At 37.7% G+C, this 144,179-nt stretch overlaps 1 protein-coding gene across 1 annotated transcript; it reads left to right on the forward strand.

Annotated features, from left to right (window-relative positions):
* The first annotated feature begins 37,945 nt into the window (after nucleotides 1-37,945).
* On the forward strand, nucleotides 37,946-76,722 carry LOC108054619 (uncharacterized). Its single transcript, XM_017137660.3, has 3 exons — nucleotides 37,946-38,465; nucleotides 64,118-64,591; nucleotides 69,964-76,722. Exons 2-3 carry the CDS (start codon nucleotides 64,290-64,292, stop codon nucleotides 76,103-76,105), a joined length of 6,444 nt encoding a protein of 2,147 aa, XP_016993149.2. The 5' UTR covers nucleotides 37,946-38,465; nucleotides 64,118-64,289; the 3' UTR covers nucleotides 76,106-76,722.
* Nucleotides 76,723-144,179: the final 67,457 nt, after the last annotated feature.

The following is a 144,179-nucleotide window of genomic DNA, read 5'->3' on the forward strand; positions in this document are numbered from 1 at the left end:
GTTAAATATAAACTAAAAGATTCGATTTTGAGAGTAATCCAGCTTTAGCTGGATCTTTGATCCTTCTAATCTTCGGTCCATATATAAATATTGAATATTTCTCTCTATACCTTAAAAAAAGTTTTTTTTCGAAGTCATATCCCCCAATTCGTCTTAACTTTTGTCTGGTCAATATTCTTAACACTTTTGAATCAAACAAAAATCCTGGTCAGTGTATTACAGACAGACGAAACAGACCTTTTATTCCAAAAATATTTGATTTTGGGCGATACTTCCTGTCAAAATGCAAAAATTTGTTCTTCAAAACCTTAATAAACTTTCCACATTTCACGATTGGAACATTTGAAATGCGATCGCCAGTCTGCTCCGCCTTAATGAAATCCCATGGAGAAAAAATTTCGAAAAAACTTCAAAGTGGCGCAGACTGGGGATCGCATTTCAAATGTTCCAATCGTGAAATGTGGAAAAATAGACTATATTTCGAAAAATTAGCGGTAAATCCTTAAAAGAGGATCAAGGACGCGTGGTATTTTTTTTCGTACACATCATACATTGTTCTTTCGATCTGCATTTAAATGTTCCGCTTTATATAAACAACAACAACGCTACAACCAACACACCTTATATATATTTGTCTGTTTCTATGCCTCTAATTAATGAGCCGAGCGATCTCAACTGTGTAAGCAAATCTGTTGTACTATTAATGGTTTAAGAAAGTGGTTTTAAATGTCGCGCTTGAGTCCACGGTGATGTCAATCAAAAAGCCAACTGACTGATGCGTCATGACGTTTCAGAATTTGCCAGTAGATTTTGTTGCTCTACTTCTAAAAACCAATGTTCTTATTCTTGGTTCTTTAAAGAACATAGATCATTTATAATATAACATTTTATAAGCCAGCCTACTGTTTTATATGTATGTATTTTCTGGTAATAGGATTTTTGATTTGTTAGTTAACCAAACGACTCGAACCCCAAACTCGAAACGAATTAACATTTTTAACATTATTAAAATCGGTCAACAACTTAACGAGAAATGGCTAGCCATATAATCAAACATACAACTGCATTGGCGTAATGCACGAATTTCATACGAATTTCAAAAAAAACTAACCTTCTATCTAAATAAGAAAGTGTTTATACCCATTTCTCGTTAAGTTGTTGACCGATTTTAATAAACGATACCTCATTTTGTTGGTTGTTTTATGCACTTTAAGACAAGAAATTAAAGCGTCCTGAAAGTGGGACTCGAAAAGGACTTTTGGTACCAAGAGGACAACGAACCTAAACATTGCGCCCACAAAACAAAGCTTTTATGTGTAAAACAGCTACATTCGAAATCAAAATAGTATATGTCAATCCCGTAAAGCATTTTTGTGATGACCTGGAGGGCAGGACTTTCCTTCACACCCTTGCATCCAAGGATATCCTGAAAAAACTCAATGTCGAGGAATGGAATCAAATAACGGCGAAGGATGCAAGGACATTGGTCCAATCGATGCCGAATATGTAGACTGAAGTTATAAAACATAAAGGGTATCAAACTCCGTACTAAACTCGACGTACTTTGCCCAAAATATGGCTTTTTCTAATACCATATGCATTTGTACGCATACTTTTTCTGATGCGAAATCCGGCCAATTTGTACATTTTTATTTATATTAAGAAAAGTAAAGGTGCTAGAAATTAATAAGTTACGTCAAATTAAAGCTTAATATGTGTACTAAATGTTAAAATTAAAATGACATTTTTACGAATTTTTTTAAGACGTTTTTTTAAGCTCTAAAGTTGCGGAAAATATTTGTACGCATACTTTTTCTGGCAAGTGTATATATTCTTGATCAGCACCAATAGCCGAGTCTATCTAGCCATTTCCGTCTGACCGTCTGTCCGTCTGTCCATCTGTCCGTCTGTCCGTTTCTATGCGAACTAGTCTCTCAGTTTTAAAGCTATCGCGATGAAACTTTCCCGAAAGTCTTCTTTCTATTGCGGGTAGTACATATTTCGGAGGGAGCCGGATCGGACCACTATATCTTAAGGCTCCCATAGGAATATTCAAACAAATATAAGAAAATTCATTGTAACTTTGTAGGAAGTAGGCGTTTTGATTCTTGACTACTTAAAAACAAAATTTAAATAAATAGAAACGCTGAATCTGGAATCTCTGGAACTGCACCGAGTGAGCATTACTTTATCTGCAAGGGTATATAAGCTTCGGCTGGCCGAAGGTAGCTTCCTTTCTTGTTTTTATTTTTCATTAATATTTGATGAATTTCCCATTTTAAAAATACGGTAAAAGAAAACTACTTGCCCGAATTCTTTAAAACTTTGGCATAAATTAGTTTAATGTGTTATGAATAGGAATTCAAACTTAATTAGGTAATTTTCTTAAAACACCACTGGCCCAGTGTGCGCCTCAGCAATTTGACGCAATGCTGAGACTAATTAATTGCTAAAAACAAGAGTCTTAAAGCAATTTAAGTGGAGTTTTTTGAATTAATTCAAAGGATGGTAGTGTGCACTTAGTAACACGAATATTTTTAAAGAAAACCAATTTTTAAATAGACATACAAAGCGAGTCCAGCCGAGTGCATTCATCACACCTTTGGGAATTAAATAGTAAGGAATTCTCTTTAAAACAAGAAAGGAAGTTAACAACGGCCAGCCGAAGTTTATATACCCTGGCAGGTATACCTACTTAACATGTTGTTATACCCTTGCAGAGGGTATTATAATTTCAGTCAGATGTTTGCAACGCAGTGAAGGTGACGTTTCCGACCACATAAAGTATATATATTCTTGAACAGCATCAATAGCCGAGTCCATCTAGCCATACCCTCTATAATACCGTCTGCAAGGGTATAAAAAACAAGATATATCTCTAGCTTTTAATTGTGCCCTCCAGTTTTCAAGAATGTCAAAAGTTTTAAATACATTGTATGTATTACTATACTATGATCTGATTGTGTAGCCAAATTACTACGAGTAGGTCCCAACGGCTGCTTAGCATTTTTCATTGGTCAGCAATGAAAAATGAAATTAATTACGCACTTTCGGTTTCCATTGTCCACTTTGTCATCGTCTAATTTCTGTTTTAAAAATTTTCTCATGCATTTGCTAGTCCCAGAAGCGGCGGGGAAGGGCCATTTGCATCAAGTTTTTCACTTTTTTATTGTCTGGTCGCGTTTTAGTTTCTGTTTCGGTTTGTAGTTTCGTTTCGGTTTCTGTTTTTGTCGTTGCTTTTACTAAATTACGTGCAACTATTTTTTATGTGCATTTCTGGCGCTGCCTTGCTGTTGATGTGAAAAATTCTGGCTGCGTATTACCGAAGAGAGTAGCACTTTCAGTTAAATTAAATAAACGAACGGCGATGAAAGTTTATCTAAATGGGGTTGAATGAACCTTCGATCTGATAAGCTCACACAAAGCGCCAGGATTAACAGAGACCTTTTCGGCAGCAAGTTCCTAGCTCCTTTCCCGTTAATCTCATCAGCCGTTTGTTAATTTATTTCAACTAAATGAGAAACACGTCCCATGGATATATGCGATCCTGACGAAACAGTTCCTAAGCCCCACCAAAGTCACTTGTTTCACGCGTACTTAACATTAATTTCACTTTCTTTCGTACTGGCACAAACTCGCCCAGAAGAGAATGAACTTTAATGGTGGCAAAAAGGGGAAGGGGAACAAGTTTGATATCAACATAATTAGTCACGTAGTTGTTATGTTTGTTTTAATGCGACGACGTACGCGTTCATAATGCCCCATTATGAGTGTGTGGCAGTCGCAGTCGCCGCAGCTGCAGATGTTATAAAATAAACAAATTATAGACGAGGAAGAAGTGCCGAAGATTTTGCGCTGGCATGAGCCAATAACTTGTAATTAACTTTATTGCCCCACCGCGGCGTCTATTAGGGGCAGTGCAGGTCGCGGTAAGAACAGTTGCTGCCGCCCATCCCCATTCTCCCCCACACAGCGGTCAGAACTGGATCTCTTGAAATAATTTAAATTTATATTAGCATCGTAACTTTAAGTAGCATAACAAAGTCCGCGGCTGATGTGGGAACCTTAGAGTTACACAGTCGCTAAGTAGTCAGGAAAGCAATTGTCTAGATCGCATCCACCAGATTCGGAACCCAGATCCCAGAGACCGGAGACCGGCAGATAGCTGGAAGAAGAAGATTTATGCACTCACCGAGGCAGAACTTTCTCGAAAGTTCACAGACACAGGCCACGGGCCCCTGCCAACAAACGTGAGCGGGCTACGTGAGGCGCATGCGTGACCGACTCTGCCCCTCAGTAGGAGTTGGGTCGGCTTGAAAGTAAAATTTGTGACGGCCAAGAGAGGCGTAAAAATTGCCCAGAACGGGGAACCGGGCTTCCAATCGGAGATGCAGTTGCAGCTGGAGCCTGCTCTGGGAGGCCATTTGCATGAGGCAAGTTGAAACGTGCATGACAAATACGGCAGGCACGTAATCTGTGTCGCTGGGGCAGGGAATGGGCCTAGAAATTATGTGGGGACTGTGTGCGATGTTTCGGGCCTGGGTGAGATGTTTGAAGAACTGCTCTGACCTTGTGCCAGAAAATTTCTTTGAGGCTTCGCCCAGCTAGCTAGTTAGTAAGCAACCATCAATGAACGACCCAGCCGACCTGAAGCTACACCCGGGAAAATTTTGAGCGAAAAACTCATGGGCTTATAATGGGAGTTCAACAAAGCGAATCTTTGCAAATGTCGTCGGCAGATATTTCATTTGATTTCCAAGAAGTGGCCGGAAATCTGCGGAAAGTCACCGCCATTCTGGCATAAATTTGGCAATTGATAGGTTTAAAGAAGTCTTTTTTTGAGTGCTTATCAGGTTAACTGGGGAGGGGGCCGCTTTGTGCCGATGCTTTTAAATGGGCGAAAGCTGAATGGCATTTTGGCCATTTTCACCCACGACGGCGCTGACGACGCTCGTCAAATGTAGTTTAGGCAACGAAAGCCGCCGCCACCGCCGCTCTGCTGGCTGGCCATTTATCAAAAGGCTGCAATTGAAATGCTTTGCGCATTTACCTTAGAGATCTGCTCGGTGCCAAGCAGAAATATAAAACGCCACCGTCAAACTTGTCCAATTGAGTGGGTCGAGGACCGTGTGCAAAAGGAATCCAGAGCTCGTCTGAATAACTAAATCGCTTCAGTCGATTTCCAAGGCAGATGAAGAGCTTTCCACTTAGTCTGAACTTAACGTATAATGGGGTGGGGGAAAGGTTGAGAAAGGCTCTCATTTGGGCACTAAGGTAGTGAAATAATTTTGTTAATCGAAAGTTGCGACGCACAATTAACAGCATGGCCGGGGCACGCCGTAACGGAGCCAAAACGGGCAGAAACAACGGCAGAAAAAGCCAAACGACACGCTGCGCTCATAAAAAGACAATAAAAAAGTGACATTTCGGCCGAAAGCTATTGGCATAAACTCAGCCGAGGAAAAAGTCAACAAGCGCCGGCGATAAGCGGTGGGGGAGGGTCAAAATCAAATCACGGTCAAAGTGGATAGCAACAATGCCGAAGCAGCATTATTGACAATTTACGTGGACTTGACTATGACACTCGGACACTGGGCTCCTCTTCTTTTCCTTTTTTTTCGAAAAACCAGACCACGGCTGGCTGTTGCTTTTTGTCGCTGACTGTTGCCCCCGGTCGTTGGTTGTTGATTGTCGGTGGCGGCTGGTTTGTTGCTGTTGGACTTGGTGTCTCTGCCCACACGCAACGTGCAAATAAATTGGAGTGCGTGTGAGCCAAATGTCTGTGTCGATGTGTGTGTGTGGCTTGGGCGAGAAAAGTGCTTTATAAGTGCCTCTCCACCAAATCAAAATCAGCCGATTCAGCCAAACGAAAGTAGTTTGTTCTATGCCTGGCGCTATTAAATTTGATGTCGAAATGAAAACATAATTAGACGGCCAGTAACAACAGCCGCTCGTCACTTCCATTATGCGAAATAGAAAGACTCGCGCAGTGCCAACAACAATCCACAGCGAAAAGTTGTTCGGAACTTGGAGCGTTGTGGCAACTCCAACTTGGCTATGGCAACATGATGACAAACACAAAGTCAAAGAAGATTTATTTAACAATAACGAAATTCTCATGAGACTCTCGATATAGATAGATGGTGTAAACGGAGCAGCGAAACACCAGCTAGAAAATATTTTCTTCTTCGACCCAATTGACCTGTGAAGTTGTGTTTTCTATCTCATGCTCATTTTTCACATTCCTGCTCGGTATATCAGATATTTGTCCTTTCTCTTCGCCCGTTTCAACGTCCTCCTAATAAACTAAAAAAAGGTTTTTGTGCATACTATAGGTATATCAAATAAAAACACCTCTAAATGAGGTAAAAAACTCGTGACGATCGCACCTTCAACGTACAAAAGTTCTGATATCAACTTTTGTGACGAAAAATGATTTTAGATGCGACTAAATAAGTACGCTACCTAAAATTTACTCGTTCGGCCCGCTTTAGCAAATATTTAATATCCACACGAAAGTTTTTTGTTGTAGCGTGCCGAACGAATTTTAGAAATTGTTTTCTTGAATCTAGGAAAAAAGACCATAAAAACAGAATTTTATGAAAAACCTTTCTAAAATTTAGAAAAATTATTTTTTTTTCTTAAATCAATGGTGTTTTTTCCTAGTTTGCTCTCCAAAAGTTTTCTTAAATAAATGGCGATTTCGCCATTAAATTAAGAAAAAATGTACTTCAGCCCTTCCTAGAATCTAGAAAATCGCCATAAAAAATACCGAAAATTTTTCTAAATTTTACGAATTTTTCTGATTTAAAAAAAAATTTTTTCTTGAAAACAGAAAAGTACAATTAGAAAATCACCATAGATTTAAGAAAAACTTTTTGTATTTCTTTTATGCTTCTCATTCTTTCTTCGAAACGAAAAAGAAGAAGACAGGGGGTTAGTCGGCGGCGCGTTGCGACGACAGTTTTTGGCGTATGTATGTATATGTTTATGTGTGTTTGTGCGTATGATCGAGAATTTTCTTGTACGTAGCTGTAACTTTTATTGCGTTGTTGTTTTGGAAATGCAGTCTCTCGCGAGAGAGTTGCTTGCGTTGCGCTGCATTTTGAACCCTTGTGCTCAGTTTTGGATGAGCATTCGAAGTAATAAGTTTGTGTTGAGCCTATTTAACAAAGTTAAAGTGCGATCCCTCTAAAAGGCAATTAATAGGTAAGCAATTTAAATAAATTTAAATATAAATTTGGTAAGTGTGTGAAAATTTATGGTAAGCAAAGGGCATACTATTGCAGGCCGCAAATACCATCCTTCTCTAATATTAATTTCTATTTTCGATTGCAGGAATAATTTCTATTTCAGGTATGGTTGATAATTTGGCAGTAAGTAAGTAAATTTTAATAATAGGTAATATATTAAATACCTACTTAATATTAATATTAATAATATTTTATCTTTTTTGTTTTCTTTTCTCTTTTTTGTTTAGGAAATATTTATAATGTCATTTTTATCTTTTTTTGTTTTCTTTTCTCTTTTTTCTTTAGGAAATATTTATTATCTTATTTTTATCTTTTTTGTTTTGTTTTCCTTTTTTGTTTAGGAAATATTAATAATTTTCTGTTCATCTTTTTTATTTTCGTTTTCTCTTTCTTGTTTGGGAAATAAAATAGTAAAATAAAGATGTATACATTTTATTAAAATAAAAAAAAAATTTTCTGAAAAAAAAGTCCTTTCTTATTTTAAGAAAAAAAATTCTATTTTTAAGAAAAGTACTTTCTGGATTTAAGGAAATTTTCTCAATTTTATGGCAATTTTTCTTGATTTTAGAAAAGTATTTCTGCAGAAATTTTTTTCTAAATTTTAGAAAATTCCTTCCTAAAAAATACGGTAAATCGCCATCGACTGAAATTCATGGCGAATTTCTTGATTTAATGGCGATTTCGAGCTGTTTTTTTTTTGAGTGTGGCTATTTTCGTATAAAAATAACTTTTAAACGTATATATCAAAATTTAAGGAATCTCAAGGGCTATACAGTTTAAAGTTTTAAAGAAAATCGTTAGAGCCGTTTTTGAGAAAAATAAAAAAAAGCTAAACAAAAGTTTTAAAAAATTGTCTTTTGTTCATATTTTTTTAACTATTACATTTACACAATTGCAAATTGCGTTTCTAGCATTTAAAAATACCTTTCAAACGAGATATAGCACAAGTCTGTAGCTTTAGTAGTATAGAAGTTACGGCTCTCCGAATTTTAGCTATTTATAGCTGTTTTCCCGCTAAACTAGCGAGTTTTTCCAAAAGTGGTAGAACAAAAGTTTTTTATATCGATATGATGAACGTCATATCAAAATTTCAAAACTTAAAAACATGTTTTGGACAAACTGACAAACTGACAAACAGAATTAAATTTTCATTTTGGGAAGAAGAAGAAAATCTTATTTTGGCTATAACTTTTGAACGGAGCGTCAGATTTTATCATATGACCCCTCATTCGACGGGTATTTTCAATAGGAATACAACTAAAACATTGCGAGGGGGCTTTTATCCCCACCGGCCCCAACAGCTCCAAAATTCAAAATTTTCACTTTCACCTCTCTCTCTTCCAAACCAATTGATTTTCTTGAGGTCTTTGTATGCAATCCTTTAAGTTTTTGCAATACCTTTCTATTGGTGTATTACTCATTACGATCGGACTATCACAGCAGATTTTCAATTTTGCGGCTATATAATAGTACACAGAGAAAAAAACGGAACAATACCAGATTGATATTGTCTCCTCAATTAATACATATAAATTTTTCCATTAAATGTAATACGAATTCATACCAATATGATACGAAATAATAACAATTACCCATGTTGATATAAATCCGTAACATATTAATATGAATACTTCAATGATTGATATGTTTTTCTTACCAAATGGGGCATCGAAAAGTCTTCGAAAAAATAGTATGGCTGTAAAGTTGTATTTTTGTTGTATTTCTGGTATACAATGGTATTATAACGCTTTATATGCAGTGGTCACACTTACAAGTTGAGCATGCTTAAACGAGCTAATATTACATTCAAGTTTAGCTAATATACTCGCGTGTAACTTGTCGCGATGGCCCAATAGGTAACGCATCCGACTCTGATGCGAGAGGACCCTGGTTCAAAACCGGCTAAGGCAGAGAAAGTAAAAAGTTTTTAAGGCGCATAATTAACATTTCCTTAACAATATTAAGAACAAAATTGTGGTAAAAAGTTAATATGATAAGATTACTAATAAAAAAAAAAAAGTTGTGTTGTGTTGTGAGCGGGATTTGAACCCCGTTCCCCCGAGCACAAAATAATATTAGGACCTAGCACCTTGGCCTCTGAGCCATGCCCACATTTTTTTTTTCGTGGCAGAATGCTTTTCTGAGTTAGAGAAAATACAATACAAAATTTTGTAGCAAAATTTGATATGAGATCATAACAATCTTATTAATATGTTCGAAAATACCAATTTGGTATGTTCGAAAATATCATTTTGGTATGGCCTCATATTGGCCGAAATTGATATGAAAAAATACCCGAATGATGACCAGTTTTGGTATTTTTTTTTCTCTGTGTAGTCGCCTTCGCACACTCTCCTGGTGCGCTTCGTCACTACATGGACTGCCCTTCATAGTGATACAGTTTAAAACGTATTATACCCGTTACTCGTAGAGTAAAAGGGTATATTGTATTCGTGCAAAAGTATGTAATAGCTAGAGAAAGCATTTCCGACCCTATGAAGTATATATTTTCATGATCAGGGTCACTAGCCGAGTCGATGTAGCCATGTCCGTCTGTCCGTCCGTATGAACGCTGAGATCTCGGAAACTATAAAAGCTAGAGGATTGGTATTTGGCATGAAGATTCTTGGAGCTCTTACGCAGCGCAAGTTTGTTGTGTCACGCCCCCTCTAACGCCCACAATCCCTTATATATGATTTTAAAAATTTAAATATTTCGGAAAAGTAAAACTGCACTTTTACTGTGTTTATCAATACCTATCGAAATGTAGAAGAATTTTTTTTTTTTGTGTGATCAAATGTTTTTTACCTCCATCTTCCTCGCACTTCCTTTACCTGAGTAACGGGTATCTAATAGTCGGGGCACTTGACTATAACGATCTCTCTTGTTTTTAGTTTTACTGAGGTCGAGATAAGGGTCCTCAAACTCATGATGTAAAATAACATCGCTCATGAATAACTTGATGCCGATTTGATGACAATGTTGTTTTGCTAAAATATCTGTTGTTAAATTTTCCCGTAATTTATACATTACTCGACTTCTTACGCATTTTTATTTCGTTCATTTTTTGCCAGTGATAGCAGTGTTCTTAGTTGGTACAATTAAGTGGTGCCTATCTATTTTCATTTATCGTTATACATATATATAAACCCATACCCGAAAAATTACTCTTAGAATAAATTTTTTTAAATCTTGTACAGTAATTCTGATCAAGAATACATGCACTAAATCGAATCGAAAATGTCGCCTTATCTGCGAAAACTTCTGACTGGAATTATAATAACCCCTGCAAGGGTATAAAAACAATATGAAATATGAAAAACAGTTTTCGATGGAATTCTAATAGCTGTAATAATTGAACAAGAGTAGACGGCATCATTGGCAACGCCAGCAGATATTACATTCAAATAATATGCTTAACATAATGGTCAATAACCTCTTGACCAATAAATCAAATTTGGCGTTTGCCAAAACTATAAATTAAATGCTACAGGCCTGATAGAAGCTATTGTTGTCCACACGCAGCAACAACAACAGGAATCAAAGCTGAACGATAAAAGCCAGCAACAACCAAAATAATCGCTCGTAAATGCCAAGTGACAATAAAATTGATGATAAACCAAATTCAATCCTGTGCATTTCCATTTCCAGTTTGTCAACAGTACGAAGCAGAATCAACAGCAAAACGAAATACTGCAAAGCGAATTTGCCTCATCTGCTGTCAATAGCCACTGGTCCCTTAGGCCTCCAAATACTTCTGGATAATGCTACACGAACATTAAATTAACTTAATCTGACGTTGGCACAGTGGAATATCTAATCTACTATTTCACCAAAAATGCCTAAGACAAATAACGTTACAGTTTATTAAAAAAGCCGTCGACGGTTTTGTGGACGGTTGGTTTGGAAACCAACCCATCAAAACCGTTGGTGTCACAGGATCTGTAGAGTTTTCTAAAAGTTTCTAAGTAAATCTGCTTTGATTGTATGAACATTTGCTTTAAAGCCTACTTCTGGGTTGTACTTGGAAACCCACGTTATGTTTGTTTGCTAAATTACTTACTACTACGACATGGCTAGATCGACTCGGCTAGTGACCCTGATCAAGAATATATATACATTATAGGGTTGGAAACGCTTCCTTCTAGCTGTTACATACTTTTGCACCAATACAATATACCCTTTTACTCTACGAGTAACGGGTACAAAAACCAAACCAAAAACCAGCCATAAGATGTAGTGGTCCGATCCGGCTCGTGCCGACATATGTACTACCTGCAGTGTTGGGACATACCTAGATACTTTTACCTAGGTACGTACCTAGGTACAATTTAGTGGTACCTTTTACCTTACCTAGGTATACAAATAATTGAGTACCTTTTACCTTACCTAGGTATTTATTTTTATATACCTTTGGAATTATGAAGGTACTTACATAGGTATTAAACATTGCTCTGATTTAAAATAGCCAAATCTGACTGCGACACTGTAGTATCGTTTCATTGTATCGTTTCGTTTCAGAATTGTAATAGTCGGAACGCAGCATTAATAATTCAGCCTTTGTTTTGTGAAGTTAAAACTAATCGCAGTTTTTATACCCTTGCAGAGGGTATTATAATTTTGGTCAGAAGTTTGTAACGCAGTGAAGGAGACGTTTCCGACCCCATAAAGTATATATATTCTTGATCAGGATCAATAGGGGAGTCGATATAGCCATGTCCGTCTGTCCGTCTGTCCGTCTGTCCGTCTGTCCGTCTGTATGTCTGTTTCAATACCGTTTGCGAGCTCAGTTTAAAAGCTAGCGCCTTGAAACTTTCACAGTCGTCCTAAAACATGTGTACGCAGATCAAGTTTGAAAGCCGACCCGATCGGACGTCTATATCCTATAGCTCCCATAGGAACAATCGGATATAGCTTTCACAAAAATGAAGATATTTCGCTCAGTGTAAGAGCTATTGGCATGAATCTTTCTAAATCGTATTTTTTTGTGCGTACCTTCATTAGGGTAAACGCGCGTGCCGATCGGGCGTCTATATCCTATAGCTCCCATAGGAACAATAGGGTGAAAAATTTTAAAATTTTTTTTTTTCAATTATAAAATATTTTGTTGTTTATTAATTCATGTTGCTAGTCTAGTCAAGTTTTAATTCGTAAAATCTGCAAGGGTATTAAAACTTCGGCTTGCCGAAGTTAGCTTCCGTCCTCGTTTTTATATAATTTTGTGCACGTATGTATGTTCCCATCACTACATCAATTTATTTATGAAACCAAAGTGTATTTGGCGCGCAAAAATGCCGTATGTACGTAAACAAACGGCATATACATGCATATGCACAATATATAGTCAATGTTTCTACATACGGAATTTTTGCGCGCCAAATATGTACATGAGGGTTTCATAAATACATTAATGTGATACGTGCATAAAATTATTCATGCCGCGTGGTTTAAAAATATATGCACAAAATTAAAACATTTAAATTTAAATGAAATGAAAAGATATTGTTTGATTAAGACGACTAAAAACTGAAAACTAGTCTTATTTTAAGTTTAAATGATTACATTGAACAAAACAAAAAAATTATAAAAATAAAAAATACCTTACAAATACCTTTTACCTTTACCTACACTCAAAAAATTTTTTTTCCTAAATTTTAGAAAATCGCCATAAAATGAAATTTTTTCTTAATTTTAGAAAATTTTCTGAATTTTAGAAATTGTTTTCTTGAATCTAGGAAAAAAGACCATAAAAACAGAATTTAATGAAAAACCTTTCTAAAATTTAGAAAAATTATTTTTTTTCTTAAATCAATGGTGTTTTTTCCTAGTTTGCTCTCCAAAAGTTTTCTTAAATTAATGGCGATTTCGCCATTAAATTAAGAAAAAATGTACTTCAGCCCTTCCTATAATCTAGAAAGTCGCTATAAAAAATACGGTAAATTTTTCTAAATTTTAAGAATTTTTCTGAATTAAAAAAAAATGTTTTCTTGAAAACAAAAAAGTAGAATTAGAAAATCACCATAGATTTAAGAAAAACTTTTTGTATTTCTTTTATGCTTCTCACTCTTTCTTCGAAACGAAAAAGAAGAAGACAAGGGGTTAGTCCGCGGCGCGTTGCGACGACAGTTTTGGCGTATGTATGTATATGTTTATGTGTGTTTGTGCGTATGATCGAGAATTTTCTTGTGCTTAGCTGTAACTTTTATTGCGTTGTTGTTTTGGAAATGCAGTCTCTCGCGAGAGAGTTGCTTGCGTTGCGCTGCATTTTGAACCCTTGTGCTCAGTTTTGGATGAGCATTCAAAGTAATAAGTTTGTGTTGAGCCTATTTAACAAAGTTAAAGTGCGATCCCTCTAAAAGGCAATTAATAGGTAAGCAATTTAAATAAATTTAAATATAAATTTGGTAAGTGTGTGAAAATTTATGGTAAGCAAAGGGCATACTATTGCAGGCCGCAAATACCATCCTTCTCTAATATTAATTTTTATTTTCGATTGCAGGAATAATTTCAATTTCAGGTATTGTTGATAATTTGGCAGTAAGTAAATTTTAATAATAGGTAATATATTAAATACCTACTTAATATTAATATTAATAATTTTTATCTTTTTTGTTTTGTTTTCTTTTTTCTTTTTTGTTTAGGAAATATTTATAATGTAATTTTTATCTTTTTTTGTTTTCTTTTCTCTTTTTTCTTTAGGATATATTTATTATCTTATTTTTATCTTTTTTGTTTTGTTTTCCTTTTTTGTTTAGGAAATATTAATAATTTTCTTTTCATCCTTTTTATTTTCTTTTCTCTTTCTTGTTTAGGAAATAAAATAGTAAAATAAATATGTATACATTTTATTAAAATAAATAAAATTTTCTGAAAATAAAAAAAGTCCTTTCTTATTTTAAGAAAAAAAATTCTATTTTCAAGAAAAGTACTTTCTGGATTTAAGGAAATTTTTCGCAATTTTATGGCAATTTTTCTTGATTTTGGAAAAGTATTTCTGCTTTTCAGAAATTTTTTTTCTAAATTTTAGAAAATTCCTTTCTAAAAAATACGGTAAATCGCCATCGACTGAAATTCATGGCGAATTTCTTGATTTAATGGCGATTTCGGGCTGTTTTTTTTTTTGAGTGTAGGTACTGGGAAATTTAAGTACCTTTACCTTACCTAGGTATTTATTTTTGACAATACCTTTTACCTTACCTAGGTAAAAAAACACAGTACCTTTCCCAACACTGACTACCTGTAGTAGAAATAAGACTTTTGGGAAAGTTCCATCGCGATAGCTTTAAAACTAAAAGACTAGTTTGTATAGAAACGGACAGACGGACATGTCTAGATGGATTCGGCTATTGGTGCTGATCAAGAATATATACTTTATGTCGTCGGAAACGTCTCCTTCACTGCGTTGCCAACATCTGACTGAAATTATAATACCCTCTGCAAGGGCATAAATATAGTTGCAAATTGATGCTTGTATCATAAAATTTTTGGGGAAAACAACGATCTCAATTTTACTGCGAATAAAGTGAAACAAAATTCAATGTTGTAATACCTCGGTGTTCTAAAATTTGTTGTTTTTAATTACTTTTTAATTACCAAAAATAACATGTAAAATATAATTATTTTTCTAAGCGATAGTATCGATTGTGGCTCCAAACCATCCATGTTTCCAAAATGTTTAAACCATCGATAGTATCAATAGTTCCATCGATTATGATCTCTAGCCGGGTCGATCCAGCCATATCCGCTGCGGAGCAAAGTAACGGGTATCTGATAGTCGACTTACTTGACTGTACACTCAGGAAAAAGTTTGGCATTATTTTTGGCATAAATGTGTTTTTTACAAGTATTGTAACCCGCTAATGTTCATTTAACAGTCCAATGTTAAAATAACAGCTGTTAAGGTCATACGCACCATGCGAACACTACGTGTTTACACTTTGCTTGATTTTGCAGTGAACACATAAATTAATATCTCTTCAACGACAAGACGTACAACCATAAAATTTAAAATGGGTATTCATTAAAAAGGTCCATCCTATTTGTTAATTCTACTTATATGCTTATTTCGTTAGTGTATTTGTAGCAATTGCTTCACACTTAGGGCCTCGGCCGGCAGGTTTCTCGAGTCCCTGGCAAAGTCCCTGATACCTATCTGTCCGAAAAACTTAGCGACCAGATAAACTTTTCGTAAAAGTAAATCCGCTTTCTCGACTGCTTTAATTTATCTGAACGACAAACAAATACAGACAGGGTATTCCCTAAACTGTTGAATTGCTGAATTGTTGAAAATTCAACAGAAAACTTCAGCAATTAAGGGAACGACCCAAAATGGTTTCGTTGAATTTTCAAACAGCTGTTATTTGTTGAAAAGTTTCACGGAACTTTAAACATCTAAAATTTGCTTTATTATTGCTAGTTACTGTCTAAAATTGTTACCAAGGGAAAAAGAACCACAAATATGCTTTCTAAGTTGATTTTGAAATAAATAATGCGTAATGTTGATACTAAAATGTTACAGAGTTGACATGACTTTTAATAAAAAAGGTGACAACTCTGGCTTTTCAGCAATTCAACAAAATTTTCAACAACCCCGAAGCTGTTTAATTGCTGAAATTTCTGAAAGCTGACTTTGTCTGGAACAGCTGATTAACAGCTGACCAAAATTCAAAATTCGGCAATTCAACAGTTTAGGGAATACTCTGACTGAATTGTGCTGTAAGCGGAGAAAATGGCGCGCTTCGATTATTTCATCAGCTGTTTGGGTAAACATAATTCAAAGTCAGCTGTGATTTCGTTTCTTCTTCTTAGTTGTCTTTGCAAAATCAGCTGTTTTTGAGAAATGTTAGCAGGTACTCGAGAAACCGGCCGATTTGGAAAAGAAAGTTCAACTTGGGTTGGTTTATTTCAAAGAGGAGTCAATTCTCAATTCGGGACATCCAGAACTAATCTGCGCTTTTATAAACAATTTATAAGCAACTACACACAAAAAAATTTGCTTGGTAAAATTGACCAACAAAGATAGTTACGTAACTATTAAAACAGTTACGTGTATTTTGTTTTTGCTTTGGGTTTGTGTCTTTGCTAATTGTGTGTATTTTGTTGTTGTGAAATGACTATTTACTTAGTAGAATTGACAATTTTGCTGGTTGGGGCCTGTTTGACAATTATTACAGTTGATTTTACCAAGTTTTTTTTTTGTGTGTACCAAAAATTGGTACCATACAAAAAATTGTAATACCCCCTTTCTTAATCAGAAAGATGTACCTTAACGAAAAACAAAGGTTTCCTTAAGTGCATATTTCAGCAATTTTTCTTTGGAAACTGGTGATATTATTACTTTTTGTTAGGTAGCCTGGTTCAATATCCCACTGTGCTTCAGCTTCATTGATTCTCAAGAGGCCAAAACGAACTGACGGGGTGGCCGCAAGTGACTTTGTCTGTTTTATTATTCCCAAAGCAAAATCAGCAGAACAATAGCCTCCGTTCTTTCCAACCTACATTTAATGACAGTGCACTTTAGCAGCCCCTCAACAGAAATCAGCTGCAATTATGCTCAAAACTCAAAACTGGACTTAATTCTCAATTTTTAATGGTAATCAATTTTGTAATTGAAGATTCGTTTAGAGGTTTCAGGCCGCAAACAGTCGCTCATTGTCCCCGGGGTGACCGCAACAAAAAGTTCCGTTCGATGGGTAAAGGGAATACTAGAAACGTTATTCTGTTGACTTCGACTTTTGTGTTGTTGCATCTCGCTTGTTGGACAGTTTTGTGCTTTTAATTATACCCGTTACTCGTAGAGCAAAAGGGTATATTAGATTCGTGCAAAAATATGTAACAGGTAGAAGGAAGCGTTTCCGACCCTATAAACTATATATATTCTTGATCAGGATCACTAGCCGAGTCGATCTAGCCATGTCCGTCTGTCCGTCTGTCTGTCTGTATGAACGCTGAGATCTCGGAAACTATAAATGTTAGAAGATTGACATTTTGCATGCAGATTCTAGGAGTTCCTACGCAGCGCAAGTTTGTTTCAAAAGGGTGCCACACCCCCTCTAACGCCCACAATCGCTTATATACGATTTTAAAAATTTTAATACTTCGGAAAAGTAAAAATGCAGTTTTATTGTGTTTATCAATACCTATCGAAATGTAGAAGAAAGTTTTAAATCGGACCATTCGTTAAAAAGTTACGGCGGATCAAATTTTAACCCACGAGTTAAGCCAATTATCTCCATCTCCTTCGCACTCTCTTTAGCTGAGTAACGGGTATCTGATAGTCGTGGCACCCGACTATAGCGTTCTCTCTTGTTCTTATTTAAAATTGCATGCTCATCTCTTAAGGGGGCATGCTGCATTTATTTTTATTTATTCATGTTCTCCCAGCATCTTACCGTTCTTTTCATCTGCGTTCTCCGCTTTGTTAAAAGCCGAGCTGGCTGGACTGCTTTATGTTTTACTTTATCGTAGGAAAATGTGAATCTTATTAGTTTTGTTGCGCGAATGTGAGGCCATTGCCTGCTTCACTGCGCGCTGAGACTATTATTTAATTATTTTGTCACTGTGCAGTGTGTTGTGTTTTATAAGCTAAAGTTTGTTGAATTTAAAATTGCAAGTGACAGTAATAACAACAAGAAAGGAAGCTACCTTCGGCCAGCCGAAGCTTATATACCCTTGCAGATTCAGCGTTTCTATTTTTGAATTTTGTTTTTAAAGAGTCAAGAATTAAAACGCCTACTTCCTACAAAGTAACAATGAATTTTCTTATATATCTTTGAATATTCCTATGGGAGCCTTAAGATATAGTGGTCCGATTCGGCTCGCTCCGACATATGTACTACCTGCAATAGAAAGAAGACTTTCGGGAAAGTTTCATCGCGATATCTTTAAAACTGAGAGACTAGTTCGCATAGAAACGGACAGACGGACAGACGGACAGACGGACCGACGGACAGACGGACAGACGGACAGACGGACATGGCTAGATCGACTCGTCTAGTGATGCTGATCAAGAATATATATACTTTATGTGGTCGGAAACGTCTCCTTCACTGCGTTGCAAACATCTGACTGAAATTATAATACCCTCTACAAGGGTATAAAAACAACAAGAAAGGAAGCTAGCTTCGGCAAGCCGAAGCTTATATACCCTTGCAGATCATTCTATTAATTTACAAATCGCAAAAATGTTAAATTTCTTATTATTTCACATTAATTTTTCGATCGTTTCTATCACAGCTATATGATATAGTAGTTCGATCTTTTAAAAATTAAAATCGAAATTTGGAAATATTTAAAAATAGTCATATCCCAGAGTAGAAGGAAATGTAATAAAAACCAACAAAGATATAATTTTTTTCCCATTAATTTCCATTTAATTTTTCGACCGTTCCTATGGCAGCTATATGATATAGTGATCCGATTTAAAAAACAAAAAAACCGAAATTCAGAAATATATAAAAAAAAATATTCCCAAGAGAAGAAGGTAAAATTTCAAAAAACATCGGAGCTATAATTTTTTTGCCTTTTTTTTTTTGATCCTTCCTATGGGAGCTATAAGATATAGTTGTCCGATCCGGTTGGTTCCGACATATATACTACCTGCAGAAGAAATACGACATTTACGAAAGTTTCATCCCGATAGCTTTAAAACTGAGAGACTAGTTTGCGTAGAAACGGACGGACAGACGGACGGACAGACGGACATGGCTAGATCGACTCGTCTTGTGATGCTGATCAAGAATATATATACTTTATGGGGTCGGAAATGTCTCCTTCACTGCGTTGCAAACTTCTGACTGAAATCATAATACCCTCTGCAAGGGTATAAAAATTCGAAATTCAGAAATTTAAAAAGAAATATACTCCCAAGAGTAGAAGGTAATATTTCAAAAAACATCGGAGCTATAATTTTTTTCCTTCCTATGGGAGCTATAAGATATAGTTGTCCGATCCGGTCGGTTCCGACATATATACTACCTGCAATAGAAATACGACTTTTACGAAAGTTTCATACCGATAGCTTTAAAACTGAGAAACTAGTTTGCGTAGAAACGGACGGACAGACGGACAGACGGACGGACAGACGGACATGGCTAGATGTTAAAAATGTTAATTCGTTTCGAGTTTGGGGTTCGAGTCGTTTGGTTAACTAACAAATCAAAAATCCTATTACCAGAAAATATATACATATAAAACAGTAGGCTGGCTTATAAATCCGGGATCGTAAATAAGAGTTAACCTATTCAAAACAAGAAAGGAAGCTAGCTTCGGCCAGCCGAAGTTTATATACCCTTGCAGATCATTCCTATTAATTAACAAATCGCAAAAATGTTCAATTTTCTAATATTTCTCATTAATTTTCCGATCGTTCCTATGGCAGCTATATGATATAGTCGTCCGATTTTGATTAAATTAAAATTGAAATTCGGAAATATTTAAAAAGAGTCATATCCTAGAGTAGAAGATAATACAATAAAAAGCAAAGAAGCTTGAATTTATTTCCTATTACTTTTCCATTAATTTTCCGATCGTTCCTATGGCAGCTATATGATATAGTAGTCCGATTTTTTAAATAATTTATTCGAAATTCAAAAATATTTAAAAAATAACATCCCCAAAAGTAGAAGGTAATATTTCAAAAAACACCGAAGCTAGAATTTTTTAAAGTTTTTTTTTCCGATTGTTCCTATGGGAGCTATAAGATATAGTTGTCCGATCCGGTCGGCTCCGACATATATACTACCTGCAATAGAAAGAAGACTTTTGCGAAAGTTTCGTCCCGATAGCTCAAAAACTGAGAGACTAGTTTGCGTAGAAACAGACAGACGGACAGACGGACAGACGGACGGACAGACGGACAGACGGACAGACGGACATGTCTAGATCGACTCGTCTTGTGATGCTGATCAAGAATATATATACTTTATGGGGTCGGAAACGTCTCCTTCACTGCGTTGCAAACTTCTGACTGAAATCATAATACCCTCTGCAAGGGTATAAAAATTTACATATAACTCTTATTCTCCAATTTTTATTATAAAAGTTGACAAATAACTCTTATTTGTTGATTTTTATAATAAAAATTGAAAATAAAGATTGAATTGAAATAACTCTTGAACTGAGGGGTGCATTGGTTTAAAATTTATATGTATGTAATCCACGATTAAATACCTTTCTGTTGATATGTCATATGTCCCCAGAATATTTTTATACCCTTGCAGAGGGTATTATGATTTCAGTCAGAAGTTTGCAACGCAGTGAAGGAGACGTTTGCGGCCCCATAAAGTATATATATTCTTGATCAGCATCACTAGACGAGTCGATCTAGCCATGTCCGTCTGTCCGTCCGTCTGTCCGTCCGTTTCTACGCAAACTAGTCTCTCAGTTTTTAAGCTATCGGGATAAAACTTTCCCAAAAGTCTTCTTTCTATTGCAGGTAGTATATAAGGCGGAACGAGCCGGATCGGACAACTATATCATATAGCGCTCATAGGAACAATCGGTAAAAAAAATGTAAAAAAATTATATCTTGGGTGTTTTTGAACCTATAACATCCTACTTTTGGAAATGTCATTTTTTATTTAATTCTGAATTTAAAAATAGCTGCCATTGAAACGAACGCAAAAAAAATGAGAAATAATAGGAAAATTAACATTTTTGCGATTTGTAAATTAATAGGAGTTATCTGCAAGGGTATATAAGCTTCGGCTGGCCGAAGCTAGCTTCCTTTCTTGTTTTTTATTGATTTTACCTTAAAGAAAAGTTTATATATCACATTTTCTTTTTCTTTTTAACTGGGGATTTCTTTGGTTATATCATCTTTTAAGTGAATAAAAATATCAAAACTTTTGTTCGCTCACCAAAATTTTAGCTGGAGTCCTCCTCGACGAAAGCGCTTTCTCGGGATAGACCTGGAACTTCAGAAAATATTCTTTTTCTGGCACACACGTACCGCAGAACTTAATTTTTATACCCTTGCAGAGGGTATTATGATTTCAGTCAGTGAAGGAGACGTTTCCGACCCCATAAGGTATCTATATTCTTGATCAGCATAACTAGGCGAGTCGATATAGCCAAGTACGTCTGTCAGTCCGTCTGTCCGTCTGTCCGTCCGTTTCTACGCAAACTAGTCTCTCAGTTTTTGAGCTATCGGGATGAAACTTTCCCAAAAGTCTTCTTTCTATTGCAGGTAGTATATATGTCGGAACCGACCGGATCGGACAACTATATCTTATAGCTCCCATAGGAAGGATCGGAAAAGATAACGTTAAAAAAATTCTAGCTTCGGTGTTTTTTGATATATTACCTTCTACTTTTGGGGATGTTATTTTTTAAATATTTCTGAATTTCGAATTAAATATTTAAAAAATCGAATTACTACACACAAAAAAATTTGCTTGGTAAAATTGACCAAAAAAGATAGTTACGTAACTATTAAAATAGTTACGTGTATTTTGTTTTTGCTTTGGGTTTGTGTCTTTGCTAATTGTGTGTATTTTGTTGTTGTGAAATGACTATTTACTTAGTAGAATTGACAATTTTGCTGGTTGGGGCCTGTTTGACAATTATTACAGTTGATTTTACCAAGTTTTTTTTTTGTGTGTATATCATATAGCTGTCATAGGAACGATCGGTAAATTAATGGAAAAGTAATAGGAAAATAGGTATCTGATAATGAAATACTTACCAATAATTTTTTCCTCTATAGACGTGACCGTCCCTCTAAACGAGGTGGGGGTGTCCTAATCGCAGTAAAGTCTGAAATATCATCCCAAGTTGTATCCATTCCCAATGTTGGTGATATTGAATTCATGTCAGTCAAAATATGTCTTCCTAACTGCAACATATTTGTAACCTGCTCCTATATTCCTCCATGCTCTGAGGCTTCGATCTATATGCAACACCTCTCCGCTATCCAGAATATCTCATCATATGCCTCTGACTCAGACCATATTATAATACTGGGTGACTTTAATATTCCGTACCTATCCTGGTCTCCTTGTGTCGATCTAATTGCCCTCGTTCCTGGTGATCAAAACGATTTTGTCGACGGTCTTATTGACTTATCTCTTGGTCAAGTTAACTCAATTTCTAATGCGAATGGAAGATTTTTAGATCTTATTTTTGTGTCTGACCTTTGTGATGCCATTGTCACACGTACCTCTCCATTGACCACCCCTGAGGACTCTCATCATCCTACACTCCAACTATCCATTAGTGGCATTTTTCGGGTACCCAATTCCTTTGAGGCCCCATTGCGGACTCGTTGTTTTCGGCATGTAAATTATTTGCAAATGTCGAGATCCCTATCTTCAGTGGATTGGTCTTGTCTTGATAGTCTTCATCTTGATGAGGCCATTTCAACTTTTTATAATGTCCTTTATTCCATATTTGATGAATTAGTCCCTTCCACAGTTGTTAATAACTCTAACAGCCCTCCGTGGTCTTCCAAACACTTGGCTCACTTAAAAAATATAAAAACTAAACTTTTTAAGAAGTTCGCCAAAACAGGACTTCAGTCTGATTTTTCCAAATACAGCGTTGCTAAATCCAATTACTTCCTGCATAATTCAGAATGTTATAACAGCTACCTCCTACGCTGTAAGAACGAATTTCGCAGCAATCCTAAATTATTTTATTCCTTCGTCAACTCAAAGCGCAAAGCTAACAAATTTCCTCCATCACTACAGCTAAATAATGTATCTGCATCGAATGATCAAGATATTGGCAACCTGTTTGCGGACTTTTTCCAATCCACCTATTGCAAAAATAATACCGGAATCAATTGTAGCTACTCCTACCAGCTACCCCACACTGACGCCATTTTCAATCCTCTAATTGATGAAGCAGAAGTTCTACGTAGCCTATCCACGATTAAATTATCATTCTCTGCGGGTCCTGATATGGTTCCAAGCTGTGTCCTCAAACATTGCGCCATACCACTTGCAGTTCCATTAACTATGATTTTTCATAAGTCGATTGCTACTGGCACATTTCCATCTATGTGGAAAGAATCCTTTCTTATTCCGCTACATAAAAAAGGTAGTAAATCTGATATCAGCAACTATCGCGGCATAGCCAAACTTAGTGCTATTCCTAAGCTCTTTGAAAAACTTATTTGCGATCAACTGCAGCACCAGTGTCGCTCCTTAATATCCTCTAAGCAGCATGGTTTCACAAAGTGCCGGTCTACAACAACTAACCTGCTTGAGTTTACGACCTTCATTAGTCAAGGCTTTAAATCCACAATGCAAACTGATGTTATCTTTACTGACTTTAGTAAAGCCTTTGATTCGGTCAACCACGAGCTACTGCTCCACAAGCTCCTCCTCCTCGGATTTCCTCCAACTCTACTGACATGGCTTCGTTCTTATTTAACAAATCGTACCCAAAAGGTCCAGTACAACAGCATTTATTCAAAAGCTGTTTCCGTATATTCGGGTGTACCACAAGGCAGTCACCTCGGTCCTTTACTATTTGGCTTATTTATCAACGATCTTCCTCAAGTAATTGAGTTCTCCAAAGTACTTATGTTTGCGGATGATGTCAAGTTGTGTATGCATCTGACCTCACCTAGTTCCTACATGCAGCTCCAGCTCGACTTAAATAACCTTCAATCCTGGTGCCTAGTCAACAAGCTACTGCTCAATCCTGATAAATGTAAATCCATGTCATTTTATCGATCCAATCCATATATTTGTACATACTCAATAGATCACTCTGCACTTGAACGCATTGATACTGTTCTTGATCTTGGTGTCCTATTTGACCACAAGATTTGTTTTAATAGCCACGTCAGTACCATCTCCAATAAAGCTAAATGCTTATTAGCTTTCATAAAACGCTGGTCTAAGGAATTTGATGACCCTTTCACCACTAAGCTCCTTTACGTCTCTCTAATTCGTCCTACACTTGAGTACTGCTCCAGTGTTTGGTCTCCAAAATATGAGCACTTTCAAAATATGATAGAATCCGTCCAAAAGCAATTTCTCCTTTTTGCACTACGAGGCTTAAACTGGGAGGAGGGACGCCGTTTGCCATCTTATAGAGACAGGTTGCGCCTCTTGGATCTACCTACCTTAAAGGATCGTCGGACCTGTTATGGTGTGATATTACTTCACAAACTCATCACTGGCGCCGTCGACTCAGTTGATCTGTTAGCCACCCTCAATTGGAACGTTCCTTGCAGAGCTACTCGCAGATTCCGTCCATTAGCACTTCCTGTGTGCAGGTCAAACTACTCCCGTTTCGACCCCTTCCGAATCCTATGTGATAACTATAATGAACTTTATCACCTCATATCCTATGAGTGCTCTGCCAAGGCTAATTCGCTAAAAGTCATTGCGTTCCTTTCTACATCGACTTAATTAGTTCTCCTACTTATTGTTTTTTTTTTACATTTATGATATTTTTATGCTATGTATATAATTTTAAGTCTTTTGAGCAGTACATTGCTTTAAATAAACAAATACAAATACAAATACAAATAAATTCTAGCTTCCTTGCTTTTTATTGTATTATCTTCTACTCTAGGATATGACTCTTTTTAAATATTTCCGAATTTCAATTTTAATTTGATCAAAATCGGACGACTATATCATATAGCTGCCATAGGAACGATCGGAAAATTAATGAGAAATATTAGAAAATTAAACATTTTTGCGATTTGTTAATTAATAGGAATGATCTGCAAGGGTATATAAGCTTCGGCTGGCCGAAGCTAGCTTCCTTTCTTGTTTTATATAATATTTTAAAACTAATGTTGTTTATTTAACAGTAGTGTACAAAACTGAAAGAAGAGGATGATTCGAATCCGAATTAATCTCAAAATTCATCTGAAAGTGGTTTTTAAGGCGACTCACAGTGGGGCGAAAAAGCCAAAAGTCTGCCTTAAATAAGCGGAGCCTTACATCCAATATCTTTTATGGGACATTGTTAAAGGCAATTAAATATGTAAAAAAAAACATCATAAGGTGAATTTTTTTAGTAGGGGAGTGTAGGGTAATTTGACGAGTAGGGTAATGTGACGAACTCGTCGAATCTCATATATGACGTCACGACAAAAATTCCAAATTAATGTAGTCGTCTCCCCTTATCGTGTCGACAATTTATTTACAGTAATATTAATAAGAAGTCCCGTAATTTGTTCGTGAGGTAATTTTCGCTAAAAATGTGGTGCGCAAACTAGCAAACCCATTCAATTTACTTGTGTTTCAGCAGTGCCAGAGCAAAGATGAGTGGAAAATAAAATCAGGCAAATATATGCACGTATACATGAGATCTTTATCAACAGTTTTTGGTACCTCGCGTTTTTATACCCTTGCAGAGGGTATTATGATTTCAGTCAGAAGTTTGCAACGCAGTGAAGGAGACGTTTCCGACCCCATAAAGTATATATATTCTTGATCAGCATCACTAGACGAGTCGATCTAGCCATGTCCGTCTGTCCGTCTGTCCGTCCGTCTGTCCGTCTGTCCGTCCGTTTCTACGCAAACTAGTCTCTCATTTTTGAAGCTATCGCGATGAAACTTTCCCAAAAGTCTTCTTTCTATTGCAGGTAGTATATAAGTCGGAACCAACCGGATCGGATAACTATATCTTATAGCTCCCATAGGAAGGAAACGTTAAAAAAATTCTAGCTTCGGTGTTTTTTGAAATAAAACCTTCTACTCTTGGAAATATTATTTTTTAAATATTTCAGAATTTCGAATAAAATATTTAAAAAATCGGACGACTATATCATATAGCTGCCATAGGAACGATCGGAAAATTAATGGGAAAGTTACACAGAAATAAATTTTAGCTTTTTTGGTTTTCATTGTATTCTCTTCTACTTTAGGACATGACTCTTTTTAAATATTTCCGAATTTCAATTTTCATTTTATCAAAATCGGACGACTATATCATATAGCTGCCATAGGAATGATCGAAAAATTAATGGGAAATTAATTGGAAACAAATTATAGCTCCGTTGGTTTTTATTGCATTATCTTATACTCTAGGATATGATTTTTTTTTTAATATTTCAGAGTTTTGAATTAAATTTAACAAAAATCGGACGACGAAATTTAAAATTTTTGCGATTTGTAAGTTAATAGGAACGATCCATGCGCAGATCCACGGGGGGTGATATGGGTGATATATCACCCCCCACTCGCGTGAAAAATTAAAGAAATTTTGGTATTCAAAAAGTATGCAACAAAAAAATTGTTCTGATATCACCCCCCACAAAAAAATCCTGGATCCGCCACTGGAACGATCTGCAAGGGTATATAAGCTTCGGCTGGCCGAAGCTAGCTTTCTTTCTTGTTTTCTTTTGCGCCGTTTGAGAGTGACACCGTTTTTGCTCCAAGTCTACCTTGTAGGGTATCGTGACGAACTTTTTGTAGGGTATTGTGACGAACTTTTTTTATTCAAGAATTTTAACTGTTATCGTTGATTATTTGTAAAAAAAATATAATAATACCAGATAACATTTACTGCTGCAGTTTTATTGTTGTTTTTAATAGTGACGTCAGTTTAATTTAATTTAAAAAAAAATTTGCACTTTGACCATTTTTTTTTTGTAAGTTTGGGTATTATCTTATTACTTTTTTCTTTTCCGTATCGAAAATAACCTTTCCGTAAATAATATATAAAAAAATGTATTTTTTTTTTTGTAAAAAGGATGGTTTACACCAAACGCTGTGGGATTTGGCTACGTTGAAATTTCGAATCCAAATTTTTTTAGAAATATGCTCAGTAAATGTAAGCAACTTTCTGCTTTAACACTTTTAAAAAATATTGATTTTTGGAGAAGTTACATTAAAGAACAAATCGTTCGTCACATTACCCTACAACTTTTGAAAGTGCAAAAAAAGTAGGGTTCACGCCAAACTCTGTGGGATTTAGCTGCATTGGAATTTCGAATTTCGAATTTTACAGGGATATGCTCAGTAGATGTAAGCAACTTTCTGCGTTTACACTTTTGAAAAATATTGATTTTTACAAAAGTTACATTCAAAAAACGAATCGTTCGTCACCTTACCCTACACTCCCCTAACATTTTTTGGTTGTAGAAAATTTTAAAGAAAAAAAAATAGTTTTTTTAAGAAAAAAAATATAAATAAATTACTTATAGGGTTCTAAGTTTCACAATATTTTTTTTTAATTTAACTTGATTTTTGAAAAAAAAAATTATTCAAATCGGTCAACTATATCTTATAGCTGCCATATAAACGCTTATTACAAAGGGGAATGTCTCGGTTCTATTTCAATATTGGTTCATATAAATTGGGATTAAGTCATTATTTATCATTTTAGCTCTATGCTTACCTTTTTTTTAATTGGTCAATGATATCTTATAGGTGTCATAGAATCAATCAAGGAAATATAGCATATTTTCAAAAAAAAACTGGTAGAAACCGGTATTTATTTCATGTCTGTATTTTTAGTAAAATAACATAATTTAACATTTTAAGCCCAAATTTGTTTATTAATTTATCATTATCTTCATCAATACCTTCACATAAGTAAAACATCTTCATGATGTTTCAAAAAATACCAATTTTTTTGGACCACTTTTAAAAAATTAAAAAAAAATAGTAATTATGTATCCAAAATTTTTATTATTTATATTATTTTATTAAAGTTGCTATGCAACATTTTGAAAAAACTAAAAAAAAAACCATTTTGGCAGGCTTTTTGTTCTAGGCGCCCCAGTGTGCGACTTTTTAAATTCAATTGATGTAGCAAGCAATGAAGAATCCGACAGCGAGCTTGATCCTCAGCTTAAATTGACGATTACGGAAACAAACAATCACCTTACCTTACCGAATTAAAATCTCGGATTATATGTGATTTGGAATGCAATTTACTTAAGCCGTTTTTGTAATTATATGTCGTCTGCTATGCACCCTTGCTTAACTTTTATTTTTCTTATCCCATTTGGTACATAATAAAAAATATTCTGGGGACATATGACATATCAACAGAAAGGTATTCAAGCGTTGATTTTAAAGATATAAATTTTAAACCAACGCACCCCTCAGTTCAAGAGTTATTTCAATTCAATCTTTATTTTCAATTTTTATTATAAAAATCAACCAATAAGAGTTATTTGTCAACTTTTATAATAAAAATTGGAGAATAAGAGTTATATGTCAATTTTTTTGAATAGGTTAACTCTTATTTACGATCCCTGATATAAATGATCTATGTTCTTTAAAGAACCAAGAATAAGAACATTGGTTTTTAGAAGTAGAGCAACAAAATCTACTGGCAAATTCTAAAACGTCATGACGCGTCAGTCAGTTGGCTTTTTGATTGACATCACCGTGGACTCAAGCGCGACATTTAAAACCACTTTCTTAAACCATTATTAGTACAACAGATTTGCTTACACAGTTGAGATCGCTCGGCTCATTAATTAGAGGCATAGAAACAGACAAATATATATAAGGTGTGTTTCAAAATTATACGACACCAACACACTTATTTTTTGAAAATTTGTAGCGTTGTTGTTGTTTATAGAAAGCGGAACATTTAAATGCAGATCGAAAGAACAATGTATGATGAGTACGAAAAAAAATACCACGCGTCCTTGATCCTCTTTTTAAGGATTTACCGCTAATTTTTCGAAATATAGTCTATTTTTCCACATTTCACGATTGGAATTTGGATTGCGATCCCCAGTCTGCGCCACTTTGAAGTTTTTTCGAAATTTTTTCATACGAATTTGAGGGTTTTCTCCATGGGATTTCATTAAGGGGGCACAGACTGGGGATCGCATTTCAAATGTTCTAATCGTGAAATGTGGAAAGTTTATTAAGGTTTTGAAGAACAAATTTTTGCATTTTGACAGGAAGTATCGCCCAAAATCAAATATTTTTGGAATAAAAGGTCTGTTTCGTCTGTCTGTAATACACTGAACAGGATTCTTATTTGATTCAAAAGTGTTAAGAATATTGACCAGACAAAAGTCAAGACGAATTGGGGGATATGACTTCGAAAAAAAACTTTTTTTAAGGTATAGAGAGAAATATTCAATATTTATATATGGACCGAAGATTAGAAGGATCAAAGATCCAGCCCAAAGATGGATTACTCTCAAAATCGAATCTTTTAGTTTATATTTAACCAGAAAAAAAATTTCGGGTAAGTTTGATCATTGGAACCGGAAAAATTCAATGGTGTCGTATAATTATGAAACACCTTAAAATTAAGATTTTGTTATAACTTATGCCACGGAGGCAAATATTATATTGTTTTCACATGAAATTCGTTGTTTTGTTATAACGATTAAATACAAACACAATCAGCTTAATACGACTTTTATTAAAAAAAATATTTAAGAAATTTATGGTGTCGTATAATTTTGAAACACACCTTACATACACACAAAAAAATTTGCTTGGTTACGTAACTATTAAAATAGTTTCGTGTATTTTGTTTTTGCTTTGGGTTTGTGTCTTTGCTAATTGTGTGTATTTTGTTGTTGTGAAATGACTATTGACTTAGTAGAATTGACAATTTTGCTGGTTGGGGCCTGTTTGACAATTATTACAGTTGATTTTACCAAGTTTTTTTTTGTGTATACATCTACTGGGATTTGTTTGAAGATGGCATGGTCACTTAGAATTTAAACGTTAACTTTAAACTTTATAATTCTAAAAAGTTTAACTGGTTAAATCATATAGGTTAAAAGCTGTAAAATTTAATAATGTGTTCTGACATGAAATCAGACATTTTAAATACCTTTAAAAATGGCTGTACAAAGTACACATGTAATCTCTAAAGATTATAAAATGAAAGACCGATTTTTAAGGGGATACGACCACAGCCCAAATTGTAAGCGCTAGAGCAGCCAAATTTTTTCACAGTATTCCATTGGGGGCGTAGGCGCCCACTAAGGTCCGAATTGTCCCCCCAGTGGCCCCAAACAGCTCCAATATCCATATTTAGAGCAAAAAATCATTAGATGTACTTAAGCTTAACTTCTAAAATGGTTGGAATTTTGAAATTTTGATTTTGCAGAATTTTAGGTCTTGAATGGGCCTTATTAGAAATCTAAAAAAATTGCATTATCCCCCATAATTTGGGGGCTACACTTAAAACTAACTTTTCGATTTAAAAAATCTAAACCGCTGCTCCGATCGAGATGATTTTTCGTTAAATGGTTATTCTATGGCCCAAATGCTTAAGTTTCATTTTTTAAGTTTATAACATTTTTATACCCGTTACTCGTAGAGTAAAAGGGTACACACAAAAAAAAAATTGGTAAAATCAACTGTAATAATTGTCAAACAGGCCCCAACCAGCAAAATTGTCAATTCTACTAAGTAAATAGTCATTTCACAACAACAAAATACACACAATTAGCAAAGACACAAACCCAAAGCAAAAACAAAATACACGTAACAATTTTAATAGTTACGTAACTATCTTTGTTGGTCAATTTTACCAATCAAATTTTTTTGTGTGTATATTGTATTCGTGTAAAAGTATGTAACAGCTAGAAGAAAGCGTTTCCGACCCCATAAAGTATATATATTCTTGATCAGGGTCACTAGCCGAGTCGATCTAGCCATGTCCGTCTGTCCGTCTGTCCGCATGTCCGTCTGTCTGTCTGTCCGTCTGTATGAACGCTGAGATCTCGGAAACTACAAAAGCTAGAAGGTTGAGATTTTCCACACATATTCTTGGGCCCCCTACGCAGCGCAAGTTTATTTCAACCGAGCGCCACGCCCCCTCTAACGCCCACAATCGCCCACTAACGATTTTGAAATGTGTCCAGCGCCTACATCTTTAAAGATTTCCGAGAAGTATATTGTTGTGTATATTTATACCTATCGAAATGTAGAAGACATTTTTCAAATCGGACCATTCATTAAAAAGTTATACGCAATGAAAATATCTACATATGTCTATCTCCCTCGCACTCCTTTTAGCTGAGCTACGATTATAGTCGGGACACGAACCCGAGTACAGCGTTCTCTCTTGTTTTATTTGTATTTAAGCACATTATCGACTTTCAAGGAGAAACATAAACACACATTGTGTATATGTATTGTATTGTACATGTATTGTACAAATCAAAACATATCCAAATATGCATATGTACATACTTATTTGGTCAAAAGTTCGAATCTTAAGATTAATATTTAACTTGGAAATATTTTGGCTTTGTTTACAGAATTTGTAGTTATTTTTTATTGTGTTCCTATTGAAAATACCCGTCGAATGAGGGGTCATATGATAAAATCCGACGCTCCGTTCAAAAGTTATAGCCAAAATAAGATTTTCTTCGTCTTCCCAAAATTCTGTTTGTTAGTTTGTTAGTTTGTCCAAAACTTGTTTCTTAAGTTTTGAAAATTATATATGACGTTCATCACATCGATATAAAAAACTTTTGTTCTACCACTTTTGTAAAAAATTCGCTAGTTTAGCGGGAAAACAGCTATAAATAGCTAAAATTTAGAAAGCCGTAACTTCTATACTACTAAACCTACAGACTTGTGCTGCATCTCGTTTGAAAGTTATTTTTATAAACGCCTTCTATATGCAATTTGTGTAAATGTAATAGTTAAAAAGATATGAATAGTTAAATTTTGGTATATAACACATTACTGTAAAAAGTCACGTTTTTTATACGAAAATAGCCACTTTTGCCAGCCTGAACTACTAACGCTCCCTGAGTATTGAATTTTGTGTGAGGGTACTGTATTTTAGAACTGTTTTTTAGGGTCATGGAATCAGTAAATTGGCACTTAAGAGTTTCATATAGGAATCTTTTGTTCTACGACTTTTGGAAAAAGCCGCTACTTTAGCGGGAAAAAGCTAAGAATAGCTACATTTCCTTAGTTTGTAAGTTCTACACTACTAAAGGTACAGACATGTGCTATACCTCGTTTAAAAGGTATTTTGAAATACTTCATCGCCTTTTTAACTTAATTCGTTAAAATACAATAGTTTAAAAATTATGATTTATAACCAATTTAAATTTAAATGTTTATATTAGCACCTATGAGAGCAAAAGTATACAAACAAAAACTTCTGATATCAAATAAAAACACCTCTTAACGAGGTAAAAAACTAGTGACGATCGCACCTTCAACGTACAAAAGTTCTGATATCAACATTTGTGACGAAAAATGATTTTAGGTGCGACTAAATAAGTACGCTACCTAAAATTTATTCATTCGGCACGCTACAACAGAAAGCTTTCGTGTAGATATTAAATATTTTCTAAAGCGGGCCAAACGAGTAAATATTGAGGTAGCGAACTTAGTTAGTCGCATCTAAAATCATTTTTCGTCACAAAAGTTGATATCAGAACTTTTGTACGTTGAAGGTGCGATCGTCACTAGTTTTTTACCTCGTTGAGAGGTGTTTTTATTTGATAAAGTTAAAGATTGTTTTTGTTGTTTTCAAAGATTGTTTTCGTAATTGTGTTTTATTTTATTTCTTAAAAGCTGTCGGCAAGCCGATTTTAAAATTTTTAAAAAGTTATGTGCTCATTAGAGACCTGCACGATACGATGCCGATTCCACGAGTAAAAGTAATCAAGTTGGCGATGCCACGATTATTTTTTGTAATCATGTAATCGTGTCAAACGATGCCGAGTATACTCGGCATCGTAGAATCGTACGAGTAGCATCGTAGCATCGCCAACAAATTTCAAATTTGACATTTAAAAATAAATGTCAATAAAATTTTCTCTACTTCTAAAGAAATCGCGGGTACATTTTTTTAGAATTCGTGAATAGAAAAACCACAGTTAAAGACAACAAATCCATACGAGTTTTGGACATGGTCCTTTATTGGTTCTTCTTCTTCCAAAGAATTCGCGGTCTCATTTTGGTTAAGATTTCGTGTATGTCGGGTTCAAAGACGGTAAAACATAAAAAAAAATTCTCTTGTTCCAAAGAATTCGCGGTCTCATATTGTCAAAGAGTTAATCTATGGTCTTAAGTAGATAGGACTAACAATTTTGAAATCTTGGGTATATTGGTTCCTCTTGTACTGACAAGAATTTTGGTTGATTTTGTTTAATAAAAAACACGAGTCTGATATGAGTAAAACGATGCCGATGCCTACGATTCTACGATGCCACGATTCCAGATTTGAAAGTTGGAATCGGCATCGCCGAGTAGTAATCGAGTATATTTTTACTTACTCGTGCAGGTCTCTAGTGCTCATAATAAAATTAGGGCTATACACAGAAAAAATTATCAAAAGTTTTAGGTGCAAAACAAGGGGTGAAACATTTTAAAAAGTAAAACGCTTCATACAAACTTTACACTTTATTTCTGCAACGTTATTAGATACTCACATATTAGAGGTCTGCATGAATGCATTCAAACTGACAAATGAGTCACTCATTCTTAAAACTTGTATAACTTTTTCTGTACTCATTACTTTAAATTTTGAGGGAATGCAGTACTTGTGACTGTATAACTGCAATAGAAAACAAGCAAAGAAATAATATCGCACTCGGTATTCGTATTATTAGGCAAATCCATTCTCCAATTTAGCTACCGACAACTCTCACACTTTTTTTTTTCTACTCAGAGTACAGTACTGTACAATAGTAATTGAGACGACACTCATAGTATTTTTCAAATTGAGAAGCATACACATAGTATTAAAAAAGTGTTGCAACTCTAAAATAGTGTACTCAGTTAATATCGGTATTGTAAGTACTCTGTACTATATTGTACACACTCTCCTGGTGCGCTTCGTCACTACATGGACTGCCGTCCATAGTGATAAGTACAGTAAATGTGAGTACCGTATACAGCTGTACAGTACTGTAAGTTTTAAAATAAATACATTCATGCAGGCCTCTATCACATATGTTTCTGTGTTCTAGATGCCTCTCAGTACCCCGCAAAGATGGGCGCATGTGCAGCAGCCGCGGCAGTGGCATCCTGAACATTATCTTCAGTCGATGGAAGTCGACTGAGAGCAGCAATAACGATTGCCCTAGGCGGAGTTTGTTAGCTCGATTATCAGCGAACACTCCACTCCACTTGTGCTGTCTATCCAGACTCTTGCTGTCAGCATCTCTATTTGTCTGCAGCTGGAATGGATTGCGCCTCAGTTGTGTGTCGCCATGGGGATCGAAGTATTGAAGTGTAGCAACGTCGGTACGAGAGCATTTCACTTCTACTTCAACGCGTATTCATGCAGGAAATTAAATCCATTGAACGCCGCAGATGGAGTTGACTGGCGAGGCTGCCTGTTGCTGTATAAGCAGCATTTAACGTAAGCGGATTTATGTGAGAGCCGCAACTGGGCCTAGTGGTCTCGTCGTGTCTTGCTCTGTGGCTTGCATCTCATTAGCACGGGGAGTTTGGGATGCGATGACCCAGCTACTCGGGGCCGCCTCAGAACTTGGGAAGACTTCTGGTGCCATGTCAGCGTACAGCCTTTGTGGGGCCGAGACCTAACGGAACTTCAAAAGATGGGTAATTGATTCGTCACTCGTAGTCGGGTTGTATGGGTGTGCCGTGTTGCGTGAAGCCAAAACTGCCGACCAAACGAATCAAACAAAATCAATAATGCATTTTAAATGAACAGCGATTCCACTTGACGCCTCTTAGAAATCCAATTAACATTCGTCCATTCGACGGGGGCCGAGGGCAACGGTCTGGTCAACATGTTATTATTGACAATAATAATGCAGCTTCAGCAGCAGCATTGGTGGAGAAGTTGCACCAACAAAAGGCTGCAAACACCGAGCGACAATTGAAAATGTCAAAATTCACGAGCACAGCTAAAGTGTCGTGAGGTAGGAGGCCATCCTGACAAACTGACACTACAAAAAAAAATGCACTTTAAAGCAATCAAATATTGTTTATTTTCTGTGAAACCGAAAAAAATTAAAAAGCAATAAGAAAGTGTCCTTTAAAGAATAGGAAGACATTTATAAATGCTCAGGAGAGGGTAGTGCGAAGCTTTTATGATATTTATTTTCCGGTGCCGTTAGTTGGTTGTAAAATTGAAAATGTACGATTTTTTAATTTAAACACTTTGAGGCCCATTTTCTCGTCCGCATGTAAAAGTTAAAGTAGGCTTTTAAATCTGCTTTAACTTTAACATGCGGCCCAGAAAAGGCCATAAAAAGCACGCACTAAGCATGCAGATTTCAAGGCTTACTATGGAGAGTAACTTTAAAAGTGCTATTTTTAGGTATTTTATTTTTATCCAGTTATTTTAGCCTGTATTAAATGACCTTCAATAAATGCGAGGGCTCCGGATAGTGTTTATCAGATAGTATTTAGTAAATACTATTTACATATCTAAAGTATTTTGATTGCATAAAATTAATTGATTTTTGTTCAGTGAACCTTTGGTGACTGGGCGAGGGTGTAATAGATGGAACCCTCCTCCGTGACAGCATGTCACACGAGACGCGGTAGCAAAATAGTCAGCAGCGGCAAGAGGCGCACCATCGGCCGCACAACAGCAACAGCCACTACCACTTTTGTGGCATTGCTGTCATCGATGGCCAGCGATTGCCAACACTCAAACAACGCGATATTTGAATGTGAGTGCCGCCGGTTCTGTTTTCGCCACCACTTGATAAATGATAAATTAATTGAGTATTACCAAATGGCATAGTTTTTCCTACAATGCCCTATGTCAAGGGTTCCCGTCAGCGGAATAACTAAAAAGGCAATAAAGTTAAACCAAAAAAAGCCATTTTAGGAATCCAAGGATTAGCGTAGAATTAATAAAATAATACGTTTTTTCGTGAACCATTAGGTAACTTTGAATTTGTACCGTGGACCTCAAAATATTGGTTAGTATTGCTCAGTGATTATAGTTAAAACTAAGAATGAATTTAAGTTAAGTTTAAGTTAAGAATTTAAGTTAAGAATGAAAAAGGTCATGAGCGCTTATCTTAAAAATCAAAATCCTAATAAAATATTACAACGTTACAGAGTATTATGACTTCGTTCGAAATAAAAAATCCTACATTTTTTTTGACACTGCCAGGCGGCAAAGCCAGTGCAAATTGCTTTTTAACTTGTAATTTCGCAACTGACTGCTTGTCTGGTCGTCTGTGGGTCGCAAGGACGTTGGTCAGACGCCCGAGTTGTACACAATCTAAATTTGGTCGGCGGTATGCTGGCTGTGAGACAGCAACTTGTTCCTATGTCAATACTTTTCTGACTGTCACTGGTGTAATTAGTGAACCTGCAAATGCAATTTAGCATTAGTTTTTAATTTAACACATTAGCTGAGCCCGAATTCAGCTGCGGCATCTTTTAATTATTTGATAAGTGGACAGAGCGAGGAAATTGAAAGTATATGAAAGTGTCACGGATAATGAGAAATTTCTATGTGAAATGATGTAGAAATTTCAGTGGCGACAGAGACCACAGCGATAAATCAAATGGTCAGATCCGGAGCTGGAGTGAAGCCAAAAAACGTTGATACACAAATATTTGCATAACACTTGATGTTTTCGGTAAATGCCAAAGCAGCAAAAGCAGAAGCAGAAGCCGAAGCACACGCGGCAACATCGACGCTCTCCAAATTGTTATATCCACACAGCCAAACACCCATACTCACACTTCATTTAGCAAATGTTGCACATCCTAACAGCAAGAGCAAAACCAGAAGCAGCAACCTGCTAAATGTTGCTTATTTTCACTGGCAAAATAAAATCAACAGAATGGTAAATTGTTTAATTGAATTTACCGCAGATGTGCTTAAGTTGCTAGTAATTTAGCAAAGCCATCCACTCGTTTTCCTATCCATACGTCTGCTATATGCATCACTATCTGTAACTGTATCTCCAATGTATCTCTATCTCCATCTCCATCTATATCTATATCTGTGTCTATATCTATATCCGTAGGAGACGTGCCGGACTCTCCGACATATGGGCTTGATTGTCGTCGCAGTACAAATAGGGCAACAACAATGACGCCAGTTACCAGGATAAGCTTGGCACAGTTGCGAGGGGCGAGTGTGTGTGTTCTTCCTGTAACTATGCATTAAATTGAAAACGGCAAAGAAAGTGCTCCGCAGACGCCAGTTGCCCGGTCGGTCGGTTGAATTGCAGTTGTAACTGCGTTCTAGATTTCTCCCAGGCCCAATTATGCCGCTGCCACCGAGTGTGCTTTCGTTTCGCAATTGGTCTCATTGCCCACTGCCCATTGCTCAATGCCCGATAATGCTGTTGATATTTAAGATGCCTGCGAGGGACACAACCTCGTGGCTGGATGTCAAAGGTCGCCGCCGTTCGCATGGCAGGAGTTGCACAAGCCTTCTGACTTTTGTAATCTTAATTAATTTGTGTGGGTCCATGGATCCGCGGCATCATTAGTTAACAGCGGTTTATCGAGGGCCCAGTTGACACCTGAACTGGCTTCCACTATCCGCTTGTGGCTTACTCTGGCATTATTCGGTCGACTTGTTCGTCTGTCGACTGCAACTCAGCACTCATCTGCCGCAGTTCGTGGCCGATTGCTCTTGGCTAAGAGCGAGAAACTTGAGCGCATGCGCAGCCGGCAAGACAAACCCGCTCGCGATCTCTCTTTCGGGGACTCTCCTCTCTCTGCCTTGTCATCTTGACCATTTGGGGGGCTGTTGTGTGGTGTGCGGTGTGTACTGGCTCTTTGGTTCGAAGCGTCTACTTTTCTTTCGGGCCAACTTCTTGGACTTTCTTGGCAACATGTTTAAAAGTCTTTTGGAAGCGCCAGCCCAACGATCAGTTCACTGCGAGCGCTTACAGCGTCTGGTGCGTTGCGACAGAAGAACGAGTGCCAGCTAACCCGAAAAACCAATAAAACAATCCACCGCAGACCCAAACAAACACAACAAACTAAAGGACATAATCCCAGCACAGCGACCCAGAACAAAGCGAACTCGTACATACATCCAGTGCAAAAATTGTGCGGGCAATGAGTCGTGATTCGAATGTGGCACGATTTTAATTAAATCGACAGTTATTGAAAGAATTAAAACAAATCACAAAGTACGCATCACAGTTGAATTGAATTCCGCTGAGCGGAAAACCACGCGTCGTGTTGCACGGCTCAGAACCAGATTCGGAATCAGGATCGCATCCCGACCATATTCCTATTCATATTCATATTCATATTCATATGCAGTGCGCGCGAAATTCCTGTCGGCTGTCCTTGTCGTATTGTTTATGCATTTGTTGGATGTTGGTTCTGCGAGTCTCCCTCTAACACGTAGCAGCGGCGTCAACAGGTAAGCCGGGATTAACTTTGCTTAAACTGTCGAATCAACTATAACGACAGCAGACATCGGGGTGGGTGGGGTCCTGCTCCTGCACCTGCATCGACAGCCAAGTGGTGACAAAGAGGATTACCACGAAAATATTTACAAGTTTTAAATTGTTTATCCCAGTGAGAGTGTTCTGTGTGTGGGTTTTATCCCGCCTTTTAATGTTCGTGCGATTGGCCGTTGGAGCGGCCAATTGCAAGGAGAAGAGGGCCGGAAAGAATTAAATCAAAACTTGTCTTTAATTAAGGAGTGGGCCTGGCCAGGCCAAAGTCTTTGGAAGGGGAGGGGGAGGAGGGAAGGGGCCTCCAGAACGGGCACATAAAAAGTCAACGGCAGCATCGGAGCGGCAACACTAACAAGTGCAGAAGAAACAAGTACCACACACATACGGAGGATTGGCAGCCACACACGTGTAACTGGAAACAAGTTGAAATGCCTCAGCTACATTTGGTCAAGTTTACATGAGGCAAAGTACTTGGCCGAGAGCCGAGAACTCTTTCCCCAGCTCCAGCCCCAGCCCATTACCAGTATGAGTGCGAGTGCGAGTGCGAGTACCAGTACCCGGAATCCCAGCCACAGATGGAAAAACGGACGAGGCGATGTGATTTTAATGAACTACTAAAAACTCGGCATGCCAAACCTAAAACAAACATAAACCAACTTGACGCTGGCCTGGCCTACGATTGCATTATGGCTGCCACATGCAGCAGTAACATCAGCTAGCAACAGTTGAGAGCCCGGCAAGGCGGGGCGAACAATGCCGCAATCTGTACAATATTTATGCAAGCATTAGCAGATTCCCATCCCCAATCCCCAATCCCCAATCCCCAATCCCCAGACAAAGTTCCCAATGCCCCTCTTCCAGCCCTAGTCGCAGCTCCAGCATCTGTCCATCGGACTCGAGCCTGGTTAGTAGAGACTTAAGCTGACAGCCGCCACCGAGCAAAACGCAGAACAGTTTGAGTTACTTTCTACACAGCACTACAGCATTTCACCCGCTCAGCCGCTGGTGCCACTGGCTGGCTGAGATTAGTGCAGTTACTGCAGTTGCATCCACAGTTGCCGTTGTTCTTATTGCGGTTTCTGTTACTGTTGCGGTTAAATAAATAAAGCAGCGTGACTCCACGGCTCAGCCCGAGTCTCAGCCTTTTGCTTTGGCTTAGGCTTTTGCCAGTGCTTTTGCTTTTTCTTTGCCCTGCCTTGCTTTTCCCCGCCCTGGCTTAGTTTTCAGCTTGACAGCCAAGAGATTGCGTTGCAACAACGGCCGACTCCTCGGCTGCTGTGACTGGGTCTGGAATTATAGATGGGTCTGCTGCCCGCTGCTTCCAACCCACTTCCTTTGGACCTGGCCCAATTACGGGGCTGCTGCCTGCCCCTCGCAGAGCCAGAACCGAAGAAGCTCCGATGATCATTGTCAATTAATATTTCGAAGATTGGGACGCCGGGACCCCCGGGAACGGGCCAAGACCGGGACTGCAGCTGTTGCATAAGCAGCTGATAGACTTGCACATAACAAACTCATGGCTAATGAGCACGCCATCGCCATTAAGAGCTGCTGCATTTTAATTAATCAAGTTAACAAACGGAGCGCCTCGGCTGCTGTGGCAGCAGCCTCATCTGTCAACAACAATGCGCGCCGCAAACTAATTACATGCAGCTCGGCGGATAAGGGGTAAGCCCAAAAACCAAGTCCCAATTGAGGCGGCCGCACATCATCATTGTTCGATGCGGAGCCCGGCTTTGCATATGTGCGATTACCAAATTAGATTTCCGTCTAATTATGGCAGTTGCACTGCTGGAAAAACAAAACGAGACCCGAAGAAATTGCAACTGAAATTAATAGCCAAGAAGGCAGAAGTTTGCGCAAGCAACGATAAACAAATGGATGCAGTAAAAGCAAAACTTCGGAGTGGAGTCAGGCCATCGAGTGCCAGTCCATCCCGATCCCGGCCCAGGCGATGCCGAGTCGAGTGCCAGCCAAAGTTCTTCGGAGACTCCGCCTCTGGAGCGGCTGGGCTGTTCTGGCTCTGCACGGAGGATGCAGCACTTAATAATAATTAAATAATTTTCGCCAATTATAGAGCCAGCACATAGCCATCTAAATGGGTTTGGCTTAGACTCTGCATCTCTATCTGCAGGCTGTGTCTTTAACCCTATCTCTTTCCCTTTCCATTCCCCTTCCTCTGCCTGGGTTTTTGTGTGTGTGCTGAACTAATAAATAAGATTGCTTTTAATTAAGAAAGAGAAAATTGTTGCCGCCATCGAAGTTTAGCAGCAAAAGTTCTTTCATTTGCCTTCCACGCCGCTGTTCCAGCTTCAAGGACCACTGTCGGTTCCAGATTCAGATTTAGTTTTGGATGCTTCGTGAGATTGGGTTTTATCCAGGAGCCACTTTCAATGGTTTCACAGCAAAGCGATGATTTAAAACGGCGGATTTTACAAAATGTTAATTAAATTGAATGCCATTTTGTAAAAATCTCTTTTAATTAGCCCATTAAATATGGCAGGTAGATGATTTGTTTCTCCGATTAATTAACGACTTCCAACAAAATATTCCCATGAATTTGGGACTTCATTCTAATAACTAACAATACAACTTATTTTTCTATAGTAGGAATACATTTTCTTGTTTCAAAAATACCTTCAATAGCTTAACTTCCATTAAATTTATTAAATAAATCAAAAAACGCCAAATGCATACAGGAAATGGAATTATCAACAATCTTGTTTGATAACCTTTTAAAAAAGGGCTGTCTTTTTGTGCGGTTTACAACGAAGTTCCCATGAGATTATAATTTCTGTGATTCTTGGCCTCTGCTTCTGCTTATTAAAGACCATTTCCACTTTCAAATATAGCTAGAACAGAGACCGATCTGAAACAGGACCACCAAATGAAAGTCGGTCCCGTACTGTCGGTCTCAAGCCTTTTGCAGGTTAATTTGAAAGTTTTTGACGTTGGTTACCGGGTGTTTGGGTTTGGCTTCTGTTTGGCTGGGGGTGAAGCCAAATACTCACTGCTGAGTTCTGAGTAGCAAACTGCGAATCGCTGGCTCCAGTGGCAGTGGCATCAACGTCATCGCCTGACGCTGACTTGTGGGCCCAACGCACACACACACCACTTTCTGGCACACGTCATGGGAACTTCAAGTGAGCCAGCCAAAGTTGGGAAATCATGGGAGTGAATTATTTTACTTTGTTCGGGGAAAATGTATTAATAAACATTTTTCACAGTTGCCCTGACAGCGCCTCAGTTGCCGCTGTGGAATTTTTAATTCAATTTATATATTGAATTGGCCGAATACACAAGAGCAAGCAGCCTCAGTTCGTCGCGTGCACTGCCAAGTTCTCCTTCTAGGCAGCGGCAGAATGGGAAGTGGAATTGGGTCCCAGACACGAATGCACAGAGGACCAGCCTTTGATTGCTGTCCAATAATAATTTTATTTACGTAGCAGTACAACCGGAGTCTCGAATAATTCATGCGCATCTGTGTTAATATTATGCCGGTCTCCGTTTTCGGACAGCTCAACCCTTTTCGGCTCTGGAACGGCCGGATGACTTTGAACTTTTGACACATTTGGCAGTCGGCTGTCATAGTTTTCTAGGGGGTAATAGGTCACCGGGGAATTTATGCTTGGTTAGAGCGGAGTCCCGCCCAGCCCAAGTCCTTCCATTTCCTGTCCGACCAGGAAACCCGAGCTCTTCAGATACATAAATTCTTAACGCCCCAAATTATGAGACTTGACCCTTAGTGATGTCCGAGAGTCAAACAGAGGGACGGATTGGGGTCTGCAAGTTGTAATCTTTGACAGAAAGCTAGGAGCGTTGGAGCGACCTTCGGTGGGAGTTATTTGTGTTAACCGAGTTATTATATCTAATTAAGCGGCTTATTCAGCTGACGCACTCGTCACAAACCTATCGCCGCAAGCCGCATTTCATCGCGTCAACAGAGCACCATCAATGCGCCATCGAGCGCACAATTGATGGTCTGAATGCTTCAATTTATGTTGGATCACATTAGGGAAAAAGCATAGCATATTTTTTCCATTGCGGCATTTGTCCATTGCCTTACAATAATATATTAATAATAACAATGTGCATCATGCGTAGTAAATTTGTTCAGAGTTTTTGCCATTTCTTTATCGGGGTTTATGCAATCACTTTCACAAAATACAAATTGAATTGCCATTGCCAGGGCCACAGCATTGTGTGGACAAAAAGCGCGAAACAATTAAAAAAATATCGGAAAATACAATTAATAATTGTGAAATTATTATGCACTCTAGTGCAGTCGACTTTAAAGCATTAATTGAGAATTTTATTTGCAACGATGCGCGTCTGAGATAGCACTCAGCTCATCCGGCATGATTAATTTCCTGACCCTTTGAGCGATCATTTACACCACCGCCCGACCTCACCGCCGCATTCATGAGCTGGTCAATCAGCACTTAAGAGCTCTCTCAAGTGGATTCTAACAGTATGCTGCTGCTGGTGCTGCTGATGTTGGTACTGCCGCCACTGTCCATAATCCATTAGAAAAAGTAGCAAATTATGATTTATTGCACTTTGCCCGAAGAATGGAAAAATTCATGAAAGCCACAAAGTGTGCGACCGCTGGAAAGTATGCTCCGCTAAAACGCAGCCAGGACCCTGATCGGTGGGTGGAGAAGAGGGTAGGAGGGGTGGGCGGGCCATAAAGGCAAAAACTCCAAAGTAGCATACCAAAATGTAAAACTCTTGTAATAGCACGGCCACTTTGGGGCACTCCACCCACAAGTCTTACCATTTTGCGGCCAAAACTTTTGTTCTCGGTGTATTAAGTTCACGCCCCAATGATGCATTGATGTTGTCCCTGCAATAGAGTGCGCGGAACAGCAATTAATGCTCTATTTGTGGCAGCCAAAATAAACATCGGGTCTAAGGTCGTCATCCCAATTACACGCTTGAGCAATGTGCGTGTTTTCCACTCGGCATTCGCCTCGAGGCTTGAGCAACTCCACGCCTAATAAGCACAAAATTGGGTCTTGGCTACGGAGACCCCTCAATTTGGACACATTAGACCATCTATCAGATGGCCGAATGCAACTGCAGTGGCATTAACCACTAACCTAGCGCTAGATGGGCTCGGGCTCGGCTCACAAAGCCAATGATGCGTCAGCTGAGCAGCGACTTGGCTAATAACTTTGACCGAAATACCAAAGACCAATAACCGAAAAGTAAGTGTCATTAGCATATACTTAGCACAAGAACCAGTTTTACCCGAACCGCTCTTTCTCCTCCCTGGCGGCTAGAATTCGTTAGCGACTTCACAAAAGAAATGGAGAGAAAAGAGAGCAGCCCGACGGAAATGGGTCAAAAAGTTTTTGTGATTGAGTTTTGTCTCAATTAACACATCCGAGCAGATCAGCCATATTCGCACATGCAGTCATAGATTCTTTCAGCCGTGAGTCGGAGTCGCAGTCGGGATTTATGGGTTTGTTACGGCTTCTCCGAGGCCGTCAAGAATGCAGCTTCAAACGAGCACAAATTGAATGGCAGAGAAAAGCTCAGATCAGACCAGACGGAGACGGAAACTGAAACATCAGCGGCGATGAATGGCGGTCGTGGCAGCGGCAGCGGCAGCGGCAGCGGCAGTGGCAGGCGAAAGGCGCATAATAAACCATAATGACAAAATTACTATATTTAGTATGCTAAAAATCGGTCAAAGTGTCAGTAGGTTGTCCACAAACGCCTTCATTAGCGGCGCGCAGAAACCGATGACGGTTTTGCTCTCACTTTGGCCAAAACGCCTGTGCCGCCGAACATGATATTGCATTTTTTGGCACTAACTTCTTTTCACCTGAGCGATGAGTCTGCGCCGCGGGCTCTCCAGATCTTAACTCTGGCTCTTGGCGGCCCCGAAAGCACTTATTTATGTACATATAGGCCGCTACCGTCTTCGTGCGTGACCATAGTACGGAACTCCCTCCTACCCACCCGTGATCTTTTTTCTAGCCAGGCAACTTTCATTTTTGCCGCTGTAGAATATCAATTCACAATGGACACAATAAAAAGCGTATCGAACACATCAATAGGTTATTGGCATATTTGTGTGCGGTTGTCTTTTTACAGCGCTTTGTTTGGTTCCCCATTCATCGGACAGTCTTAAGCCGGCGCACGCAACTCGATTGTTTGAGCTCCTCCATCCTCAAGAGGCTTTGTCGTCGCTCGTTGTTTGTGGTGTATATTTTGACGCGCCTTGAGAGAGTGTGCACTCGAGGCCTCAAGTGCCGCAATTAGCAACAGCTTAGGGGACTGGGGCCGCAACAAGTCTGTGTCCACCTGTGCTTTATCTGAAGCGAAGAACAAGAGCTCGATGCAAAAGGCTTCGGGAGGAAATCGAGAACATCCCATCTGCGCCACATGTGCGGCCTCGGAAGAAACACATCCACAGACACAGATATAGATACCGATACAGGTACAAGTACAGATACAGATATAGATCCAGCTTCAGAGAGTGGAGCGGCGATTGAAGATGATTTTCGGTAACGTTATAAAAATTGAAAGCTACGCATTAAGGTGACCTACATTCACGGCTTTCCAGCATGCCTTGGTTGCTGCGGTTGTTGTTTCGCCTTATTCTTGGTTATTCTTATTGGACTCTCTTGGCCAATAGCAAGTTCTGTAGGCCAGGTATAAGTGTCTGTCCAAGCATTTCGGTCTCCAAAAGCAACAGGGAGAGCAGAGAAGCAGTGGCTGGTTCTGTTTTGCTGTACTCTTCTCTCGCTTTTGGCATGAAATCAATCTCTTGGCCAGCATTATAACTCGTGAAATTTCTGGTAATTTTCGCTTGCTTTTTTCGCTGTCACTTGTACCCGAGCGGAATTCATAATACCATACTTGCCGTTTTTATTTTACCCAAATATCCGGGGGGAATTGTGATTTCATCGTCTTCTGCTCAATCCGTCTTTAATGTCTTTAAATAGAGTATTATAAGATGTGTCTAATCCATAGCTATTACCTTCTTTTTCGGTTTTCATTGTTAATGCTTTTCATTGAACTTCAATTAGCGCCGTCCCATCATTATCGTCACATTTCCGCAGACACCTCCGCTTACAATTCTTTTTAGACTTCTTCGGATTTTCTTTTTAAAATGTTTGCGAAAGTGTACCAATTAAAAATTAATTGCCTCGTCAGGGCAAAACCGAAATCATCGAGTGGCACGTGCGTACAATTGATAATAGTTAATACTGTTTAGCAGCTGCGAAGCCCATTTATTCACACTAAATTACTTAGAGGTCTTATCTTACACCCAGAAAAAAAATGACCTAAAATGTCAAAAAATGGCCTAGAATTTAGGTAAAATTGGCCTAAAACTGGAGCTAAGTCCTTGAATGGCCTAAAATTTAGGATACCATGACCTAAAATGTTAGGCCATTAAAGGCCTAAAATGGGGGTAATTTTTGGCCTAGATTTTAGGTAATTGGCTGCCTAAAAATATGAGAAAACCCCTATCCAAAATTTTAGGCCTTCTTTGGCCTAAAAATATGTACTGAAAAATGTATAATATTATAAAGTAAATACAGAAAAGTTTATAGCTAACTCGAGGTCAATGTCGGGCATAGTCTTCAAGAAGTCATCATTATGCCAACACACAAAAAGGAGCGAGGAGGCTTCACAGTTCAGCAGTGAAATCGCTGTCTTATTCAACGATCGAAGTGGGTTACCATGCAAGCCGCGCTATAACTGGTTGGGAATTATAGCGTCGCCAAAACGGTATCAGAGTTCCGTGCAAATTTATTTAGGTAAAAGGCATTAATTTTAAGGCCCACGCTGATCTAAAATATTAGGCTACACGGGACCTAAATAGTAGGGCAAATATACCAAAAATTTAAATTTTTAGGCAGTACATGACCTAAAAAGGAACTTTTAGTCCATTTAAAATGTTTTAGGCTATGCATGACCTAAAATGTTGTCCATCATTTTTCTGGGTGTACTTAGTTATCTGTATTAATACAGATTCCAGTTCCTAATGTAATAAGGATTATTTTCATAATATTAACATAATTATTTTGATGTCTCCTTGTGCTCTGTACATTCCACTGGTCAATATTATCGCTTATTATACCCGTTACTCGTAGTAAAAGTATGTAAAAAGTATGTAACAGCTAGAAGTAAGCATTTCCGACCCTATAAAGTAGGGGAGAGTGGGGCAATTTCGTCAGCCTTTTTTGCAAAGCTATTTTTTGTCCATCTTGAGACACGTTATCACATTTCTATTTTTATTGTTGAATGCGGTTAGCACCAAGCTTTAAAATGTGACATTCCCCTTTTTTTTAATTACCTTGGTGATTTATAAAAAATTAAAAAGTAAAACCAATATACTGGGGCAATCCTGCTACATAGGAGGGTAAAATCGCCACACCACTGGGGCAATTTCGTCACCTGAAAAATGTAGGGAATTTTACGCCTATAAATATGCTACACTGATCAAGCATTTCCCCAGACAGTACTTTTTTTGGAAATAATTATTTTTCTTCTTCACTAACGCAGAAATGCACATTATAGCACTGTGTATTATATAAAAAAACCTGTATCTTATCCCTTTTCAATTGTGGCATACAGAAAAAATTTCGTCGAGAACTAAATGTAGCTTTTGAACCAGGGATCGTAATTATTATGATTTTTAAAATAAAAATTAGAAAATAATAATTATTTGTTGATTTTTATAAAAAAAAATTGAAAAATAAGTCTTATTCTTAAATTTTTATTGTACAAATTGAAAATAAGTCTTATTCTCCAATTTTTCTAATAAAAATTGAAAATAAGTCTTATTCTCCAATTTTTATTATATAAATTAAAAATAAGTCTTATTCTCCAATTTTTATTATATAAATTGAAAATAAGGCTTATTCCCCAATTTTTATTATAAAAATTGAAAATAAAAATTGAATGCAAATATCTTTTAAACCAATGCGAATATGAACCAAAATCTAAAACAGGATTCATCTTCGGGTCAATACCTTTCATATGAGCTATGACATGACTATGTCCAAGGATATTTTAAGGACTTATAACGCCTTTTAATGTTTTATATATGTAACTTCTATGTTCAGTGGAAGTACATGACGTCAAAAAAAACCATTTAGTACCAGAAAATCCAAATGATAAGAATAAATATCCCAGTCAAAATGCACCTGTCCATCTGTCTGATTTTGCATAAAGTAATTAAAAATGAAAGTCGCGAATTTTCCAATTTGTGTTTATTTGTGTGGATTATACATAACTTAACTTAACTAAATATACTTATAAATAATTGGAAAATTCGCGACTTTTATTTTTTAATTACTTTATGCAAAATCAGACAGATGGACGGGTGCATTTCGACTGGGATATTTATTCTTATCATTTGGATTTTCTGGTACTAAATGGTTTTTTTTGACGTCATGTACTTCCACCGAACATAGAAGTTACATATATAAAACATTAAAAGGCGCTATAAGTCCTTAAAATATCCTTGGACATGGTCATGTCATAGCTCATATGAAAGGTATTGACTCGAAGATCAATCCTGTTTTAGATTTTGGCCCATATTCGCATTGGTTTAAAAGATATTTGCATTCAATTTTTATTTTCAATTTTTATAATAAAAATTGAAGAATAAGACTTATTTTCAATTTTTATTAAAAAAATTGGAAAATAAGACTTATTTTCAATTTTTATAATAAAAATTGAAGAATAAGATCTATTTTTAATTTTTAATTTAAAAATTGAAAAATAAGACTTATTTTTAATTTATAAAATAAAAATTGAAAAAAAAGGTTTATCACGTTTTCCCATTTGCCGAACCATACTAAGTAAGTGGTTTTTTTCCCTTATTTTTTGGACGCTATTTTGACTATCAATTTTTTTAAACTCAGAGCACTTATTTGCAGTCCCTGTTTTGAACTATCAAAACACAATTAATATTTTAGCTTAATTATCTTGGCCTTCTGTGCAAAAAAAATGCAATGGTTGTGTCATGCCGTCTTGAAGGACTAAAACAAAAAAGTTATATATTTTTACGACTTATGGATTCCGAGATATTGCAGGTAACGAAATTGCCCCAGTGACGAAATTACCCCACTCTCCCCTATATATATTCTTGATCAGGGTCACTAGCCGAGTCGATATAGTCATGTCCGACTGTCCGTCCGTATGAACGCTGAGATCTCGGAAACTATAAAAGCTAGAGGATTGGTATTTGGAGTTCCTGCGCAGCGCAAGTTTGTTTCAAGAAGGTGTCACGCCCCCTCTAACGCCCACAATCCCTCAAAAAGTAAAAATTCAGTTTTATTGTGTTTATCAATACCTATTGAAAACAAGAAAGGAAGCTAGCTTCAGCAAGCCGAAGCTTATATACCCTTGCAGATTATTCCTATTAATTTACAAATCTCAAAAATGTTAAAATTCCTATTATTTTACATTAATTTTTCGATCGCTTCTATGGCAGCTGTATGATATAGTAGTTCGATCTTTTTAAAATTAAAATCGAAATTCGGAAATATTTAAAAATAGTCGACCGTTCCTATGGCAGCTATATGATATAGTGATCCGATTTTTAAAATATTTAATTCGAAATTCAGAAATATATAAAAAATAATATTCCCAGGAGTAGAAGGTAATACTTGAAAAAACACCGAAGCTAGAATTTTTTAACGTTTTTTTTTTCCGATCGTTCCTATGGGAGCTATAAGATATAAATGTCCGATCCGGTCGGTTCCGACATATATACTACCTGCAATAGAAAGAAAACTTTTGGGAAAGTTTTATCCCGATAGCTTAAAAACTGAGAGACTAGTTTGCGTAGAAACGGACGGACAGACGGACGGACAGACGGACATGGCTAGATCGACTCGTCTAGTGATGCTGATCAAGAATATATATACTTTATGGGGCCGCAAACGTCTCCTTCACTGCGTTGCAAACTTCTGACTGAAATCATAATACCCTCTGCAAGGGTATAAAAATATTCTGGGGACATATGACATATCAACAGAAAGGTATTTAATCGTGGATTACATACATATAAATTTTAAACCAATGCACCCCTCAGTTCAAGAGTTATTTCAATTCAATCTTTATTTTCAATTTTTATTATAAAAATCAACAAATAAGAGTTATTTGTCAACTTTTATAATAAAAATTGGAGAATAAGAGTTATATGTAAATTTTTATACCCTTGCAGAGGGTATTATGATTTCAGTCAGAAGTTTGCAACGCAGTGAAGGAGACGTTTCCGACCCCATAAAGTATATATATTCTTGATCAGCATCACAAGACGAGTCGATCTAGACATGTCCGTCTGTCCGTCTGTCCGTCTGTCCGTCCGTCTGTCCGTCTGTCCGTCTGTCTGTTTCTACGCAAACTAGTCTCTCAGTTTTTGAGCTATCGGGACGAAACTTTCGCAAAAGTCTTCTTTCTATTGCAGGTAGTATATATGTCGGAGCCGACCGGATCGGACAACTATATCTTATAGCTCCCATAGGAACAATCGGAAAAAAAAACTTTAAAAAATTCTAGCTTCGGTGTTTTTTGAAATATTACCTTCTACTTTTGGGGATGTTATTTTTTAAATATTTTTGAATTTCGAATAAATTATTTAAAAAATCGGACTACTATATCATATAGCTGCCATAGGAACGATCGGAAAATTAATGGAAAAGTAATAGGAAATAAATTCTAGCTTCTTTCGTTTTTATTGTATTATCTTCTACTCTAGGATATGACTCTTTTTAAATATTTCCGAATTTCAATTTTAATTTGATCAAAATCGGACGACTATATCATATAGCTGCCATAGGAACGATCGGAAAATTAATGAGATTAATGAAATTAATTGAACATTTTTGCGATTTGTTAATTAATAGGAATGATCTGCAAGGGTATTTAAGCTTCGGCTGGCCGAAGCTAGCTTCCTTTCTTGTTTTCCCATAAATTTCCATTTAATTTTTCGACCGTTCCTATGGCAGCTTTATGATATAGTGATCCGATTTAAAAAACAAAAAAAACGAAATTCAGAAATATATAAAAAAAAAATGTTCCCAAGAGTAGAAGGTAAAATTTCAAAAAACACCGGAGCTAGATTTTTTTACGTTTTTTTTTTTGATCCTTCCTATGGGAGCTATAAGATATAGTTGTCCGATCCGTTTGGTTCCGACATATACACTACCTGCAATAGAAATACGACTTTTACGAAAGTTTCATCCCGATAGCTTTAAAACTGAGAGACTAGTTTGCGTAGAAACGGACGGACAGACGGACAGACGGACAGACGGACATGGCTAGATCGACTCGTCTAGTGATGCTGATCAAGAATATATATACTTTATGGGGTCGGAAACGTCTCCTTCACTGCGTTGCAAACTTCTGACTGAAATCATAATACCCTCTGCAAGGGTATACAAATTGAGTATAGATAGTGGACGCCTTCGGAGACTCTCTTGGTGGGCTTCGTAACTACGTGGACTGCCGTCCACAGTGATACCGTTTTTACGGTTTCTATAATATGTTTGGTCTAAAGCTCCAGCTTTCCGACTCTAGATTTCTTTCACCTAAATCATAACTTAATTTATATCAACGTACAGTTTATAGGCTTGCTGAATAATAAAGAAAATCGCCACAAGTTTAAAAGTAATTAGAAGATTAGGTTCATTTTCTCCAATCACGTTTTATTCTTGTCTCCACTTGGTCTCTTTAATTTTGGAAATCAAAGGTTAACTAAGCCCGAAATCTTACACTAAAAAGTCAACGTGATACCATTTCCTAACACGATAGATTTTTAACTAGTCTAAGCAGTTTGCATATAATTTCATTATCAAAACGCATGTTATTTTTGTCACGAACGAATGTGTTTAATTAAAATGTGAAAACCAAAAATTGGAAAGGAATCAAGTTTTTAAGCGCCTTAAAGAGCTAGGAGAAAATAACAAGTTGTGGCCGTTACCAAATTAAAATCGTTTTTTTTGGTTTTATCTTCTGCTTTAAATGAGTATGAACTTCCCGAGCAAACCGTGGGTTCACATATGGGCCGTTCTTTTACAAACCGAACAGATTTGGCCAAAAAAAAAAAATGTCACATTTTTGATTTGCCTGAAACTTTTTTTACACGTACTATTCGGAAAATAAGTAAACACGTGTATCAGGATTTGACCGAAAAAAAATTATTTTTTTAGTTAGAATTTTTTTAAGGGCCGGTTTCTCAAGTGCCGGCTAACATTTCTCGAACAGATAAAGTCCCTGCTAAGGCATTTTGGCTTTCTCGAGCAACAATGTGAGAGCTAACTTTGACAGGGACTCGGAGCCCCTGTTAGGCGTTTTCGACTCGATAGAATGACAGCTGATTTCCCAAAGCCAACTAAGAATAAGAAACGAAATCACAGCTGACTTTTCCTTTGAATTATTTCATCAGCTGTTTGAAATAATCGAAGCACGCCATTTTTTTCCCTTCACAGCACAATTCTGTGCGTTATCAGCACTCTGTAATTGTTTCTCGTTCAGATAAATTAAAGCAGTCGAGAAAGCGGATTTGCTTTTACGAACAGTTTATCTGGTATTTAAGTTTTTCGAACAGATAGCTATCAGGGACTTTGACAGGGACTCGAGAAACCGGCCCTAAGTGTGCCAAAAATTGTCAAATTTAAAAAAATTACCCTCTCATTGAAAATCTGTATCTCCGGTTATATGAATTCAATTGACTTCATGTCTTTTGCATTAATTCCTCTAAAACCTCTCCTTTCAAAATAAAATTTCTTAAAAATAAATGTTTTTAATTTCTTAAAAATAAAAACAAATTAAGATTTAAAAAAATTTTTTAACCATTGCCCCCACAAAAAAAATTTTTTTTTTTTATTTTAATACTTGCGCCATATTGTTAGTTACAATCGGTTTTTGTAAAAAGTTGGAGCCACTTTTAGTTTTTAAAATATCGAATTTGTTTTAGCATGGCCTCGGCTTTTTTCTATGAAAAAACGTCGCAGCATGTAGATTAACTCTCTCACTCTTATCGGATCCTTATGGAATTCATGTTTTCTCATTGTTTACTAGTCCTTTAACAATTGTTAATGAACTTTTTTAAGAAATTTTATTTTGAAAGGAGAGGTTTTAGAGGAAATAATGCAAAAGACATGAAGTCAATGGGATTCATATAACCGGAGATACAGATTTTCAATGAGAGGGTACTTTTTCAAATTTGACAATTTTTGGCACACTTAAAAAAATTCTAACTAAAAAAATAATTTTTTTTCGGTCAAATCCTGATACACGTGTTTACTTATTTTCCGAATAGTACGTGTAAAAAATGTTTCATGCAAATCAAAAATGTGAGCCAATAAAAGGTGTTCGGTTTGTAAAAGAACCGCCCATATGCATATTTGCTTTGTATAGGCTAAGTATTTGTACAACCCCTACCCTTTAGGGGTCCAAGTCCCAGAAAATATCCACAAAGCTAAATATTCCTGCCTTAGAAATGAATTTGTTTTTCGATATTCCAACTATTAAAATTTAAATCGATTGGTCACAAGAGACATTTTGCCTTAGCCTTTGTATGTTTTATTTATTGCTTTCCTTATCGTATATTATTTACAGCCTTTGTTGCTTTTATATTTCAAAAATGGATATCGCCCCGGAGAAACGTTGTAATAGTGTGGGGAAATTGTGTGAGCCCCTATTGGGGCTTTTAATATGTTGGCCTTGTTTTCACTATCAAAACTCCGCTGCAATTGAATAAAGAGCAGTAAGTGCGACTGAGACGGAAACCGACATCCATGAGACAGCCAATATGCAGGTTTGGCATTCGAAAAGTCAATTTTATTGCTAATTCTAGTTGCCAAAAGTTTGAGTATTTTATTAAAAAGCAACGACCCCAAACTTTGCCAACCAAATTATTTCGAATGTCAGCGACAAAAACAGCGGGCTGCCAGCTTACACTCACATCAAATGCAAATACACGAGGTATAGTACACACAAGCACACGTCCAAACAAATAGCGTCGATAAAGCAGCAGCAACAATCATCGGGGCGAGCTGCCAAATGAAATGTTAGGGAAAATCAAACAATTTCGCTCATTGAGCTTTTAAGCCGCTAAGGCCGAAGTGGAGGGCAGGGGTCGACGAGCACATGTCATTTTTCAGATACTTTGATGTGCGACAGCCAAAATAAACAGAATTTGGGGCCGCCAGAGCTCTGCATATTCCTTCCATTCCCACCGACCACCCTGCACTCCGTACTGTCCAGTGCTTGTTGGTATATAAATGCCGCCAGTCGTTGGCCATCAATGCGATTGAGCCGCCCGGAATTTGCAAAGGGGTTTTTAAATACAATATCGGGCAGGACGAGCCAGCAATGCTCCTTCATTCGCCCGGAAAAACAAAGGGACTCTAAAATGCACAGGGAGAGGCAAATAAATAAACGCTTAAATTGCCTTAGGTTGAAGCTATTAGATCGCACTTAAAGCATTTCAAAACTTAAATTTATCTAGGTCAAAAGCACCATTGGCTTTTAATAATCTGATAGACCAAAGGCTCGCAGACATCATCTAAAATATATCCCACCCATTTTATCAGGCTATATTGCATTTTTTGCAGCACATCAAAGAATGCTCGTCCATCAACCAGTCGCTAAAAGTTCTGTGGAGTAATAAAAGTAAATAGATTTCCGCATATTTCGCTGAAATTTGTTGGATTTTTCGGAAAACTAATTCAACATTTCGACGGACTCTCGCCGTTTGCGGTGAGTTCTTCCGCCGAAAAGTTTCCTGCTGCGGATTGAAAATATTGAAGCCAATCGATGGAGTGCGCTGCTTGGACAATATGTGGGTTTAATAGAGAACAAAAGCCGCCCGGAATTGGTTAGAGAACAAAAGTCGAGTATTTACCGCGCATCCGAGCTAATGAAGCTATTAGTGCTGGCCTCGTTGTGGGGGAGCACTGAGCACGTCACTCCGAAACCGAATCCGAAACCTACCCCGAAATCGAAAACCCACTGGTTCTGGGAGCCCCGTGGCCCTTTTATTGGGCACGGGAAATGACCATTTCCACAGCCAAATACAGCAGAACAAACATTTTTTACTTGATTTGGTCGGCCAGGCGGCCAGCCGGCCAGAAATAACAAAAGCTGAAAGTGAGTGGAACTCTGGGTGGAAAGCGGGTCGCAAAGTTTATGCCAGTTGGTTGATTTCTGTAGCATTTCCGTTTTGTTTCGTTTTAATTCTCGAACTGCTCTTTGACCATATTTGATGGTAAGCGTACAAGCACACAAACACACAAACAGCAACAGACACAGACACAGGAAGGGGTGGGCAGAGGGCGGGAGATTGATGCAGAGGGCGAAGGGAATACAAATAAAATAAAATGAAATAAAATGTTTGACTGTTGCGGAAGTGCGCCATAAGTTTATTTCTTGTGAGCGCCATTTTGCCTACATATTTTCGAGTGTGCAGCACGCTTTCGGGCGCTGGCCATGTCGACTGCCTTTAGTTTCGGCCAAGTTGCTGTGTGTGGCTGTGGCCTATTGGCCGTTATGCCCCATAATGTAACGGAAATTGTCCAAGTTTTTAAAGGCATAAATGTTTAATTCAAATGGCGCCGTCCAAACTGTTGCTTCCTGACCCCCGCTAAATGTTCAATTTACTGCCTTCCAGCCCGTCTTGCCCCGCCTCCTTTATAGTATCCCGTGTAGTAACCTTAGCAGCTGCTGGCCGCCATTAATATTTTCCAACTATTTGCATAAATTAATGCGCGCACACAAAATGTTGCCAAAATATTGCTCTCTGCTCTCTGCTTTTCCTGCGGCAACTTATGGACCACTCCCTCCGCCCCCGCCCCCGAATTCCGCATCCTGGATGTGATGTACATGGGAGTGGGCGTGGCAGGCGCCATGTGGGTCAGCCGAGCTCAGCTCCGCTCCTGGATGTGAGCGAGTTTTAATGGCGATTTAAAGCGCCTTTGTTTGAATGCGAGTTAAGCATGCGCCAAAGTTTCGCATATGAATGAGAAATGAAATTGCAGTTCGGCCTGCGGCGCGTTTAACTCCGTCGAAAGTTTGTCTATTCCGACGAAAATCGGGGGGTTGCACTTGTAGCCTCGAAGCTGTGCTCTGATATATAGGAATATGTAAATATACACACAGATACTTTTCTAATGTGGAGCCGCGGAGCTGAACAGCTGCAGCTGTTTGTTGACGTTGCCCCAAATTTATGGCACATGCTGGGACTTCGGGGAGCACATAAATATTAAAATTTCCTAATCAGCTTCCACTAAGCAGACTTAAATTAGAATCGCTGCCAGTTCGACTGAAAGAGTCTTCTGGAAGTTAACCATCTCAAATCGCTGGCAAGTCTAAAGTGCTTTAAGTTTGGGCCCGAATCAGGCTGAAGGGTCGCTGATGCACGAGGGCGGGCGAGGGGTTGATAATTGAGTTTTTAGTAGCTGTTAGCGGTCCCAGGTCCCGCACCACCTCTTTGCGCCACTTAACGCCAAAGATGCGCAGCTACATGCAGCAATCCCCAGGAGCGGCGCATTGTTGTGCAAATTAACTATGTACCTGCCCGCAAACGCAGCCACATGCACACCAGGGCGGTCCGAGTTTCAGTGAAAACGAAAAGGCCCTACTCTCATTTGCGCATTGGTTTTAGGGACTATCGCCGAAATACACCCTTGTCATTGAAAGAATATATCGTGGTTAGAAGAGAAATATCTGTATAATAACCTATAGTGTAATTGGCATAGCCATTTGGACACTCTGAAGACTTGGATTGTTATACTTTTGGTTTTAGAACTTATGTATTCAACTTTTCGAGCAAGCGTTTCTAACTTCACCCTGTTTTGGGCCGCCCTGATGCACACGCACAGGGCTCTACGAAGCCCCGAAAATCACGAGCGCTGGGCCCCGAAATGCAAGTTAAAGTTCCTTGGCACAGACAGCGGCAACCAAATCAAATTTGCACGAAAAACCAAAGGTAAACTTTGAACGCTACTGGCGGACAGCCATCCACACCCACAGCCACACCACACCACACCACACTACACCCACAGCATCACGCACACGGATTCGCACATACGCAAATTCGCACGTCGCTTATTTGGTAATTTGCGTGAGTGCGAAAATGCGTTGCGTGTTTGCCTAACAGCAGCCCGTCCGTGCGAGTGTGAGTGTGCACTTGCTGCAGCAAAGTTCATAAACTTGTACACACCTGAGCCCACAAAGATATGCACACACTCTCGCAGGAGGACCTGCGATAGCGCCCTAATTGAGTTAGCCAGAGATTTCGGGCGAAAATATTTAAGCCCTGTGCGGTCAGAAAGCAGGTTTCGGCAACTACCCGTCTGTGTCACAATAAATTCGCATAATAAATGGGCCAGCGTTTAGCTGTGTCAACAGCAGTCAGCCGTCAGCCGTCAGCATCTCAAGAAGGGTAAACAAACCCGAACTTGACGAGCCCCGTCCTGCACCTGCGGCTCCGGCCAGCACATAAAATGTTAAACAGCGGGCTAATGTCCAAAAGGATGCACGGAGCGGCCAGGATGCACCGCAGCCCTCCGATGGGAGGCGCAGCTGAGGCCGCTCCTGCGGCTCCTGCTGCTGTTGACGTTGTCATTGTGGCACGGCGACGCAGGGAATAACGGAAATTATGCAAAATAGGTAAAGCTGCTTTGGCGAAACTGAACCTCAACTGCAGGCACTAAATTATGTGCTTTGAAGCACGGCGCTCGGCTGAAAGGCGAGGCCATCGGAGGTCTGCTGCGGGACCGAAAGGATACTTTAAGGGCCCAATCTATTAAAGACGGTGGCCCCATTGCCAAATCCCTTCAATGCTGGGCTGGCTATTCGAAAACGACTGCCTCTCGCTGGGCATACCAAGTAGTCGCATGCCGAGGCACATCGAGGGCGAGGAATCCCTAGAATTATATACTAAAAGGTACAGGCTTCGAATCGGAAGCAGTATTAAGCGTTTTATTACTTCATTCGAATATTTGTTCATAGAGTTCGAATTGTACGGAAAACACTTCCTGATTTTCTCAAATCCAGCATTCTGTGTAAGGCTTGAATAAAATTCACATAAAATAGATGCTGCGCTACAAGGGGTATCTCCTGAGCCAGGCCAACTTATCACGCCTGATATCGCTCTTGCTCTGAACCCTGCACATGGCGATATCACAAATCTTCATAACTGTCCACACATTTGGTGGTGTTCGTAGCCCGCTCGCTTTTGCCACCACACCCCGAATGTGTGCCAACGTAAAGTGAGACGAAAAAGTTCCCGTGGGCATCAGCCCGGCTTTCCTGTCTCCGACTGCGACTGTGGCAGCAGTAGTTGCGACTGCAAATAGAATCTTATCTGGGGCCCACGCGTTCCACTGCTGTTGCCAGGACCCACATCCAGACCCCAGGTCCGACTTGGTCCGAGCAGACTCGCATGAAAAATGCTCGCATGTTTATATGCCCGTAGTTAGCGTCTTTGGCCTGAAGGTCCTTTTCATTGGATTTGTTTCCAGTCCGGATGGTCCACACCTACCCACGGCTCTCGCCTCCTGTACATATCCTGCCTAGGTCCTGATGACCCCTCTGCCCGACTGACAGCCCCTGGGCCCCAGGGCCACTGGGCAAGCTGAAAGTACACTCTCAACGGAAGGATTCTGCCTTTGCCGTGGTCGCTGGTGAATTTAAAATGCAATTAAATAATAGATTTAACTCATCTTGGGCCTGGGCTTGGGCGCAGCATAATGTAATTCAGGCAACTAGATTATGAAAAGCCCTCTGCCTTGGGTTAATTAACATGACTAATGCACTGGAAATAGCTGACTCACTGCGGGCACTAATCAGTCCTAGGCCGTCCCACTAACAGCCAAGTCGGGCTGGAAAGCCCGGCAATTACGGCAGGCTGATAAAACAGGGCGAGTGATTGTGCAAGTCATAACTCAAAAGGACACGGATATGGCGAACATGAGGGTGCCGCATGTGTTCCATCATCATTCAGAGAATGACGCAGCGGGCGGGAAAAAAAGCGATGGCCGAGAGTTAGGATAACCATAAAGGGGTACCCTCGACCCACACTAACTCATGGGAGCTTAGTCCATTCACACACACCCGGGCATGAATGAAGTAGAGTGCGATGGTGGCCACCAACACTGACCAAAAGAAACGCAGTTGGGCATGAAAGGATACGACGTCTTTTTGTGCGTAGCAAAGGAGTAAAAGGATTTTGTGCACCTTTCAAGGTCCCTTTTTTACAGTTTGTTGACTATAAAGTCCAGGAATGAATGAATGCTTGAATGCTTGAATGCCTGATGATTGAATGTGCCAAGGTTGTGGGGAGGTAAGCGCACCCCTCTTGGGGTTCATGCTCATACTAATCAGCCGCAACCAGACGGTAGGGTCGAGGATATCTCGGCTCCATTCTGCTCCAGCTCCTCCTCACTTGTTTTGATTATAAATTGAAAAATTTGCTGTTGTGCAAAATTTGGGCGAAATCAAAGTGTTTGCGAGAGGTTCGCTTTCCTTTTTGGGATTCTCGGACCCTGGCATTTCCATATGTCACAGCCCGGGACGGAGTGGCCGAGTCGGGAGCAAAGGGTTGGAATACAAAGGCGTGGGGCCATAAAGGACACGCTGGTTAGTAACCGAATTTCCAGGCACTCAACAGAACGGTCTCATACGGGCGATGTTAAAGGGAGAATAATTATGACAGCGGGCCCAACTTAAGGGCAAGCTTTAAAGCATTAATTATAGTTCATGGCCTGCGAATGTCGAGCATGGCGGTGTAAGTGCGCTACAATAAATATATTACAAATGTGATAATGGCAGGCGATTGCATAATGGATTAAGCACGGCCTGCTGTTGATTCCCCTGTCGTTTGTTTGCGGCCTCTGTCGACGCTCTCATTTAAGCCTTTATCAATTCGAATCCGGAATCCGGATAAATATGCGACCGCGAGCGGTGCAAGGAGCAAAGCTCCATCACCACTGTTTGCAGTTTTACTTAATTTAAAGCGATTCATTAGCACTTTAAAGCTCTGCGACGCGCCTACGGTTTCTGATTATGGCGTGGCTTCAACGTAATTAATTAAAATGTTGATAGGCCCGGTTGTCGTTAGCAGAAGTGCCCTGTGACCTGTGGCCTGGGACCTAAGGCCAAGACAAATGCAAATGCAATGCGCGGCGAGCACGCGCCATTTGATAAATTGCGGCAATCAGAGGCTCGCCTGCCGCTTAATGCGGGGCTGAAAAGTTGCGTCGCCGCCGGCACTGGTGTTGCAGGTTGCATTTACAAATCACGTATCCGTCGCGCGAAGGCTTGCCAACTTCCTGCTAATTAATCCCAGAGCGTTATATATTAAACGGCGGCAGTCGGGCCATGGACCACGCCACGAGTCCTAATCCCGCTCACGCCGCGGCCCCATAACTTTGGAACTTGCCCCAGCTGCACGGCAGCTGCAGAGCGAGGGAAAGCAACCGGACAACTGGTCAACCGGACACCCCGTCAGTTGCCACTGAACGTGTCCGGACTGGGATCGAATCGGGGCAGAGCATTCAGCATTCAATGGACAGAAGCTCGGCGATGACAATGGAGGGAAGATCCGAAGCTCGATGAGCGCCACGTGCGTAGTGGAATAATGCGAGACAAGGCGTTTGGTGTTGAGCCGCAGAAACTTGAGAAACTATAAAGCCAAAAGGAGCTTCTCGTCCCGGCGCTTCTCGTCCCGGATTTATTTATGGTGAAGTGCGGTGTCAGTGGCAGACCTGACACAGATCCACCTTGGCCATTGTGTGGGGTCTGCCAGGCATAAATATACAGTCCACCTACGTCCTCTCAAAATTCGATCCGCCCCAAACAATAACAGTCCGGGCGAAGAATAGACAGCAAGATAAGGGGGATGGCAGCTGAAAAGTTTTATAGCCAAATGAAGATTGGCATAGCGAGATATGCACGTGATGGGAATGGAATGCCGAACATTATATCGAGCTCCTGCGGCGTGCGAAATCTTTTCCAAAACAATATATGTCATGCACATGCCGGAGTCGAACCCGTGCGGAAGTGGCACTGCCAGCTAGTAAATGGCCAATGAATCGACTGAGCTCCGGTGGCAGTGGGAGCGGAAAATAAAATGCACATTAGCCGGCCAAAGGCGCTCAACTGCCAGTGGCAGTACAGCCGGAAAAGGCAGCAGAAATGGCTGCGCCAATATGCGCACAGTGGGCCATGTGTTCAGCCAATTAGTTAACAAGAAAAACTTGTAGGTTACTAGCGTTCTTTCTGTTATATTTTCCTCAGAGTGATATAGAATGATATAGAAGCGATATCCGTAACTTGTAAAACTACCCTATTAAAGGGCTTTCCCCTCCTAGAAATGCAAGAAGGTATTCGGGAAAATCAAGGCACTACACTTTTTCGGCCCACTGTGCGCCGGGAGGAAGGAAATTGTTTTGTCGACTACGGCGCAAGAACAACAGGCCAGCGTGTGCGGGTGTTTGGTGTGTGCGCCACGAAAGAAAAGCGCAAATCGAAATAAATAAATAAAATCAAATGTTCTGCGCACAAAAAGGAAAGTTTTCAAGCTGGGCGAGCGGCAGGGTCAGTGGCTGAAATTACATCTTATGAGCGTCGGGAGGCTACGCTCGGGTACTCGGTGAGTCGAAACGTAACGGAAACGGAAACAGAGCGATAAAGTTCTGTTAGTGTAGCACACAGCAATCCACAGCGGGCCCCCGCGAGAGCGCAAAAGTGCGAAAGTGCGAGCTCTGGAGGGTCCTGAAGGGCTGAAGCCCGAGGCGGAGGGCTGCAGGCAGCCGGCTTGCCAAAGACAAAAGCCAAGCTCTGCCCGTCGGAAGCAGCGTGTAAATGTCGGCCAACACTTGGCGGTGCTTCCTGGAGAGGAAAAACCAATGAAACCGAAATCAGGCTCAACAGATAGCTCATACACCGAGCCAGGAGTCGTGGAGACCGTGGCAGTGTTCCGCCAGGCAGTCCCGACTTATAAAATTTCGAGACGAATGCGACCTTGACCAAAACTGGAAGCTGTAATGCGATTTGCTTTAATTTCCTCGCCGCGAGCGATAACTGATTGCTCCAGAGTCCTGCTGGGTGGGCAGGACAGCAAATCCAATAAGAAATCAATGGCTAACAAGCAAAGAACAAACCGAAACAAGTTTCGCTTTGGCTGAAAATCTTAATTTTCCACAAACCCACGGGACGTGACACATTTTCGATGGTCGCTGTGGACGTTGCAAACTCTTCTTAACTTTTTACAGCTCACCCACTCACTCAGATGTTGTATTCGGGTGAGTGTCTCATTTGCTGGCCATTTCTCTTCTTTGTTTGTTGTTGATTCTGAAGCCTTAAAACCAATTTCTACGGGTATTTTGGTCACACGCAACTGGGCTAATTCAATAGACTTAAGTTCCCCTGCTCCAGGCCCAAGAATCGTGTTTGCACTGAGCATTCGGGCCTAGCCCCCAAGAATTAATGACCTGGAGAAAAATATGTAATTTAAATCGTGTTTACATAATCCTTAATAGAGTTCGGTTTTTGTAATTACCTCGTATCTGTAACTGTTTCATCTAATTATAAGCAAATATAAATTTAAAAAAAAAAACAAAAATATTTGAATTGGTCTAAACGATTTCGAGAATTTCTTAGGTCAACATATGCCACTGAAGTCTGGCACCCGATAGACATTTTTCTAAAAATATATTTCCCATTTGGCATGTCCTTGGAGAGCCACAGCCCTTCAGCCCTACGAGGCAGGACCACGTCCTTAGCGAGGACTGCCAGCCGCATGCCCCAAAATGTCGCTTTGCCTAAATACACCTTTTGTCGTTTGATTTATTGCCAGCCTCCTTTCCACACACTATTTGCATGTGTTTCGCTTTTCGGCAGCCTTTGTTCCCCCGCCCCCAGGATGGGGAAATGCCCGAGTGATTTGTTTAAACAAACGCCCAGCTAGTGTGCGGTCTCATTTCTTTTCGTTTCGATTCGTTTGCTTGTCTCTACAGCTGTCAAGTTCAATCTTGGTCGAACCTGAGACTGAAACTGAAGCTGGATTGGATCCTGAATAAGCTTTTAATGCTTGTGTGCGGCGCTCCTTTGTGTTTGTCTGTTTGTCGTCCACTTGTCATGTCAGTTGGCATCATTGTCGACCCAGACAATGGCAGTCCGACCAATCTGTCCTGGCACCTCACCTCAGTTAACTTACCGGGGGTCCTCCCAAAGGGTAAGCCACTCCTCGGGCCTGGCATTTCATTTACATTTCAATGTCAGTTCGTTTCGGCACCGTCCATCCACCCCCAACATCCTTGCCCGCTGACAATCGTAATTTACCGTTACAAATCAATTGCCAACTTATGGCCGTGACGAGTCCGATGCGGAGCCTACATTATGCTGAAATATTTTACGCCCAATTTATGTTAATTTGGCTGTATTCCTCTCGTTGTTCTGGGCCCATAAAACGAACGGAGAAAATCAAAAATCGGACCGAAAGTGCCAGTGCCGTCAGCAGCCAGTCGGCGAGCATATTTTTATGGCCAGGCCTTGGTATTTATGCCCGATTTTTTTCACATTGAGCGGGCATCGTTTAGCTATCTGCCGTATGTGGGTGTATGGACTGGTTTCATCGATGTTCGTACGTGATGTGGCAAAACTTGCCGGGGTCACAAGGACAAGGCACACGGAGGGGTGTGAGTGTGCAGAAGAGGGTGCAGGAGAGGGTGGCTGGATCCGATTCTGTTAGCTAACATTTTGACAGCGTCGGCTTTAAGTTGTCAGCGCATTCTTCGGCTTTGCCGCTGCTGTTGGCCATTGTGCTTATTAACATATTGCCTGTTTGCTGTTTTCCTCGTGTCGCGCCATTGACAATTCATTTGTGTTATCACACACACACGCGCAGAAAGGGCTTAGCGCCACAACGCAAAACAGGGAAACTGTCAAAACGGTTGCAAAGTATTTGCACAGATTTCTGACGCTGATAGTAAGTGACAGACAACAGACAACGGGAGCGTAAGAGGAAACCAAACAGAAAGCTTAGCTAAAAATAAAAATCATTTTTCCCGATAACTGGCTGCAGATATGGCCAGGCCTTCCTGGCTCAATCCACAGTCACGTAGGCCACTTCGAATGCCGCTCTAAGTTATTACGAATCTCTAATATCCATCAGGTAGTATATGCACTCCGTAATGCATACGACCATTCTTGGGGGGGGTTTTGGGATGGAGATGGGGATGGGTGTATTGCATATCCCATGCTTAAGACCAAATTGCCTGGCACTTAGGCCAAGGCACTGAAAGCATGCTTTACTGCAAAGACGCCGACTCCAATGGCATTACTTCCCCATACCCACTCGCCTCATGTGGCTGCACGTTATTATTAGCATAATTACAGGCGCATTAGCGTGCCAGGTTTCAGGTGCTTGGCAATTTGCCTGCTGCCAGGACGCCTGATTATGACAGGGCCTAAGAGCACGCCGCCTGCCACAATGCACGTCCTGAAGCGCCGCTTAAACTTGCGCAAGTTTCTTAAAGGCCCCCGCATTATGCAAATTGTTCCACGGCATTCTTTTCGCTCGCCTTCATTAACATTGCATTAATTAATTTTTTATTCCGCTTCGCAGCTTTCACTTGATGTTTATGCAGCCTCCTTCGACACTAAGCACCAATCGGATTCAGTGAGCCAAAGGTCCTGACCTGCCGTCAGCAAAAGTGAGAGGAAAAAAATTTTAGGATTAGTCCACGGCTGAAGCGAAAACAAACGCCCACTTCACGCGAGCACTTCACGACTCCACAATGCGTCTGCCGCGCACAGCCCCAGTGCTCTGGCTCTGGGCCTGGCTAACCTTGGCCACCTCCGGCATCCTGGCCTATCCGAACAGCCAGCAGCAGCAGCCGCTGGTCACCTATGTGACCACCTCGACGACATCCAGCCAACGGAGCCAGTCCGCCAACCAGCCCCTGCAACCGGCGTTTGTCTATGACTCACCTCCTCCGGAAGGGGAGGAGGAGTCTAGTTCTAGGCATCCCCTGGCCCCGGCAACGTCCAATGTCCGGAACGAGGAGACTGAGCCGTCAAAGAAAGTCATCGGTTCCAGGTGAGTACATACATTGACTTACATTCATTGCGGCTTTACGGCCGGAATTGAGGAATCAGCACAGAAAAAAACGTCCACGGAAAGGATCGAAGGTCGCACAATAAACTGCAGTTTGTGATTCATAAGTTTCGAATTGGGGATTAAATGCTTGGTGGATCCCGATTAGCGCTGAGAAATCAAAAACATAAAACAAAATCTTTTATAACATCACATTGAGCCAGAACATATTGTTTTTAATCTCCAATCTTATTATTTTCCGTGTAGGAGGGTGGGTCTCTTTGTTTTTCACGTCCAATTTTACTTGCCCTTTGTTTGCTGTTTCTATCGCTTCTGCTGTTGCTGGGGAAAATCTTTTGTTTGCACAGCTTTTTGCAATTTTTGCCACTAATTGAAATAGAATTTCCTGCTTTGTTGTAGCCGCCGTTCCGATTGAGGAGCGTGGGGTGGTCAGACTGGGACTCGCCTTAGTATTTTTAATTAATTTGCTGTGCGGCCGCAAAGCGTCCTGGAGTGGGCAGGAAAGCGCTGCATACTTTGTGGCACGCGTTTGGAATCCCATTGAGTTGGCGAAGTTGGGTGGTAGGGTAGGGGGTAGGTGAAGGTGGGCTGTAAACGAGGGCTGTAAGCGAAAGCCAGACAACAACGACTAAATTGAGTCCTCATTAACTTCAAATCAATGCTAATCAATTGGGTTTATGTGGGCGTGACGCTTTTGAAGTGAACCCTAAACGGTTTATACCCTAATCCGTTCAAAAAGAAGAGCCAGAACAACATCGAAACCAAGGGCTGGCATATTTTTGTTTTTGGATCCCTTTCTGGCATTCCACTGGCCAGGAGACATCTGTTCCGCCACAGTTTCATATTAATTCCGCGCATAAACAAATTCACGGCCAGCGGCGTATTGCGTCAGCTGTTCGTTCTCTTCTCCCTTGCCCAACGTTGGTAATGACTGCGAGCTGTTGCCTGTGATGGTGATAACGATGATAGCGACGATGATTCGCAGCTTGATGATGGCATTTCGGAACTGCAGCCAGGCGCATCTGCAATATTTACATGCATTTTTGATTGTGCTGCATTCCCCTCTGGATTCCAATTAAAACCAATCTGTGCGTCCGACATTCTTTGGGTCCTTTTCGAAAAACCTCACTTTGCCAGCATCGCTTACCTACAAATTAAACTGGAAATAAGTTAATAAATCATTTATGTTCGCCTCAAAGGTCCAATCGGACTAAGCTGCAAATCGACGAGAGCCATTGGAAAATTCACACAAATTTTACCGAATATTTTCATCCTATCCCATTGCAACACATTTCTGTAATTCTCGCATGAAGGGATTTGCATCCACCGCGCTGATGATTTTGACGAGGCATCAGTCCCGCTTTATGGCATATGGCATACGGATATATGTCCGTATATCGTATGTGTGTGGCAGCTGCATATGACTAAGCACGCTCCGACTCACGTGCTTAAATGTTAATGATGTGCTCATGCCACACGCGGAATTACTTGCATACTCATACACACAGACGCCGACTAACATATGTAAGCCTTAGTGTGCCGAGATATTCCCACTAAGCGCTGCACAAATGCAGATAGAGGACACAGAGGCAGTTGCGTGAGGTGATGGTGGAGCGGGGGAGGATTGGTTGCTAACTGCGTGACTTTCTCCAACCATTGCATAGTTGTCAATTTCCATTAAAATGACAGCGACGCTCCTCCCAGAATGCTACATGACTTGCGTTGTCAGAGGGCCAAGCTGAATATTTTAGTAAGGCTTTATAGAAAACAGTTATTACTGTCGCCCCACAATTTCCGCCAAATTTAAAATCTGCTTCGATTTATATATTCGTGGTCATGATCACTCACCGAGTCAATCTCGAAAACTAGAAAAAAGTACGAAATGGGAAAATTTTAAAAAAACAAGAGAGCACGCTATAGTCGGGTTGGTGTCCCGACTGTCTAATACCCGTCACTCAGCTAAAGGGAGTGCGAACGCTGTAATCGGGTTGGTGTCCCGACTAACTAAAGGGAGTGCGAGGGAGATAGATATATAAACAATTTTGATTGCGTTAGGTATAGGTTTAGATAGGTATAAATATACACATCAAAATTGCATTTATACTTCCGGAAATCTTTAAAGATGTGGGCGCAGGTCACATTTTAAAATCGTTATTGGGCGATTGTGGGTGTTAGAGGGGGCGTGGCACTTACTTGAAATAAACTTGCGCTGCGTAGGAAGCCCAAGAATATGTGTGGAAAATCTCATCCTTCTAGCTTTTGTAGTTTCCAAGATCTCAGCGTTTATACGGACGGACAGACAGTCGGACATGGCTAGATCGACTCGGCTAGTGATCCTCATCAAGAATATATATACTTTATGTGGTCGGAAACGCTTCCTTCTTGCTGTTACATACTTTTGCACGAATACAATATACCCTTTTACTCTACGAGTAAATAAAAAAAAATTATTTTTTTTGTGGTGGCAATGGTTAAAAAATTTTTTTAAATCTTAATTTGTTTTTATTTTTAGGAAATTAAAAACTTTTTTGTTTTTAAACTTTTTATTTTGAAAGAAGAGGCTTTAGAGGAATTTATGCAAAAGACATGAAGTCAATCGGATTCATATAACCGGAGATACAGATTTTCAATGAGAGGGTACTTTTTAAAATTTGACGATTTTTGGCAAACTTAAAAAAATTCTAACTAAAAATATAATTTTTTTTCGGTCAAATCCTGATACACGTGTTTACTTATTTTCCGAATAGTAAGTGTAAAAAAAGTTTCAGGCAAATCAAAAATGTGACCCAATAAAAGGTGTTCGGTTTGTAAAAGAACCGCCCATATACAGGAAGAAATGAAAATCTGCTGTGATGGTTCGATCATAATGAGTGATACACCAATCGAAAGGTATTGCAAAAACTAACAGGGTTGCATACCAAGACTTTAAGAAAATCGATTGGCTTGGGAGAGAGAGCGGAGAAAGTAAAACAGTGAAAATTTCGAACCCGCTATAAATGGCTAAATTTCGTAAGCCCATAACTAGCGAAATCCTGAATCATATTAAAGGTATTTTTAAGTAGCTATTTTTTGTCCATCTTGAGACACGTTATCATATTTCTATTTTTATTGTTGAATGCGGTTAGCACCAAGCTTTAAAATGTCACATTCCCCTATTTTTTTAATTACCTTGGTGATTTATAAAAAAATAAAATGTAAAACCAATATACTGAGGCAATTTCGCCACACAGGGGGGTAAAATCACCACACCACCGGGGCAATTTCGTCACCTGAAAAATGTAGGGAGTTTAACGCCTGTAAATATGCTACACTGATCAAGCGTACCATTTTTGTTGACGTCCTATATTTGTTGCTGCTGCTGGTAGTCTGTTCGTTAGCCAGCTCGTCAAATATAAAAATATGTATTTAAAATAGGTGCGACTTTACCCTTAGCGTAGGGTGGCGAAATTTCCCCAGACAGTACTTTTTTAGAAATAATTATTTTTCTTCCGAAATTAGGCGCGAAGTTAAAAATCACTGACGCAGAAATGCACATTATAGCACTGTGTATTATATAAAAAATCGTGTATCTTATTCCTTTTGAATTGTGGCATACAGAAAAAATTTCGTCGAGAACTAAATGTAGCTTTTGAACTGTTAAAACACATTTAATATTATAGCTTAATTATCTTGGCCTTCTGTGCAAAACAAATGCATTGGTTATGTCTGGCCGTCTTGAAGGACTAAAACAAAAAAATTATAAATTTTTACGACTTATGGATTCCGAGATATTGCAGGTGACGAAATTGCCCCTGTGACGAAATTCCCCCACTCTCCCCTACAATAATGCCTTCCTAACACTATTTATGTATATGCAATAGTTAAAAACTTATGCACAAAACCATTTTTTTTTAAACTTTATTTTTAGCTTTTTTAATTTCTTTCAAAAACGGCTCTAACGATTTTGTTTAAAACTTTAAACTATATAGCCCTTCAGATTCCTGGTATATAGCACATTATTGTAAAAACTCACGTTTAAAAGTTATTAAGAGACGAAAATAGCCACCTTGGCCAGCTCAGAACAACTAACGCTTCCTGAGCATTGAATTTTGTGCGTGGGTGTCCAAACTGTATTTTAGGGTAATGGAATCAATTAATTTGCATTTAACAGTTCCATATAGGAATCTTTTGTTCTACGACTTTTGGATTTAATTTTCTACAACCTCCCCTTTAAAAATAATTTATTTAAAATAAAATAAAAACAAGAAAGAAAGCTAGCTTCGGCCAGCCGAAGCTTATATACCCTTGCAGATCGTTCCTATTAACTTACAAATCGCAAACATTTTTCGATCGTTCCTATGGCAGCTATATGATATAGTCGTCCGATTTTGATAAAATGAAAATTGAAATTCGGAAATATTTAAAAAGAGTCATGTCCTAAAGTAGAAGAGAATACAATAAAAACCAAAAAAGCTAAAATTTATTCCTGTGTAACTTTTCCATTAATTTTCCGATCGTTCCTATGGCAGCTATATGATATAGTCGTCCGATTTTTAAAATATTTTATTCGAAATTCTGAAATATTTAAAAAATAATATTTCCAAGAGAAGAAAGTTTTATTTCAAAAAACACCAAAGCTAGAATTTTTTTAACGTTTCCTTCCTATGGGAGCTATAAGATATAGTTATCCGATCCGGTTGGTTCCGACTTATATACTACCTGCAATAGAAAGAAGACTTTTGGGAAAGTTTCATCGCGATAGCTTCAAAACTGAGAGACTAGTTTGCGTAGAAACGGACGGACAGACGGGCAGACGGACGGACAGACGGACAGACGGACAGACGGACATGGCTGGATCGACTCGTCTAGTGATGCTGATCAAGAATATATATACTTTATGGGGTCGGAAACGTCTGCTTCACTGCGTTGCAAACTTCTGACTGAAATCATAATACCCTCTGCAAGGGTATAAAAACGGTTTTAAAGCCAATTTAAAAATACCGAAAGAATGCCAAAAAATTACTTTTTTTTGTCCAAATAACAGGTTTTGTCCTGGAAAATTATCCTCAAATTACTTAGCTTAGTTGAGGATCCATCTAACTAGAATCAAATATCAAATATTTGGCTTGGTTGACATACCCAGAGAATTGTCCATATCAAAGGGATGCGGTGTAGTTGTGTTGTAGGGTTTAGAAGTACAAATTGACTGGAAAAATACGCAAATAAGTGGAAAATCCCTGGATAAGAAATGGATAGATGCATAGCTACTGAGATCTTTAAATAGGGTATTTTTAGACCATTTAGACTCTAAAAATAAATATAAACTGTTTTTGTCGTTACTAAAAATCTTGTACGTCTTATTTCCTCTTCCTTAGTGGAACCCCACCGGTGTCCGTAGTTCTCGATGGAAATGAGCCGCAGTTCACGGATGCTCTGGGCCACAAGGTGCCCAAACCACAGCCGTCCTTGCAAGTGGCCAGTCCAATCGTTCTTCTTAACCCAGACCGCTACGAATTCTACACATTCGACGAGCACGGCGAGCTCGTCAAGCGGTTGATGACCATGGAAGAGATTCAGAGCATTGTGGCCAACGGAGACGGGGAGGGGCCATCAATCATCCATCCGGCCCCGCTAACTGATAGCAATCCCGACAAGAATGTTCAAGATATTGTAAACAGCGTGCAAAGCGTGCTGAACCAGGAGGTGGCTTCTAGCTCAGCAAAGAATAGCTCCGGGGAGCTGCTTCCCCCCCTGCTTGATACCCCCGACGTCTCATCGTCATGGTCTCTCATCCTGCCTGCCATTTTCGGAAACACGGGTGGAGATATTTTTCCACAACAGCGTCCGCAGCAAATTGTTATGACCCCCGAGTCGGAGCTGCTCGAGACGTCCACCAGAGCGCCATCACCGACTACGGTAGCTACAAAAAAAACCAAGCCCGCTAAACGCAAGCCGGGGACCAAGCGAAAGCCCGTCTCTACTACCAGCACCACACAGGTGACACCTCAAGTAGTGCAGGAGGAGCTGGATCCCATGGACTCCGTGTACACAGGCATTCAGCAATACCAGCAGGTGGCCGCGAATATGCCACAGTTTGAGCTCCTTCACATGCAGCCCATTTACCAGAAGCAACCTATCCCAACGGGGCAGCCGGAAACAACCACGCGAAGAGTATTCTACAACAACCAAGAAATAATTCACACGCCCACCTCCTCGAGCAGCGCCCCCTCTAGCACTGAGATCGTTTTTACCCACCATCTGGCCAAGAAGCCGGCCAATGTTCAGCGCAAGCCGACACAGCCCCAACGCGTGAAGAAGCCCAACGGTGGTTCTACCTCCGAAACTACATCCCAGGCTACTGGCGGTAAGCAGAAGGTCAAAAAGAAGACAACTACCACAACAACAACGACAACAACTACACCAGCCCCACAGCCCGAAACAGAGCCACCCACCGAGGAGGAGCCATCACCAATAGAAAGCGCGACTACAACCACCCAAGCACCTCCCTTAACAACACAGAAAAAGAAGAAACGTAAGCCCACACGAACACCAGGTACTGGATCTTCTGGTGGCAACTCAAAGCCATCAAAGCCAAAGCGAAAGCCCACGCCTTTACCACAGCAGCAGGTTGCCGGAACTCAAAAGCCGTCCAGACCACAGAGACCTCACAAGAAACCCAAGCCTACAGCTCCTACAACTTCCACTACGTCGACCACGACGCCATCGCCTGAAGTGACCACTACAACTACGACATCCGGACCATTGACCACCTCTCCAGAAGCCCCAATCACAGAGCCACCGGAGGAGAGTCCAGTAACCACCACTCCAGAACCAGAGCCCCAAACAACAATCTCCACAACAACGACAACATCAGAGGCTCCCACAACCACATCCACAGAGGCACCTACAACAACAACAGAGGCTATAATAACAACAACAACTTCTACCACAACAACAACAGTTGCTCCTCTAAAGACCACAGCAATACCACCTGCCCTGCACCACCAGAAACTGCACAACAAGCCCGTCAGCCGTCCATCAACTCTGCACCACAACCGAGTCCACGCGAAACCAGTGCACATCCCCACGACTGAATCGAGTAAGGTGGCTGGGGAGCCACAAGCTTCCGAAAGCTACGGATTGGTTAATGTAATTCCCTTCTTGAGCACCACACACAAACCATTATATCCGCTGCCTAGCTACGATGCGGACGCCTCTTCAAATGTGACTACTACATTAACTGACACTCCGGCTCCTCACTCGCCCCAAAAGAAGACCCCACTGCCTTCGCTGGCGCAACTGCAGCAGCAGTTGCATCTCGGCTCACCATCACCGGCGCCACAGCTCTCGCCCGCTCAGATCCTCTCAATGGACCAAATAGTGCAGTCGCTTACCCAGGACCTCTCATCCACAGATAAAGCGGAAGAAGACTCCGCTGCCAGTCCCGTAAGATACGACAGTGCGGAAAGCAAACTGCAGATTGAAGCCCTGGCCAGCAAGAAGAAAGTAGCAGTCATCGCCAGCACCAGCCCTGCACCAACCACAACCACTACAACTAGAAAATCAACTACCTCCTCCAAACCCACCTCAATTTTGACCAGCAACAAGCCACTTAATGCCCATTATGGTGGCAGCACTTTGGCCACAATGCTCTCGGAGGAGGGGGAGGATGTTACCGACTCCATGGAATCTCTTAAAGTCCACCAGCAACCAGCAGAGACCACGCTCAGCAGCCTCGAGGACGATGACGAAGAGCAAACACCCGTTGTGCTAATCACCGCTAGACCACAGTACTTTACGGTAACAAGGCAGCCGGAACCACTGCAGCCAATAAAGACCGATTCGACCGATGAGGAGCCGGAGACCACCGAGTTGCCTGGACAAACACAGTTTCTGGTAACAACGCCGATGTCACCGCTGGAAGAGCTGGAAGCTACCACGAATAAGCCTGAAGTCGAATCAATCTATGTAAATATACCTGAGGAAAACGAACCTAAGCCCGCCGGCGGTTATATTCCAAATTCCGTTGAAATTGGGGAGGGGGTGAATGCAGTTGTGGCCACCACAGAACAGACACTAAGACTTCCAGTCTCCGAGAGCAGCACAGTCGCCGATTTCGACAGTACCGAAGTTACCCCCATGATCGCTGACCTGGTGCACCAACTCAATATGGAAATGCTTAGGCCCACGGACCGAATATCCATGGCGAACTTCCAGACACAGGCAGCTACTGTTGCCTCCACACTAGTGGATGGCAGCAACACGCTCGTCTCGGATGTCCCTATAAACTCAAACGAGACAAAGGATGAGATCGAATTCCTTATGTCCGATGTTATACAGCAGATAACTCAGGGAGATCAGAGCCATCCTCCACAGAAGGCGAAGCCGATAGACGATTCAAACCGCCTGACCAATTTCGCACAACTGAATACCTCTTTCTTGCTTCACCCAAAGCCAGAAAAATCGGAGGAGACCACGGAGTCTCAAGAACCATACAAACTAGAAGCGACGCAAAGTACATCTACTGCAGCTTTTATCAAGGAGGAATCAACTTTTCCTGCAAATTCCATCCATGTAGAGACGAGCACGCATCGGATTCCAATTCTATCGCTCTCCCAGATTTATGCGCAGCAACAGCAAGATGAAGATGAGGAACAGCAAGGTTTTGCAAATGAACGACTCGAAGTTCATCCAACTTCAGAGCCCTTAAGGCACGAAACGGAAACTGTCCCCAATCCGGAGAATGCATCCACTGCAGCACCCACAGTAGATACCACCGAGGCTGATACCGTTGGGGCTGTCATCACCACTGAGCGTCAGCAGGCCCAAGAACCCAGCCAGGAGGAGACGACTTCCAGTGAAGAGGGTTCCGGCAGCAAGGAATCAACAACCGGTTTCAGCGAAAGTTACACTCATGCCGAAAGCGAAGAGGAAACGCTTGAGCTGTTAACAAATAGTTACAATGAGCAGCAGCAGACAGAAAAAGAGCACGAGCCCGTATTCACCACGACGGAGGAGTCAGCATCTACCACGCACATGTCTATGGTGGAAGAGACAACATTGGCGACGAACGTTTTTCAAGACGGACAGGGAGAAGATCAATTGTTAACAACGGTGAAAGAAGAATATCCAGAACAGCACCCACAAGGAACCCATGCGGCGGTTTTGGGGGACAGCGTCACCAACGCAGCCCAACTACTGCCCCAGTATCAGGCGCCCACCAGCGAAGAGCATGAGGAAGATGAAGTGAGGGTCACGGAAATACCCGGTGACATGTCCTTGGCTTCTTCCGATTCAGACATGTCCCTGAGCTCCGAACAGGTGACTGAGAAAATCGAAGTGAGCACAGTAAAGTCACAGGAATTGGACGACGAATCTTTGGAGGAAATTTCCGACGAGCTGACAGCTACCGTGTCCGAGGAACAGGACGCTGCGGATGACGAGGCGGTTACAAGTGCTCAAAAAATTCAGCCGGACGATGAGGATCCCTACGTGAAGCTGGGCGAAACGACGGCGAGTCTGGTGAGACCGCTTAAACCCAACAAAGAAGAGGTCAATGAGGATAAGAGCGTAACTGAACCTGATGAGGAGAACCACAAGGTTACATTGCCTTTGGCTAGCTACGGACAGGCGCCAGTAGATCAGGCCGATGAAGAAGACGAGGAGGATCAAGTAATTTACCATCTACCTCTCTCTCTGCCCAGCAGTACAACAACAAGTATTACTACAACTTCTACAACTACTACTAAAAAGCCCACTACGGAAACCCCAACTTCGACCACTACGTCTACGACCCCACCCACAACAAAGCGAATGAACACTTTGAAGCCAGTTTCCTACTATGTTCAGCCCTCGCTTCTGGGTGGATATAATCAACTGGACTTGCAGCCGCCAAAGGTGCTGCCCTACAATGCTAATGCTAACAAGGTGGATACAGCCCTGCCACCGGCTCTATCCCATAGCCCATTTCAAAACACGTTGAACCAGCAGCGACCAACCCAACGACCTCTCTTGCTGACCAATCTTATGGCCAGCTCCACGCAATCGACAAGACCACCAGTAAAACTAGAACCTAGTCCAGAATCTTCGCAGGGGCTTGAAGCCTCCACAGCGCTAATGGACGAGGATCTGCAATCTTTTGCCCGGCTCTGCAACGAGCTGGCTTTCAGCTACTGGCGTGCCATTACCTCAGAAAAGATCAGTTCGGCCAGAAGTCTGGTCATATCCCCGTTCGCTCTGACTTCCATGCTTTCGATGGTCTTCCTAGGCGCGCGCGGAAGCACGTCCGGGGAGATGAACGAGATTCTGAAGCTGGACGACATGGTTACCTTTAACCCACATCTAATCTTCAAGAATATAACCAACTCAGTGGAGCAGGCTACGGACAGCGATATCGCGACAGCTGCCTTTGTACGCGAGATCTTTAGCGACCGTGCCAACGGGAAAATACTGCCCTTCTTTAAAGAGAAAACCCAACAGCTGTACGCCGGTCACGTCGAGGAGGTGAACTTCCATGTGGTCAACGATATCGTGCGACGCCGCACGAACCTGTTGGTGAAGCGGCACACGATGGGGAAGGTTCTTGAGTACCTGCGTACCAACAGTGTTTGGGTGAATGGCCCATTGGCAACGATCTCGGCCAATCTCTTTCAGACGGACTGCTCGCACGGCTCCACTGCAGATCGTGATGGGGAGATGTTTTTCCAAGTGCATCCCACAGTGCGCCAGCGCCGGCTCGTGCCCATTCCGGCCGTGCTTTACCGTTCCGGCTTCTTGGCGGGCTACGAGCCTCAGCTGGACGCCACCGTTGTGTCCTTCGGTCGAGTCCAAGACACGGTTAGCACGGTATACGTGATGCCCGGCCACCAGAGCTCCATTTCGCCGATGGACAATCTGGAGCGCTTGGAGCGCAGTCTGGTGGAAAGGGCTTTCGGGGATTCGCGGGCCTGGAGCCGGCTGCTTACCTCTCTAATGGATCGGCCAGGCATGGAGGTGCAACTGCCTCGATTTTCACACCGCTCGTTTGTTAACGCATCGCTGGGTCTGCAGAAGATGGGCCTGCGCGGCCTCTTCCAGTCGGACCTGGCTGACCTACGGGGTCTAACTGGCGCCGGAAACCGCGACATCTTCCTTTCCGACATGATCCAGATAAACACGTTCAGCACATGCGGCGAAGAGAAGATCTCCGAGCATCACCACGTAGAAATGTACCCGGCACCCCCTCTGCGAAAGCGGAACAAGGATGTGGACGCTACTGATGATGATGCCTTCGACTCCTCGGAGGCAGTCGTGGATTTCGGCTCGCTAGTGCAGGAATCGGCGCTAGGACGGGGCTTCTACGACGACCTGCTGGACCCGAAGTACCTGGAGCTGCCGCTGCCACTCCGTCCACGGCAAGCTCGCGTCCCAGATGCACCACGGCTGCGGTTCGACAAGCCCTTCCTGTACTTCGTGCGCCACAACCCCACTGGCATGATTCTGTTCATGGGACGATTCAACCCGCGCCTGCTGCCGTGAAGAGGACGCAGCACCAGCAACTGAGGGTCGTTTTCTTGTTAATTCTTGGAATGTGACTTAGTGAATTTATATCGTACTTGTAATAATAACTTTATTCTTAATTAACGCTGCTTGCTGTGCCTTAATCTCGCGTCCCGCATCCCTTGGTCCCAATCCCTTGGATTGGTCCGATACGAGATTGATGCGCAGCAAACGATTGCATGTGCCAGTGGCATCTGCAATTATTCTTTGCGCGTTTAAAAACGAAATCAAATATCTTAAATGCTTATATGCAGTTTGTGTAAATGTATATCCAATTTTTCTGGCTTTCATTTTATTGGCCGCGTACAACACGAATGCGGCATGGTATATGGAAATGCATTTTTTACTTCGCTCGTTGTTCGCTGAAAAATTGACCGTTTGGCAAACAAATGTTGAACAAATATGTAGGCGGCGAATGCGAATGCAATCGAAAATTAAATGCAAATGCAATCATGGAATGCGTCAATGTTTTGGCAACTGAACAAATGTAATTTAGTAAAATAAACTTTACGAATACGCAAACTAAAAGTTATGTATGCTATTATTTAAGCTAAAAAAAAATCTAAATAAATAAATATAAATACATACCACGAAAATATTTCACCTCTTAATTTCATCTTGCTCAAAGCTTTTTAAGAAAAGTGAAAATCCGATGCACCCATACAATTTTCGCGGTAGCTAAGAGCACAAAAAACCGATGTACGATACTTCGAATTATGTGGCCTACACCCAAAAAAAAACCAAAATTTTACATTTAATGAGCATTGTAAAAAAATATTAAATCAAAACTAATTAATTTCAACTGTATACATTGTAGTGTAAGTGCTATACCAAAGAGTATACACTGGTCGGCATAATTATTTTGACAGATTTTAAAGTTAAATCTTCTCATATTCTGAACTTATAATAGAAACATTTTGGCACCTATAGAAATAGCACTTCAATTCCGTTAAAATAACACAACAATGTTCTTAACCCATTAAGCACCCTTTAAAAAGTTACAAAATTAGAAAATTTATGGTGAAGGTCAAATTTTAAACTTTTTTCCTGATTATTTGAAAATAGCTAAAAATGACAATTTTAGCCGCTTTTTCCACCTTTTCATACAAAATTTTACTGAGATCGTTTCATTCAAAAAATTATACAAAATACAAGGAAAAATATTTTGAAATATTTTTTTTTCAGTTATTATGAATTTTGATTGGGGAAAAACTTTGCATCAAAACATTTTTGTTTTAAGCCCCAGGAAAAAAGTTAAAAATTTGACTTTCACAAAATTTGCTCACTTTTCAAAGGGGTCTTAATGGGTTGAGAACATTTTTATGTCATTGAAACGGAATTGAAGTGCTCTTTCTATAGGTGCCAAAAAAGTTTAAAATGTGAGTACAGTTAACATTCAAATCTGTCAAAATAATTATGCCGACTAGTGTACGGCATAAACCAGTAGTGTAGTTTGTAAACTAATTATATTCCACTATTTCATTTATTATTTACACTTGTGGTTTAAAAAAAATTTATGTGGTATAAAGAAAATGTTGTTTCAACGTACTACAAATAGTATCATGCCTACATGCCTGATGAAATAATCGAAGAACGCTATTTTTTGCGCTTTACAGCACAATTCTGTGCGTTAACAGCACTCTGTAATTGTTTCTCGTTCAGATAAATTAAAGCAGACGAAAAAGCGGATTTGCTTTTACGAACAGTTTAGCTGGTCTTTAAGTTTTTCGAACAGATACACCCAAAAAACAAGAGAGAACGCTATAGTCGGGTTGTTGTCCCGACTATCTAATACCTGTCACTCGGCTAAAGGGAGTGCAAGGGAGATGGATATATACCATTTTTTCGATTGCGTATAACTTTTTATTGAATGGTCCGATTTGATACATTTCGATAGGTATAGGTATAAGCAACAAAATGGCATTTATACTTCTCGGAAATCTTTAAAGGTGTGGGCGCCAGACAAAGGGCATAGGGGAACAAGCCTGGGAAAACTGCCCCAGGCGATATTGCAAAATTTTAGATGAGGATTGGTAGATAGGAACCTAATGGATAAGAATTCCAATTTTCAAATATTTTGATCCGCTGGTCTACGTGTAATCTGCCGCAACTAAAGAACATATCACTTGATGTATCTTCCCTTCGGTGGTTCTTGAGAAAACTTTTTTGATGCCAATAATTTTTGTGTTAACCTTCAAAAATGTCAGCCAATCTTTGGATTTTTACCATTCTTATAATCTAACAAAAATCGCGATTCAAATTTTCAAAAAATTGGTTCAAGACTTTCCAAGTCTGACAACACCGCCAATTTTTTACAGTTTGTGTGTCCTATAACCATCTACTTCATATAAAATATTCATAATTTTTCGAGTGGTGCAACAGTGTTAAACAAACAAAAAACTGAAGAATTTATTTCTGGAAGGGTAGGAATAGAGTCAATAAAATATATTTGTCTTGTAAATAGTTAGTTCTAAGACCAGAATTATTATCAAAGAGTAAAGTTTTTAATATTATGGGTGAAAAGTGGTCCGAATTATAAAATGTTTGGCATGTATTTGCTTGTAATTGATTTAATAGGGACCCAGTCCCAGTCTAGTCCCCACAGCTTCGAATTTCATATCCTCCCTGGACAGAGATTTCATAAGAAATCCTTTGAGCATGGATGACCAACAAATACTTTATTTATGTGATTCTAAAGAAATAGCGGTCCAAAGAGGATTATGTAATATTCGATCCTTTCGGCACCGTTGTTATTGCGCGAATTTGTTAACAATTTGTTATCATGCTCCGCATATTAAAGCTTTCAAATTACTATCTTGCTTTTTAGAATAACGATGGTATCGAAAGGATCGCAAATTAAATAATCCTCTTTGGACCGCGAATTCTTTAGAATCACATAAATAAAGTATTTGTTGGTCATCCATGCTCAAAGGATTTCTTATGAAATCTCTGTCCAGGGAGAATATGAAATTCGAAGCTGTGGGGACTAGACTGGGACTGGGTCCCTATTAAATCAATTACAAGCAAATACATGCCAAACATTTTATAATTCGGACCACTTTTCACCCATAATATTAAAAACTTTACTCTTTGATAATAATTCTGGTCTTAGAACTAACTATTTACAAGACAAATATATTTTATTGACTCTATTCCTACCCTTCCAGAAATAAATTCTTCAGTTTTTTGTTTGTTTAACACTGTTGCACCACTCGAAAAATTATGAATTTTTTATATGAAGTAGATGGTTATAGGACACACAAACTGTAAAAAATTGGCGGTGTTGTCAGACTTGGAAAGTCTTGAACCAATTTTTTGAAAATTTGAATCGCGATTTTTGTTAGCTTATAAGAATGGTAAAAATCCAAAGATTGGCTGACATTTTTGAGGGTTAACACAAAACTTATTGGCATCAAAAAAGTTTTCTCAAGAACCACCGAAGGTAAGATACATCAAGTGATATGTTCTTTAGTTGCGGCAGATTACACGTAAACCAGCGGATCAAAATATTTGAAAATTGGAATTCTTATCCATTAGGTTCCTATCTACCACTTCTCATCTAAAATTTTGCAATATCGCCTGGGGCAGTTTTCCCAGGCTTGTTCCCCTATGCCCTTTTAAAATTGTTAGTGGGCGATTGTGGGCGTTAGAAGGGGCGTGGCGCTCGGCTGAAATAAACTTGCGCTGCGCAGGAAGCCCAATAATATGTGTGCAAAATCTCAACCTTCTAGCTTTTGTAGTTTCCGAGATCTTAGCGTTCATACGGACGGACAGACGGACATGTCTATATCGACTCGGCTAGTGACCCTAATCAAGAATATATATACTTTATAGGGTCGGAAACGCCTACTTCTCCCTGTTACAAACTTTTGCACGAATACAATATACCATTTTACTCTATGAGTAACGGGTATATATAAATATATTTAGTATCAAATCGATTTTTCTAAAAATGCGGTAAACTTTTGACACTCATTTGGGGGCAAATTGACCCCAAAAATTTTATCCAAGGGGCAGTGACATTTTGAACCACAAGTATTAATTTGATACTCAGGTTTTTTTTTTTTTGGGTGTAGCTATTAGGGACTTTCAATTTAGCAAAACTGTCGCAAAATTGCGTTCTGCTAATCTTATTGAAGAAGAATACAATAAATAGCATAAGAAAATAGTTAAACATGAAAGGAAGCTAGCTTCGGCCAGCCGAAGCTTATATACCCTTGCAGGTAAAGTAAATACCTATAGTTATGCTCGGTGCAGTTCCAGGGATTCCAGATTCAGCGTGCCTATTTAAATTTTGTTTTTAAGTTATCAAAAATCAAAACGCCTATAGGCGTTTTTAGTTTTAAAAAGTTATATGTGTTATGGATCGTGTTAACTTTACATTTAAGTTGAACTTATCCACTCGCGCGTAACATGGTGCGATGGATCAATGAATAAGGCATCTACCTCTGACGCGAGAGGACCCCGGTTCGAAAACCGTCTGAGGCAGAGTAAGTAAAAAGTTTTTAAGAAGCGTATTTAACATTTCCTTAACATTTATAAGAACAATATTGTATTAAAAAAGTTGTAAGAATTACTAATTACAAAAAAAAAAAAAATAAGTTGTGGTGTCAGCGGGACTTGAACCTGGTACCCCCGAGCACAAAATAGTATCAGAAGCTAGCCCTTGACCCCTGAGCCATGGCCATATTATTTCCTATCGAGGCAGAATGCTCTTTTAAGTTCACAGTAATATTTTTGATTGTAAGACAATAAATAACTGCATTTCAAAATTAAAGTAAATACTTTAGGCGCCCACTCGAAAAAAAAAAAACAAATTTGTAAATTATTTTTACAAGATTCTGGGTAAAAAAAATAGTCAAATCGAATACAAAAATCTTTGAATTTACTATAAAAATATTTAAAACATTTTTAACTATGCGCCATATACGATTTTACTATTTTCATGTTAGGATCTATTTCGCTGGGAAAAATAATTGAAACAATGGTAAAATAGTGACATTTACCATTTTTTTTTACCAGTGTAGTTCCTACAAAGTTACAATGAATTTTCTTATATTTGTTTGAATATTCCTATGGGAGCCTTAAGATATAGTGGTCCGATCCGGCTCGCTCCGACATATGTACTACCTGCAATAGAAAGAAGACTTTCGGGAATGTTTCATCGCGATAGCTTTGAAACTGAAAGACTAGTTCGCATTGAAACGGACAGACGGACATGGCTAGATAGCACTATGGGGCATTTGACCACTTTTGTTAATAATAACTCGGTCATTTCAAAAGATATTGACTTGAAACTTTACCAGTCGCCATTTCTTATCCCCCCGCATATTATATATGATAATCATCCGGATCGGAAAACTATATAATATAGCTGCCATAGGAACGATCAAATTAACTTTGCTGTTTTTGAAGATAAATGCACATAACTTTAGAAATAGCAATTATGTAAGTTTATAAAACAATATTAACAGTTTTATACAAATCGGACGACTATATCCCAAAGTTAAAAAAAAAAGGGGCAAATGCAAGAATTTACTTTACATTTGTACGACTTTTTGTTCAAGTTGTAGCGGAACTTTCGTTTTAAAGCCGCTAAAGTCCACTTAAGTTAGTCAATTACAAAGCTAAGTATTTCTACTATATTTTGATAATAATTTAAAGTCACGAAAGTCCTTACTTCCTTAGCCACCAGTGCAAACGATAGGAGTTTGTGAAATTTGAGGTTATGGTCTAAAAAATTAAATTACAGAAAAAGTGGCAATAAGTGGCGATTCTGACCATATACATTTTAACAACAATTAAATAATCTACAAATCCCAATAGGTTCCAGAAGTGGACTCCGCTGGACTCACTTTGTTGCTCCATTTGAAAATTAGTTTTCTTACAAAAATGTACTTGTTAGACCACTCCCTTTAACACTCATTTGTAAGAAAAAACCGTCTCATTTTTGTCGTCGAACCACACAAATACTTAGTAAATAGCATAATCCTTTAAATCCAATCCAAAAAGTTTACTTAGATTGCTTAAAAACTCAAATTTAAAGCACTTTAAAACTGCAAGCAAAAAGTCGAAATTCAACAGCTCGATAATTTCATATCGAACAGCTGATTTAACAGCTCCTACCTTAACAGAGGCGACCTCTATCGGATTTCTGTAAACGTAACATTGTTAAATGGTCTTTTGTTAACACATCCTCAAACAACATTTTTTGTTTTAACGACTTTTAAAAAATGGGTTTTGGCCAACCAAAGTGGTCAAATGCCCCATAGTGGATAGATTCGGCTATTGGTGCTGATCAAGAATATATAAACGTCTCCTTCACTGCGTTGCAAACATCTGAATGAAATTATAATACCCTCTGCAAGGGTATAAAAATAGTTGTTACTCCTCACGTTCTTACGGAAAAAATTCTATAAATTCCATCCTTCGACGTACAATGGTCTTATTTGTCTTAAAAATTCGGTGAAAGACGCCTCTAGATGCCTGTAAAATATCTTAATGCATATATTTTTCCTTGTATTTTTTTAAGCCTGTTCACCGCATCAAGTTGGTTGGGAATAGAGGTAAACAAATTACTTCAATGGCTCATAGGCTTTGATTGACTCAAATTATGATGGAACCTTAAATGCAATATTGTAGAAGGGAATCTAAGCAATTTTTTAGCAGCAGTTTTATTACAACTGAGCTCAGACCCTCGAAGATATCTTAAATCAAAAAATTAAATGTTGCTTTTTTTTCAAACCGCGATTGCCCAAATACCACCCGTTAAACGCGAAAACGCGTCTATTTTAACATACTTTAATGCCAATAGGCCTGCACCTTTTAATAAAGTCCATTTTGTAGACCTGTGTTATTAATATAATTCTAATCAGGGCTGTGAACCCATATTATTTTTGCATGGGTTCGGCTCGGGGTTCAAACCTAATCGACAGAAAATGTTCCGGTTTGCGAACCGGTTCAATGATGAGCCGGAGCAGGGTTCAGGTTCGAACCAGGGTTCAAAACAATAAATTTTTATACCCTTGCAGAGGGTATTATGATTTCAGTCAGAAGTTTGCAACGCAGTGAAGGATACGTTTCCGACCCCATAAAGTATATATGGGCATTTCCAAAATGTCGCTCGGGACATTTGCACACCTTTAAAGTTGAAAAAAAATTGTAAAACAATGGATTTTAATTTTAATTATGGGCTTTTCTTTTCACTCTTCCCAAGCTCTATTTTTGGTAAAAATCTTGATTTTGTACCACTTTTAGTTTTTAAGATATCGGTAAAAAACTGCCGTATTCGCTCGGGACAAAAATAGAAGTGGATTTCGGGGAAGTTCATACAACACCAGAAATTAGCAAATTCTGATGGAATATTTGAATGCGATTTTTTTTAGAATGTTGTTCAAACATGTCGCTTTGAAATGCTTTTAGTTTTACTCAAAAATTCTTTGCCGTTTTTTTTTTATGCAGTTTCAACCACATTCGCTCGGGACATGTCGCTCGGGACATTTTTTCCGACTGTTTTGTAAAGCGGATTTCTTTACCTCTATCTCTCAATTGCTGGATGTTTTGCTTTTAACTTAATAGTTTAGCATGTGAATGAAGCATTCAGTACAGAAAAATGTCACATATTAGCATTCCTATAGGATAAATTTACAACAGAAGACAGGTCCAAAAAATAACAAAAAAATAGCCAAAAACGGATTTTTGCGTATATTGGTGGGGTTTGTCATAAAAAAATTCAAACTATACTCCAAATTTGTAGTTAAGCTCAGTATCCAACTAATTAGAAACTAATATCGGGGCAAAATCATGTGGAAATATGTTTTATTCAAGTTTCAAGGTTTTTGGCTTGGTGGACTTTTTTTTGGAAGTGCCCATATATTCTTGATCAGCATCACAAGACGAGTCGATCTAGCCATGTCCGTCTGTCCGTCTGTCCGTCTGTCCGTCTGTCCGTCTGTCCGTCCGTCTGTCCGTCTGTCCGTCTGTCTGTTTCTACGCAAACTAGTCTCTCAGTTTTTGAGCTATCGGGATGAAACTTTCCCAAAAGTCTTCTTTCTATTGCAGGTAGTATATATGTCGGAGCCGACCGGATCGGACAACTATATCTTATGGCTCCCATAGGAACAATCGGAAAAAAAAAACTTTAAAAAATTCTAGCTTCGGTGTTTTTTGAAATATTACCTTCTACTTTTGGGGATGTTATTTTTTAAATATATCTGAATTTCGAATTAATTAGTTAAAAAATCTGACTACTATATCATATAGCTGCCATAGGAACGATCGGAAAATTAATGGAAAAGTAATAGGAAATAAATTTTAGCTTCTTTGGATTTTATTGTATTATCTTCTACTCTAGGATATGACTCTTTTTAAATATTTCCGAATTTCAATTTTAATTTAATCAAAATCGGACGACTATATCATATAGCTGCCATAGGAACGATCGGAAAATTAATGGAAAAGTAATAGGAAATAAATTCTAGCTTCTTTGGTTTTTATTGTATTATCCCCTACTCTAGGATATGACTCTTTTTAAATATTTTCGAATTTCAATTTTAATTTGATCAAAATCGGACGACTATATCATATAGCTGCCATAGGAACGATCGGAAAATTAATGAGAAATATTAGAAAATTGAACATTTTTGCGATTTGTAAATTAATAGGAATGATCTGCAAGGGTATATAAGCTTCGGCTGGCCGAAGCTAGCTTCCTTTCTTGTTTTTTAATGAAATAATCAAGTCAACATTTATTTTCATGTATTTTCATTGAAATATGTACCATAACACTAAGACTTATAAGTAAAGTTACAAGATTTATGATTTATAAAGTGTTTACCAGTTAAGGCAAAGAGTATTCTCTTTGATTTAAAAGTTTTGGAAGATGATAGTTATATATTATTAGACCGTTTGAGTTAGATGCAGTCATTGCATAGACAAAATATTTGCGCATTTTTATTTCCCTTAGTAAATAAACTCTATGTTAATATGATCAGAAAGCCCACAATGTTGAATAAAAAAACACGATCACACAAAATAAATTTTTCGTGAACCGAACCGAATATAAAAAAAAAAAGATCCGGTTCGGTTCCGGTTCAATTATAAAAAAATTCGGCGCTCCGGTTTACGGTTCGGTTCGTTTTCTAAAAAAAAGTCAGCTCCGGAGTGGTTCACAGCCCTGATTCTAATCAAGGTGAAAAATGTATGGAAAAAAAAATACTGAAGCAAAATATGGTAAATGGTAAAATGCAGTAATATGGAATTGCTTTTCTTAATGCTGTTTTTTAAATTAGTCAAATAAATAAAGCAAAACATTGCTTCGCATAAATATTGGTTTCCCTTATAAGAGTTGTCTACTGTGGATACCTTCCAAAAACCCCCGTTAACTAATTCGCCAGGAGTATATGGGTTTTATTTACCTTTTCGTTACCTTTAAATAATATAACCTCTAATTTCATAAATCTTAACCAAAATTATCTTATTGGTTGTTCGAGAGCTATATTTTCGAGAGAGATCTATCTTTTAGCAATTTTTTGTTCTACTTTTTTTTTAAGAAAACCAGTTTATTTTTTAGATTTGCACGCAAATCGATTTGGAATTTAATTACATGCTCAACCCAGTATGCAATTCTATATTTAAAGAACATGTTTTGGACAAAGTTCTAATGTTATAAAGAAAATTAATGTAAGTATCTGTGTCGAAAAATAAATTTCTTTTTTCTGTTCTGTGCAGCTGATAACTTACGCAAGCAATAAGAATTTTACGATTTTTTTATTCAAGATTTTATATATTTCTTAAGTAGTTTGCCTAGGACAATATAACACATGGGCTGAAAAGTCCCGGGCCTAACATATAGATGGCGCTAGTTTTATTGCAGTCACATTTTTTTCTGTTAGTACTATCCATCAAGAGACAGCTGTTAAAGTTATGTGAAATTCCAATCATTGGTTTGTGAGTTATTGGGCTAAGAGTGACGCTACTTTTAAACTTTTCAAAACAATGGATCAAAATCAATTTCGTGTTTTAATTTTGCACTGCTTCTTGATGGGAAAAAATACCATTCAAGCGAAGCAATGGCTTGAAAAGTGTTATGGGGACTCCGCTCCATTAGAAACAACAATAAAACGTTGGTTTGCTGACTTTAAGCGTGGTCGTAGAGACACCGATGATGCAGAACGCAGTGGGCGTCCAAATGAGACGGTAGCACCAGAAAACATCAGAAAAATTCACAAAATCGTTTTGAGTGATCGAAAAGTTAAGTTGCGTGAGTTAGCTGACATCATAAAGATATCAAAAGAACGTATTGGCTTTATATTGCATGAGCATTTGACTATGAGAAAGCTCTGTTCAAAGTGGGTGCCGCGTTTACCAATGTTGACCAAAAACAACAACGTGTTGATGATTCTGAGAACTGTTTGGACATGTTTAAACGTAACAAACAGGAATTTTTGCGTCGATATGTGACAATGGATGAAACATGGATCCATCACTTCACTCCGGAATCAAAACGATCGTCATCTGAGTGGACAGCAACTGGTGAACCTCGTTCAAAGCGCCCGAAAGCACAACAATCGGCTGGAAAGGTTATGGCATCGGTATTTTGGGATGTGCGTGGTGTAATATTCATCGACAATCTTGAGAAAGGACATTACATAGCGTTATTGGAGCGTTTGAAGGCCGAAATTGCAACCAAACGACCGCAGATGGCAAAGAAAACAAGAAAGGAAGCTAGCTTCGGCCAGCCGAAGCTTATATACCCTTGCAGATCATTCCTATTAATTTACAAATCGCAAAAATGTTCAATTTTCTAATATTTCTCATTAATTTTCCGATCGTTCCTATGGCAGCTATATGATATAGTCGTCCGATTTTGATCAAATTAAAATTGAAATTCGAAAATATTTAAAAAGAGTCATATCCTAGAGTAGGGGATAATACAATAAAAACCAAAGAAGCTAGAATTTATTTCCTATTACTTTTCCATTAATTTTCCGATCGTTCCTATGGCAGCTATATGATATAGTCGTCCGATTTTGATTAAATTAAAATTGAAATTCGGAAATATTTAAAAAGAGTCATATCCTAGAGTAGAAGATAATCAAATAAAAACACCTCTTAACGAGGTAAAAAACTAGTGACGACCGCACCTTCAACATACAAAAGTTCTGATATCAACATTTGTGACGAAAAATTATTACACTCGTCATTAAATAGACTTTCTAATATTTTCTCATTCGGCCCGCCCTAGCAAACTATTCCAGCCTTTTTCCCCTTACAGGCATTTTCTATTGCAGCGTGACGAATGAGAAAAGATTAGAAAGTCTATATATAGTAGTCGCCTTCGCACACTCTCCTGGTGCGCTTCGTCACTACATGGACTGCCGTCCATAGTGATACAATAAAATCCAAAGAAGCTAAAATTTATTTCCTATTACTTTTCCATTAATTTTCCGATCGTTCCTATGGCAGCTATATGATATAGTAGTCAGATTTTTTAACTAATTAATTCGAAATTCAGATATATTTAAAAAATAACATCCCCAAAAGTAGAAGGTAATATCACTATGGACGGCAGTCCATGTAGTGACGAAGCGCACCAGGAGAGTGTGCGAAGGCGACTACTATATATACACGAAGAAATGAAAATCTACTGTGATGGTCCGATCATAATGAATAATACACCTATCGAAAGGTATTGCGAAAACTAACAGGATTGCATACCAAGACTTTAAGAAAATCAATTGGCTTGGGAGAGAGAGCGGTGAAAGTGAAAAAGTGAAAATTTCGAAATTTGGAGCTGTTGGGGCCGGTGGGGATAAATGCCCCCTCGCAATGTTTTAGTTGTATTCCTTTTGAAAATACCCGTCGAATGAGGGGTCATTTGTCAAAATCCGACTCTCCGTTCAAAAGTTATAGCCAAAATAAGATTTTCTTCTTCTTCCCAAAATGAAAATTTAATTCTGTTTGTCCACTTGTCCACTTGTCCACTTGTCCAAAATATGTTTTTTAAGTTCTGAAAATTTGATATGACGTTCATCACATCGATATAAAAAACTTTTGTTCTACCACTTTTGGAAAAACCCGCTAGTTTAGCGGGAAAACAGCTATAAGTAGCTAAAATTCGGAAAGCCGTAACTTCTATACTACTAAAGCTACAGGCTTGTGCTGCATCTCGTTTGAAAGGTATTTTTAAATGCTATAAACGCCTTCTATATGCAATTTGTGTAAATGTAATACTTAAAAAAATATGAACAAAAGACAATTTTTTAAAACTTTTTTTTTAGCTTTTTTTTATTTTTCTCAAAAACGGCTCTAACGATTTTCTTTAAAACCTTAAACTGTATAGCCCTTGAGATTCCTTAAATTTTGGTATATAACACATTACTGTAAAAAGTCACGTTTAAAAGTTATTTTTATTCGAAAATAGCCACTTTTGCCAGCTCGAACAATTAACGCTCCCTGAGTATTGAATTTTGTGGGAGGGTATCCGAACTGTACTTTAGGGTCATGGAATCAGTAAATTTGCACTTAAGAGTTCCATATAGGAATCTTTTGTTCTACGACTTTTGGAAAAAGCCGCTACTTTAGCGGGAAAAAGCTAAAAATAGCTAAATTTCGTTAGTTTGTAAGTTCTACACTACTAAAGGTACAGACATGTACTATACCTCGTTTAAAAGGTATTTTGAAATACTTCAACGCCTTTTTAACTTAATTTGTTAAAATACAATAGTTTAAAAATTATGATTGACCAATTTAAATTTAAATGTATATATTAGCTCCTATGAGAGCAAATGTAAACAAACAAAAACTTCTGATATCAAATAAAAACACCTCTTAACGAGGTAAAAAACTAGTGACGACCGCACCTTCAACATACAAAAGTTCTGATATCAACATTTGTGACGAAAAATTATTACACTCGTCATTAAATAGACTTTCTAATCTTTTCTCATTCGTCACGCTGCAATAGAAAATGCCTGTAAGGGGAAAAAGGCTGGAATAGTTTGCTAGGGCGGGCCGAATGAGAAAATATTAGAAAGTCTATTTAATGACGAGTGTAATAATTTTTCGTCACAAATGTTGATATCAGAACTTTTGTATGTTGAAGGTGCGGTCGTCACTAGTTTTTTACCTCGTTAAGAGGTGTTTTTATTTGATTTCAAAAAACACCGAAGCTAGAATTTTTTAAAGTTTTTTTTTTCCGATTGTTCCTATGGGAGCCATAAGATATAGTTGTCCGATCCGGTCGGCTCCGACATATATACTACCTGCAATAGAAAGAAGACTTTTGGGAAAGTTTCATCCCGATAGCTCAAAAACTGAGAGACTAGTTTGCGTAGAAACAGACAGACGGACAGACGGACGGACAGACGGACAGACGGACAGACGGACATGGCTAGATCGACTCGTCTTGTGATGCTGATCAAGAATATATATACTTTATGGGGTCGGAAACGTCTCCTTCACTGCGTTGCAAACTTCTGACTGAAATCATAATACCCTCTGCAAGGGTATAAAAATGTTGTTTCATCAAGACAACGCACCGTGTCACAAGTCAATCAAAACAATGACAAAATTACAGGAATTGAACTTCGAATTGCTCCCACATCCACCGTATTCGCCAGATTTGGCTCCCAGTGACTACTGGCTGTTCGCAGACATGAAAAAAATGCTCGCCGGTAAGAAATATCCCACAAATGAAGGGGTTATTGCTGAAACTGAGGCCTATTTTGAGGCAAAAGATAAATCGTTCTACAAAAGAGGTATTGAAATTTTAGAGCGGCGCTGGAATGATTGCGTTGCTCTTAATGGAGATTACGTTGATGAATAAAGCTAAATTTGAACCAAAAAAACCGTGTTTTCTGTTTTAGGCCCGGGACTTTTCAGCCCATGTGTTACTGTTGTTTTTACAGAAATTAAGGAAAAAAGTTATGAAAAAATCTTTTCTCGGCTTATAGGCTAAAAAAATGAATTTTTTAAATGTAAAATAAAAACCAAATATAAATTTATGCTTAGTTTTCAATTTTAATTTCCGCAGGCGAATCTGCGGGCTACCGACCCTGCTAATTAATAAATATAAGCCTCCAGATGCTATCTTCAACACAAATTCTGCATTTCAGTGTCACTTGACATTTTTATACCCGTTACTCGTAGAGTAAAAGGGTATATTGCATTCGTGCAAAAGTCTGTAACAGCAAGAAGGAAGCGTTTCCGACCACATAATGTATATATATTCTTGATCAGGATCACTAGCCGAGTCGATCTAGCCATGTCCGTCTGTCCGTCTGTCTGTCTGTCTGTCCGTCTGCATAAACGCTGAGATCTCGGGAACTACAAAATAGTGACCACCATCGATTGCCAAAAACATCGATGGTGTCCACGGGGCCTCCGACTATAGCGTTCTCTTTTGTTTTGTAATTAATTCATAAAAAAGATTTATAAAATATTTAAAAAATCCGAACATTATTAAACAATAATGGGTATCATCATATTTGTATTCTGCGTTTAAATTATTTTGATAACATGTTTTGTTTAGTTAGTTTAGTTATATGGGCACTTCCAAAATGTCGCTCGGGACATTTGCACACCTTTAAAGTTGAAAAAAAATTTTAAAACAATGGATTTTAATTTTAATTATGGGCTTTTCTTTTCACTCTTCCCAAGCTCTATTTTTGGTAAAAATCTTAATTTTGTACCGCTTTTAGTTTTTAAGATATCGGTAAAAAACGGCCGTATTCGCTCGGGACAAAAATAGAAGTGGATTTCGAGGAAGTTCATACAACACCAGAAATTAGCAAATTCTGATGGAATATTTGAATGCGATTTTTTTTTAGAATGTTGTTCAAACATGTCGCTGTGAAATACTTTTGGTTTTACTCAAAAATTCTTTGCCGTTTTTTTTTATGCAGTTTCAACCACATTCGCTCGGGACATTTTTTCCGACTGTTTTGTAAAGCGGATTTCTTTACCTCTATCTCTCAATTGCTGGATGTTTTGCTTTTAACTTAATAGTTTAGCATGTGAATGAAGCATTCAGTACAGAAAAATGTCACATATTAGCATTCCTATAGGATAAATTTACAACAGAAGACAGGTCCAAAAAATAACAAAAATATAGCCAAAAACGGATTTTTGCGTATATTGGTGGGGTTTTTCATAAAAATAACCAAATTTGTAGTTAAGCGCAGTATCCAACTAATTAGAAACTAATATCGGTGCAAAATCATGTGGAAATATGTTTTATTCAAGTTTCAAGGTTTTTGGCTTGGTGGACTTTTTTTTGGAAGTGCCCATATATAGCCGCAGAATTGAAAATCTGATGTGATGGTCCGATCATAATGAGTGATACACCAATCGAAAGGTATCCAAGCAAAAACTAACGGGATTGCATACCAAGACTTTAAGAAAAGCGATTGGCTTGGGAGAGAGAGCAAAATGTAAAAAAATGTGAAAATTTCGAATTTTGAAGCTGTTAGGGCCGGTGGGGAGAAATGCAGCGCAATGTTTTAGTTGTTATACCCTTGCAGAGGGTATTATGATTTCAGTCAGAAGTTTGCAACGCAGTGAAGGAGACGTTTCCGACCCCATAAAGTATATATATTCTTGATCAGCATCACTAGACGAGTCGATCTAGCCATGTCCGTCTGTCCGTCTGTCCGTCTGTCCGTCTGTCCGTCCGTCTGTCCGTCCGTTTCTACGCAAACTAGTCTCTCAGTTTTAAAGCTATCGGGATGAAACATTCGTAAAAGTCGTATTTCTATTGCAGGTAGTATATATGTCGGAACCAACCGGATCGGACAACTATATCTTATAGCTCCCATAGGAAAGATCAAAAAAAAACATCGTTAAAAAATTCTAGCTCCGGTGATTTTTGAAATTTTACTTTCTACTCTTGGGAATATTTTTTTTTATATATTTCTGAATTTCGGTTTTTTTGTTTTTTAAATCGGATCACTATATCATATAGCTGCCATAGGAACGGTCGAAAAATTAAATGGAAATTAATGGGAAAAAAATTATATCTTTGTTGGTTTTTTTCTACATTCCCTTCTACTCTGGGATATGACTATTTTGAAATATTTCCGAATTTCGATTTTAATTTTTAAAAGATCGAACTACTATATCATATAGCTGTGATAGAAACGATCGAAAAATTAATGTGAAATAATAAAAAATTTAACATTTTTGCGATTTGTAAATTAATAGAATGATCTGCAAGGGTATATAAGCTCCGGCTTGCCGAAGCTAGCTTCCTTTCTCGTTTTTCTATTGAGAATATCCGTCGAATGAGGGATCATATGATAAAATCCGACGCTCCGTTCAAAAGTTATAGCCAAAAGAAGATTTTCTTCTTCTTCCAAAAATGAAAATTTAATTAATAAATGAGCAAATTTAAGAAAGTGTATTTAATGACGAGTGTAATAATTTTTCGTCAAAAATGTTGATATCAGAACTTTTGTATGTTGAAGGTGCGATCGTCACTGTGTTTTTATTTGATTGACTTTTAAATCCCAAAAGCCACACCAAAGAAGAAAATCGAAAAAAGTCCGAAATTTAACATTTTGAACTTAGACATTCTTTAAAAAGAAGAAAGGAAGCTAGCTTCGGCCAGCCGAAGCTTATATACCCTTGCAGATCGTTCCTAATTAACTAACAAATCGCAATAATTTTTAATTTCGTATTATTTTTTCATTATTTTTTTCAGGGACCGAAAATAATCATTATTTTTGATTTTTTGAACCTAAAAATCAGTCTCTTACAATAGTCGTAAACCAAATGGAATACACCACTTGTTTACTATTTAGATAACTTTTTCTAATCCGCAATGATCATGGTTTTTTTATTTTTAATTGATATTGCTCAGAAATAATCATTATTTTTGAGTTGTATAAATATGTATCAGGAATAATCATTACTTGTAAGCGAAAAAAAAATTTCGCTCACAAATAATGATAATTAAGAATAATTATTTAATTTATTCTTTTAAGAAGTCCTAAATGTAGGACGCATTCTTGAATCAAGAATAAATCATTCTTAAAACCCAAATTATCAGAAAATGTGCTTTATTCAAGAACATAATTCAATAAACACGACAAAACAAGAACGATTTTTTAATCTAAACCCAAGTATAATTTATTCTAAAACAAGAGAGAACGCTATAGTCTGGTTGGTGTCCCGACTATCTAATACCCGGCACTAAGCTAAAGGGAGTGCGAGGGAGATAGGTATATTAACAATTTTGATTGAGTATAACTTTTTAATGAATGGTCCGATTTGAAAAATGTCTTCTACATTTCGATAGGTATAAATATACACAGCAAAATTGCATCTATACTTCTTAGAAATCTTTAAAGATGTGGGTGCCAGACACATTTTACAATCGTAAGTGAGCGTAGGAAGCCCAAGAATATGTGTGGGAAATCTCAACCTTCTAGCTTTTGAAGTTTCCGAGATCTCAGCAAATATTTTAAATTTCGTATTGCTTTGACATTCATTTTTCTTTTCTTCCCTATGGCAGCTACATAATATAGTCATTCGATTTTTGTTAAATTCCGAAATTCCGAAATATTAAAAAAAAATTATATCCTAGAATAAAAGAGAATACAATAAAAATCAACGGAGCTATAATTTGTTTCCAATTAATTTCCCATTAATTTTTCGATCGTTCCTATGGCAGCTATATGATATAGTCGTCCGATTTTGATCAAATTAAAATTGCAATTCGGAAATATTTAAAAAGAGTCATATCTTAGAGTAGAAGAGAATACAATAAAAACCAAGGTAGCTAGAATTTATTTCCTTTTACTTTTCCATTAACTTTCCGATCGTTCCTATGTCAGCTATATGATATAGTCGTCCGATTTTTTAAATATTTAATTCGAAATTCAGAAGTATTTTAAAAATAACATCCCCAAGAGTAGAAGGTAATATTCCAAAAAACACCGAAGCTAGAATTTTTTAAACGATTTTTTTTTCGGACCCTTTCTATGGGAGCTATAAGATGTAGTTGTCCGATCCGGTCGGTTCCGACTACCTGCAATAGAAAAAAGACTTTTGGGAAAGTTTCAAGCCGATAGCTTCAAAACTGAGAGACTAGTTTGCCTAGAAACGGACAGACAGACGGGCCGACGGACATGGCTAGATCGACTTGTCTTGTGATGCTGATCAAGAATATATATACTTTATGGGGTCAGAAACGTCTCCTTCACTGCGTTGCAAGCTTCTGACTGAAATCATAATACCCTCTGCAAGGGTATAAAAATTAAAAATTAGATCCTCAAAACATGCAAATTTTGTTAAATCGGAGAACAATTTTGAAATTCATAATTTTTATTAAATACTGTGAAAAACGTGCACACAGATATGAATATATATATATAAATTCTCAGAACAAGCCGATTTTGGGTTTAAATCGGGTAGAAAATAGGAAATTACGGAAAGACGCTTTGATTTTTAAAACATTTAAATAAAATTACAAGGAGATAAATCACTGTGGACGGCAGTCCACGTAGTGACGAACCGCACCAGGAGAGTGTGCGACTGCGACTACTATTATATAGCCGCAGAATTCAAGTACCAAGACTTAATAAATTTCATTGATTTGGGGGAGAGAGCGTTGAAAGTGTGAAGGTGAAAATTTAGAAAATTGCAGCTGTTGGAGCTGGTAGGCATTAATGTCCCTTTCTATTAGCCGACTTGTATTCTTACTGACAATACGCGTCGAATAAGGGGGCATATGGTCTTTAAAAGCATTATAATGACGCGTGCTGAACAAGATTTTATTAAAGTATAATTATTTAGTCGAATGTATAAGCATTTTTCGTCACAAAATGTGATATCAGAACTTTTGTATGTTGATGGTGCGGTCGACACTTCTTTTTTTTACATTGTTAAGAGGTGTTTTTGTTTTATATTATTTAAAACTTAGAATTAAATTCTCAAAACAAGTACACGTTGTATTTAAATAAAGTATCAAAATAAAAGTACTTACACTAGTCGGCATAATTATTTTGACAGATTTGAATGTTAACTGGACTGACATTTTGAACTTTTAGTATAAACTTTTGGCACTTATAGAAAGAGCACTTCAATTCCGTTTAAATGACACAAAAATGTTCTTAACCCATTAAGACCCCTTTGAAATGTGAGCAAATTTTGTGAAAGTCAAATTTTTAACTTTTTTCCTGAGGCTTAAAACAAAAATGTTTTGATGCAAAGTTTTTCAACAATCAAAATTAATAATAACTGCAAATAAATTATTCCAAAATATTTTTCCTTGTATTTTTTATGATTTTTTTAATGGAAAGATATCTCAGTAAAATTTTGTATGAACAAGCAAATATTAATCTTAATTATTTATCATAAATCATTATCCCACATTTATTTGGATAATTTTTTTTGGAGAAATCGTAGTATTTTTATGTTTTTACTAATTTTTTAAATTTGGTGCTATTTTTGTTGCCGGACAAATTTCCTTATAATTTAATATTTTTGTGGAATACTTTCATGTAAAGTATTAGGACGTCCGACTGTGGTGCGTGAGGTTGCGGAATCGCAACCTAGGAGAGGTATTTGATTTTTACAAAAATGTTTCGTATGTAAGTATAAAACACATTTTTATCTACAAATCTTTATACATTTATCAGTAATTCTCTTGTCTCTTGTTTTTTCTAAAAAAGTGGTGCACAAACTAGCAAACCTATTCAATCAAATAAAAACACCTCTTAACGAGGTAAAAAACTAGTGACGATCGCACCTTCAACATACAAAAGTTCTGATATCAACATTTGTGACGAAAAATTATTACACTCGTCATTAAATAGACTTTCTAATATTTTCTCATTTGGCCCGCCCTAGCAGACTATTCCAGCCTTTTTCCCTTCACAGGCATTTTCTATTGCAGCGTGCCGAATGAAAAAATATTAGAAAGTCTATTTAATGACGAGTGTAATAATTTTTCGTCACAAATGTTGATATCAGAACTTTTGTATGTTGAAGGTGCGATCGTCACTAGTTTTTTACCTCGTTAAGAGGTGTTTTTATTTGATATCAGAAGTTTTTGTTTGTTTACTTTTGCTCTCATAGGTGCTAATATAAACATTTAAATTTAAATTGGTCATAAATCATAATTTTTAAACTATTGTATTTTAACGAATTCAGTTAAAAAGGCGTTGAAGTATTTCAAAATACCTTTTAAACGAGGTATAGCACATGTCTGTACCTTTAGTAGTGTAGAACTTACAAACTAACGAAATGTAGCTATTTTTAGCTTTTTCCCGCTAAAGTAGCGGCTTTTTCAAAAAGTCGTAGAACAAAAGATTCCTATATGGAACTCTTAAGTGCAAATTTACTGATTCCATGACCATAAAATACAGTTCGGATACCCTCACACAAAATTCAATACTCAAGGAGCGTTAGTAGTTCGAGCTTGCAAAAGTGGCTATTTTCGTATAAAAATAACTTTTAAACGTGACTTTTTACAGTATGGTGTTATATACCAAAATTTAAGGAATCTCAAGGGCTATACAGTTTAGGGTTTTAAAGAAAATCATTAGAGCCGTTTTTGAGAAAAATAAAAAAAAGCTAAAAAAAAAGTTTTAAAAAATTGTCTTTTGTTCATATATTTTTAATTATTACATTTACACAAATTGCGTATAGAAGGCGATTATAGCATTTAAAAATACCTTTCAAACAAGATGCAGCACAAGTCTGTAGCTTTAGTAGTATAGAAGTTACGGTTTTCCGAATTTTAGCTATTTATAGCTGTTTTCCCGCTAAACTAGCGAGTTTTTCCAAAAGTGGTAGAACAAAAGTTTTTTATATCGATGGGATGAACGTCATATTAAATTTTCAAAACTTAAGAAACATGTTTTGGACAAACTGACAAACTGACAAACTGACAAACTGACAAACTGACAAACTGACAAACTGACAAACTGACAAACTGACAAACTGACAAACTGACAAACAGAATTAAATTTTCATTTTGGGAAGACGAAGAAAATCTTATTTTGGCTATAACTTTTGAACGGAGCGTCGGATTTTGACAAATGACCCCTCATTCGACGGGTATTTTCAAAAGGAATACAACTAAAACATTGCGAGGGGGCAATTATCCCCACCGGCCCCAACAGCTTCAAATTTCGAAATTTTCACTTTTTCACTTTCACCGCTCTCTCTCCCAAGCCAATTGTTTTTCTTAAAGTCTTGGTATGCAATCCTTTAAGTTTTTGCAATACCTTTCGATTGGTGTATTACTCATTACGATCGGACTATCACAGCAGATTTTCAATTTTGCGGCTATATAATAGTAGTCGCCTTCGCACACTCTCCTGGTGCGCTTCGTCACTACATGGACTGCCGTCCATAGTGATAGTAGTCGCCTTCGCACACTCTCCTGGTGCGCTTCGTCACTACATGGACTGCCGTCCATAGTGATTTATTTGTGTTTCAGCAGTGCCAGAGCAAAGATGAGTGGAAAATAAAATCAGATGAAAATACAGCTGCGGCAGCAATAATAGCACCATGACATAAGAGTGGCTATACAGGAAGATTTTATTCAAAATAATGGCTTGATCTTGAGCACATTTTTTAAAGCAAGAACATATTTTTTAATAAAATTAAAAGCATTTGTATGCATTTAATACTTTACATGAAAGTATTTCACAAAAATATGAAATTATAAGGAAATTTGTCCGGCAACAAAAATAGCACCAAATTTAAAAAATTAGTAAAAACATGAAAATACTACGATTTCTTCAAAAAAAATTATCCAAATAAATGTGGGATAATGATTAATGATAAATAATTAAGATTAATATTTGGTTGTGAAGCCTTTAGCGGCAAGGACAGCGGCACATCGTCTCGGCATAGAGTTTACCAGATCCTGACATCTTTCCTTGGTTATATTATTCCACGACACATGCACAGTGGCCCAGAGCTCCTTGTTATTCCTTGGTTTCGACTTAGAAACATATTTTTTAATGTCACTCCAAACTTTTTCAATCGGATTTAAGTCTGGCGACTGTGCGGGCCACTCCAAGACATTTACATTGTTGGTCTCAAACCACGGTCGAGCTTTCCTGCTCGTATGCTTTGGGTCGTTGTCTTGCTGAAACACCCAAAACAAAGGCATTTCGAACTCCGCATATGGTAGCATAACAGTTTCTAAAATATCGACGTAGACATGTTGATCCCTGATGGGTCTAATCCAGTGAATAGGGCCGACTCCATAGTACGAAAAGCAGCCTCACACCATGATGCTGCCCCCCCTGTTTAATCGTTTTGCCAGTATAACAGGGGTTGTATTCCGAATTGGGGGGTCTCCTTACGAATGATCGAGACCTTTTTCCACCGTATAAAACTAGTTTGCTCTCATCAGACCACAATATGTTCCGCCATTTTTCTTGGGGCCAACTAAGGTACTGTTTTGCAAACTTCATTCGTTTTGCTAGGTTCTTCTTAGTCAATAAAGGCACTTTTTTCGGACTGCGGGCGAATAATTTATTTTCACGAAAACAAGATCTAACAGTTGTAATGGCTGCGGATGTGTTCAGATCCTTTTTAAGCTCGCTAGCCGGCTTAAATGGGTCCATCTTACTTTGGCGCACCAGGCGCGATTTCATTTTTGGTGTTATTACGGCATTTCTACCGCGTGTTTCGGGCTTGGAATTATACATTAGGGCATTACGAATCATTTTGTTAGACCAACCGACGATTTGCCCGACCTGGGCATAGGTATTGCCTTCGAAAATTAGCTTTTTGATTTTTTTCCGATTTTCCTCAGTGCAGTGCATCGCACGACCCATAATTAGCGAAATTTATAACTTTCTTTGGCCAATCAATTAAAGACACTGATCTTCAATGCAAGTAAAAAGAAAAAACAGCACAAAGTTTCGAACAAGTAAAGCAACAGAAAGAAAAAAAAACAAAAAAAAAACGCATTTTATAGCAAAAATAAGAAGCGTCTACACATCGGTGCTATTATGTTTGCCGCAACTGAATAAATAAGATCCTAATCAACAGTTTTGGTACTTGGCGTTTCTTTGTTTGCGGCGTTTGAGAGTGACACCTTTTTTGCTCGAAGTGAACCTTGTAGGGTACCGTGACGAACCTTTTGTAGGGTATAGTGACAAATTTTTTTATTCACTAATTTTAATTGTTTTCGTTGATTTTGTGTAAAAAACTATAATATTACCTGATAACATTAAATGCTGCATTTTTATTGTAGTTATACCCGTTACTCGTAGAGTAAAAGGGTATATTGTATTCGTGCAAAAGTATGTAACAGGGAGAAGGAAGCGTTTCCAACCCTATAAAGTATATATATTCTTGATCAGGGTCACTAGCCGAGTCGATATAGACATGTCCGTCTGTCCGTCCGCATGAACGCTGAGATCTCGGAAACTACAAAAGCTAGAAGGTTGAGATTTCCCACACACATTCTTGGGCTTCTTACGCAGCGCAAGTTTATTTTAGCCGTGTGCCACTCCCATTTCAAATCGGACCATTCATTAAAAAGTTATGCGCAATCAAAAAAAGGTTGTATATCCATCTCCCTCGCACTCCCTTTAGCCGAGTGACGGGTATTAAATAGTCGGGACACGAACCCGAATATAGCGTTCTCTTTTGTTTTGTATTGATTTTAGTTGTGCCGTCAGTTGGAAAGGATGGTTCACGCCAAACGCTGTGGGACTTAACCCCGATGGAATTTCGAATCGTACTTTTACAGAAATATGCTCAGTAGATGAGAGCAACTTTGTGCTTTTACACTTTTATAAAATATTGATTTTTGGGAAAGCTACATAAAGAAACAAATCGTTCGTCACATTACCCTAAAACTTTTGAAAGTGCAAAAATAGTATGGTTCACGCCAAACGCTGTAGGATTCAGCTTTGTTGAAATTTCGAATCCTAATTTTTCAGAAATATGCTCAGTAGATGTAAGCACCTCTCTGCTTTAAAACTTTTCCAATCAAATACTAAAACAGATTTCGGTTGGAAATAATTTCTGTGACACCCCCGATAATCTCGGAAAATTTGACCAAACTGCGGTACAAAATTGACCAACAAAGATAGTTACGTAACTATTAAAATAGTTACGTGTATTTTGTTTTTGCTTTGGGTTTATGTCTTTGCTAATTGTGTGTATTTTGTTGTTGTGGAATGACCATTTACTTAGTAGAATTGACAATTTGGATGGTTGGGGCCTGTCGGACAATCAAATAAAAACACCTCTTAACGACTTAAAAAACTAGTGACGATCGCACCTTCAACATACAAAAGTTCTGATATCAACATTTGTGACGAAAAATGATTACATTCGTCATTACATACACTTTCTACAATTTTATCATTCGGCCCGCCTTAGCAAACTATTCCAGCCTTTTTCTGCTTCACTCCTCACAGGCTTTTTTATTGCAGCGTGCCGAATGAGAAAATTTTAGAAAGTGGATGTAATGACAAATGTAATAATTTTTCGTCACAAATGTTGATATCAGAACTTTTCTATGTTGAAGGTGCGATCGTCACTAGTTTTTTACCTCGTTAATAGGTGCTTTTATTTGATATCAGAAGTTTTTCTAATTTAAAAACAAGAGAGAACGCTATAGTCAGGTGCCCCGACTATCAGATACCCGTTACTCAGCTAAAGGGAGTGCGAAGGAGTCGGAGATAAAAATTTTGATCCGCCGTAACTTTTTAACGAATGGTCCGATTAAAAAAATTTCGATAGGTATTGATAAACACAATAAAATTGCATTTTTACTTTTCCGAAATATTGAAATTTTTAAAATCGTGTATAAGCGATTGTAGACGTTAGAGGGGGCGTGGCACCCTTTTGAAACAAACTTGCGCTGCGTAGGAACTCCTAGAATCTGCATGCAAAATGTCAATCTTCTAGCATTTATACTTTCCGGGATCTCACCGTTCATAAGGACGGACAGACAGACGGACAGACGGACATGGCTATATCGACTCGGCTAGTGACCCTGATCAAGATTTTATATATTTTATAGGGTCGGAAATGCTTCCTTCTAGCTGATACATACTTTTGCACGAATACAATATACCCTTTTACTCTACGAATAACGGGTATAACTATTGTATTTAAACGAATTAAGTTAAAAAGACGTTGAAATATTTCAAAATACCTTTTAAACGAGGTATAGCACATGTCTGAAGCTTTAGTAGTGTAGAACTTACAAACTAACAAAATTTAGCTATTCTTAGCTTTTTTCCCGCTAAAAAAGCGGGTTTTTCTATAACTCGTAGAATAAAAGATTCCTATATGGAACTGTTAAATGCAAATTAACTGACTCCATGACCCTAAAATACAGTTTGGATACGCACATACTAAATTCAATGCTTAGGTAGCGTGGCTATTTTCGTTTCTGAATAACTTTTAAACGTGATATTTTACAGTAACACGATATATACCAAAATTTAAGGAATCTCAAGGGCTATACCGTTTTTGATAAAGTTAAGAAAAAGCTAAAAAAAAAAGTTTAAAAAAAAATTTGTTTTGTGCTGTAAGGTAGTTTTCTTCGGCTGGGATGCGGCTCAGTCTGGCCAGGATCCCCTTTACAGAAAATTTATAAAGGATGGGACATGGATGGGAGATGACTGGTAGGCGGGCGCTAGGTGGAGTTGTCCGCCCCCGTTAATCGATCAGTAAGACTGAGAAAAATGTTTATTTGGTATACAAGCGGGTAATACAGACCCCGCGGATCACTCTTCGGATACGCCTATGGGGGAAAAACAAAAAGGAGGGCAACATATCTCTTTAGAGGGGGGGAAAGCGCTCTTATATCGCTAGTTCATTCTTTGTGGGTCGCGGCCTGGATTACAGTCTAGCTGGCACGCCTGACTCCCCTCAGCATTCACCGATGGGGTCACCCGTGCCCCCTTGATCAAACTTGTCGGAGTCCCGCTGTACCGCCAGCAAGCGCTGGTGGGGCAGGGCGCCGTCAAGTAGTAACCCCGGATTCGAGCCTTATTCTGGGGTCAGTCTAGAAAGAGACTATTTTCCGGTCGGCTTGTCCGACCCCGGGTAATAAAATAGACATGAAATAATTTAGACTCCGTTTTCCAGCCAACAACTCAGGGTTTTTTTTTTATTTAAGAATGTTTTTTTTTTCCTTCATGTTCTTAGTTTAAAGCTCTCCGCTTATAATATTTGCCAGTTTCCTTTACACATTTACAGAGTATTTACAGAGTCTTTATATCTAGCCCTTGAGGCCCGAATACTAGGGGAAGGGGCGTCTCTAACCTACCCCAAAACCGTACAACACCGCATCGAGATCGGGAGAAACCTTTACAAACACGTGGCTGATGGCCAGTTTGGGGTTTTCGTGGCCACTCGGTGCGGGTCTTGCGTCTCACTCACCCATGCTTCTATACACGCGCGTCGGGTGTGTGTGTGTATCTCTCCTGCGCAGGTCTCCTCGCCGCTGGTCCTGGGCCGGGAGATCTACGCCGCGTCCTCGTCCTGCTGCTTCTGCCTCCTGCTGTCCAGCGTCAAAACGACCGCTGGGGTTCTCTGGTGGTGGTGGGCTGGGCTCCTCGATGTGTCCTTTTGCTCCTGCGTATCACTTCTCCAGCCAGCGTCAAACGACCGCTGGGGTTTTCTTCACTATCATCCGTGTCACTCGACCGCTCGGAAACCACTAACTCCTCTATTCCCTTCAGTTTCTTGGTTTGGCGTCGTTTTCTTGAAAACTTCCAAGATTCTATCTACCTCTCGTTCGCACTTAAGCGGGCCCTTGGCGCGTGCCAGATTTTCGCTAGTGTGCGAATTCCAGTCTGTATTGCGATCCTATTCTCCTCTCACTCACTCCTAGGGATAAAGTTGGCGCGTGGCAGTTTTCGTGGTGAGTTCTCGCGCTTTGCGTGTGTGTGTGAGGTGAGCTTTGGTTCGCTAGCGGTGAGCGTTCCGCTTGACTATCGTGTGGGGGGTTCGTGCCTACTCTTAGCCTACGATTAATACTAGACTTATCGATTAATACTTATCTAACTACTTAATTACTTATTTTAAATTATTAAATTTGTGAGGAGCCGTATGGTTCCTTACAGTGCATATCTTTTTAAATATTACATTTACACAAATTACAAATAGGAGGCGCTTAAAGCATTTTAAAACCCAATATTTAAACAAATTAAGTTCAAATACCTTTTAATCGAGGTATAGCGCATGTCTGTAGCTTTAGTAGTGTAGAACTTACGAACTAACGAAATGTAGGGGAGTGTTGCAGTGCTGCCATCACTCAGCTTGAAAAACAGGACAGATAAGCCAAAAAAACAGGGAAAAAAATCACAAAAAAATTTAAAAAAGGACAAAAAAGGGACAAAAGTAAATGCGCCTCCATTTTTCTGTTTTACCAATGGGTTATATAATTACTTAATTTAAATGGATTTTATATTAAATTCAATTATGTAATGACCTACTGCGCCCGACTCACATCCTTCTTTGTTTTGTGCGTATACGTAATAATCTAAAATTATTAAAATAATAAAAGCATTTCAAGTAACTATATTGGTAATACAAAAAAATTCAATATCTGCGTCAAACCCGAATAAGAGTCGTTAAAATCTGAAATTTTTTTCTGACAAAAAAGCAGAGAAGCAGAAAAAATCGTACTATAAAGAAAATTCATCGACTGCTTTACGTCTCTTTGATAATTTGTAAAAATAATTATTTTTTAAGTGCCGAACTGTAAGATTGATGGTTAAAAAGGCGTTTTAGCATATAAAAACAGGTTTACACACTTTCGACTGGCAAAAATAACACTCAAAACCTTATTTTTGAAAAAAGGACAGATTTCCGGATAGGGGATGTTTGAAATTTTTTCTGGATGAACCCGTTAAAAAAAGGACAGATCTGTCCGGAAAGAGGACAAAATGGCAGCACTGGAGTGTAGGGTAAGGTGACGAACGATTCGACTTTTGAATGTAACTTGTCCAAAAATCACTATTTTTCAAAAGTGTAAAAGTAAGTTGCTTACATCTACTGAGCATATTTCTGTAAAAGTACGACTCGAAATTCCAACGGAGCTAAATCCAACAGCGTTTAAAGTGAACCATTCTTTCCAACTGACAGCACAACTAAAATCAATACAAATCTACAATAAAACTGCAGCATTTAATGTTATCTGGTAATATTATAGTTTTTATATCGTTGTCTCTCGATGTATTAGAGATGATACTACCTAAGCACGAGAATGGCATTAAATTTTTTAGGCAGAGCATTTCTGTTCTCGTAGTTAAATATAAAATTTAGAAAACAAAATAAAATACAAATTATACAACGGAAATAAAATGTATTAACAAAAAATACATATAAATCATTTATAAAGTCGCAGGCAAAAATTTTTTTAAACAAAAATCGCCGCTTTCGTCGCTTGTAACTTACTACTTTCTTTAAAAGCTTATCCAGCTTCCATTCAGGACTTTTCCATTTCCTTTTTTCGAGGAACATGACCACGATACATCGTATAAAAAGTAAAGATAGGTCCATCGCTAGATTAGAAGGTAAAATGCTGTTATCGGCTAATCGAAAACTATCTGACGCCATTTTTATGGCGGGATATTGCAGTATTTTTAAATGTTCACCACCTAATTAAAATACTTATTTTAAATTTTTTTCGAAAACCTTTATGTTTACGAAGAAAATGATTAATACACAAAAGATCCGTTTTATAATTATCTTTTCTTTTTCTGAAACATTTTTTAATTTTCCTTATATTTTCCGAAAAAAACAGCACAAAACCGAAAATGTTTACGATTTTTACCGTTTTTTTTCAAGATCCCGTTATTTGCGCCAACTTTGACTATTTTTCCCTTTATCAGGACCCAAAAACACGTCAATATGGAAAGTTTGAACAAAATTGGGCGTAAGAGCTAAACGGAAGTTTATCCAAATCTTCTTTTGGCTATAACTTTTGAACGGAGCATCGGATTTTATCATGTGACCCCTCATTCGACGGGTATTTTCAATAGGAAAACAAATAAAGCATTGCGAGGGGGCATATATCCCCACCGCCCCCAACAGCTCAAAATTTCGAAATTTTCGCTTTTACACTTTCACCGCTCTCTCTCCCAAACCACTTGATTTTCTTGAGGTCTTGGTATGCAATCCTTTAAGTTTTAGCAATTCCCTTAATTTGGTATATTACTCATTACGATCGGACTATCACAGCAGATTTTTAATTTTGCGACTATATAATAGTAGTCGCCTTCGCACATTCTCCTGGTGCGCTTCGTCACTACATGGACTGCCGTCCATAGTGATTATTACAGTTGATTTTACCATGTTTTTTTTTTGTGTAAAAGCCATCAGTTTTGAGGGATGTAGTATAAAATCTAATTTTAAAGACAATATGTTATCCACCTTTTTCGACTCTAATAGCCTCTTCCCATAGAGTCCATCCGTTTGAAACGGTTGGGATTTTTGACGAATGTGAAACTCGTGTTCCCACAGAACTCCATCCACCATCTACCATCCAATAACAGCTGACTGAAGAGCAGTTGCTCAGCTCAACATTAACGAAGAGGGATTACAACCCGGGAAAACTGTCGTAAAATTGCGTTCTCCTAATTTTATTGTAGAATAATAAAATAAATAGATTAAGAAAATAGTTTAAAAACATATCTGAACGTTTATAACATATCCTACAACGAGTATGCATACATATTGCTGACTGGGGGGAGACTAACCTCCCGTACCCCACACTCCGCTCTTACTACGCCTCTGCCTAGTCAATATTAATATGAAAAATTGGTAAACAAAACCAAATTTGTGCTGTTTTTGGTAATTTGTAGCAACTTTGGAACTTTATAGGAGTACAAAGTACACTTTTAATTAATATTAGTTATATTTACGAAGTGCAGAACATATTCTGACACTTTGCTGTACACTCAAAATAAATTTAACCCTAAATTTTAGAAAATCGCCATTAAAATCTCTTTTTTCTAAATACAAGAAAGTTATTTCTAAATCTAAGGAAATTTTTCTTAAGTCAAGAAAGTTTTCCTTAAATCCAGGAAGTTTTTCTTAAATGTAGAAAATGGTTACCATGAACTAAAATCACCCGAAAATCTAGAAAAAATGCCCTTAAAATTAGAAATTATTTTCTGAAAAATAGAAAGGCAAACGAAAATAATAAAATATTTTGGCAACACCTTTTCTAAAAATGAGTGCCCTAACCCTAAAATTGAGCTAACCCTGAATAATAGAAACATTTTCTAAAAATTAGAAAGTTTTTCTAAAAAATAGAAATAGTTGTTTTCACATGCTCTGGCACACCAAAATGTTCAATGCCAGAACTTGTCAGCTGCCGGGCGGCTGTTCTAGTAGCGCACACGGTTAAAGCGCTTGGTTAAAAATAGAATCGACCCTGGTTCGAGTCCCAGAGCAAACTATTTTTTACCTTTTTTTTAAGTTTTTTTTTATTTTTTTTTTTAAATTTGTTTTTTTACTCTTTTTTTATTCCTTTTTTTTATTGATGGCAAGCGGTAAACCGAAAATAATTTGGTTTATATTCAGCTATTTACTATATACTACACATAATATAAATTGCGATAGCATAAATATATACATATGTATATATGTATGTAAATAAGTAAAACGCGAATGGTCAAAATTATGCAATTAGTATTCAAATGTATTCTCCGCTTGACCCGTTACATACAATGCTCGGTTTGCCACAGCAAATTTAAGTGCTACAATGGCCCAGTATGTAGGCCGTTCGCTCCTCGCGCGGGAGACCCGGGTTCGATTCTCACCGACGGACAAGTAAAAATGTAAGTTTTTTTCATGAAGATAAAATATTAACTAATCATAATTTCTACATTCCCAATCTTCCGCAGTCCCGTAGTCCACATTTACAACCACATTTGGCTTTGGTTAGATAAGAAATCCAAGCACAAATACATAATAATAAATACATAACCTTTAACATGCACAATATTCAAGACACACAACGCCTGCATATGTATCTATGTATGTACATAATATAAACGTATATACAAAAAAAATCATGATTGAACATGTTTTTTTGTTTTGTTTTTAATTTCTATTTTTTAGGAAAATTTCCTTTTTTTTAGAAATTTTTGCCCTAAAATTTAGTAAAATTACCCTAAAATTTAGAAATATGACGTCAAAAAAAATCAAAAATATAGAAAAATGTGACCCTAAAATTTAGGGCGAGCTTGTCTTGAAGACAAAAGTAGGGCGATTTCCTTGACTTTAGGGTTAATTTTATTTTGAGTGTAAACATTGATGTTTTCGTACGCACAACAGCTTACATTTTGGCCCACACATAGCAACCTGCTTGCGAACGCTTTTACGCTCATAACAAACTACAAAAAATTAAAAAAAAACGAAAGAACAATGAGCTGAAGCATTATTTAATTTTTTCCCGCCATCGATTTGATTTGTTCTCGCAGTCATCGTTCCAATTTTCACAGTCAAGAGGAAGAATTCAAAGTTGCACCGAGAAAACATCGCCTAATTATCGCATAAATGAGCCCGTCAAAGTCCGTCAAAATTGGATGGCGGACTAACTGGGAAATTTTCGGAACGGCAAAACCTAACGGACCATCCGTTCAACGGATGGTAGGTGGTGGATGGAGCTCTGTGGGAAGACCCTATATCTGGGAAATTTTCGGAACGGCAAAACCTTACGGACCATCCGTTCAACGGATGGTAGATGGTGGATGGAGCTCTGTGGGAAGACCCTATATCCTTTTTTTTAATAAGTGTGTTACTCAGAGGAAAATTGAATATGAATACCAGCCACTTTTAACTATGATACTAATTTGTCGAGTCCAGTGCTTTATGCACCAAAACGCACTGAAGTGCAACTTGTGCTCAAAATAAATTTCGCATTTCCATCGGCTTTTGTTGCTGTGGCTGTAGCTGTTGTCGCCCTTGTTATTATGGCTCCGTAACATTTCCGCACGTGTTGCGTCCAAGAGGAACAAGCAGCTAGAGCGGAAGAGACAAATCTGTCGTTGTTATTATTATGATTGTTATTATGATTGTATATTGTGTAATACGAAAAGTGTTTCAACTCTACGCTGCGATCCGCCACAGCGTCCAGTGTCCTTTGTCCAGGGCTCTGCCGGACAATGCCGCGACAGCTGTTGTCCCATCCAGCTTATTGTAATTGTTGTCCAACGAACTTTTCCACTTCCGTGATCCGGGCTCTGCGACTTCTGCCTTGAAATCGGAGTCGTAGTCGCATCTGGACTTCGTTGACGGATACTGGGATACTTTGCTGCTTTTGTGTTTCTCGGCGCATTGTGTCAGGTCGCTTTTTCTCCCTTGCACCTGCCAAAATTACGCAAATTACTTTAAAACAGGGGTGCAGCACGTCCTAGACGGTGTCGAAGTTCCTCCCGCATTACATTTGTTACACCTATGCTATCTTTTTTCAATACAAGCACTTTTATGTTAAGGCTGAAGGCATTTAATAGCGGTTCCGTTCATAAAGTCGATATTTTCAGTATTTAAAGTTTGCACATTTAGTGTATATAAAAAAAATATTACCAAAAAATAGCACAGGCCTGTATTTTTTAATTTAGATTTGTTTGTAATACATAGTATAAATTGTACAATCGTTTTGTTTTTAAAATGAATAAATAAGAGGTCTGTGCTAGAGGCCTGCATGAATGTACATATTTATTTCAAAACTTACAGTACTGTACAGCTGTCTACGGTACTCACATTTAGTGTACTCAAACAATATTGTAGAGAGTACCCACACTACCGATAGTAACTTAATACATTTAGGGTGTTCAATTGCGTTGCAAACTTTGTAAAGTGTAAAAGTGTAAATCAATTCCAACAACAATTTCTATACAAAATAGTTTTCAAGGCCTACTTTTGACAGCGAGTTGGGATTTCCTACACATATTCTCAAGGTGCCACGCCCCCTCTAACGCCCACAAACCGCAAAAAGCCGTGGCGCCCACAGTTTTGTGTACAAACAGTACCAATTCCGTGCCATAGATGGCGCCGTCGCCGCGTGTTCAACACTCCTGCTGGTGCTGGAAAAAGCTGGTCGCTCTAATTTGAAATATGTGAATGCAAAATGTAAATTATTTGAAATGGGTCGCGCGAAAAACATGCAGAGGGTATTATAATTTCAGTCAGATGTTTGCAACGCAGTGAAGGAGACGTTTCCGACCACATAAAGTATATATATTCTTGATCAGCATCAATAGCCGAGTTCATCTAGCCATGTCCGTCTGTCCGCCTGTCCGTCTGTCCGTTTCTATGCGAACTAGTCCCTCAGTTTTAAAGCTATCGCGATGAAACTTTCCCAAAAGTCTTCTTTCTATTGCAGGTAGTACATATGTCGGAACGAGCCGGATCTGACCACTATATCTTATGGCTGCCATAGGAATAATTAACAAAATAATAGAAGAAACTTTATAGAAAGTAGGCTTTTTGATTTTTGACAATGTAAAAACAACATTTTAGGTAGGCATACCTGCAAGGGTATACAAACTTCGGCTGGCCGAAGTTAACTTCCTTTCTTGTTTTCTATTGCAAAAGATCTAATTTCCGAAAAGCGTTCAAAAATTGCTTCGACTGATAACATAGTCAATAAACTAATGTTTCTCAACTCCAACATAGACAGCATTAATGAAAACGTCTTAAATATCAATTTATGTGTTAATAAATCCGTTAATATTTTATGACTAACGCCGCTTCGTTTCTTTCATTAGGTTTTAAGTTATTATGCTAGTGGATAGATTACAATATTACAAAGAAATATGCAAGCTTTAACATTTTATAAATTCAATAGGCTTTGTAATTGTTGGAAATCTTCATTCACTGTACAATGAGTTATTGTACACCAAAAACCTGTATTCACAATTTACTATACTGTGTCTGGAAAAGTGAGTACAGTATTTGGCAATACAGTCACAAGTACTGCATTCACTCAAAATTTAAAGTAATGAGTACAGAAAAGTTATACAAGTTTTAAGAATGAGTGATTCATTTGTCAGTTTCAATGCATTCATGCAGACCTCTAATATGTGAGTATTTAATTACGTTGCAGAAATAAAGTGTAAAGTTTGTATGTTTGCCAGACAAAAACTGTAATGGCCAATTGACATTGAACGATGGTGAGATAGATACACGTTAAGCAGCTTAAGGGAGTGCGGTAGAAATGGACAGAGAACAGCGCCTTATAGCCCTAATTTTATTATGCGGCTATTCCACTACATTGTTCGGCTCATTCATTAGAGCAATTTTTTCTCAGCATATACGATTTTACGTAGGTGCAAGCAGGACAGATATATGTCGGCTGCAATGAGCAATCAATAAGCAAAATTGTACAAACCTATGGGCACTTTCGGTATTTTTATTTGGTATTTTAAAATGCCTCAATACGGAACTACCTAGACCGATGAGCAATGAGCAAAATTGAATCCAAAAGTACAATTTTGCTCATTTATTAGAATAATAGAATAGAAGAAAGGAAGCTATTCCAGATTCCAGATTCCAGATTCTGCGTTTCTATTTAAATTTTGTTTTTAAGTTGTCAAGAATCAAAACGCCTACTTCCTACAAAGTTACAATGAATTTTCTTATATTTGTTTTAATATTCCTATGGGAGCCTTAAGATATAGGGGGCCGATCCGGCTCGCTCCGACATATGTACTACCTGCAATAGAAAGAAGACTTTCGGGATAGTTTCATCGCGATAGCTTTAAAACTGAGAGATATCATAGATATCATCAATAGCGTTTTTTTTTTTAATTTTATGCCAATTTGTATATTCTTGCAGAGGGTATTATAATTTTGGTCAGAAGTTTATAACGCAGTGAAGAAGACGTCTTGATCAGGATCAATAGGGGAGTCGATATAGCCATGTCCGTCTGTATGTCTGTTTCAATCAGGGCTGTGAACCACTCCGGAGCTGAACCACTCCGAACCGGAACTTTTTTTTTTTGATGTTCGGTTCGGTTCACGAAAAATTTATTTTTTGTGTTCGTGTTTTTTATTCAACAGTGTGGGGGGTTTTCTGATCATATTAACATAGAGTTTATTTACTAAGGGAAATAAAAATGCGCAAATTTTTTTGTCTATGCAATGACTGCATCTAACTCAAACAATCTAATAATATATAACTATCATCTTCCAAAACTTTTCGCAGTATGCCCACATTAAAATTACATGATTAAAGCAAAGAGTATACTCTTTGCCTTAACTGGTAAACACTTAATAAATCATAAATCTAGTAACTTTACTTATAAGTCATAATGTTATGGTACATATTTCAATGAAAATACATGGAAATAAATGTTGACTTTATTATTTCATTAAAAAAAAAATTTTTGAACCCTGGTTCGAACCTGAACCCTGCTCCGGCTCATCATTGAACCGGTTCGCAAACCGGAACATTATGTATCGATTAGGTTTGAACCCCGAACCGAACCCATGCAAAAATAATAAGGGTTCACAGCCCTGGTTTCAATACCGTTTGCGAGCTCAGTTTAAAAGCTAGCGATCAAGTTTGAAAACCGACCCGATCGGACGTCTATATCCTATAGCTCCCATAGGAACAATCGGATATAGGTTTCACAAAATGAAGATATTTTGCTCAGTGTAAGAGCTTTTGACATGAATCTCATTCTTTTACGCATACCTTGATCAGGGTAAAAGCGCGTGCCAATCGGACGTCTATATCTTATAGCTCACATAGGAACAATAGGGTGAAATCGGTCAACATTGGACGTTTTTCAGGATAATTCGCGCATAATATAAGCGATTCCCATGAAGCTTTCCAAATCGTATTATTTTATGCATACCTTGGTCAGGGTAAAAGCGCATGCCGATCGGACGTCTATATCATATAGCTGCCATAGGAACAATAGGGTGAAACATTTTTAATGTTTATTTTTTTCAATTATAGAATATTTTGTTGTTTATTAATTCATGTTGCTATTCTAGTCAAGTTTTCATTCGTGAAATCTGCAAGGGTATTAAAACTTCGGCTTGCCGAAGTTAGCTTCCGTTCTCGTTTTTTTAAAATTTTTACGTTTACGAATTTTTAGTTTTCTTTTTTTAACTTACATCAAATATATTCTCATAAATATTTATTTATTTAGGATACACCAGATGCAGACGTTGAAAGTAATTAGTCCAATTTTTTGATTCCCGATACAATAAGGAGTGCGGAAAAATGTTAATGATTAAATAAAAAAAAAACATAAATTAGATTGTGTAATTTTTAGGGGCATATTTTTATACCCGTTACTCGTAGAGTAAAAGGGTATATTGTATTCGTGAAAAAGTATGTAACAAGGAAAAGGAAGCGTTTCCGGCCCCATAAAGTATATATATTCTTGATCAGGGGCACTAGGCGAGTCGATATAGCCATGTCCGTCTGTATGTCCGCCTGTCTGTCTGTATAAACGCTGAGATCTCGGAAACTACAAAAGCTAGATTGAGATTTCCCACACATATTCTTGAGCTTCCTACGCAGTGCAAGTTTATTTCAGTAGAGCGCCACGCCCCCTCTAACGCCCACAATCGCCCACTAACGATTTTAAAATGTGTCTGGCGCCCACATCTTTAAAGATTTCCGAAGAGTATAAATGCAATTTAGTTGTGTATATTTATACCTATCGAAATGTAGAAGACATTTTTTGAATCGCACAGGGACCGTAACTGTTATGAGTTTTATGTTAAAAATCACATTTTAACAGTTATTTTCGGATTCGTAAAGTAAAACTCAAAGAATAACTGTTATTTTTTGAGTTTTATAATAAAATGTGACAAATAACCGTTATTCGTCGTGATCAAAAATAAAACTCAAACTTGATTTATGGCGATTTGTGGGTAAAACAAATTTAAAAGAAATATAGTTATAAAATATGCACGGCTGGCTTTTTTTTTAAGATTTTTAGTAAGTTATATAAAACTCGGTTAGCATGTTTTTTTAATTATTTCGTTTTTTCAAAAATGTCAAGGGAGTAACTGTTATACATAAAAATCAACAAATAACAGTTATTTTTGACTTTTATTGTAAAAATCAAATAAATAAAAACCATTACGGATTTGTAAACTACAATGGCTAACAAAAATAATGGTGTATTTAAAAAAATGTTCCGACACTTCTAAGTGCATGATTTTTTTGGTAAGAAAAATTTACAATAACAGTTATTGTCGGTCCCTGGAATCGCACCATTTTTTAATGAGTTATGCGCAATCAAAAAATTTTATATATCCATCTCCCTCGCACTCCCTTAAGCTGAGTGACGGGTATTAGATAGTCGGGACACCAACCCGACTATAGAGTTCTCTCTTGTTGAATTTAAGGTCTGTCCATTCTTGTGCAGTACTCTTCATTGACGGAAGAAACTTAAATTTGATTGCTGGACATCTAATAGTGCTTTTATCAAATCTAAGATTCCTACATTTAAGAATTTGAACTTATTATTAAGATTCATTTTTTCCCATTAGACTTTTAATGTCAATATTGTTGGGACACAATAGCCGTATAACATGGTCTTCTCGTTTTGAAAGAAATAAAGTCCTGTAGCCAGAGGCTCCATTACTTTGCAATACTCTTGCTCATATTCGAGTTCACTAAAAGTAAACTTCGTCACATTTAAAAGCTTGAAAAGATCGTCAAACTGGTCTTTGAATTTTAACACATGCTTTAAGGCGTCGTAAAGAGAGTTCCAACGAGTTGCCACTGGCGTTTCCAGTGAGCATCCCAGCAGGCTTTTGATGCTCTCTGCAGTTTTTGTGCGGTTACACATGTTCCAAATTGCTAAGCACCTTTTCAATACACTCACATGCTCCCGAACACTCTGCTGTCAGATTTAATAATGCTCATGTAATCTTGTGGCTACCAGGTTAAGTGTGTGGCAAGCACACCTATAATGTTTTAGAACCCGAAACAGTGGGACCTCCTATGATTCAGGAACGTCATCGTCAGAATCTGCTACACCTTCGGATTGGCCTTCATCATCAAGACTGATGCCAAATTCCTTAAACGCCCAAACGAAATTGCTGCCATTATCAGTAATAGTGCATACGATTTGTTCGTGGCTTAGAAGAAAGGTGTGGCTCCCAGCCATTCGAGTAAGCGCCAGTGCAACTCAGTTACGTTGAAAATTGTTATCGATCCAATGCAGCGGTCGGCAGCGTCCTATTAAGTGAGAATAGGGTTTTGTTCTGCCCAGCCGCTGCTCGCTCACGTACACTGTAGAACAGCGGTCTGCACACGCACACTAATGAGATGCCCCGTGCAATTTACTCACACAAATCTAAAACAAAATGTCACTGTATGTGTGTGCCGACCGCTGATCCAATGTATTGTATCCAAAAAAAGGATCTCTTCTTTGTCGACCAAACGTCTGCCGTGGTGCACACGTATTTCACAGAATTTAATTTTTCAATCAAATGTTCCTTGCAAAAGTCAAAGTTGTCAAAGCTAAAAGCTTAGGCAACTTATTTCATCCCGGCACAGCTCTGAATTGCTTTCAAAAAGGGCAACGAAAAATGGATTGTTTACAATTGACAAAGAAGAAAACGTATCGACAACGAACTTTAGTACTTTTTTGTCAAAGTCAAACTGCCTTAGAATTTTTTTGTCCTCTTAGACTGAAGCTGTTTTTCAAAAATATATTCTTCGTAATCTTCGCTATGTTTTTCCTTAAGGTGGCTTATGAAGTTTGAGGTGACTGATCCTCGATACAAAAGTTCTGATATCAACATTTGTGACGAAAAATTATCACAGTCGTCATTAAATACACTTTCGGTATAACTTTTTAACAGGGCGTCCGATTTTCTGATATGACCCCTCATATTAAGCGCATTTTCAGTAGGAATACAACTAATGTAGTGCGAGGGGCAATTATCCCCACCGGCCCCAACAGATTCAATTTTTTAATTTTTCACTTTTACACTTTTACCGCTCTCTCTCCCAAACCAATTAATTTTCTTGACGTCTTGGTATGCAATCCTTTAAGTTTTAGCAATACCTTTAATTTGGTGTATTACTCATTACGATCGGACTATCACAGCAGATTTTCAATTTTGCGGCTATATAATAGTAGTCGCCTTCGCACTCTCTTCTTGTGCGCTTCGTCACTACATGGACTGCCGTTCATAGTGATAATATACTAATGTTAAATAACTATGCCATTTTTCTCTCAGTGTTTTTAATTTCTTTAATTTAACAAAATGGCCTTACTCTTTTTACGTGACGCAAGGAGAAAACATTTCACTTACCGTTTTAATAACAATGTGCAACAAAATGAATTCTTTTTAAATTTCCTTTATGGATGCTATATTTTTGAATTCATTACGAATTCCCAAGCTAAACTGCTTTTTCCAAGGATTCTTAGCACAAGGACCTCAAAGTTCGAAAAATACTGAAATTAGCAAACTTTCCAGAGGTCTTAGAGGCAAACGCACTAATGGTTTGTTTTGATGTTAAAGTTTTTTAAAAGTTACACTCTTTATCTTCTAACCCCATACTTAGAATAATTTTGGGATTTTTTTTTAAGGGAGAAACTAGAACCCTCAAAAAAGGTTGTATTTTAAGCACAGCAATAATGCACTAATGAATACACACAAAAAAAAAATTTGGTAAAATCAACTGTAATAATTGTAAAACAGGCCCCAACCAGCAAAATTGTCAATTCTACTAAGTAAATAGTCATTTCACAACAAAAAAAAAAACACACCTATAGCAAAGACACAAACCCAAAGCAAAAACAGAATACACGTAACTATTTTAATAGTTACGTAATATCTTTGTTGGTCAATTTTACCAAGCAGATTTTTTTGTATGTACAAACAGTATCTGATCCAAAAAACAATCAAATGAAATCCGCAAAATCGTTTGGCCCACTTTGGTTCAAGACAACCCCAATAGTACAGCGGTTCATAGTTCAATAAACGTTAAAATCTATTTTTCCTCCATGGACTGCGAAATCTGAAGAATTTTCGGCCACTGGATAGTACAGCGGTCCATAACTCGAAAAACGTTGAAAAACAAATTTTCCTTCATGGACCGGGACTTCTTCAGCACTGTTACCAAGAAGGGATAAACTTCCAATTAGCTCCAACGCCCAATTTTATTACGTAATCATTTTATATAAATTTTTTTATTTAAAGAATTTATTTAAAAACTTTTTTCCTTTAATTATATCTACAAACTTAGATAGGAAAGCAGAGAAAAAATTTTTTTAGTGGCTGGGCGGCGAAAAAGAAAATGTTTAGTGGTTCAATCACACGAAGGACGCGAAGACCTGGAATGGCTTGACGAAGAGTATGTTGGAGATAATTTCAGCGTAGACGAACCGAATGTGTCATACCAAACTCCATTTATAAACAATATACAAGATTGGGTTGCATCTCCGTTTGAATCCACAGATTAAAACAAAAAAAATTTTATTCTTGGGATTACGTAATCATTGGGGGGGGGGGGGGTTTTGTTTATTGATTGATTACGTTTGATCACCAGGGGGGGAGGGGGTCAAAAATCACCAAAAACGTGATTACGTAATATATGGGCAGCCCCTATCTAATAGATCAATAGATAAAATATTACAACATAACCTTAAAAATCAGTGGTCTTTTTATTGGTTGTGGGAGAAGGGGTAAGGGCGTGGCCTAATTAAAAAAAGAAAAAAATCCGAAATTCTACACAAAAAAAAAAACTTGATAAAATCAACTGTAATAATTGTCAAACAGGCCCCAACCGGCAAAATTGTCAATTCTACTAAGTAAATTGTCATTTCACAACAACAAAATACCAGGGACTGCAAATAAGTGTTATGAGTTTAAAAAAATTGATAGCCAAAATAGCGTCCAAAAAATAAGTGAAAAAAACCACTTACTTACCACGGCAAATGGGAAAACGTGATAAACCTTTTTTTTCAATTTTTATTTTATAAATTAAAAATAAGTCTTATTTTTCAATTTTTAAATTAAAAATTGAAAATAAGTCTTATTCTTCAATTTTTATTATAAAAATTAAAAATATGTCTTATTTTCCAATTTTTATAATAAAAATTGAAAATAAGTCTTATTCTCCAATTTTTATTATATAAATTAAAAATAAGTCTTATTCTCCAATTTTTATTATATAAATTGAAAATAAGTCTTATTCTTCAATTTTTATTATAAAAATTGAAAATAAAAATTGAATGCAAATATCTTTTAAACCAATGGAGTATGGGCCAAAATCTAAAAACAGGATTGATCTTCGAGTCAATACCTTTCATATGAGCTATGACATGACTATGTCCAAGGATATTTTAAGGACTTATAGCGCCTTTTAAAGTTTTATATGTTCGGTGGAAGTACATGACGTCAAAAAAAACCATTTAGTACCAGAAAATCCAAATGATAAGAATAAATATCCCAGTCGAAATGCACCCGTCAATCTGTCTGATTTTGCATAAAGTAATTAAAAAATAAAAGTCGCGAATTTTCCAATTATTTATAAGTATATTTAGTTAAGTTAAGTTATGTATAATCCACACAAATAAATCCTCTTGTTCCTAAGAATTCGCAGTTTCTAAAGAATCGACATAGAATACATATTTAGGTATCTGAAGTAAAGTTATGTAAGATACACAAAAATATATCATCTTGTCCCTAAGAATTCGCGGTTTTTAAAAAATTGATCTCTTTAGTTAAACTGTGTATAATCCACTCAAGCTAATCCTAAAAATTCGCGGAATAAATCTTTAGATCATGTCATAGCTCATATGAAAGGTATTGACTCGAAGATCAATTCTGTTATTAGATTTTGGCCCATACTCCATTGGTTTAAAAGATATTTGCATTCAATTTTTATTTTCAATTTTTATACCCTTGCAGAGGGTATTATGATTTCAGTCAGAAGTTTGCAACGCAGTGAAGGAGACGTTTCCGACCCCATAAAGTATATATATTCTTGATCAGCATCACAAGACGAGTCGATCAAGCCATGTCCGTCTGTCCGTCTGTCCGTCCGTCTGTCCGTCTGTCCGTCTGTCCGTCCGTCTGTCCGTCTGTCTGTTTCTACGCAAACTAGTCTCTCAGTTTTTGAGCTATCGGGACGAAACTTTCGCAAAAGTTGTCTTTCTATTGCAGTATATATATGTCGGAACCAACCGGATCGGACAACTATATCTTATAGCTCCCATAGGAAGGATCGGAAAAAAAAACTTTAAAAAAGTCTAGCTTCGGTGTTTTTCGAAATATTACCTTCTACTTTTGGGGATGATATTTTTTAAATATTTCTGAATTTCGAATTAATTATTTAAAAAATCGGACTACTATATCATATAGCTGCCATAGGAACGATCGGAAAATGAATGGCAAAGTAATTGGAAATAAATTCTAGCTTCTTTGGTTTTTATTGTATTATCTTCTACTCTAGGATATGACTCTTTTTAAATATTTCCGAATTTCAATTTTAATTTGATCAAAATCGGACGACTATATCATATAGCTGCCAAAGGAACGATCGGAAAATTAATGAGAAATATTAGAAAATTGAACATTTTTGCGATTTGTTAATTAATAGGAATGATCTGCAAGGGTATATAAGCTTCGGCTGGCCGAAGCTAGCTTCCTTTCTTGTTATAATAAAAATTGGAGAATAAGACTTATTTTCAATTTATATAATAAAAATTGGAGAATAAGACTTATTTATAATTTATATAATAAAAATTGGAGAATAAGACTTATTTTCAATTTTTATCAGGGCTGTGAACCCATATTATTTTTGCATGGGTTCGGTTCGGGGTTCAAACCTAATCGATACATAATGTTCCGGTTTGCGAACCGGTTCAATGATGAGCCGGAGCAGGGTTCAGGTTCGAACCAGGGTTCAAAAATTTTTTTTTTAATGAAATAATAAAGTCAACATTTATTTCCATGTATTTTCATTGAAATATGTACCATAACATTATGACTTATAAGTAAAGTTACTAGATTTATGATTTATTAAGTGTTTACCAGTTAAGGCAAAGAGTATACTCTTTGCTTTAATCATGTAATTTTAATGTGGGCATACTGCGAAAAGTTTTGGAAGATGATAGTTATATTATTAGATTGTTTGAGTTAGATGCAGTCATTGCATAGACAAAAAAATTTGCGCATTTTTATTTCCCTTAGTAAATAAACTCTATGTTAATATGATCAGAAAACCGCCCACACTGTTGAATAAAAAACACGAACACAAAAAATAAATTTTTCGTGAACCGAACCGAACATCAAAAAAAAAAGTTCCGGTTCGGAGTGGTTCAGCTCCGGAGTGGTTCACAGCCCTGATTTTTATTATAAAAATTGGAAAATAAGACTTATTTTTAATTTTTATAATTGGAAAATAAGACTTATTTTTAATTTTTATAATAAAAATTTAAGAATAAGAATATTGCGTGTATTTTGCAGGGATCGTTATTATTATGATTTTTAAAATAAAAATTAAAAAATAATAATTATTTGTTGATTTTTATAGAAAAACAAGAAAGAAAGCTAGCTTCGGCAAGCCGAAGCTTATATACCCTAGCAGATTATTCCTATTAATTTACAAATCGCAAAAATGTTAAATTTCCTATCATTTTACATTAATTTTTCGATTGTTTCTATGGCAGCTATATGATATAGTAGTTCGATCTTTTTAAAATTAAAATCGAAATTCGGAAATATTTAAAAATAGTCATATCCCAGAGTAGAAGAGAATGAAATAAAAATCAACAAAGATATAATTAGTTTTCCTATTAATTTCCATTTAATTTTTCGACCGTTCCTATGGCAGCTATATGATATAGTGATCCGATTTTTAAAATATTTAATTCGAAATTCAGAAATATATAAAAAATAATATTCCCAAGAGTAGAAGGTAATACTTGAAAAAACACCGAAGCTAGAATTTTTTAAAGTTTTTTTTCCGATCGTTCCTATGGGAGCTTTAAGATATAGTTGTCCGATCCGGCTCGTTCCGACTTATATACTACCTGCAATAGAAAGAAGACTTTTGGGAAAGTTTTATCCCGATAGCTTGAAAACTGAGATACTAGTTTGCGTAGAAACGGACGGACAGACGGACGGACAGACGGACAGACGGACATGGCTGGATCGACTCGTCTAGTGATGCTGATCAAGAATATATATACTTTATGGGGTCGGAAACGTCTGCTTCACTGCGTTGCAAACTTCTGACTGAAATCATAATACCCTCTGCAAGGGTATAAATATATTATAAAAATTTAAAATAAAACTTATTTTTCAATTTTTTCTATAAAAATCAACAAATAATTATTATTTTCTAATTTTTATTTTAAAAATCATAATAATTACGATCCCTGCAAAATACACACAATATTCTCATTCTTAAATTTTTATTATAAAAATTAAAATAAAAATTGAAAATAAAACTTATTTTTCAATTTTTTCTATAAAAATCAACAAATAATTATTATTTTCTAATTTTTATTTTAAAAATCATAATAATTACGATCCCTGCAAAATACACACAATTAGCAAAGACACAAACCCAAAGCAAAAACAAAATACACGTAACTATTTTAATAGTTACGTAACTATCTTTGTTGGTCAATTTTACCAAGCAAATTTTTTTGTGTGTACTTTAACATTATACATTGTTATGCCAAATTTGAAACATCTAGCTTTAAAATTAGACTTTGTGCGTAAATTTCTGACTATATGCCCATTGTTGGGATTTTTGACGAATGTGAAACTCGTGTTCCCACAGAACTCTATCCACCATCTACCATCCAATAACAGCTGACTGAAGAGCAGTTGCTCAGCTCAACATTAACAAAGGGGGATTTTAACTCGGGAAAACTGTCGTAAAATGGCGTTGTCCTCATTTTATTGTAGACGTTGTCCGCTACTATTAGCAAAGCATTTATTGCTGATTTTTACATATATTCAAATTCAAATTAACATCAGAGAAAATTCCGCGTAACCTTAGATAAACAGTAAACCCACCCAGTTACCAAAGACCAATATAATCTCTAAGATGAGTAACGGCCATACATTCGTTTTGCAATGTGCAGCTAATTTTTTGGTGGCGACGAAAATCTCGCTCTCTCCGCTCGCACAAAGTTGAGAGAGTGCACATACTTGTGTGAATAAACACAACTCCCTAGTCGGAAGTTTTGGAGTGGTCGGTTTTCGGAATGCATCCGGCTCGCATCTTTGTCCACAGTAAAAATGCGATACAATGTTGGACAGCATCCAGAATGCATTCTAGATGCAACCCAAGACATCACTCCCCTATAGGTTCTTTTGGAAGGCAAAAAGGGTGCGGACCGTTCAATCGTACCTTCTCTTATGTCGCAGCCGAACCCTTGCCGAAACTCGAACGCTTGCCGATCGTTCGTTTTTTTTTTCGATCGATGCAATTATAGCATCCATCGGAATGCATCCGGAGTGCATCCATTGGAAAGGAAAATATGAAATAATAATCTTTGAAACGGTACTTTTGAAAAAAACAAATGATAAGAACAAAACAGATATAGCAAGAACGCGCGCGGGTTTTGGTTTCTTATGCATTTCTTGTCACTTGCTTTTTGGAATTTGACCAGTTAAGTGTAATTGATTTTTCGGTTAAACCAATTTTAATCGTTTTATTTGTTTGTAGTTCTTGAAAAACAATCATTTGTGATTTTTTGTGCCAAGTAAGTATAGTGCGGTGATAAGTGGAAATAATAAATAAAAAATAATAATTCTTAACGAGGTAAAATAGCCATAACCAAATAAAAGTGTATTTAATTTTTTTTACCAAACAAAAATAATTGGGTGTGTGTTTAATAAACAGAGTGCTTCTAAAATAATTCTTATTCGGTCACTGCATCGCGTTGCTTAAGGTTTTTACCTATGCACAATGTTTGTACATACAGTGAACCCCACGCATAATCGGACACCCATTTTTTTCTATCATAAAACTGCTCTAAAATCATACAAAAAAAAGTGAAACACAATTTTTTGGCTCTTATTTAAATTTTTGTGTTATCTATTAATAGCCTCCATATTTAAAACACACGTGTAAAAAATCAATAAAAATCAATTATGAGTTGTGTTTTAAATATGCCGAATAAGAATTTTTCTCAACATTGTACTAACTAATTATTGTTTTTATTCTTTGCATGACCTCATGGACGGATTTTTGACAACGGAAGAACAACAACATTAACAACTGTAAGTATTAAATTGAATTTTAGTTTTTGTGTAACAAAAGTGCCGTTTTGGTTTCAATTGTAGTCAAAAAGAAAGGGTTCTCCACATTTGCTGCGTTGAACGAAGCTCTGTACGGTAAGTGTTAAAGATTGTTGCTGTTAATTTGGCGATTTCGTCTAACAAAATTTTAAAACTCTCTATTTTGCAGAATCTCAGGAGAGGGAAGGGTATAAAGAGACTACACTCAAAATAAATTTTACCCTAAATTTTAGAAAATCGCCCTAAAAATTTATTTTTTCTAAATACAAGAAAGTTATTTCTAAATCTAAGGAAATTTTTCTTAAGTCAAGAAAGTTTTCCTTAAATCCAGGAAGTTTTTCTTAAATGTAGAAAATGGTTACCATGAACTAAAATCACCCTAAAATCTAGAAAAAATGCCCTTAAAGTTAGAAATTATTTTCTGAAAAATAGAAAGGCAAACGAAAATAATAAAATATTTTGGCAACACCTTTTCTAAAAATGAGTGCCCTAACCCTAAAATTAAGCTAACCCTAAATAATAGAAACATTTTCTAAAAAGTAGAAAGTTTTTCTAAAAAATAGAAATACTTGTTTTCACACCAAAATGTTCAATGCCAGAACTTGTCAGCTGCCGGGCGGCTGTACTCGTAGCGCAGACGGTTAAAGCGCTTGGTTAGAAATCGAAACGACCCTGGTTCGAGTCCCAGAGCAAACTATTTTTTACCTTTTTTTAAAGTTTTTTTTTTATTTTTTTTTTGTATTTTTTTAAATTTGTTTTTTTACTCTTTTTTTTATTCCTTTTTTTTATTGATGGCAAGCGGTAAACCGAAAATTATTTGGTTTATACTCAGCTATTTACTATATACTACACATAATATAAATTGCGATAGCATAAATATATACATATGCATATACATATGTATGTAAATAAGTAAAACGCGAATGGTCAAAATTATGCAATTAGTATTCAAATGTGTTCTCCGCTTGACCCTTTACATACAATGCTCGGTTTGCCACAGCAAATTTAAGTGCTACAATGGCCCAGTATGTAGGCCGTTCGCTCCTAGCGCGGGAGACCCGGGTTCGATTCTCACCGACGACGGACAAGTAAAAATGTAAGTTTTTTTCATGAAGATAAAATATTAACTAATCATAATTTCTACATTCCCAATCTTCCGCAGTCCCGTAGTCCACATTTACAACCACATTTGGCTTTGGTTAGATAAGAAATCCAAGCGCAAATACATAATAATAAATACATAACCTTTAACATTCACAATATACAAGACACACAACGCCTGCATATGTATATAGGGAGGAGTACATAATATAAACGTATATACAAAAAAAAATCATGATTGAACATGTTTTTTTGTTTTGTTTTTAATTTCTATTTTTTAGAAAAATTTCCTACTTTTTAGAAATTTTTGCCCTTAAATTTAGTAAAATTACCCTAAAATTTAGAAATATGACGTCAAAAAAAATCAAAAATATAGAAAAATGTGACCCTAAAATTTAGGGCGAGCTTGTCTTGAAGACAAAAGTAGGGCGATTTCCTTGACTTTAGGGTTAATTTTATTTTGAGTATACTACTACTACGAAGAAAGGCGACGACCAGTGCAGATAAAGGACCGGACCATTGAGGATGATGGGGAAGAAGTAGGCTTAATTTAATTTTAATATGTTTAAAAAGAAAATTAAAGAAAGAAATATGAAATTTGAAAAAAAAACGTATTTTTTTCACTCGTGAAAGCCGCATTTTAAAGCATCCAAAAGCAATCCAAAAGATGCGATGCAGAACGCATCTTTTGGATTGCATCCAGAAGCACTTCAAAGATGCGATCCAGAACGCATCTTTTGGAACGCATTCAGAAGCATTCCAAAAGATGCGTTCTGGATCGCATCTTTTGGAAGGGAAAAATGGAAACCAATCCCGAACGTTTCCCGAAGTTGAAATCCATGGCCGATGCGTGAAAGGGGAGCGCTCCAGGAGCGCTTCATCGGATAGCACCCATTTTGTCCCGCTTTGCTGTAAAAAGGAAACGAGAAGTTCATCGTTCGGGCACGCATGCATCGGTGCTTTGGATGCTATCCATCATCCCTTCTGGATGCGTTCCACTTCCGACTGGGGGATGCTATCCATCATCCCTTCTGGATGCGTTCCACTTCCGACTGGGATCGTAAGCAAGTGCTTATGTGTGCGTACTTAAATGACGAGACGATTTTCGGCTAGAAATCATTTCTGGGCTAAGAAACTAATTGTGCGTCGAAAAGAACTTCTATGATTGAACGGGATGTTTATTTAAATTGCATTTATGCACATATATATGGCAACGAAGCTTAATGTAAAACTTTTTTATGCACCTTAAAAGCGAATGTCTGTATATTTAATTTATAGTATCGTTTTACATATTTAAATTAAAGCTAAAAACTTTGCAGTAACCTTACCTTAACACCGCATTAACCCTAATATTACCTCACCTTAACCCCACCTATTTTATTCTAACCCTCAGCACACTTTTTTAGCACCTTTATGCTGTTTTCACTATTTCCTAGTCCTAACCCACCTAAGCACCAGTTTTTCCTCTTCTTAGCTAACCTAACTTTAGAGTCACCTGAAAAAAAATTTTCCTTACTATACTTACTTACTTTAACTTCACTTTTTCTTAGTAAAACTTGTTGTCACCTTGACCTTATCCTCACTAAAGTCCAAACGAAGCTTACCTTTCTCACCTTCACCCTTCCCTTACATTACTTTTACCCTAATCTATGTAATACCTCCTTAATCGCAACTTAACCCCTAACCTCACATTATTCCCACCTTAACTCCACCGTTCTGGTAGCAAATTATATCATTTTGGTTAGCTAAGCGAATGCAGAGAAAAACTCTTAGGGCCGGTTTCTCGAGTGCCGGCTAACATTTCTCGAACAGATAAAGTCCCTACTAAGGCATTTTGGCTTTCTCGAGCAACAATGTGAGAGCTAACTTTGACAGAAACTCGGAGTCCCTGTTAAGCTTTTTCGACTCGATAGAATGACAGCTGATTTCCCAAAGCCAGCTATGAAGAAGAAACGAAATCACAGCTGACTTTTCCTTTAAATTATACCCAAACAGCTGATGAAATAATCGAAGCATGCCATTTTTTGCGCTTTACAGCACAATTCTGTGCGTTAACAGCAGTCTGTAATTGTTTCTCGTTCAGATAAATTAAAGCAGTCGAGAAAGCGGATTTGCTTTTACGAACAGTTTATCTGGTATTTAAGTTTTTCGAACAGATAGCTATCAGGGACTTTGACAGGGACTCGAGAAACCGGCCCTAACTCTTTTTTACCGTTTATTTCGAACAGATCTATCCCCCAAAAACATAAAAAAGAATATATACGGGGGTGTCACAGAAATCCATTCCAACCGAATTTCCCCCGAATAGCAAATCTCGGTGTCACAGACTTCATTTTTGACGGTTTCTAAATCCCCCGTATTTTGCCGGACGTTTTGATAAAATTACCCAACTTACAAATGTTTCCCAAAAATATAACTTTATTTAAGACAACTCTAATGAATTTTATGAACTACCTGCATACTACGATTTTTATACCTATTTCGGGTTGTATTTAAAAATATGCTTTTTATAAAACCTCTCGAAAAAATTAGCTAAAAAAAATCCGTCGGCAAACCGTCTACCTGGCAGTGTTACCAATTAGCTAGAACTTTAAAATACCAAATTTTTCCAAATTTCGGAGTTAGTTATCGAAATGTTTTGTTAACGAATTATTTATTCAAAGGTACATAGAATTGTAGTTAAAAATGAAACTTATTTCTGGTAAAAATTTCATGGTAAAAGAAGTTGTAGTTATTGAGAAATTAATAAAAACAGGCCGCCTTTGCAAAAAGTTGGCATCACTGTCGTGAAAAAATGTCCTATTTTTGCCTGGTAAAACGCTGGCTGTGAAGAAGAAGAAGACATGTAAGTAAAAAAGTACAACATTTTTGTTTATTATTAATTTCAACTAACAAGCTTTGCTAATTATCAGGGGTAAACATATGTAGGTTACCAGCGCAAGACACCATATTCTTCCGATTCATTCGCAATAATATCGACATTGCCAAAGGATTTACTCAGGGCGGCCGCATTCTTGTGACCACTGCTTGAAAGGACCTGGCCAATGAGCTAAATCCTCATGGACTAACATGTAAAACCGTTTGTAAGGATCTCCTCTGCGTCCTAGCCTCTCGCAGTTTATGGCTTCGCAAGTACTCTTGAGCAGACGGCATTTTAGTTCGCTTTTAAAAATCTTGCCAACTTAGAAATGAAAATAAACCAACGCAGCCGCGGCAAACCGTTGTTCAGGGCTGCAATATGTATTTTGCAAGAAAAACATAAATTAAGTTTAAAACTTATTGAAAATGGTCCAAATAAGTCAAATAAAATTCGATAATTATTGAATATTCGATATTTAGTGTATGCATCCAGCCCTGGTCGTTTTTCGGTAAATTTTCCGAAAAAGGAAATCTCTCGAATTCCTGTGACACCAACGGTTTTGGTCGGTTGGTTTCTAAACCAACCGTCCCCAAATCCGTCGACGGTTTCTATGACACCCCTGATAAAAAATAACACACAAATACATATGAAAGGCTACGGCCAAAATGCTTTAAACGAAAAACGGATCCGCTCGCAGGATCGGTAGGTAAACAAAAAAAGAAGTGCCCCAATGTCGGCTGGGGATCAACAGCTGGAGAAAACAGTAGGTGTAATTTTGGAGACAAAATTTGTAAACAAAACCAAATTTATGCTGTTTTTGGTCAATTATAGCAACTTTGGAACTTTATAGGAGTACACTTTTAATTAATATTAGTTATATTTACGAAGTGCAGATCATATTTTGACACATTGATGTTTTCGTACGCACAACAGCTTACATTTTGGCCCACTCATAGCAACCTGCTTGCGAACGCTTTTCCGCTCATAACAAACTCCAAATAATTAAAAAAAAACCAAAAAACAATGAGCTTATGTATTATTTAATTTTTCCCGCCATCGATTTGATTCGTTCTCGCAGTCATCGTTCCAATTTTCACAGTCAAGAGGAAGAATTCAGAGTTGCACCGAGAAAACATCGCCTAACTATCGCGTAAAACAGTCCGTGAAAGTCCTAACGGACCATCCGTTCAACGGATGGTAGGTGGTGGATGGAGCTCTGTGGGAAGACCCTATTAGCGAAATTTACAATCGCCATGCATTTAGAGCAGCGGTCGGCACACTCATACAATTATATTTTGTTTTATATTTGTGTGAGTAAATTGCACGGGGCAGCTCATGGTGGAACTATACAAGGTGATCTCGTCGCGAAAGCTGCCCTCTTTTGAGGACGTTATTTGTGCCAGTCTCTATCTAGCTTTCTCATTCTATCGCTTAAGAGAGACAGAGAGGTATACATAGTTAACGTCCTCAGCAGAGCTGACGAGACCACCTTGTATAGTTTCACCATGAGGCAGCTTACACAAGTCGACAAAATCAAGACTTTTTCTTAGTCCAAGAATAAACGCTACAAAACCTAAAAGGATTTTAGATTTAGATTACTGCCTCATACTTGGAACCTTTCCATCACGTCGCAATTTTGAAAATTCTGTGGTCAAAGTTCCAAATTTTCGATTTATAGCCACTTTTTGCGGCTTAATAGCAAGAAAACTCTTCGTAGCCCAGAGCCACAATTTAGCGGAAATGGTACTTTGAACCTTTAACTTCAAGTACTGAAGTACTGAAGAACGGTGGAATCTGGAACACGGGGCCAATTTTTATTTTTTGATTTCTGGGGCTTCTGGGGGCCAAATCGAACAATTTTAACTGCAAACTTGTTTAGAATGAAATTCTCTTTCGATCTAGGTAATTCGCGTTCTGGCCGATGTTCGGAAGTGTGAAAAAAATTCATTCAAAAAATCAGGTCCCCACGTTTTGGGGAATATCTCCACTCACAGAGCGTGCTCCACAATGCGCGCTAGCTTAGCTTAAAGGTCGTCCTTTGAAGGACATTTGAGGAAAATTGCATCAAAAAATTATCGTCAATTTTTGAGAAAATCAGTTAACAGTGGACCAACCTCGGAATCCGCCCATAAAAAAACAAGAAAGGAAGCTAGCTTCGGCCAGCCGAAGCTTATATACCCTTGCAGATCATTCCTATTAATTAACAAATCGCAAAAATGTTCAATTTTCTAATATTTCTCATTAATTTTCCGATCGTTCCTATGGCAGCTATATGATATAGTCGTCCGATTTTGATCAAATTAAAATTGAAATTCGGAAATATTTAAAAAGAGTCATATCCTAGAGTAGAAGATAATACAATAAAAACCAAAGAAGCTAGAATTTATTTCCAATTACTTTTCCATTAATTTTCCGATCGTTCCTAAGGCAGCTATATGATATAGTAGTCCGATTTTTTAAATAATTAATTCGAAATTCAGAAATATTTAAAAAATATCATCCCCAAAAGTAGAAGGTAATATTTTAAAAAACACCGAAGCTAGAATTTTTTAAAGTTTTTTTCCGATCCTTCCTATGGGACAACTTTTGCGAAAGTTTCGTCCCGATAGCTCAAAAACTGAGAGACTAGTTTGCGTAGAAACAGACAGACGGACAGACGGACGGACAGACGGACAGACGGACAGACGGACATGGCTTGATCGACTCGTCTTGTGATGCTGATCAAGAATATGTATACTTTATGGGGCGGAAACGTCTCCTTCACTGCGTTGCAAACTTCTGACTGAAATCATAATACCCTCTGCAAGGGTATAAAAAACCTTAAAAATTAATTTATCCATAACTTTTTTCACAGAGCGTGCTCCACAATTTCGAGCTTATAGTATGACGGGGGGTTAATTAAGCTATGCTCCCTGAAAATTTTATCAAAAAATTATGTGCGTCAAGTTAGCGTCGGTGACTTTAGCGGCGATAGCGGGACGGTGGAATCTGGAACACGGGGCCAATTTTTATTTTTTGATTTCTGGGGCTTCTGGGGGCCAAATCGAACAATTTTAACTGCAAGCAAGTTCCAATCCTTTAAGAGAGATGCTAATACTTCAGCTTGCAACTTTGATAAGTTTAAGTCGCGTCCCAAATCATTAAGCTCGTTTTGACATATCAAGTGAGAACCTTTTTCATAAAGAATAAAGTTCGTTTCATCCATTTCGTCATCGCTCTCAAGGTTATGAGAGGTTGCTTGTTCATCCCATCCTCTTCCATGATATGCGGAACCGTTGTTTCAGGATAATTTACTAGATGCTTTGATTTTGAACTAAATCCCTTAATTTTTGTCAAACAAAAATAGCACTCGGAATGAGCTTTTGGTTCCATCCAAACCACACTTTTCATCAAAGGGGTTTGTTTGCCTTTCTTCCATATGGAGAAGTGTCTGCAACACGAAACGCAGCATATATGCGGAGCCCAAGACTTATCTTGATGCAGGACAGAGACATTACAATATTCTTGATAACATTGTTTTACATAGGGAGTAATGTTTCTCTTTTGACTTTTTAAAGTTAATTTCCCGCATACATACATAGCAGAAAGAGTCCGCGCTGCTAGTACATTCCCTGGACATTTTGAGTTGTATATTTTGGCTTTCTTTTTTTAAAGAATTTAAGACAAAACTTAAAATGTGCGTCAAGTTAGCGTCGGTGACTTTAGCGGCTATACCGGAACGGTGGAATTTGGAACATGGGGCCAATTTTTATTTTTTTTATTTCTGGGGCTTCTGGGGGCCAAATCGAACAATTTTAACTGCAAACTTGTTTAGAATGAAATTCTCTTTCGATCTAGGTAATTCGCGAGTCTGGACGATGTTCGGAAGTGTAAAAAAAATGCATTCAAAAAATCAGGTCCCCACGTTTTGGGGAATAGCTTAGCTTAAAGGTCGTCCTTTGAAGGACATTTGAGGAAAATTGCATCAAAAAATTATCGTCAGTTTTTGAGAAAATCAGTTAACAGTGTTTCAATTTTAAACGGATATTAGAATACCGCCAACCCCAGTACAAGAACCATGGCCAGTATCCGATACAACAACCGACTTACAAATTCAATATCGACGCTAACTTAAATGAATTATTTTTGCCTCTCACAGAGCGTGCTCCATGTTGCACGGTATCCCAAAAAATCAGAAATTAAATGAACAAATTATAGTAAAAGTTTCAAACAAGTATTATCGTCAGTTTTCGAGATATTCGCCCAACAGTTCAGCTGTATGGGAAAATACCCCCATGCAAATACTATGCAGCCCTCGTCATAATTTGCGTGACTTACATCACTTATGTACTTGTAAAAGAAAACCGCCAAGTTTGTAGTTGCTTAATTTTAATTAAGTAAGAACAAATTAGCGACTAAAACATTGTAAGTCCCGCAAATTATTACGAGGGCTGCATAGTAAAAACTGCGAATCTTGGCAATTAAGAGTAAAATAGACAATATCTCGGGAACGGCTGAACCGATTTTGATAAAACATTCACCAAAATGATTAGCTTCGAACGAGCGTTAGTGGCCGAAATTATAGCTTAGTAGAAAATAAAAGAAATGGCCAGTGCTAACTAGCGCCAAATTCTAGAATATCAAATTACTATCGATGTATTAGTATGGTTAGTGTCTACACTAAGTGCAGAAATATAAACATGATGCACCCGATGGTCATTTGCCCACACAGCTTAAATGTTTCTCAATTATCTCGAAAACTGACGATAATAATTTAATGAAACTTTTACTGTAGTTAGTTAATGTAATTAGCAATTTTCTGGGATACCGTGCAATGTGGCGCACGCTCTGTGAAAGGAGAAATAATTCATTTTAAGTTAGCGTCGAAAACAGGAAGCACCCGATGGCCGTTTGGGGTATTTTCCCATACAGCTGAACTGTTGGACAAAAATCTCGAAAACTGACGATAATAATTGTTTGAAACTTTTACTATCGGCCCTGTTCTAGTTTTCACTTCCGAAAGATTCACACGGATTCGAATTTCCCAGACCTGTTCCAAGACTCACTTCCGAAAGAACTGCATGAAATCGAATTTCCCTCTGTTGTTACTCTGTTAACTTCCGAATAATTCACACGGAAACTTTCCGCCAAGCATATGACAGGCGGATTTAAATTCGGCAGTATAAAAATTAAATTTTTAAATAAACTCCGCGATAACTTTATCAGGCCTGTTCCAGTTTTCACTCGGAAGTGAATTTGTTAACATTATCGGATTTCCCTTTAACAGAATTAAATTTCCCTTTCTTGCTAGGGACATTTTATAAAATTTCCCATTGGTCCCTGCGCAGTTTTGAAAGGCTCCCGACAGAATAGTATTAAAAATCAGTGTGGGAATCATAGTATTGCAAACTGCAAGAGCATACAGAGATGCCAAAGTCGAAAAACAAAGTCCCTATCAAATGTCCCCGTTCAAATTTCACATGAAAAAATGTGGTATTCCGAGCCAAAACACTTATTTCGTTAATTAGGATAAATTATCTTTCTAATAAAAGAACCATTAACCTTATCGGATAAATTTGGAATAAGTCCCAAGGAAATTCTAACTTATATCCATACCGTGACAACTCTAGGCCATTTTTACCAAATCCGAGCGGAATTTAGAACAAGGGCGGCGGATTTGCTTTAATTGTCATAGCTAGAATTTACCGAGTTTTAAGGTGCAACCACAAAATAATTATTAATAAGTCATATATGCAAATAATTTCGATTCCGATGATGCAATTAGGAACATAAAACATCAAGGAATAGCATAAAAATATTATTGACTTATAAAGCTATCGCGAAATATATTTAAAGAATTAATTTTTATACTGCCGAATTTAAATCCGCCTGTCATATGCTTGGCGGAAAGTTTCCGTGTGAATTTTTCGGAAGTTAACAGAGTAACAACAGAGGGAAATTCGATTCCGTGCAGTTCTTTCGGAAGTGAGTCTTGGAACAGGTCTGGGAAATTCGAATCCGTGTGAAACTTTCGGAAGTGAAAACTAGAACAGGGCCGTATAAGTCAATAATATTTTTATGATATTCCTTGATGTTTTATGTTCCTAATTGCATCATCGGAATCGAAATTATTTGCATATATGACTTATTAATAATTATTTTGTGGTTGCACCTTAAAACCCGGTAAATTCTAGCCTTGACAATTAATGAAATCCGCCGCCCTTGTTCTAAATTCCGCTCGGATTTGGTAAAAATAGCCTAGAGTTGTCACGGTACGGATATAAGTAAGTATTTTGTTGGGACTTATTCTAAACTTATCCGATAAGGTTCATGGTTTATTTATAAGAAAGATAATTTATCCTAATTAACGAAATAAGTGTTTTGGCTCGGAATACCACATTATTTCGTGTGAAATTTGAACGGGGACATTTGATAGGGACTTTGTTTTTCGACTTTGGCATCTCTGTATGCTCTAGCAGTTTGCAACACTGTGTTTCCCCATACTGATTTTTAATACTATTCTGTCGGGAGCCTTGCAAAACTGCAAAGGGAAATAATCGGCCCTGTTCTAGTTTTCACTTCCGAAAGTTTCACACGGATTCGAATTTCCCAGACCTGTTCCAAGACTCACTTCCGAAAGAACTGCACGGAATCGAATTTCCCTCTGTTGTTACTCTGTTAACTTCCGAAAAATTCACACGGAAACTTTCCGCCAAGCATATGACAGGCGGATTTAAATTCGGCAGTATAAAGATTAATTCTTTAAATATACTTCGCGATAGCTTTATAAGTCAATAATATTTTTATGCTATTCCTTGATGTTTTATGTTCCTAATTGCATCATCGGAATCGAAATTATTTGCATATATGACTTATTAATAATTATTTTATGGTTGCACCTTAAAACTCGGTAAATTCTAGCTATGACAATTAATGCAAATCCGCCGCCCTTGTTCTAAATTCCGCTCGGATTTGGTAAAAATGGCCTAGAGTTGTCACGGTATGGTTATAAGTTAGAATTTCCTTGGGACTTATTCTAAATTTATCCGATAAGGTTAATGGTTCTTTTATTAGAAAGATAATTTATCCTAATTAACGAAATAAGTGTTTTGGCTCGGAATACCACATTTTTTCATGTGAAATTTGAACGGGGACATTTGATAGGGACTTTGTTTTTCGACTTTGGCATCTCTGTATGCTCTTGCAGTTTGCAATACTATGATTTCCACACTGATTTTTAATACTATTCTGTCGGGAGCCTTTCAAAACTGCGCAGGGACCAATGGGAAATTTTATAAAATGTCCCTAGCAAGAAAGGGAAATTTAGTTCTGTTAAGGGGAAATCCGATAATGTTAACAAATTCACTTCCGAGTGAAAACTAGAACAGGCCTGAATATGAAATGACCCTAACAAACAAGGGAAATTTAGTACTGTTAACGGGAAATCCGATAATGTTAACAAATTCACTTCCGAGTGAAAACTGGAACAGGCCGGTATAATTAGTTCATTTAATTTCTGATTTTTTGGGATACCGTGCAACATGGAGCACGCTCTATGAGAGGCAAAAATAATTCATTTAAGTTAGGGTCGATATTGAATTTGTAAGTCGGTTGTTGTATTGGATATTGGCCATGGTTCTTGTACTGGGGTTGGGGTTGGCGGTATTCTAATATCCGTTTAGAAACACTGTTAGGCGATTTTCTCGAAAACTGACGATAATTTTTTAATAAAATTTTCAGGGAGCATAGCTTAATTAACCCCCCGTCATACTATAAGCTCAAAATTGTGGAGCACGCTCTGTGAAATAAGTTATGGTTAAATTAATTTTTAAGGACTTTTTTTGTATGGGCGGATTCAGAGGTTGGTCCACTGTTAAGTGATTTTCTCTAAAACTGACGATAATTTTTTGATGCCATTTTCCTCAAATGTCCTTCAAAGGACGACCTTTAAGCTAAGCTAGCGCGCATTGTGAAGCACGCTCTGTGAGTGGAGATATTCCCCAAAACGTGGGGACCTGATTTTTTTAATGCATTTTATCACACTTCCGAACATCGGCCAGACTCGCGAATTACCTAGATCGAAAGAGAATTTCATTCTAAACAAGTTTGCAGTTAAAATTGTTCGATTTGGCCCCCAGAAGCCCCAGAAATCAAAAAATAAAAATTGGCCCCGTGTTCCAAATTCCACCGTTCCGCTATCGCCGCTAAAGTCACCGACGCTAACTTGACGCACATTTTAAGTTTTGTCTTAAATTCTTTAAAAAAAGAAAGCCAGAATATACAACTCAAAATGTCCAGGGAATGTACTAGCAGCGCGGACTCTTTCTGCTATGTATGCTGGAAATTAACTTTAAAAAGTCAAAAGAGAAACATTACTCCCTATGTAAAACAATGTTATCAAGAATATTGTAATGTCTCTGTCCTGCATCAAGATAAGTCTTGGGCTCCGCATATATGCTGCGTTTCGTGTTGCAGACACTTCTCCATATGGAAGAAAGGCAAACAAACCCCTTTGATGAAAAGTGTGGTTTGGATGGAACCAAAAGCTCATTCCGAGTGCTATTTTTGTTTGACAAAAATTAAAGGATTTAGTTCAAAATCAAAGCATCTAGTAAATTATCCTGAAACAACGGTTCCGCATATCATGGAAGAGGATGGGATGAACAAGCAACCTCTCATAACCTTGAGAGCGATGACGAAATGGATGAAACGAACTTTATTCTTTATGAAAAAGGTTCTCACTTGATATGTCAAAACGAGCTTAATGATTTGGGACGCGACTTAAACTTATCAAAGTTGCAAGCTGAAGTATTAGCATCTCTCTTAAAGGATTGGAACTTGCTTAACTCTGACGCCCGAATGTGTTCATTTAGAAAGCGACATGCCGAAATGGAAAACCATTTTTCACAGGCCAATGACTTGATTTATTGCACAGATGTCCAAAGCGTTACTAGGCTATCAGTATAATCCTTCAGATTGGCGTTTATTCATTGATTCAGAAAAGACCAGCCTAAAAGCAGTTTTATAATAATGGCAATCAATTTTCGTATGTTCCAATCGCATACGCGACCGATATGAAAGATACATACGAAACAATGGATACGGTTCTAACAAAAATTCAATATTCCAATCACGCTAGGAAAATTTGTAGCGACCTAAAAGTCGTCGCGTTGTTAACCGTACTGCAACTAGTATTTACAAAGTATTGCTGTTTCCTATGCGATGGGGATTGCCGGGACCGAAAAAATCATTACAAACAAGAAAGGAAGCTACCTTCGGCCAGCCGAAGCTTATATACCCTTGCAGATACAGTATTGCTCACTCGGTGCAGTTCCAGGGATTCCAGATTCAGCGTTTCTATTTTTGAATTTTGTTTTTAAGTAGTCAAGAATTAAAACGCCTACTTCCTACAAAGTCACAATGAATTTTCTTATATGTGTTTGCATATTCCTATGGGAGCCTTAAGATATAGTGGTCCGATCCGGCTCGCTCCGACATATGTACTACCTGCAAAAGAAAGAAGACTTTCGGGAAAGTTTCATCGCGATAGCTTTAAAACTGAGAGACTAGTTCGCATAGAAACGGACAGACGGACAGACGGACAGACGGACAGATGGACAGACGGACAGACGGACAGACGGACAGACGGACATAGCTAGATAGACTCGGCTATTGGTGCTGATCAAGAATATATATACTTTATGTGGTCGGAAACGTCTCCTTCACTGCGTTGCAAACATCTGACTGAAATTATAATACCCTCTACAAGGGTATAAAAATCGGATTGGCCAATTCGTAAATCTTATATATGAGCGGTTCTTTTACAAACCGAACACCTGTTCTTGGGTCACATTTTTGATTTGCCTGAAACTTTTTTTACACGTACTATTCGGAAAATAAGTAAACACGTGTATCAGGATTTGACCGAAAAAAAATTATTTTTTAGTTAGAGTTTTTTTAAGTTTGCCAAAAATTGTCAAATTTGAAAAAGTACCCTCTCATTGAAAATCTGTATCTACGGTTATATGAGTCCGATTGACTTCATGTCTTTTGCATTAATTCCTCTAAAACCTCTTCTTTCAAAATAAAATTAAAAAAAAAAATTTTTAAAATTCTTAAAAATAAAAACAAATAAAGATTAAAAAAAATTTTTTTACCATTGCCCGCAAAAAAAAAAATTATTTTAATACTTGCGGCATATTGTTAGTTACAATCGGTTTTTGTAAAAAGTTGGAGCCACTTTTAGTTTTTAAAATATCGAATTTGTTTTAACAAGGCCTCGGCTTCTTTCTTCAATGAAAAAACGTCGCAGCAAGTAGGTCTACTCTCTCACTCTTATCGGATCCTTATGGAATTCATGTTTTCTCATTGTTTACTGGTCCTTTAACAATTGTTAATGATTAAAAGTTAAGTTTAAAGTCTTTTGACAGTTTCTGATCTATTAAAAACTTACAATTATTTATTTAACCGTCCATTTAATAAACAATAATTTTAAATTTGTTTATTTATTATTTTTTTGTATTATGTAATTTATTAAACATTATTAAATATTTTTTTTTTTATTTTTCAAAATAAAAATAAAAAAATTAAAAATTTAATAAGTTTTTTTTTTTTAAATTTTTAATAAATTACATAATACAAAAAAATAATAAATACAACATTTTAAAGTTATTGTTTATTAAATGGACGGTTAAATAAATAATTGTAAGATTTTAATAAATTAAAAAATGTTTTTTACTTTTTGTCATTCAGAAATTGTCAAAAGATTTAAAACTTAACTTTTAATTATTAACAATTGTTAAAGGACTAGTAAACGATGAGAAAACATGAATTCCATAAGGATCCGATACGAGTGAGAGAGTAGACCTACTTGCTGCGACGTTTTTATACCCCTGCAGAGGGTATTATTATTTCAGTCAGAAGTTTGCAACGCAGTGAAGGAAACGTTTCCGACCCCATAAAGTATATATATTCTTGATCAGCATCACTAGACGAGTCGATCTAGCCATGTCCGTCTGTCCGTCCGTCTGTCTGTCCGTTTATACGCAAACTAGTCTATCAGTTTTGAAGCTATCGGGATGAAACTTTCCCAAAAGTCTTCTTTCTATTGCAGGTAGTATGTAAGTCGGAACCGACCGGATCGGACAACTATATCTTATAGCTCCCATAGGAAGGAAACGTTCAAAAACATTCTAGCTTCGGTGTTTTTTAAAATATTACCTTCTACTCTTGGGAATGTTATTTTTAAATTATTTATGAATTTCCAATAAAATTTAGGAAAAATCTGGACATTATATCATATAGCTGCCATAGGAACGGTCGGAAAATTAAATGCAAATTAATATAAGTATGATGGACGTTGTTCCGCGCGGGAGCCGTTATCAATTAGGGCAAAAATGCGAGTTCGCGAGGAAAATACATAAAACAAATACTACATATACTACAACTAAGATTGAAGCAAATGAGATAAAATTTTAGTTTTTAATACGGGGATAGATGTTGAAGTGCAAATTAAATGATAAAGATTGTTATAATTTTTACGTAGAACACGAAAGGGCTCATGCAGAGTAAAATTTGATGTACATCGAGGCAAATTAAGAGGGTAATAATTTCGTGTTAGTCTAACGGGGACATTAAAAGTTAAACGGTTTACCAGTTCTATAGAATCAATATCACCTACTAAGATTTTGCATAAAAATAGTACCAAGCATTATTCTACGGTTTTCAAGTGTAGGTAAATTAAGCAATAGTAATCTACTCTGGTAGGAAGGTAGCCTTACGTTTTGATCCCAGCTCAAACTACGAAGGGCAAAAAGAAGAAATTTTTTTTGCACCGACTCAATACGGTCGATGTGCACTTGATATTGTGGACTCCAAACTGAAGAACAATATTCCAAAATAGGACGGACAAGGAGGTAAATAATAATCTGGTTGTATAAGGGTCATCAAATTCTTTTGACCAACGCTTTATAAACCCAAAAACACTCATAGCTTTATTGACAGTGGCCATTATGTGGCAATCAAATTTAAGTTTTGGGTCGAGAAGAACACCTAAATCGTTAATTGAATATATACGGTCGAGTGTTGTATTTTGAAAAGAATAACTAATAAACATAGGAAAAAATGATTGCTTCGTTGGTTTTTATTGTATCTACTCTAGGGTATGACTCTTTTTGAATATTTCCGAATTTCGGTTTTAATTTTATCAAAATTTAACTACTTTATTATATAACCGAAGATAGCTTCCTTTCTTGTTTCATTGAAAAAAGCCGAGGCCTTGTTAAAACAAAATCGATATTTTAAAAACTAAAAGTGGCTCCCACTTTTTACAAAAACCGAATGTAACCAACAATGTGGCGAAAGTATTAAAATAAATTTTTTTTTTTTTGGTGGGGCATTGGGTAAACAATTTTTTAAAATCTTAATTTGTTTTCATTTTTAAGAAATTAAAAACTTTTTTTTTTAGAAATTTTATTTTGAAAGAAGAGGTTTGCGAGGAATTAATGCAAAAGACATAAAGTCAATCGGATTCATATAACCGAAGATACAGATTTTCAATGAGAGGGTACTTTTTCAAATTTGACAATTTTTGGCAAACTTAAAAAAATTCGAACTAAAAAAATAATTTTTTTTCGGTCAAATCCTGATACACATGTTTACTTATTTTCCGAATAGTACGTGTGAAAAAAGTTTCAGGCCAATCAAAAATGTGAATTTTTTGGCCAAATCTGTTCGGTTTGTAAAAGAACGGCCCATATCCGACCACAGGACGTTATTTTACCTGTACTTTACCATAATCTTGGATTAATGAAAAACTTCGTAAAGGCTGTGGACAAAATCGGCGAAGGGTTTGCATACCTAAAAGAAAAATTCCCAAAAATCAGCGATGCTAAAATTAAGGAAGGGATTTTGGTCGGCCCTCAAATTAGAGAACTAATAAAAGATCATTATTTCGATAAAATGTTTAATTTATTAGAAAAAAACGCACGGCTCGCCTGGGAAACCACAAGGCTGAAAACTATAAAATCGAAGTAAAAAAATTTTAAAATCGTATGAAGCACTTGGATGCAATATGTCATTAAAAATTCACTTTTCACACTCACAACTGGATTTTTTTCCGCCAAATTTGGGTGATGTTAGTAATGAACACGGGGAGAGATTCCATCAATATATTGCAAGCATGAAAAGAGGGTACCGGGAGAAGGCTAATCCCTTTATGCTGGCGGACTACTGCTGGACGATAAAGCAGGAGGATCCATATGCGGAATACTCAAGAAAATAAATTAAAAAATCACAAACCTAAAAACTTATTGTTTATCTAATTTGTTTTACCTTAATAAAGCTAGTTATACAATGTGTATATTTATTCTGTTGAAGTGTCTTGTTACATTCCAGTTTTAAGGTTCTTTCATCTGATTGGGGTTGTTATGTTTATATATTTACTGTTAATGCCAAAGCCGAGATAGTCATAATTAGACCTCGGATTTTGCATATTTGCATATTTTTATAGGATAAAGATAGATCATTTCTGAAAACACCAAAGTTCGTTTTAATAAAAATATAGTTTAAAATTAATGGGATTTTTTTATTTTTTTTGCATATTTGCATAAAATGCGTATTCATAAAATATACAAAATATATGCAAAATATGCAAATGTTATTAACCAATAAAGAAATAACTCTAAAATGCATAATTATAGATGATTTATATATTATTTAAGATAATTGGTATTGCAATATATAACCAGCATTTTCTCTAAATTATTAATTAAGAAACTTTGACGTTTCTCTCCAAAAAACCATTTTGTATGCCGAAAAGCTTCTTTCAACGTCGCATGAAGTAATTGGTGCAAATTTATATTTAATAATATTTTCACTAGCGACGGGTTCCAGTCCAGTAATATCTTCAGAATCGAGACTTAATATATTGTTAATTTTTAAAATTATATTATAGTCGGGATTTCGCTTTAAAATCGCTTTAAATTTTTGTTTTAAGTCCATTCCGAGGTCACCAGATATATTATCTATGACGTTTTCTGCTTCCTTGACAAGATTCATTGAAGAAAATAAGAGTAAACCCTTTGCTTCTAGGGACGTTATTATTTCTCCTAATCTCTTAAAATTTGATTGTATATAAATAAAATCTCGACGTAACGTTAAATTTTTCAGCAGTTCTTTTGCCAGCTTTATGGATTCGGCATCTTCTGGGTTCAGCGTGTCAAGAACCTAAATTTTAAAAAATATATATTTGTTACCTTTTATATACCCTCTATATTATCTGCATAAAATGATGCTGCCTTCAACCACGTACCCCATCTGGTAATTATTGGTGCTGATGGTAACTCCATATTTAATATTTGCTTATATCGTTGGACTCTAAGCGGAGCTTTTACGAAATTTTTTTTTAATGCTCTAACTCTTTCAGCAATTAAATTTAGACCGTGTGCCAAACAAGTTATATGTATAAGATTTGGATAAAAAACGTTTAAATTTTTACCAGCTTTTATCATGTAAGCAGCAGCATCCGTTAACAGTAACAAAACTTTGTTCTCGTTCCCTTGTGGCCACAAAATGCGAATACTATCATTTACAAATCGGGATACTGTTGCATGGTTTACTTCTGTTAACTGCATGCACGACAACACAATATTTTTTTTTTATATATTTCTGAATTTCGTTTTTTTTTATTTTTTAAATCGGATTACTATATCATATATCTGCCATAGGAACGGTCGAAAAATTAAATGAAAACAAGAGAGAACGCTATAGTCGGGTGCCCCGACTATCAGATACCCGTTACTCAGCTAAAGGGAGTGCGAAAGAGATGGAGAAAAACTTTGATCCGCCGTAACTTTTTAACGAATGGTCCGATTTAAAAAATTTCTTCTACATTTCGATAGGTATTGATAAACACAATAAAACTGCATTTTTACTTTTCCAAAATATTGAAATTTTTAAAATCGTATATAAGCGATTGTGTGCGTTAGAGGGGGCGTGGCACCCTTTTGAAACAAACTTGCGCTGCGTAGGAACTCCTAGAATCTGCATGCAAAATGTCAATCTTCTAGCTTTTATAGTTTCCGAGATCTCAGCGTTCATACAGACAGACAGACAGACAGACAGACGGACAGACAGACGGACAGACGGACATGGCTAGATCGACTCGGCTAGTGATCCCGATCAAGAATATATATAGTTTATAGGGTCGGAAACGCTTCCTTCTACCTGTTACATACTTTTGCACGAATCTAATATACCCTTTTACTCTACGAGTAACGGGTATAATGGGAAAAAAATTATATCTTTGTTGGTTTTTATTACATTCCCTTCTACTCTGGGATATGACTATTTTGAAATATTTCCGAATTTCGATTTTAATTTTTAAAAGATCGAACTACTATATCATATAGCTGTGATAGAAACGATCGAAAAATTAATGTGAAATAATAAGAAATTTAACATTTTTGCGATTTGTAAATTAATAGAATGATCTGCAAGGGTATATAAGCTTCGGGTTGCGGAAGCTAGCTTCCTTTCTTGTTATACCCTTGCAGAGGGTATTATGATTTCAGTCAGAAGTTTGCAACGCAGTGAAGGAGACGTTTCCGACCCCATAAAGTATATATATTCTTGATCAGCATCACTAGACAAGTCGATCTAGCCATGTCCGTCTGTCCGTCCGTCTGTCCGTCTGTCCGTCTGTCCGTCTGTCCATCTGTCCGTCTGTCCGTCCGTTTCTACGCAAACTAGTCTCTCAGTTTTGAAGCTATCGCGATGAAACTTTCCCAAAAGTCTTCTTTCTATTGCAGGTAGTATATAAGTCGGAACCAACCGGATCGGATAACTATATCTTATAGCTCCCATAGGAAGGAAACGTTAAACAAATTCTAGCTTCGGTGTTTTTTGAAATGAAACCTTCTACTCTTGGAAATATTATTTTTTAAATATTTCAGAATTTCGAATAAAATATTTTAAAAATCGGACGACTATATCATATAGCTGCCATAGGAACGATCGGAAAATAATGGGAAAGTTACACAGAAATAAATTTTAGCTTTTTTGGTTTTTATTGTATTCTCTTCTACTTTAGAACATGACTCTTTTTAAATATTTCCGAATTTCAATTTTCATTTTATCAAAATCGGACGACTATATCATATAGCTGCCATAGGAAAGATCGAAAAATTAATTGGAAACAAATTATAGCTCCGTTGGTTTTTATTGTATTCTCTTATACTCTAGGATATGATTTTTTTTAATATTTCAGAGTTTTGAATTAAATTTAACAAAAATCGGACGACTATATTATAAAGCTGCAATAGGGAAGGATAGAAAAAATAATATTAAAATAATACGAAATTTAAAATTTTTGCGATTTGTAAGTTAATAGGAACGATCTGCAAGGGTATATAAGCTTCGGCTGGCCGAAGCTAGCTTTCTTTCTTGTTTGGACCTGTCTTCAGTTAGTTATTTATCCTTTAGGAATGCTAATATGTGACATTTTTCGGTAATTCTGTAGTTTACGGTCCTCACCTCCAAAATTCGAGAAAAACAAGAGAGAACGCTATAGTCGGGTGCCCCGACTATCAGATACCCGTTACTCAGCTAAAAAGAGTGCGAAGGAGATGGAGATAAAAACTTTGATCCGCTGTAACTTTTTAACGAATGGTCCGATTTAAAAAATTTCTTCTACATTTCGATAGGTATTCATAAACACAATGAAACTGCATTTTTACTTTTCCGAAATATTGAAATATTTAAAATCGTATATAAGCGATTGTGGGCGTTAGAGGCGTGGCACCCTTTTGAAACAAACTTGCGCTGCGTAGGAACTCCTAGAATCTGCATGCAAAATGGCAATCCTCTAGCTTTTATAGTTTCCGAGATCTCAGCGTTCATACGGACGGACAGACAGACAGACGGACATATATCGACTCGGCTAGGGACCCTGATCAAGAATATATATACTTTATAGGGTCGGAAATGCTTCCTTCTAGCTGTTACACACTTTTGCACGAATACAATATACCCTTTTACTTTACGAGTAACGGGTATAAAAACACTATTAAAACGGGCTTAATTTGGGGAAAAAAAGTTACCTTTTTATCACAAATACTACAAATTATCTCGTTACCATCTATTTTGAAGCACTTTTTGGGAATGCTTTTAAACCATTTTTGATCAAGTTTTTCTTCAATTCTTGCGATATCGGCATCTTAACTATTTCACTTGGTTCACTTCACTTCACAAGATTCTCTTTGGCGATTGATTTTAAGCCGAAAAATATTGTTTTATATTGCTTAAACTACAATATTTATCGAGTGCACTTAAATATTTTAAATAAGTTTATTTGCATACATTTTGCATATTTTGCATATATTTTGCATATATTTTGCATATATTTTGCATATATTTTGCATATATTTTGCATATATTTTGCATATATTTTGCATATATTTTGCATATATTTTGCATATATATTGCATATTTTATGCATATATTTTTTGCATATTTATACCCGTTACTCGTAGAGTAAAAGGGTATAATGTATTCGTGCAAAAGTATGTAACAGCTAGAAGGAAACGTTTCCGACCTCATTAAGTATTGTATTCTTGATCAGGGTCACTAGCCGAGTCGATCTAGCCATGCCCGTCTGTCCGTCTGTCTGTCTGTCCATATGAACGCTGAGATCTCGGAAACTACAAAAGCTAGAAGGTTGAGATTTTCCACACATATTCTTGGGCTTCCTACGCAGCGCAAGTTTGTTTCAGCCGAGCGCCACGGCCCCTCTAACGCCCATTACCGATTTTAAAATGTGTCTGGCGGCCACACCTTTAAAGTATTCCGAGAAGTATAAATGCAATTTTGTTGTGTATATTTATACTTATCAAAATGTAG

This window comes from Drosophila takahashii, chromosome 2R (assembly GCF_030179915.1).
Source record: "Drosophila takahashii strain IR98-3 E-12201 chromosome 2R, DtakHiC1v2, whole genome shotgun sequence".
Lineage (NCBI taxonomy): Eukaryota > Metazoa > Arthropoda > Insecta > Diptera > Drosophilidae > Drosophila > Drosophila takahashii.

Bases quoted from the DNA above. Each gene is read 5' to 3' on its own strand.
- LOC108054619 (XM_017137660.3), top strand. From the start codon at position 64,290: ATGCGTCTGCCGCGCACAGCCCCAGTGCTCTGGCTCTGGGCCTGGCTA. The intron at 64,592-69,963 runs GTGAGTACATAC...CCTCTTCCTTAG, and splicing joins AAGAAAGTCATCGGTTCCAG to TGGAACCCCACCGGTGTCCG.